This window comes from Ammospiza caudacuta, chromosome 8 (assembly GCF_027887145.1).
Source record: "Ammospiza caudacuta isolate bAmmCau1 chromosome 8, bAmmCau1.pri, whole genome shotgun sequence".
Lineage (NCBI taxonomy): Eukaryota > Metazoa > Chordata > Aves > Passeriformes > Passerellidae > Ammospiza > Ammospiza caudacuta.
In genome coordinates, this window is record NC_080600.1 from 14,269,913 (window position 1) to 14,413,474 (window position 143,562).

General features: G+C 42.0%; 2 protein-coding genes across 6 annotated transcripts; one reads left to right on the plus strand and one right to left on the minus strand.

Moving 5' to 3' along the window:
• Positions 1–1,795: 1,795 nt before the first annotated feature.
• MYO1B (myosin IB) lies at positions 1,796–111,045 on the plus strand. 5 transcript variants are annotated; one of them, XM_058809108.1, is made up of 32 exons: positions 1,796–1,844; positions 3,342–3,424; positions 18,581–18,721; positions 31,999–32,114; positions 51,141–51,235; positions 54,213–54,317; positions 57,280–57,326; positions 59,966–60,029; positions 67,684–67,782; positions 68,169–68,272; positions 69,158–69,305; positions 69,972–70,090; positions 70,378–70,464; positions 70,789–70,854; positions 81,484–81,588; positions 83,047–83,109; positions 83,835–84,035; positions 86,254–86,480; positions 87,005–87,205; positions 88,236–88,329; positions 88,760–88,909; positions 90,970–91,038; positions 92,603–92,689; positions 92,998–93,084; positions 95,752–95,838; positions 98,902–98,976; positions 99,373–99,507; positions 100,342–100,448; positions 102,878–103,010; positions 104,521–104,673; positions 105,564–105,691; positions 108,234–111,045. In XM_058809108.1, exons 3-32 carry the CDS (start codon positions 18,587–18,589, stop codon positions 108,355–108,357), a joined length of 3,411 nt encoding a protein of 1,136 aa, XP_058665091.1. In that variant the 5' UTR covers positions 1,796–1,844; positions 3,342–3,424; positions 18,581–18,586; the 3' UTR covers positions 108,358–111,045. The 5 variants fall into 5 exon arrangements, with proteins under 5 accessions (XP_058665091.1, XP_058665090.1, XP_058665092.1 ...); XM_058809107.1 differs by lacking the exons at positions 1,796–1,844; positions 3,342–3,424 and adding an exon at positions 3,661–3,712; XM_058809106.1 differs by lacking the exons at positions 1,796–1,844; positions 3,342–3,424 and adding an exon at positions 18,120–18,151.
• A 14,771-nt stretch (positions 111,046–125,816) lies between these two features.
• On the minus strand, positions 125,817–126,755 carry TSSK6 (testis specific serine kinase 6). The gene has a single exon (XM_058809350.1). It carries the CDS (start codon positions 126,753–126,755, stop codon positions 125,817–125,819), a length of 939 nt encoding a protein of 312 aa, XP_058665333.1.
• Between the last annotated feature and the right edge of the window lie 16,807 nt (positions 126,756–143,562).

Below are 143,562 nucleotides of genomic sequence, written 5' to 3' on the forward strand. Positions count from 1 at the left end.
CTGGGTTTGTGGGGATTTTTGGTTGGGTTAATATTGCTGACTCAATTTCTTCATTTATGAATATGAAAAAATTTGATCTTGCCTAGTTAATCTCACCATATATGGAAATTGTATCTCAAAAAAATTAAATAATAAAAACATGGCAATCAGTAAATATCCTTCAGTATGAAAGATTAAGAAAAACAAGGTTGATATATTTTTCTTTTTAGCTATCACAAACTAGTTTTAAGTTACAAATAATAATACCTGTCTTACATACTGATTTGTTAATTCTGGTATTTTAATACATGGTTCAACCAACTCAATGCATTTGGGAAACCTCCCATCCAGTTTTAATTGATACCATCAGGTGTCTCTGTATTTCTGGTGAGCTATCCTCATCCTAGCACCATCAACTGTGACTAGATTCCTCTCCTGCCTTGTTGCAAATTCTGACAGGCTGTGCAAATTGCAGTTCACCAAAATTTTGCTCTCTGAAGTGGCTGGATCAGCTTTTCTTTGCCTCCCTTTCTTGCAAGGTTGGCTAGGAGGTGCTTCCAGCCCCTGACCAGTGCTCTTCTGATTGCCAGGGACTGTCAGAGGCCACTACAAGAGCTGTTGTGTATTTAGTTCATGGTTTGTCAGGCTAAACCATACCCTAAATCCCCACAGTCTGTCCCTTTTAGTCTCAGTTTCACAGTGGGTTTTGTACCCAGCTCCTTGCCTTGTGAAGCTGTAGACTGTAAGGCTGCAATCAAGAAACTGTAATACATTCAGCTGTAAAACATCCAGAAAAAGAAAAGAAAAAAAAAATTGAAAGAGCTGCTTATTTATTTGTAAATCAGCAGCTCTTAAACTGCTCTGATGTACATGGATGTCTGTCACAGCTTTTGGTAAATTGAGTTGCAGGACCTGCAAAAAGGGATGCAGACACATTCCCATTTTCTTCTCTGAAATGGCTGGAGGCTGTTGGTGAACAAAGCCCCTGTCTATTTCCCTTCAGAGTGACATCTGTGTGCTGAAGAGAGCATATTTAATGATTCAGTAGTTGGAAATTCCCTTAAATATCCTCCAGGTTATACCTCGTGTTTGAGAGAGACCTGAATGTGTGCTGAATACTGATTATCCCTGATCTCTTATATGGCCCAGGAGACATTATTTGCCTTTAAGAAATGAGCCATATTTTACAGAAAATAATTCTTGGTGTCTGACTGATCATCTGTGACCAGGCATGTCTTTTAGTCAGTTTTTGATCTTTTAAATAATTATTATTTACTGCAGATAGTTTCAGTGGTAATTATGTAGTCCAGTAGATGTAGTAAAATGAAAAATATTCTAGATTGAATTGGGTACTCTTTGCATTGCACTTGCTTTGGGGAAAGAAGACAGGTTTTGGGACTAATGTTTCTTCCTTTGCTTGCTCTACAAAGCAAAGACTGTAAAATACAGTGACAGGCTGCTAATTCACATTTTGTAGTGAAATTGGAAAATTGTCTCAGAATAAGGATGGAAAACAAGATATCTGTCACACAAACCTGAAACAAGGCAGGGAATGGATGCTGGAAGGCTGGGAAAAATTCTAGATAATTTTTGTTTGTTTCCTGGAGGACAAGGCAACTTCATGAAGATGTATTATTATAATATAACACAAATAACATTAAGATTATTATAAGACAACAGTGGTCATGAATGGAAATTCTGTTTACAGGAATCTAAACATCAAATGGGCATGAAGAGAGCACCTGAAAAGGAACCAGTGTTACCCCTTCTGAAGCACCGTGGTAGGACCATGCAAGGAAAGATGCACTGCTTTATTCCCCTGTGATCCTTCTCTTTGAATCAAATGGAGAATTTTAACCTCAGAGGTAAAAAACCAATTGTATTTCAATGCTATGACAATGGCTTATGATTATTTTAATGTGTTAAGTTGAAATATGTACTTTCTCAGTGAAATGTTTGCAGTCACTGTCTTGGGGTGTTTCTTTTTGTTCTGTGTGTGTTGTAGAAATTAGTGTTGACTGGACAGTAGTTGCTTTCCTTACTGAGACTTGTTTACATTTAGATTTGGAGTAAATGATTTTTAAAAAAAATATATTAATATTGTTTCCCTTTGTTATTTGGGAAAGAATGCAATAACTGTCTCCCAGAAAGTAAGTTGAGTCATGAGCAAAGCACTTACCTGAAACAAGAAAAAGGTGAAAAGACAGGGTCATGGTGCTGCTCAGGAATAGTTCTTGCCTGTGCTTTTTTCCTAAAGAAAAATTAAGCTAAAAGCTAAATTATCCTCCTGAGAATGCCTGCATCAGTCTGTCACTGTTTCTATACAACTGAGTTTTGACCAAGCCCTCAGTTCTGTAGCAGGAAAAACATTTTGTTGAAGTAGTTTTGACTACTTCTAATGAATGCAGTAATTAATTTCACAGATAAAAAATAAGGGCAAGACAAATCTTAGGAGCTAAGTATCTATGCTGAAAATAATAAAACAGTGATGAATCTGTGAATCAGCAGGGTTTCAAAGCTGAAGTTCCTGGGATTGACCCCGAGAACTCTCTCCAACACTTCTACAGTTACAGATTTGAAAATTGTGTGAGAACACCTTCTCTTTCTATAAACAGAAGGACTACCAAGGAGATGTGCATCTGAAAATATAGTATTGACTTTGAATTATCTCCAGTGTTCTAATGAGGAACGGTTTTAGAATGCATTTTGCATCTTCACTGTGCAGTTCTGATTGCATTGAATCTCGTGATGTAAGTTGGATTTCTTCCACATCCTAAAGAGTTCTGGTTGTGTATCTGCAGTTCAGGTCCTCTTCTCACTGCTATCTAGCAAATGTAGGTTTAGCTTGGGGTTGAATGGAAGTTTATCGCTGTTTAAAAACAACCCAGCTTGGGAAAAGCCTGCTTGCAAACACGAGACAGTAACAAAATGTGCTAATTGGTTTCTCAGGAAAAAAGCACCAGCAGTGAAACTTTTCACACGGGGTATTCGCCAGGAAGTGTGTCAGTGTGTCATACAGACCTACGTTCTCCATCTCCTCTGTGAATGGGGAGTTTTCACGGGGGTGGGGAGAAACCTCAGCGCCAGAAACACAATATGAGACCTTTAGGGCTTTTTATGTTTTGTCCCTCCTTTCGCACAATAGGTCAGTCGCTCTCTATTGTTGGCGGCTCCTGCGCTTATCAGGGGCAGGATTGGGCAGATAAACTGACTTGTTATTGACTATGTTATGTCAAAGCTCGCTGTAAACACTTTCGGGTGCTTACGCTTAGCTCCGAAACCACTGAAAACATTACTGCACAAACCGAACGGGAGATGTTTGGGTTTCACACCAAAACATGCCAATTTCTATTTTCGCTTAGTTTTTGACGGCTTACGGCGGGGGTGAAAGAAATGAACCGGGACAACTGCAGAGCGGGCGGGTCAGAGGCGCGGCAGAGACCAGGTGAGGAGGGCAGCGGGTCGCGGGGGTTCGGGTGCGGCCCCAGGAGCGGGTTCAGCCCCGGTGCTCGGCGCAGCCCGGACCCTGGCGGGGCGCGGTGCCCGCCGGGCGGCGCTGCGGGCCCGGGGCGGGCGGCGGCGCCTCCGCCCCTGTCGGGCGGGCGGGGAGGGGCCGGGGCTGAGCCCCGCTCGCTCGGCTCGGGCTGCTCGGCAGGGCAGCGTCCGCCGGCGGCTCGGGGCGGGAGGCGGCGGGCGGTGGCGGGACGGCGGGCAGCGCCCTTCGGCGGCAGAGGTACGGCTCCCCCGGGCTCCCTTTGTTCCGCGGCACCGGGACACGCTCGGGGATGGTGGGGCACGGGATGGGTTCGGCGCTGCAGCGGGGCCTGTGGCGGCTCGGCTCTGGCTCTCCCGTGAGGAGGGGGCGGCGGTGCTGGGTGAGGGTCCGGGCACGGCGGCCCCGGCGCCTCCTGGGCGCCCCTTCCCCGCGCAGAACTGCGGCTCCGGGACGCTCTGTGTGCGCTGTGGCCGGATTTGAGCTCTGGTGGACGGCAGCGGGATGGGACGGCTTCATTTAGGCATGAACGCGGTGCGCACACACGCGGGACGGTCCGGGGCTCGCTCCCTCAAATATGAGAGAGTGTGTGTGTGTGTGCGCGCTCCTTCTGGGAAGGGAGCGTGGCATCTGTTTCTTCTTGTCTAAAATAATTACCCTGTGTGCGCGGCTTCCCTGAATGCAAAAGAACGGGCTGGGCTGTGGGGCTCGGGGGAACCGTGGGAAGAGCGCTGCTAACTTGGAGCGGGATGATGGATTCTGCTGTCGGGTTACGCTTGGAGAGGAGACTTGAGGAAAGGCTTTCCAGGGCAGGGTCATTGTCCCAGGGAACTTCCCTGAGGGGACGGGCTGGTGCAGCCTCGCAAGGAATACCGCCCGTCTGCGCCCATGGATTCGGTGCGGGACATCTGCTGCCGCTGTTTTGGGAAGGGCATCCCTTTGTTCCTCGGAGTGGCCAGACTCCCCGCTGGAAAACAATGGCCTTCCTAGCAGGGCCACAGGGAGCGGGCCACTCACCGAGTGGTCCAGTGCTCGCTTTGCCTGCCCACGGTGGCTCTGTGCTCACACGTGCTGTTTGCTTTTTCCACTAATTTCAAGCTTTGAAATTTCAGACCATGTCATTAAATCTGTTGCTATGTATTTAGTCAGAACCACTATTCAAAGGACAAACGTAACAGTAACGAAATAAAAGCGAACTACTCTTAAAATGTATGTCAGAGAAGCTATTTAAAATATATCCAGATTGGAAATGGCCACTGGCATAAAGGTCAGGTAAAACTCCTGACTTCGCGATTTTTGTGTGGAATCATGAGCCTTCCATATCCGTCTGTCCTATTGTTAATTGTGAATTAAGGCTGGCAACAAGCTGCCCATCCTTCCCTGCATGAATCATCACTTTGTCAAGCCCTGTGTCAAAAACAAGGCTTTCCCCAAAAGTGTGCAGTGTTAGAGAACAGAAATACTGTGACCCATCTGTTAAAGTTCAGTCCTTGGCTGCTTTTAAACACATGAAAGGTAAAGACATTCTTCTCATGTGCTTTTATTTCCAGTTATCCCAGGCTTGAGTTTAAGAATGTCTTCAATTTAGTGCTTAAAGCAATGCGCTGCCTAGGGCTTAATTTTGTGTGAAGGTGTGAGGGTTGGAGCGTTCCCATTCTTCCCAAAGTAACAAAGTGGTCACTGCTTGTGTTGGCTTGTAGCACTTACTGGCATGTTGGGTTGCCACAAGTTCCTCCATATCCTTAGGATGTTGCTGAAACACCTTTGTGGTGTTGGATAGCTAAAAGGCTTCTGGCTCCTTATGAGCACCACGAACAGATTGAGTGCTCAGCAAAGTGATGGGGAAAGGACTCATGAAAACATCTTAAATACAGAAGCTTGCCTTTTTACTTTTTTTGGGTTGTTTTTTTTTGGTTTTGGTAGGAGACCTTGTTAAATCACACCTGTGGGGCGGACCTCTTTGTGGAAATGATGCCAGGGGCTGGCAGTTTACCTCTGTCGCGTTAGCCCTTTCAGGCATTGTGCAAGACTCGGGGTAATTGCCTTTAGAAGGGCAAATGTACATTGCAAGCCTGCTAGTGCTTCTGGGGGAAGGGAAAATAAAAGTCTGGCGAACGAGGAGAGGAAGTGGGAGAGAGCAATTGGAAACATAAGCAAAGTCATTAATTTTTCCCACTGTGCACTCTTAAGAAACTGCTGGCAACATACTGGAGGTACTCTGCCTCATGGAAGTGTCAGGGACTTGCTTCACATGATTCTGTGAGATCATCTGGTTTCCCTGAGCTCTGTGGGAACAGAAATTCCTCACGCTGGAGCCTGATCTCATCGTCCTTCAGCAGCAGTAGTAGCAGCGGCTTGGGAATTGGAGAGGAAGGTGAAGGAAGTGCCAGTGGGACAGTTTGGAGAAAAGCTCAGTGCTGGTGTAGGCCAGGCTGGACACTCTTCCCTCCTTTCATTTGCCTTGTGTGGTCAGAGCTGGGACAAATGCTGACATGCCCACCAAAGTTCAGTGCCCTTTCAGACTGCTGAGCTTGGTTAGCACAGAGTCCTTTGAATCCTACCTTGTATTTCATTCATCTTTTTTTACTGTACTAATGAGCAGCAAACTGAAATGGAAAGTGGTGACTGGAGTGACTGTATGCATCAAGCTTGGGGAATTTCCTGAGTTTGATGAAAGTCAAAAATAAAGAGGTTTTTCCCTGCCTTATAGCTGTGTAGTTAGTCTGTTAAATTCTCAGAGCCTTCTAAGTAGCCTCTTCTGTTTGTTGTGGGACTACTGGCAAAAAATTTAGGAAGATTGAAGTAGCAATGACCAGCCCTGGAGTCTGTAACTTGATCTACAGCTTTTTCTCTTCAACTGGGAAAGGAAGTAACAGCTCTTGTTACACCCTTATGTAACCTCTCCATTCATAGCCTCCAAAAAAGAAGGAAACCAGAGCTTGATTTCTGGTGTATAAGCTAACATCAAGGCATGCTTTGTCAGTAAGAAACAGTAAAGAATAACATTAATTTTCTCCCGTTTTGCAGTTCCCAGAATGGAAAAAAGCCCCCAAATCCACAACCCTACCAAAAGTTAAACATTTTCATTTTGTGCTGATGGGATAGTGGAAATCTCTGCAACTCTTTGTCATATGTGGTGAAGTAGCTGTTATTGAGGATATTGGAACTACAACGAGGGTGTTTTTGTGGGTCTTTTCTGCTGGGTTTGAGCATTAGTCACAAAACATTCATCCTTTGCACTTGTACCCCACTTTGCTTGTGGTTTGGGAGAGCTTTGGTCTTTTGGTGCATTATTCCAGATTTGGGTTCTAAACAGTGTGGAGACCAGGGTCTCTTTTTTTTTTGTTTATTTTGTTTGGTTTGGTTTTTTTTTTCCTGATAATGGCACAGAGCTTTTAGAGAAAACTACAGAAAATTAATCTTTTTGCCTCTCCCAACTCCATTCTACTGGGAAATTTCCCATTTGGTATCACCAAGGAAACTTGCATCCATTTCTTGATATATATTTTAAGTTTGATAGCGAAGTCACCGTGGTGATGAGAAAGTTTCAGTGAGAAAGACTAGTGCTTAAAAATACAGTTTCAGAGGCTGAAAAGAATTATCAAGTCCCCTTTCCAGATGCAAACTGGTTGGGGAATTCTTCTATGCAGACAGTAAAGCAGGAGTTATGGACCACAGAGGCCAGAACAACATCTTTTTTACAGTGCTCCAGCTTTTGGGAGGAAAGCAATTGAGAGGTGGTCTCCAGCCTGAGTGACCAGATTTAACACTTCAGCAAACAAGCTGAAGGCTCAAGAAGGAATCCAGAGTCCCAAGGAGTAAGGGCCAGAAATGTTTACCTTTGCTAAGATTTTCGTTCATTTTCAGGGGTGGGGAGTGGTAACTGCCTTGTCTCTGGCTTTGTGAATTGCTTCTTCAGTGTGGATGTACTGGTTAACTTCTCCTTGTTCTCCCTTGGAGAGGCAGAAGCACTTCCAAGGGTCTTGTATTGGCAGAAATCTTTATGTTGTTGGGCAGGAGAACCATGAGAGCAAAAAAAAGTAAGAGCCTATATCAAGGAGAAAAAGAGGAATAGGTGCTGAGTAACAGAAGGGTTGGTGGGTGTTGTACTATCAGAAGTGCTTCTTGTAGATTTCTTTATTTTTTAAATGGAGGCAGCAAGGAAAGACTCATTTTTCCCTACTGTAAGCAGAAACCAGTTTTTAAAAACGTGTGACCACAGCCTGGTCAGCAGTGGTACAAGTTTCCTGGGCCCACAAATGTGCTTTGTGTGTGAGCTCTCTTGCTGTTTGCTTGATGCTTCTTTTTCTGTAATATTCTATAATTTTCATCGTTTGTACACTCCAAAGTGCTTCTGGGGGTACTTTGAATTGCAATAAGAGTACAAATATACAACTACAAATAAGAATAATTAAACTGTAGGCTTTGCTACAATGGAAAAACCCCAGGTAGTGAAGTTTCTACTCTTTTATATGCATTTTTTTAATGGAGTCTGTTCTCCTTATGTCTACAAGACTATACTGGTGTTTGAAGATGTTTGAAGTCCTGGGCCTTAAGGTAACCACCAGTTTTTATGCACAATGGAGCATATGCAGTGTTCTGATAAAATCCTTGCCAGTAACCTTTGAGAACCTGCACCTCAGAAATGAGGAAACTGCTGGGAGATGAAGGGTTGAATTCTGTACCTTGGGAAAGCACAAGCAAAAGAAGTTACTCTTACTCTCTGTGTTTTAATGCCTTTGTGTTAAAACAATTTGAAGCACAATTAAGGCTATCACTTTAGAGAAGAGGTATCCTTAAATTTCTTATTGCATAAGGGCACTGTGGATGGCACTGTAGTGAGAAGTCAGCTCTGCTTTTAGGAGAGCTCTTAAAGGGAGTGAGTTGCTATTAATCCTCTCCACTGTTTCTCTGTGGAAGCAAATAAGCAACTTAACATAGAGACACTGGGGAAGAGATGAAGAGATGCCATTTTTTCTGTGGCTCTGGGAACCAGTTCACTTAATAGCTTGGCTAGAGCTTTGTTTGAGGGCTGAGAAGAAAGCTCCTCCTAGCAGAGCTCATGCTTACCTGATGTGAAAGAAGGGATACCTAGGATGTCCAGCTTCCAGCAAAAGTAACAGCTGCTCTACCTTTTCATCAAGAGAGGCTTGGAGACAGGGCAGCAGAAAGACGGCAGAGGTTGAAAGGCAGATTATTTTTGGGAGTAGTTAAGGCTACAAGATAAACACCTGGTTGCTGGAGTGGCTGGAGACCCTTCCTAACTTTTAAGTGTTTGAGTATGTCTGTGAGTGATGGAGCACTTGAGGTTTGTTGTGCAGAGCAAGCAAGGGAGGTGCTAATTCCCTGTGAACCTTTGAGAAGGAAAAGAGTTGTTGAAGGGGTGCAAATGGATCCCTCTCTCTGTGAAGGAATATTCCTGGTAGTGATGACGGAATATTGCTGCCATGATATACCAGGAATCCTCTGCACACCTTGCTCGGTCAAATAGGCTCAAATAGGAGATGGAGCAGAAAAGGGTGATTGGGATGGTCAAGGAAAAGCCACTGAGAGGGAAATAGGTAATATGGGCTATGCATTACATGGAATGAAGTCAATTGACGTAAACCTTTGTCAATACTTCCCTGTGAGGGAGAAAACGCATTTAAATTTAAAGCCAAAGCCAAACCCCAGCACTGTTAGCAAAAGCAAGAAGTGGCTATTAGCAGACCTGGAATAAATTTAGTCTGTGACTAAGGCACAGCATAAGGACTGTTTCTCATGGAGAAAGCTGAATAATGGCACTCTGGAGCAGTGCAGTGGGGTTGGCTGTAGGATGCTGTGGTCTGGAGCACACAGGGCAGATACAGCTTCAATTACCATTGTTCAGCTCACAGGCTGTCAGTCTGTCAGGCTGCCGGGGCTAAAAGGGCTGTGGAGATCACCTCCAGTGATCAAAGAGTGCAGGGCTCTGTGGAAACAAAGTTCACGCCAGGAGAAACCCTGGAAAATCTTTTGGCAAGCGAGGGCAGAGCTGGAGCTCCTTGTGCCTTGTAACGCTTCTGGAACACGGGGAGCTTGCCTGTATCTCGTGTGAATAGAACTTTTTGCTTCCTATGAGCTGCCAGATGAGAGTTCTCACTGAAACCAGCGAGGGGAAACTCAGTAGCTGTGAGTGTGTGCTGAGTTTGCCTGCCACAGGGAAAGCAGGTCCGGGTGCTTTCCCTCTGTGGAAGGGAGATACTTTCTATTGATGTTTTAAGAAGGTGTCCCTCTCTAAAGCTGTGAAGTGTTCTATTTTATTTGGAAAAATCTCTGTTTATCATGCTAGTTGTTAATAAAAACACCGTCTGCTGGCTTTTAACTTCAGGGACATCTGGACAAGAGTGATTACCGTGTGTTGAAAAGCAACTTCATGAACTGCTCCCATTGTCTGAAATATCTCTTGTACAATACACAGGAAGAGCAGGAGATGGCTGGATTTAGAAATTGATGACTTTTATCCTCTAATTCCAGGTGTCTATCTGAAAATTACTGTTGAGGATGAAAATGACAAAATAGTGAATATAAGTCAACTGCTTGAGACGAGCAAACCTGTCTTAGTACATGTAATTTATTTAAGCCTTGCCTTCCCTTAGATTTTTTTAAATCTTAGGTTTGGGCAAATCATGCTTCCTCTTCCCACAACACTTGCATCCAAATTATTTTATTCCCTCCCTTTACTGAAAGATAGCAGTGTCTTGCTGGACAGAAATGGATGCATAGAATAATCAGTGATGGCAAGTGGTGGGGTGAAGCCTTGCACTACTGTTTTACCTTGGCAGCTACCCCTGGGAGAAATGAGACTAGTCATGTCTGACTTCCTGCAGGTTTTTCTCTTGTGATGGATTGACTTGCAAAGAAGTAATAATTTCCACTTGAAGCTTTTTCTGCACCTAGGGAATTTTGCAGAGCAATTTTTCTGCTCTGTGGTACTTAATGAGGGGTTTGTTCTCCTCTCAGCCCGTGTCTCTGATGGAATGCTTGTGCTCAGATATCCTCTCCTGCCTGCTTTTGTGTGCAAAATCAGCTGTTCTGTTGTCCTTCACTCTGTCCTTTTGAATGAAATTCAACATTAGATGTGTCTGAGAGAGTAGATGTGTAGACTAAGAGATGTACAGCTGGCATGATTTGTCTTATTTTCATAAAATACTGGGTTGAAAACATTCCAAACCTTATTTACAAATATTTCAAGGACCCCATCAGTGAGGTTTTCTGGAGGGGAAGTTGCAATGGGCTAGACTAAGACCTTTGGGGTGGTGTTTGGGTGACTTCTTTTCCTGCTGTTTTAAATGGAAAAGGACAGGGAAATTTTTGCTTTACCCAGACTTTTACTGCTTGGAAGATGATATGGGTGCGTGGAAACTGTGAAACCTGTGAGTGCCAACTGCTCTAGGGGTTGGGATGTATGCTCAGTTACTGTGGCTGATTGATGCTGGGTAGACACAGGCACCGATGCCTCCTCTGGGATCTGGATTTCCTGAAGCTCCTGAATAGGTTTGTGCTCACCTGTGACCGGTTTTAAGCCTTAAGGTTTAAGGTTCACTGACTGCTGTGATGACTTTCTGAGGCTGCTTTTCCTTCTGCTCTTGGCAGCTGAGTGCAGCGTGGGTTACCTGGCCTGTTATTTTCCTTTTCTGCATATCTTCAGGGCTTATCACCCACTGCTTAACAGGCAACAAAGCATTTCAGCAGAAGATTAGCGTGTACTCTGGTATTTTAACCCTGTCCGATTAGGACATCTCTGAGTACCTGCCTCACCAATGATGTAAATGTGTGTTTGCTCCACCTTGAGCAGCTTTTGCCTCTGTCAGGGATGTGAGGTTCCCGTGCTGGCTGCAGGAAAGCAAGGCTTGCTTTCTGCCCACGTGCTTGTGTGGAATAGAAAATAAAAACACTATTTTGGTCGAAGATCTTGATTAGAGCTGATTGCTGGATTGCTCCCGAGGGACTGAAACCTCAGGTGAAAGAAATTATCTGACCCTGTGGGGGCTGATTGATTGTACAAGTGTTCTGTGGGGATCTGGTGCTGAGAGCTCTTTTGAACCCAAGTTCTGGTGAGGTGGCAAGCTCTGGTGTGTGACATAGAGCAAACAAAGGAGATCCCCTAATGTAAATAAACACTGCCTTGGTTTTTGTGCCTCTGTTTTGCAAATGTAACCTTTGGATTGGGCAGCATCCCCCAAAATTGGCAGAAAGCTTTAAGCGGCAGCATGAAAGATGAAGATAATCAGTTTAAAAGGGCACCCACTGCTTAGTGGAGTTTGGCTGTCCAGCAGTAAAAGATTTTTTGGTTTCTTCTCTGAAACAGTGAGAGTGTTTTCTATCTGTCCATATCCCTTACTGACAACTTTTTCAAAGTTGTGTTGTCTAACCACTGTCAGTCTGAAATGTAGTCTTTGGTTTAGGGGGAGAAGGCAGGACCTTTGACAACTTTTGGTTGTCAACTTTGCAGTCACATTTTTGTTCCTTATTTTGAAAAAGACTGAAGGAAACCTTAGCAAGGTGTATGTGCAAAAAACTGGCTTCCTTTGTTACTGAATGCTTTATCCCTTTCTGTAGATGTGGACCAGGAATGATTATAAAACTCTGTGGCTGGGCAATGACTAAGAAAAGCCTAAATATAAGAAACCACCATGGATCCTGTTTCTGCTGAACTCAGTGGGATTTTAACCAGAATTTTGGACTGTAAATAGCCTTGGTAGTGAAGATCTATTTCTAGATGCATTGAAAACACCCGAGGTGTTATCCCCATTAAACTAATTTAAGAAAAAAAAAAGAAAAAATGGACTCCAGAATAACCATTCGCATGAAATCCCACTTCACACCTATAATCTTTGAAGCCTGTCAATATAATCCAAAATGTAAAGGAACATTTTAAGGGTAAAAATGGAGCAGCAGACATATTTTGACAGTATTTTCACAGCTGCCAAAGAAAGAGTGCCTTAGCAACATTGAAAGACCCAAATGATTTTCCCAAAACCTGGTGTGACTGGATGACTGACCCAGATGAGTTAAAGTAAGGCAGAGAGTTGACTTAGGAAATAGATCAGCCCCAGAGTGCGATTACTGGTGGCAGTTATTGTGTTGTGGTTGCAAAATAATTATCAGAAGTAATTTGAAGACATGTACTGCTGGGACAGTAAAGTAGGAATAATAGAATAGATATACCCCATGGTCTCATAGAGCAGGTAATATCCATGCTAATGTTATTCAAACCACTGGGAAAAAAATAACAGAAAGTAGCCTTAGAGAAATGCAAACAGCCCCCTCAGGCTGCTGAATTAGTTGGTTTTGGTTTTTTTAAGGAAGAGAAAGAGGGCAAAGCTCTATCTTCTGTGTACGTGGCTCATGTGATTTTGGTTTTGTGGTAAGATACTGTGCACCTTTCTGGTGATACCAGAGTTGTTCATAGTTTCATCATAATATGAACAGAGGCATGAGAGAAACATCTCTCTCACTTTAGGGGAGATTACTGCTTAGTGTGCGTTGTAACCAAGCTGTAAATAAATGTAAAAATAAAAGAGAAAACACCCCCCTCCCACACCAAAACAAAAACCCTAAAACCCCCCCAACAAGCCCCAAAGAACTTCAGCAACAGCCAAACCTCTCACTTGTGCATTTTTGAAGAACCTGAGTCCTGGTAATGAAGGAAGTTTCATCCACTGTTTACATCCGGAGGAGATGATGTCCCAGCAAACATTTTGTACATGTCCTAATGCAGGCTAATCATCCCACTATCAGTTTTTCTAAACTGCACTTAAGCCTCCATTGTTAAACTATTAAAAGATGATATTGCCTCAGTGGTTGCAGCTGTTTGTTCAACAGTACCTTAAGTGGCCTGATTCTTTCTTGAAAATTACCCAATCTTTAGATAAATGTGTGGTGTTTGGTAGCAGAGGCCAGTGGAGTATTCGTTTCTCCTGTGGAGTTCTCTGGTCAGATCTTCTGTCATCTAAATTGCAGTCACTGGTGCGAAACTGCCCTAATCTGATGTTGCTGAAGGGCTGTTCCCATTTAGCTGATGCTGAATGCAAACATTCCTGCGGTCCCGGTACAAAAACACCCCGTAATGCCGCATTTTACTTTTGTAATTCACCAGGGCTGGTTGTTGTTAAGTGCTCAAGGAACCCGGTACACGTGTGTCATGTTGGGTGCCCACGGAAATTTACGAGAGGTTGCACAAGGCTTCAAATAACAGCTCTTGCTTGGTAGGTAAGATGTGAGAAGCATTAGCTAATTCAAAAGCTCCAAATTATAAACTTTTCCAGTTTGGAAAGCACTGATTTGTGCAGTAGTACTCAGAGAAAGGAAGGAATTCAGAAGCTATCCGGACACTGGCAAAACCAAAAGGAAAGATGGAGAGTCAGAGGAAGCCTTTTAGTTCTTTGAGTGCTTTTACTGATGTTGTGATAGCCATTAACATTCCTTACTGAAATTCGTCTGTCGCGTTCCTCAAGTCCATTTTCTTGCAGGAAAAACAGCGGGCTGCAACGTGGAGCTGTTTTCTGCTCTTTTCCACAGGACATGGATGTGTCAGAGCGACAATTGAGAGCGGTCCCAGCTGGGAAGGAGGGTGCAGGTGTTCCTGGCAGAGCAGATGGGAGGGATCTGGAGGGAAAGCAGGGGTTTCCTCTGGATGATATCAACGCTTTTTCGCACATGCTGATGTAGGGAAATGCAGCTCTGAGTGAAAAGGGCATTGTAGCAGTTCAGCTGCAGAGTCTGCCTCAGTTTGCCTGGTGAACCAGCACAGGGTGTTTCCAATGAACTTCCACCTTTGGGGCATCAGAACAGGATAAATTTAAATCCTGCCTCTTGCTAAATTGGTACTTAAGCTTGTCATGAGCAGCAGCACCAGATGATGGTTGCAGCCCCTTTTGGTTTTGTTTTGTTCAAATAATGACATTGTGTCCCTGGCTGCTTTTTGCAGCAGTGGCCTGTCAGTGTCCCCACCTTGTGTGGGTTGATTGCTCCCTGACAGAGAAAACAGGGAAGGGGTGGGCAAGCATAATTACATCCTGGCAGGGGCTCAGGATCAGGCCTGGAACATGAAATCAGCTTGAACTCCACTATTGAATTACTGATGTTGCACATTGTTCCTGTTAAGAGTTAGAGAAAAGGGGAGCAAGCTGGTTGTAGTGAAACCAAAAGCCTGTGGTGTTTTAATGTTTGGTTTTGTTTTTAAATAATCAGAGCTTGAAGCATATGTGAGTACATCTGTGTTGGTTTTGATGGTAGGGAAATTGTCCTCTTGCTACAATGCCTGGAAAAAAAAAAAGGAGCCAAGCCACCTCTGCAGGCAGTGATAGTTCCAGTGCACCAAACTCCTGAGTGTGAGCTAAGGGCTGCACAGCTGTAGGAAGCTGCTGACAATTGTTGCTGTTCTGCTGTTGGAGGGTGATGTGGAAAACCTGGGACAATTCCATAAGGTGCTGTATGCCAATAACAGGGCATTACTTCATTTCCCCCCTGGAGAATGTGTGCATTTAATTCTGCAAGGCTTTGGGGGTTTTGCCTGTTCTCTGCATTCTCTTCTATTTATAGCTGTCATTAGCTCTTTTTCCGGAAAATGGCCAATGATAGGGTTGCTGTGACTGTGGGATGCTGTGATTTTTAATTTGCCATCCTTGTGGCCAAGAGGGGCAAGATGGTTTTAGATTCAGCTGAAAATGTAAATTTTATCCCAATCCCAGGCACTGCAAGCAGTGGATACAACAGTCTGTGCTTTAAAAGGCTCTGTGTGGCGTGGGAGTGTGTGGATAAAAGCAGTTTAAAGACACAGCCTGCCCAGCACTTCTCCTCCCAAGCATATTGTCCAACATAAAACAGATCAAACTGTGAAGGATTACTGAATTGACTTTTAAAATATTTTTCTGAGAATGGAAACATGTTGCAAATGTTCTCACTCCATTGAATTTAGGGCTTAGATATGAGACCGAGGGGAGGAAGAACAGATTTGTCAACTGCCTACAGAAAAAGGAGATATTTAGGAATGCTGCTGAGCTTTCCTTTAGGGACAAGAAGGGTCAATTTGGGAGAAGCCTCAGGTGGTAAATGGATATGGGTGAGACCAGCAAATGTTGAAGGAAGAATCTGATCCTCCTGATGTCTCGGGCACTGGGAGCAGGTTCTGGTCCCATCCCTCTCTTAGATCTGGTTCTTGTAAATGGTTCTTGAGTAGCATTCATCTTTTTAAAGGTGTGTGAATACATCTAAGAGTAGAAGCCACTTGCTTTTATGTTTGCCACTGCTTCCCAAACTGTGGTGAGCACACTGTCAGCAGCACTGATGGGAAATATTAACAGCTGCAAGGCTTCTTTGAGTGTATGGCAAATACTTGGACATGGATTTGGATTGCATTTCTGAGCTTTTTCTGAAGTTTAGCCATGTAATGTTGCAAGGGCTTGATTATTTTTCTGTGAAGTGTACTGATTTTTGACATTTTTTTATAAAGCTAGTTCTAAAATTAGCATTTGGTATTTTGAAAGTGCTATATATTGATCTTCTACTACATTCTTCTAGTAGAATAATTTCAGTTATTAAGTCCTATTTAATTGATTAATATGTGTTTAAACACTGTTGGTTTCTCTTAGCAGTGCTTTTTCCCCTCCCACTTTTTACCTCAGATAGACAACCAAATTATCCCACAGGCTGGATTTTCCTTTGTTAGCTAAACCAGAGCAGGGATTAAGATTGGATTCCACCAAAGCAAAGGCCAACAATGCTGCCATGGCAGAACACTCTTGAATCATACATAAGTGTAGGAGGTAATCTTTAATGAATTTTTGCAAAGGCTAGGCTATTGAAAATGGCTTTGAGCAATCAGTATTCAATAAGTTGTTTCAGCCTGTTAATTTTCTCATCATTTGGGTTTCTAGTATTTTCTGGCTTGCAAGTTGATGAAAAATATTTTAATCATAGAATGCTGTAAATTATTGTGGAAAAAACCAAGCTGAAAATTAACCTTTGACCATAAAATGGAACTTTTCCAATATATTGATAAGTCAATATCTGTATACAACTTTTTGATCCAACTTATGAAAATAGATATAGTGTCTTCCTACACCTCTTCTGCAAAACATGGTGCTGAATTTGGGAATAAATGGATGTTTTTGATGGGTTTGGCTGCTCTTGCTCTTGAAATTCCCAAGCAGTGATGCATGAAGTGTGGTAGGTGGTATGTAATTTCACAATGGTAAATGAGGTATTGTACTTAGAACTTAAATTTTAGGTTTAAATTGCCCTTATTAGGATTTTGTGTTGGTTTTTTTTATATATTTGGCCACAAACCCATTATTTAATAAGTTCCATACTTGAGAAGAGCTTTATTTTTTCAGCCTTCAAAAGTTATTTGAGCATTAGTCGATGTATGGGAAGTAATTAGGTCGCTGAAACAAGATTGGTAGTTTAAAGAATTTTTCTTAATAGGATGCAGAAGTTGAAGTGATACCTCTGAAAAGATTCTACGAATGTTTAAAATTTTTTTTGGTGATTCAGAGAGGTGAACTTTTAAGAATAAAAGTATCTTTCTCTACAAAAATATTTGTCCAGTGTTTCTGTTTAAAATAAATGCTCTTTTGTTTGTTTAGCAGAGTTGACTCAGCTTTGGTTGGTTACCATAGTTCAGCACTGTTTTTGCATTTCCATGTGAATTTCTAGTAATTCCCAGGCTTGGTTCAGGTTTTGGGGATCTTTTTGTATCACTTTGCTAGCTGCCTGTGGAGCTGTGCTTCTCTTCGTTGAATTTGGAAAAACATCAAGCAAGACTTAAGTCTTGATCTAAAATCCCTCAAATGTCACTCACTGATGAAAAACATCAAATAACCTCTAGTGAAGTTGTGGCTGCAGGGAGAAGGGAGAGATAAAAGACTTTGCTTGTTTTAAATTAGTGATCTCATGGAGAGGTACTGTGGCAAGGTAGCACTGGTTATAGGAGGTAATAGCTGCTCAATGGCACTTTGGGAAACAAGAAAAAATATTTAGAATTAAAATGCAAGGCAATGGTAGGGGGACCAAGGAGAGCCTGATAGAATTGTGTAGCTGACAGCTGACTGGTGAAGCTGAGCTGCTGTTCTGTGTGGCTGTAGCTGTGCAGTGGCTGGGCCTTGGTTTGTGTGGTCAGCAAAGCTGTTCTCTCACCTCTGGCTCCCTGTTTGTGGCCGCCGCTGTGAATCCATCCATTTTCCAGTCTCCTCGTGGAAGCTGAAAGCAGCAACTATGTGCCCAGAGCTCCTGAGGAGCTCACTAATCTCCAGCGTTTGGATTGGAGGCATAAAAGGCTGGGAGGATCGAATAAGTGCCAAGTTTTGGCCTGACCTTGACTTCTTTGTCTAAATGACTTCCTTTATCAGGCTTGCTTACTTTGTTTTGTTTGATCCTGGTCCCCTGCTCAAGCCCAGCTTCTGGCCTTTGCCACTCCGAGTATATTCGTGCAGTGTCTCCACTTATCAGCTGGATTGTTGCTGCCCCGTGAAAATGTTCTCTCCAGCAACAAAATTACAAGTAAATGAAGTAATTTGGTAGCTTCATGTAGCCAATACCAGCATTACTTTAGAACCCACGGTTCATGAACTAAGATCAAATAGTGTGGTTTTTGTCTCTGAGCGGTTTCACTGAGTTGGTTTCCATTTCAATATTAATGGAGGAGGAAAAATGCAAGTAAGCGTGAAAAAGAAACTCAGAGTTATTGACAAACTTGAATTCTAATTTAATTTCTGGAGATTCTGATGAAGCTTTTGATAAAACACAGACTTGCATGCACTTGAATAAGGTGTTGAAGTCATCCAAATACTCTGGTTTTGATGCCCACTGGAATCTTCACTCCTGTTTCTAGTAGTTTCATGTTTAATGTCAAGTGGACCAGAAGGCCTTGTTGACTATTAGAAGTTACATTTTGGAATCATGTGGACTACCTGGGTAGATGCAATGACCTTGAGAATGTTCCTTGGAAACATAATTTTAATGTAGCGTTCTTTCAACTTTTATTCCTGAAGTTGTGTTACTAGATAATGCCTGTGAATAATTAGAGTAACCTTGAGCTAAACTTTGCTGTTTGTTTTATTTTTGGTCTTTTTTTGTTTTTCTCAGGACAAAATGGCCAAAATGGAGGTCAAGACATCGCTTTTAGATGACATGATTGGAGTGGGAGATATGGTTCTTTTAGAGCCACTTGATGAAGATTCCTTCATCAATAACCTGAAGAAGCGCTTTGATCACAATGAAGTTTATGTGAGTATATGTTAAAAAATAACATCCTATGGGGAGCTATACTGTCATTCTTAAGATATGTGTTTATTTATAAGAATACACACAGACTGAGTGCCTGAACATTATCTATTGTATTAGGGATGTTTTAAACCTTACTTGTGCTTTAGCCTTTCCTGTACTACATTCTTTGCATTTGATCTTCCCCATCTGGGATATTTTTCCTTTTTCTGTTTCTCCATTACACGACATGGGAGACCTGTGATTTTCATAAAGAACAGTTCCAGAACTGCTGCTGGCAGTAACTTTGATGCTCCTGTTGTCAGAGGGCACTGCAGTTATAAATAATTCATTTACAGGGAAGGCACTTCCAGGATGTTAGAGCGGGCTGAAGCAGAAACAATACATGCTCAGAATATGCTAAGGGTAACTTAAATATTGCCTGCTATCTTTGATTTGCAAAAAGGGTTGTGTTTATTACAATGGTTGGGTTTTAAACTAAATACAATGAGCTTGGATATATGTGGAAGTAATCAAAGTCTTCAGGCATATTAATCTCTGAGTGATGATCACAGGAGACATGTGAACTGGCAGTTGAAACACAAGGCAGGGAATGAAGAGACAAATGGTGATTCCAGTTAAGCCTTTCATTTCCTGCTTCATCTCTTTGTTCCACTTTTGCTAAAATGTGCACGGTATTGTATCTGTTTTTGTGCTTAGGGTGTGTGAACTTAATGGTTTGGAGAGACTTTCCAAGGCTGCTGGTGAGCCTAAATATTTAACCAAAGTATATCTGTGATCTGCAAGCAATTGTGTCTGCAGCTTACTCAAATCAAATAGGTGTTCTGAACTTAATTATAATTTACCCTTCCTCCCCTTTTTAAGTTTTGGGGTGATTATATTTTTCATTCTTGCTGAGCATTTGAACCATGATGGTTTCATTATACTGGAGATTGGAAAGAAGGTATGGGAGGATTTGTGCTGTTTTTGTTTGCTTCTTCTATCCCTTAGTGATAGTCTGTGCTTTTCTACCCCTGCTATTCATTGTCTGCCATATCCTTCTTGTCAATTTTCTTGTTCAACCAGGCCTGCTCCCTTTTCTGGACACATTAGGTTGGTAATATACGTATTACTATACTCCTAAATGCTATTGTATGATCTCCACTGATTGCTCCTTCAGGTTGTACTGACAATTTAAATTAAACAATAAAATTAGATTAAGAAAAGACTCTCAGTATCCATGAAAAACTTGTTGAAGAAGAAACCAAAATGATGTTTATTTGTGGAGAGATTTTTTCCTCAATGGTTAAAAAAATGAACCTTTTTGTTTTTACATTTCTGTTATACCTTTGAGAGTTACATTTGTGAAACTTTGTGTCTTGAATTTTCCTTGTTCCTTGAAAATGTGTTCTGTGCCCTATGGATAACCCTTGGATGTTCATACAAACAAGTAGATATCAGACTTTTCTTTTCTGCTCTTTCATCTTGTTTCTGGCAAATCTTTCATTTTTGATAACTGCAGTGGCTGTCTCTTCTGGGATTCAGTTATTTTTTTTTCCAGTCAGTGACTTGTATGCTTAATATGTTCCACATCAGTTTTAGGGTTAATACTCTGTTCCTAGTGCCTGCAGTAACAGTGGGTGATTCTGAATCATCCCATTCCATTCAACTCAAGAAAAAATGAAGGAAAAGAAAAGGAAAGAGCTGTTTGCCTGGAGATTAAAGGAGGCAGCAGCACCCAGCCCAATCTTTGGGTCATATTTGAGAGTTTTATTTAAAGCATTAAAGATGCAAACCTGTTTTGTGAGGGCACCCTGGACTGTGCAGTTTCTTATGAAGGATTGCTATAAAACTTATGCAAGTGGATTTCCCAAGGGGGGTTTTGGTTTCTTTTTTTTTTCCAGTCAACTGCTATGGATTTTCCTGTCAGCTGCTATGGATTGCATTTAATTACATGTTTCTGCTTATTTCAGACTAGATAGTTTTTTTTCTTGAAAGAAACTGAATGTTTTAATAGCAAATGGGTTTTCTATTTTGTTGTTATCTGCTGTTATGAGCTAGTTGACAATGTGTGTTCAAACACACATTTCTTTGAGATGGTGACATTGAATTATGTATTTCCCCCAGTTTCTGATTCTGCTGCACCTGGCACTGATGTGCAATTTAATTATCTGTATTATGTCCTTTGGTAGGTGATAGCAGGTGCCACTTTTCCCTAGCAATGTAGGATCCTTTGGCTTGCAGGTGGGAAAGTCTGTTTTTTCAAGGTCTTACAAGCTCTGTGTGTGAATCTAGAATATCAAGGCCAAATGATCTTTGCAAATATTAAAACATTCACTACATACAATGGTGGAAAAAAGACATGTTCATGCCTGTGCCACATGCTGCTACCAAGTATGCAAGTTACTTGGCTTGTGATGCTGGATGGTTTTATTTACCAAATCACTTGAGGAATATTGTCTCCTCTCCATATCTGCTGGGTTTTGCCTCCTTGCAAATTTTGTGCATATTTTAGAAAATTTGTAAAACAGTAACAGTTGGAATGGTGCTCACTGTAACAACCACATTAGTTTTCAAGTACAAACTCTTCTCTATCTTCTTGCTGCTGCCACTCATGGCAACTACACTTTGCATTTCTGGTTTTAGACTCTGATGGGCACAATGGAGCCTCTGTTACACCTGCAAGTAGGGCTTGTTTTACCATGTAAAATCTGTAATTTGCATCCAGGGGAAACCAAATTGCTCTACTGAAGGTCTGCTGCTGGTGCTTAACCAAGACTGCAGATTTCTGCTGCTCCAACAAGCTGCACAGAGAAATTGACCCCTCAGGATCCTTTCAGAGGGCAGTAGGAATGGATTTGTCCTTTAATGGCTGAGCTGTGGGCTCAAGTTCAGCCCTCGTGTCAGTATTCCACTGCAGGCATTGCCAGAAGTTGTGCTCAAGTTTAAAGAACAAAGTCAAGCTGCAGCAAACCAGGCTTACCCAACATGGTTTTCTAAGCTGTTTCCTGCAGACTGAAGGCTCTGTCTGTGCTACACATGTCAGTTTTTAAGGGGAGTTGCAGTTGTAACCTTCAGAAGGGTTTGTTGTGAGGAATGAGACCTGTAACATGGATAGCTTTGAAGATGCTGTGAGGCTGGCCAGGTGCTGCATGATGGTGTTAGCCAGTCTTGGTAGGTAAACTCACTAAGGAGACTTAGAGAAAGATGGGCACAAGATTTTTTAGTAAAGCCTGCTGTGACAGGATGAGGAATATTGGTTTTAAACTCAGAGGGTAGATTTAGACTAGATAATAAGCCAGACATTTTCTTTATGGTGTGGATAGTAAAGCACTGTAATGGGCTGTCCGGAGAGGTGGTAGTTGCCTCATCCCTGGAAACATTCAAGATCACCATGGAGATGGATTCTGAGCAACCTGATCTAGTTGGAGATGTCCCTGCTCATTGCAGAGGGGATTGACTGGACTACAGACCTTTAAATATTCCTTCCAGCCCAAACTCTTCTGTGATTCTATGAAACGTGAGACTCAGATCGAGCCATCAGTGAACAATGCCAAACCTCTCCCCTCCCCATAGCCAAGGATGACAAGATAGTTGGGCTCATTCCACTAGAAAATTTTTTGCCTTTTCTAGTCTCTTTAACAGTTTTTATGTTCAATGCTGAATGTTTGATGTTGGAGATCCTAGTGCCAGCTCCATTTTCCCTTTTGAAACTCTAGATATCTCCACCAGAGCTGCCTTTGCAGAAGCGTTTAGCATTTAGCTCTGATGGCCCTTTTGTATCATCTCAGGCACTGTAAGCCCTTCAAGGACATTGGCAAAGTTTCATGCCATGGTGCAAACATGGCAATGAGCTCCCTCCTTAGAGTGAGGGAGCAGACTGTGGCCTGATTACCTGTTGTTCAATTTTATGTGTATTTGATGGAAAGTTTAATAGACTTGGGTGTTGTGTTACATACTAGAGCACAAAGCTGGAGGCTGTGCCTATAAAAATAAGTATGAAGGCTGGTGGAGCTGGAGTTAGGCCAAATATTCTACTAAAGACCATCAGATTCTGCAGTAATCTCATGCTGAGTGGCTTTGGGAGGGGGAGGGTTTGTTGGGTAACACGCATGTGTTAATTGGAAATGGGAATCTTAGAGTTTAGTCATGTCTGGAAATGTCTGAGGTATGTCTGACCAAGAAAAATCTCATTAGAAAGCTGTAATTGTTTATTATATTGTTTTTGCAACTCTTAAACTTTACATTGATAAAATTTGCATTGCTGTTCCACAAAAGCTCTTTTCTGTAACTGTTGGTAACAAAAGCCCGTGGGAGTCTTTCGTTAACTTTACGAAGTAAAATGTGGCTCATGGGCAATGCATTAGCAAGTAGGAAAGAATCCCACAATGTTGATTATTTGAAGGTTTCAGGGAGCAGTTTGTGTGGTTAAAATGTGTGACCTGCAGACCGCATGGAAAACTTTAAATACATTCATAAAATTCAGTTGGTGTGTGATTGAGGAATTTTTGACTTGTTCTGTTGAACTCCCTCTCTTAAGGTTTGTTTTTTTTTCTCTAAGTTGGCTGAAATATGCTCGCCCAATCCAATTCAGCAATTATTTTTCCTTTGCAGTTTGGGATGCTGACAAATGGGGAGGGGGCTATATCTGTCTATATATGCATTTACAGTGACTCATGAATGGTAGAGATTTTGGGTAAAATGTAGTATTTGTATTGGTCTGAAACTTATTTCTATGCTGGGTTTGTTGCTTTGTGAGACACGTGGAAGTGTCAAGGGAGGTGTGAGGAGTCTGGAGGGGAGTGGAGCTGCGTAGGCTCACAGGAGTCAGCCTTTAGAGGTCAGATATGGCTTTATTCTGCTGCCCTGCACATTTTTCCCCACAGTTATGTTGTTTCTTGAAGTCTTCCCAAATTTGCAGAGGTCAACATTTTGTTCCTTACAAGAAAATGTTTGTTTGCTTTTTGTTCTTACAACAAAACAGAATCTTTCTCTGATGTCAGCGTTTAATTTGTATTTTCTGGTGCGTGGAGTTTGTGGGCTGCTTTGGGCAGCAGCAGTCTTATGTTACTGAACATTTGTTGTTTTATCACTGAAACATTAAATATTTGGCATTCCAGGGTAATAACTCTGTTTTATCTGTTTGAGGTACCATCCTTGCGGCTGCCTTCTGCTGGCATGGCTGTTGACATGTGCTTGTTCATAGACTGAGCTCCTTCCTGTTGATCTTAATTGCTTTAATATTTTAGGGTTAGCCTTTTTGGTTTTGACTTTCCAGTGTGTTTGTCTGTACTATTGATTCATCCCATTTTCAGCTACCTTAGATTATTTAGGACTTCACTGAATTGCTATCAAGCACAGTGGCTTTGTTCCTGCTGCACTCGTACCTGGTATTCCAGATGCTACATTTGCAAGAACAGGGTAGGGAACACATTTATGTGAATGAGACCAGTTGTCCTGGTCTGCATCAGCCTTGTGTAGCCATTCCATTGATCCCGTAAAGAAGAGTCTTGTGAGGCTGGGAAACACAAATGCAGCTTGCTGGGAAGGTCTCTGTGGTAGTAGTAACTCAGTGACTGTTGAAGTTCAATTTTATTCTCAGTTTCATTGTGCTGATGCCAGCATGATCATGTTCACCTTTAAAATGTTGTTCTTGGGGCCAGGTGGGGTTTTTTGTTGGGTTTGGATGAGGGTCGTTGTCCCCTGTGGATTTTGGGTACGTCATAGCTGCGTGTGTGCTGGCTGGTGGCAGGACTGTGCTTTGCTGCTCCTGCAGCAACACCCCTGAGAGTCTTTCCCCCTGCCAGATCTGACCCTGCTCTCTTGTCCTTTCATGTGTTTACTTGTGTTCATCCAGCAAGTCCATCCTGGGCTGCTGGTCTCCCTTTGGGAGTTGGAGCAGTGGCAGGTGTGGTGGCCATCCAGCTTCTTGAAGGCAGGGTGGTTTGAGAGCTGGATCAGAGCAGCCATCCATCTGCCTGTGATGGGAGCCCAGGGGACCTGAGCTTCCTCGCATCTCCTTCTCTTCCTCCCTTGGGGAATGCCTGTGTCAATTTGAGCAATTTTCCCATCAGTGCCTCAACAGTTTTGCCCTTTGAGGGAAGCTACTGAGTTGTAGTAATAATATTGTTGCAGCTGCCACAGGCTAGGACCTTGAAGCCTGCTGCTTCTTCAGATGTGAAGAAAGGCTTCTGTGCCCAAGGCACATCTTTTCTGTGATAGCTTGTGGCCGAAGAAGTATTCTGCCTCCCTGCAAATCTTGCCTTGCTTTGTTATCTAGATAAAAATCCTGCGGGTCCTCTGGCCCTTCACATCAGCCTGCTGCAGCAAAACAAACTTTATAACTTGCCCAGAGTCGGGAGTAAAGATTTTCACAGCAGGTTGGCTGCTTTTTACCTTGAAGGGCTTTGTGGGAGGAGAGTTATTTATCTCAAGGCAGTGCTTTGTTTCCCTTCTTTTTTGTACAGCTCCCACGATGCAGAGCCTTGTGTTTGAGGCACTGCTTGGAGGGCTCCATGCAGCATTTGCATGAGGGAGTAAGAAAACAGTCATAAGGATCAGAGAAAACTGAATGCATTTGGTGGGCTGTGTGTAGGGGTCTTCTCCTCCCCTACACATTCCTTCTTCTTTGCCTCTGATGTGATACTTTGAAAAAAAGAGAGGAGAAAGTGTAGGAAATGCCTCCAGTTACAGTGTTAGCTTTGCCTCAAAATATTGTGTGTTTCTTCCCTAAGGTGATGATGACATCTAGGGCATTTATTGATGGTTTCAGTGCATGTTATATGGAACCAAAACACTGAAAGATTAATGAAGGACTGACCAATGAAGAAATAAAAGCAAAAATGTCCAAGGGCTGTAAAAACATGGCTTTCACCCTGAAGAGCATAGGATAGCCTTGGCTGCAACAGGGCAGAAAGTTCCCCTTCTCTCCCCCCACCTTTCATTCATACAGAAATAATGGAACATTTTGGAATGAGTGCTCTCACTAATGTTTTCACCAGTGGTTTCTTGGCACAGACATATCCAATCTCCAGCTACTGTTTGCTTGTGAAAACAAGTCTTTCTCTTTTGAAAAGTGGGCAAGCACTGATGTTTGGGGGTGCTTAAACACTGTCTTGAAAATTCCTCATGTCACCTTTGAGTTGACTTCTTCATTGCTTATTTTCAGGTTTTGCCTGTGTTTGTATCCTGTGTATGGACTCTTCTTGTTTGTATAAATCATTCCCGTGTAGCCAGAGAGGAGACGAGCAAAGAGGATTAGCCTGCTTCATTAACATCAGCACTGGAGTCTGTCATGATGATATTGAGGTTAGCAGCAATGCTCACTGAGCAGGGCAGAGATTTCTGTGCCCTCAAGAAGCTCAGCAGTGAAACCCCATCATCTGCGCTCGCGCATCCACTCCGCGTACCCGCTCCGACTTGCAGTGTGGGTGTCTTCTGGCACATGAGCTGCTCTTACTCCAGGGCTTGGATCTCAAACAGCTTGCAGTGCACTTAAGGGCTTGGTCCTGGCCACTGCTGGCTGCCCACAGCTTGTCCAGGCTGCTGCTGCTTGCACAGTGGCTTGCAGGATCAAGCCCATATTGAAGAACATTTTAGTAGTGTGGTTATCCTCTTTGGCTTAGGTTACCTGTGTTGTCGTTATTTGCTCTGGGATGCAAATGTAGGCTTCTGCCTTTGTGTGACCTCTTTGAGCTTTCTTTCTTGAGTCATTATATCAGCCATTAATGTACTTTGTACAGGACTGTTATTTTGTCTCCTCACTTTCTTATTTTCCTTGATTGTTTTTCCCTTCTCTTCCCTTCAGGACCTCATCCACTGCTCCTCTGGGTATGTTTTTTAACAGCCTTTACTGTCCCATGCAGGTCTTACAAGGCTGCTTGTCCTGGTTAATAACTGCATTAAGCACATAGAATAGTTTACCAGGACTGGGGTTTTTTTCCTATTACAACATACAGACTTTGTCCACTGTATTTCTGGGACTAAAATGCTGTTTCTGGGAAGGTGGGCTTGAGCAAGAGGGTTTTCATCATGATGGAGAGTAGTCTGTGTTTGTTCAGCAGTCCAGTGATGTATCCAGTGATATATTTCTCTGCTCAAGCTCCCAGCTCACTGAAGCACAAGCAGTGTTGGCCCAGGATGGCCTCAACCTGAAGTGCAGCTGCTCAGCTTGGATCACAGGTGGGGTTTATTTTGTGTGTGCTGCTGTGGAACGGTGCCGGCAAACCCTGGAGTGTTACAGGATGAAATCCACGTCTGTTTGTTTGTTTGTCTTTTTCAAGTACCCTGCCCATCCCTCTCCACCAAGCAGTACAAACATTCCATTGCCATACACAGGAATGGAGTAAATCAAAGCCCCAGAAACAGCAATGGGCTCAGGTTCTTTTGCTTTTAGTCTTGATGTTGCTCTCTTCCTTACTCTTTTCAAACATCAACTCTTGCAACTTTGTGCTTCCAACCTGAAAAAACACAGTGGACCAGAGGCAAAGTGCATTTAGCTATTATTTTGTTATGGCCAAGCACAATGTAAAACAAATTTGAGCTCACAGCATGATTGTTCAAATAATAGGTGATATTTTAATACAGTACTGATCTATCTGGTAATGCTTGTTAAAATGGGAAACTTCGTTATAGAGTAAAGTTGTAGTTTTAAATTTGCCTGGCTCTGTTTGAGATTGAGGCAGCTGAAAACACTTAGAACATGTAAGTACAGGCTTCCTCTGCCATCTCCTTGGCCTCAGCTGTTCTGAACATGCAGTGGCACACATGCTTATGAGTTGGCAAGATCCACAACTGCAGTAGGTCAGGCAAATACAAAGGAATATGGGTATTACGTTAGAAAGATATTTTTCATGTGTCACATAAAAAAAAAAAAACACCTGAAAACCAAAACACAGCTCTCCTCCACCCCAGTGAAAACAGTGCTGGGCAAGCCTTGGTTTTGGATTAATTCTAATAAAACCTAGTCACACTTTTCTTTGATCTACTTTGTCTCCCATTTCAATGAATCGTTTTGGAGGCATGATCTGAAACTCTTCAAAGATCTAGGAACCAAATGATTATTTAAGCACAGCCATTACTAAAGGAATGTGTATTATGTATATCTGGAGTTTTAAAATTGGCCTGCATAAATGGAAGAATCCAAGCTAGCAATCTTATTTTACTAAAATTTCTTTGCTTTCTATTTCTGTGCTCCAAAGTTTAACAAATTAAATAAATAGAGAGAAACCTTGGTGCCCCCTGGAAATTAGTGCAATTGCCAGGTACATTTGCACTTGGGGCATTTTACAGCAGGACTGACTTGTGTGCAGCAGCAATTTCTCTGGGCTGCTACAGGCTACAAGAGGTAAGAAGCAGTGGGTTTGATTTTAGCAGAGCTGACAAAAGGGATGTAGGCTACAATTCCAAAAGGCTTGCCGCAAATCCGAGTAGATGTTGAATGATTTTAACCTCTGCAGAAGGTTGCTTTGCAGAGATTGCCACAGATCCAGAAAAGCTTTTAAGGATACAGAGAGGGCTTTTACAGCAGCCCCAGTTGGATAACTTCTGTGCTGCTGCCTGAACTGGTGTCAGCAGTGTTCCCTGGCTTCTGCAGATGCAATCTCCTCTCTTCTGGCCCTTGGGGCTCTGCAAGTCTAACTTTGACAGGAGGAAAAACAGCTTTATTAATATACTGTGTCCCAGGGTGTGAAATATTCTGTTAGTTGTACTAGCGCTCTTCCAAAGGATGCCCTTCTTGGGCTGGCCTGCACTGTCTCTGTCCTGTGTATCAGATTTCACTGTGACCCTGGCAGCAGAGGTGTTTGGGGACCTTTCACTGGGCTCACTGAAAGGTTTCTGCAGCTTCTCAGCTGGAAATGTCCAGTTTATAGCAATAACTTTCCCTAACCTTTGACTGGGAAGAGGCTGCTGCCTGTGCATTTCTCACAAGCAGCAAGAGCCTTGTTATCATTTTGCTGTTTGAGGCTTTTTCTTAAGCCACTCTGCTTGGGTGAGGAAGGCTCAGAAGGCCTTGCATGGTCCCTGTAAACTTGGAGTAGCACTGATATCTTCCCCCAAGTGGTTACATTGGCTTCCAGACCTAGGGGGAGAAAGTGGGACATCAAAGAGTCGTGGTCATTGCATCTGGACCAGTATTTAGAAGTGATGTGTAACAAACATTAGCAGCTTTTCCAGTTGAATTGGAGTTTGGAATTTTCTTCCTGCTTGAGGTGTTAACCCCTTATCTGAAGAGGAATGAGTTGTATGTGTTGTTTTGGTGGAGAATGCAGAGTGTGTTGTCCTTTAAGCTGACAGAAATTTGAATTGACAGAATTTGAACGCTCTGTTCTGAAGCAGTGTTGCTGTGCCACATGAGAGATGCACTGAGAAATGATTGAGTGAGGGTCCTTTTGCTTTGTGTTCTGAGCAAAAACTCACAGAATCCATCTCTGTGAGTTTCAATAATGTAGAAATTGTGAGGAAGGAGTATTATCAGGAATCTAGTTAGCAAAACTCCAGGAGGCAGCAGATCTCATCCAAACCTCCATAAGGAGACCATGTCAAACCAAGAAAGAAATCAAATCTCCTGGCTGTATTCTGTGCATCCATCATCATGAGGCCACTCTTTTTTCAATTTTGACCTTAAGCAGGGAAATTCAAGAATCTCTTTTGTCCCTGGGGTGCTGTGGTATGGTCTCCCACTACTCTTGGGCGTTCTGCTTTCAGCACTGGAATGTTCCTGTGCTTGTCGCTCGCTGGAGGATTTAAGCCATTTATTTTGTTTGTTTATAATAGAGCTCTGGTGGGAAGACAGATGTTATGTGGGAAAGCTATTTTCCGGATCTGCTTATCCCTGTTATGTGCAATCTCACAGACCACCAGGAGCAAGTAGCTATTAGGCATCAGCTTTGAGAGATTGGCATTTTCAGAAGAGGAAATGTATTAGTTCTTGTAAGCAGCTTTGCAACAAACCCAATGACTTCTTGGCACGCTTTGGCTTGGTGTTTAAAATGGATTGGAGTATGTCTTTGTTTCAATATAGCCATTTGACCTTTTGAAATATTAGTATTTTAGGAAATGGCCCGTATTTGTTCATATCTGGCAGCAAAGAGCAGACTTGAATTCCCAAAATACATTGTCTAAGCAGCACTTAGCTACGAAGACATGGTTCTAAATAAATCTCATTTAAATGCCTGTGTTCAAAATTAAAAATCAAGGTTTTCACTTTCAGTAATCTTTCTTTATCTTAAAGTCCCAGGGTGCTTCAAGGAACTTAGCAATCAAATTGTATGCTATTATGATAGCAGAATAGGGACAAGCCTTTGTGTTCCAAAGAATTCATGTTTCAAAATATAATGTTTGAGATTTGGCCTTCATCTCTTTTCTGATACTTTACAGCACTGGTTTAACAACAGGCTGAGCTCACAAATTCCTAAGATTTAAGAGGAAACAATTTATTATTGTTTTATCAGAAAAGAGTCCTAATTGGGCTATCTGTGCATTTGGGAAGACTAGAAAGCTTCTTAGTCTTGGGCATCTGTTAGTCTTGCCAGGAATCTGTAGACTTCGAAATTGCCAAGGCCACTTGTATTGAGAGAGAGCAAAGTAAACACTGTAGAAAGGCAATTTTAGCATTTCCATCTTGTTCAGCCAAAGAGATTAGACACAGTTGGAAAATAATTTCCTCCATAGGGGGAGGATGACCACAAAACTAGAACAATTTTTTCTTTATTTGAAGAACATTTACATAAGCACACACTGTGGTGTGTGCTTGAAAAGAGCAAAACTCTTAATTTTTTGGCTGCTTCTGATCCATCCCAGGAATAGGAAACAGTAAAGGATGAGATTTGAGAGTCTCTGGAGGCCTCATGCCGCTTGTTTTATCACTGCAGTCTGGTTTATGCCACTCAGTTTGGGACAGGAGATGCCATGTGAGTTCACAGCTTGCCTGTGCGTGTCTGTGCAATGGAAAATGGGAAATATTCCTCTCCTCGCTTTCTGCTTAGGACCAGATTTAGTAGCATTTAGCAGGAAATTGCTTTAGGCGTGGAAGTTAGATCTGGAAGGGTTGCAACAATTAATATTTTTCATTTCTTATTTCAGCCCTGGCCATAATTGGGTGCTCTACTGAACTTGCTTGCTCAGTAGCTTGGGCTCTTCATGCCTCTCCTTCCATTTCAAAGTACAAATTACAGTATTTTCTCTAAAAAGTGTTGTGGGGGAAAATCCAAATACTGATTTTCAGGTGCTGAGATATCAGCACAGAAGCCCTTTAGAATCATAGCACATTAAAAAAAAAAACTCTTTTTGTTTTTCCCCTTCTGTAGTTCTGCAAATGTAATCCAAGTAATGGGAACCTGTGGCTTTGTGTAGAGCATATACACCTCCCAGGGAGCACTGGTTACTGGAAAAACCATGTTTCATCAGGTGTTGTTTATTTGTTTCACAGCTGTGGAAAGAGATACCAAACACTTGGGGTTTTTATTAATCTTTGGTCAGTACCTGCAGGCAGGGTGGAATGGAGTTTTGGCATTTTTTGCCACTCAGTGTATTTGAGTGCAGCCCTTGGAGCTGGAGGGTGGCACAGAAAGCTGTGGGATATCTGACAGTAGGCTTAAGGATTCAGGTTAATGGTGTCATGAGCAGACATGGGAGTCATGGTGTGCAGAATTGGTCTTCCTTGAGCCCACCAGTGCATGGGATCTACAGAGTGAAACAACACATTTCTCCCTTTGCTTCCCAAGGGTGATAGGAAGTACATTTAGAATCTGGAAATAAAAATTGCACTTCACATCTGCTGAGGGTCCATGGCAATAACCTGTCCAAGGCAATAACCTGTTCCCCTTCTGGCTTCTTCTGTGCCTGAGGCTTTGACAAGGTGACATAAGGCTCCTCCTTGGGAAGAGGGGCACAGTCCAGTGCCAGCCTTGCCCTTTGGGGTTTGGCGTGAGTGGCCAAGGGCTGCAGCAAAGCTCGTGTGACATTTGCCATGCGGATGGAGTCAGTTCTTCGTGAACATCTGTGTCCTTCAGCCCTTCCCTCCCTCAGCTGAATTAGTCACAGAAATATAGTATGATTGGGCTTTCTTTTAGAAAATGTTCATAAGAGGCTTTCAGTTATGAAGAAATAGCTACTTGGGACCCAACAGAGAGAGTATCTAAAAGGTGTTTTGGAAAGTATGAACATATTTATTCATTGCTACAATTAGGTCTTTTTCTTTGCTTGTTTCCACAAAATTATGAAATGGGCAAATAATATGTAAGCAGCAAAAGTATGTCAAAAAGAAAACCCCACAATAATTTTCTCTTTTCCTTCAACAGACATACATTGGCAGCGTGGTAATATCAATAAACCCCTACAGATCTCTCCCCATTTATACTCCAGAGAAAGTGGAAGAATACAGAAACCGAAACTTTTATGAACTCAGTCCTCACATGTAAGTACAGCAAAGAAATTTTAGTTTTCATTCTCTCTGGGAACAGATGGTACCAGCTGTCTCTCTCCTCAAAAGATCTGTTGATTAAAGCAACCAAAATGAAAATCACACCACCACTCCCCCAAAACGAAATTTTATTAGCTCAGCCATATTTTAAAGTGAAGTTAAAATGAGTTTCCCTTTTTCTTTCATGCACTTAGGCCCTGGTATGTGCATTTCAGAGCATTCCTCCCTAACCGTTAGCAGTAGCCAGTATTACAGCACTGTGAAGTAAGCGGTCTGTTTTCAAGGAAATCTGTTTCTTTCAAAGTCCAGATGCCTACTTGGGAAGCCTCGAGGTGTTAAATATGTTTGAATCATATAGTGGTACTTTTGATATCTGAAACTCTTAATTTATCTTTGTGCAATGCAGAAAAAAAAAAACCAACTCTCTCATGATGAATGCAGAAACGTGTTGGATATGTCTGAATGGTAACTGTAGGAAAATTAAAGCTTGGTCTGTGCTGGCTGGACATGATCCCGTTCATAAAGGACAGCCAGAGCACCCTAAGTGCATAATGCAAACTTTAAGACTAAAATAGGATGAATAATAGGACAAGGTGCTGTTTGCAGGTGTGGGTGAGAGTAAGGTACGTGGTCTTCAAGCTCTGCATGTTGCAGGAATCATTTTACCTTGCCAGTTTTAGAGGTGAGGCTGGAGCCTGGTGTTCCTCCCCTCAGTGTGACACTGGGAAGTGTTTCCAGCTGTTTGTGAGGCTGCACATGACCCTTCAGCCACAGATTCAGGAGAGTGACTGGGTCAATCAGTGGTGATAAGTGTCTAAACAGGGCCATACATTTATACATCTTCCTTCAGTGGTAACTTTTTGGTTAAAAGAAAATTGTGTGCAAAGTGTTCTGCAAGTTATTTAGTTAACTGATTTTTTTTTTTGCCTTAACACTTCATCTGTCACTCTCCCAGAAGTGTAGTCTGAAATGCAAACAGCCCAATAATCAGATCAAATAAACTTCTAGTAGTTCTTGGACCTCTTGGTTCTGCACTCTGGCTAAATCCAGCCTTTCTTTCTTCACTGTTTTGTTTAGCAAGCCCAATTGCTTGCTAAATTGACACAGTTTCTTGCTAAAAGAAATTTCTGCTCTGCTAATTTTGCTCAGCTGCATGAAATTTGCTGTCAAATGATGGAGTATTTTAAAAATAAAACCTGTGAGTTAAAGTTTGTATGACATTCTGAAAGTCAGTGTATGTACTTGGTTACACCTTGAATCAAGTACATACTAATATATTGATCTCCACATTTTTCTGTCTCTCTTGAGAAATGGTTTTTCAGAACAGAAATGGTCAAGAGTCATTCTTGTGTGTATTATGAGAGGCTGAACTTGGTAGAAAAGTATTTCATAAACATCATTCACCACTAATGACAATAATTGTATGGTCAGGTTCCCACCTCACAACCAGGACTTCTGGAGCCCAAACACTAGAAGTCTCCTTTAAGAGCAAGAGACTGAAGTGAGAAAATATTGACTTTTAATTTTTGTCATGAGGTCTCAATTGCTTGATAGTAATAGGTTTTCCTTGCAAGTTTGGATAGATTCCCTAGTCAATAAAAGTGTAGGCCTAATTTGTTTTGGACAGATATGATCTCTTCACAAATTTTCTTTACTTTGTATTGCTTTTGTGTGAGACTTTTGTCTTCTGACACCTAAGTGTCAGAAGTGGACAAAATATCTTTAAAAATAAAGGATTAGGAAATAATCTTTGTTTCTATTACTGATACATAATTTTCAAACTGTAGAAATATAAAATTATATTTCTTCATGGTGACCTTGCTTCCCTTCCCACCTGTCTCTAGATGCTTATGGGAGTTGCAGAATCAAGAGAGTCTCTTTTGGCCATGCTAAAATTGGTAAAATTCTCACCATCTTCAAGAGATATTTGGGCAGCACTGTAGGTGTATAAAATAAGTGCTATGTAGGCTGCCTTATGGCATCTCTGGCAAGCCTAAACCACTTTTCATCCCCCTCATGCTGTACCTAAGGATTTGTGCCAGTCCAGTTGTCCACTCTGCAAACATGGAGCTGGTCCTTGGTTGACAGATCCTGAGTGGAGCTGTCAGGGTGGCTTGGAGCAGGCCTGGGCTATTCACTATGCTTGTCACCTGTTGGACAGGACAGACTTGGGGACGGAGCTGGCATCATCCCACCCTTGGAGCTTGCAGCTAATTCTAGGGTTGGCTGCTCTAGCAGCAGTGGGTCACTGCTAAAAGCAGGGTTCAGGCGTGTCTAGGGAGGCTGCACTTCCTCAGAGGCCTTGCAATCTTCAAGGTGGTTCTTTTTTAGCTGCTCAGGAACTTTAATGAGGAGATGCTGCGAGACAAATTGCAATTTGTGGTGTTTGTTCTGCCATGGGGGTGAAAAACCCCCACTGATTTGTGGAAATGTGCATACTTAGTTTTCTTTGATGTGTAAATCTCTGTTGAGCCATGGACTCTTCTGAAGAATTGATTGTGGGTAAGACCGCTGGGAAATACTTTTGGCCTCTATTGTGATCCTGAGCAAAGCTAAATTCTTGATTGTTTAAAAGGAAACTAATGCATCCAACTAATGCAAACAATTAATTAAAACAAGATTTCTAGCAGTGGTTTGGTTGGAGATTGCTATAGAAACCAGGTCAATATGGCACCAGAACTCTTCCATCTCCTGTTGGTGTAACAACTCAAATTCTCCAATGTCTGCTGTTTTGGAGAGAACATTCAGGTTTGGGAGGCCCAGGATTTAAGTGTCAGCATCTCTAGAGCAATCTCCCGTGGATATTCCACAGGGACAGCTCTGTGTGGAAGCTCCTGGAGAACCAAAATAATGTTTTATTGGTTTTCCAGGAGTTTTGTGTGAGCTTCTGTCTGGGCTGGAAGTACCTGTGTGTGCCTCAGTGTGATGGGTAAGGAGGGTGTGCTTGAGAATGTCAGCTGTCCCAGGTAAAGAGCAGGCTTGGCCAGCACAGGGAAACAGAAGGACAAAGAGAAGTATATAATGACAGGAAGCAAATCCATACCTGTGGATTTCCTGCTGTGTGTGATCAGGAAAGTGTGGAGGAAATACACTTTAGGGGGTGAAAAATCTGTTCAGGTGTTTTGTTAGCCCTAATCTGAGAGAGGAGGGAGGGAACACCTCCTCCTCTGTTCTGTGTTTCCTCAAGAGTGTCTGTGACTGATGCTTTCAGTGACGCCAGTTAACACTTAATTGCAGGGCTTGGACAGGTTTGTTTTTCTGTAGATTTTTTTTTTTTTTAAATGATCTCTGGAAACTAGAGCAGGGTCACAGTCACACTTTGAATGGGCAGCCAAACTGAATTGCTCAGAGAAAGTTTCTGGTCAGGTGATTTTGGATAGCGTTATAGCTGATAAAATTTGATCCAAGAGGGTTTTATTTTAATAGTTCATTCCTCCCTGAGTGCACTACTGTTGTTGTGGCACCGTGTAATGGAAGTGTTATTTTTCTAGGTCTCCTGGAATGCTATGTTTTCACAGTCTGTGGCTATTTGCATAGGTGTATAATAGGAAGTTTACCAAGCTTTTTAATTGCTGGCTTGTTGTTTTTGTTTTAATGTTGTTAATCTTGCTGGTTTTGTCTCTATCTGCAAGGCAGGATCAAACTTGTCTCTGACTTGGCAGGGCAGAGTATGACATTTCAGTGTTCAAACAGTTTGCTGCTTGATTTGTGCAGTTCTTACACTTCTGTTCTGCTCTCTCAGTTGATGTAATTACTCTTTCAGTTGATGTAATTGCTGCTTTGCTTACCTTGTGGCTGAGCTAGTCATGAGAGCAAACCAAGCTGTCTATCCTGGTATTTTACATCGATTTTCCCTGGTGACAAAGGCAGCTGCTGGCATCTTTGAAGTGAATGCAATGGGAAATCAAATAGATTATCATCCCACATATTTGTAACCACCATGCTGTATCACTTCTGTAACAATAACAGATTGGCAGTAAGGGGTTGGAGGGTGGGTGCTTTCTTGAATTTTCTGTTTTAACCTTGTCTCCTGGCTACTGGCAGCTCTCTGTCCCTGGCAGGGAAGGTGGCACGTGGCTTTTGGCTCCCCTTTATGGTCTGAGGAGCCCTACCTGCATGCTCTGAAAAAAATACAGATTATTTTAAGTTGAGGGACGAAGTAAAAGTGGCAGCTGTATTGCTAATGGCCAGCTGCATTCAAATAAGAGTTCAGTCACTCTGCATTTTTTTAGGCTGTGCACTGAAGTGTTTAGAGTGACATTAGAAATCTGGAGGTGGCTTTTATCAGACCCTTACTGAATTCAATGTAGGCAATTTGCAGTATATTTTATTTACTTATTATTGATTCCTTTAAATCAACATTTCTGAAGTTTTCTGAATTGTTTTGCATGTAAAGCTTTCAAATTAAGACTTAAATTTATGCAGGCAACTCTAGAAAACCTGCTTGCTTTTATATGGGATACAAGCCCAAATACACCAATGTGATACCTGATAAAATGCAATAATGAGGAATGTTTTTATGTTTCTCATTTACATTATTGTCATGTAGATAATTATTGGGATTAATCATTATCCTGTGGATATCTGCAGTTACTCTGACAATGGATACAATTTGCTGTTCGCTTTTCAGCTTTTGAGCTGATGTAAATGCTGAATATAGAAGTTAGATTTTTGCTTCTAGGGCTTGGGTTTTTTTGGTTTTTTGGTTGTTTTTTTTTTTTGCTGGTGTTAAAGGATCGGATGTCTTCAGGAACACCAAGACTTCAGAAAAAGACTCTTTTTCTTCTATGATGTAAAGCAAATATTTTTGTCTAGAGGGTGTGATAAAGCTTCAGCCGTGAAGGATAGTTTTTACCTGTATGTAAAAGTAGGTTTTTACCCATAGGTAGCAGAGTGGTAAGATGCATAGTAGCTGTCTTGAAGAAGTTGGTGGTGGGATGGGAGGCTGTGACATAGTTAAGTGTCCTTCATTGCCCCAGTGTTTATTTTAACATTTCCGTTTCAGTTTGTACTTTCCTAATCTTAATTTTCTTTCTTTTTCTTTTTTTTCCTTCTTTTCTAACCACCCCACTGTGGTTTTCCTCACCTTACAGTATCCGATTTTACAGACATTTTGTTCTTATTCCTAATAATTCCTGACTTCTCCAGAGACTCGGTCTTTGGACTTGTTCATCAGCACAGTTCTGCTCTCAGAAGAGATGTATGGCTGAGGGAAGCTGCTCACTTCAGAGGTTAGCTGCCATAATTGACCACTGGGCAGGGAGGGAACATCTGTGACTGGTGGAAATCATAAATAGCACTTAGAGAGGACTGTGAGTACCTAATTGTTAAACCCATGCTTGGAGGGAATTGAAAGAAGAAGAGGGGGTGGAGTGTACAGAGAACCTTGAAGTCTTTTTTTGGTAGGGGTGAGACTTATTATTCTCTTAACCTCTGTAGGGAGGCAGAGCTGGATGTGGTGAGCCCATGAATGTAAGTCCCTCAAGCATAGAGGTGAAAGGGGGATGATGAAACATCAGATGTGCTTCAAGAGCCAGAAGGACTTCATGCCTGAGAAGAGCCTCTTCTATTGCAATGTTCTCTCACACCAGTCATGGCATGCAGTTTCCTACATTTTACACTTGGCTGGAGACCTCAGAAGTCCTTCTGAGGAAACAAGGGTTTTGAGGAAGGCAGTTTTGATGTGGCCATACTGAAGTGAATGAGCTCTGAGGAGGCATTTTGCCAGTTTGGAGGCTCAGGGTATAAAGCAGGGTTTCTTCCACATGCAACAACTAATTTAGCTTTTCCTGAAATTTGAGCAGGGCTGTTTTAGTGGGTTTGGATGGCACATATTGCAGCCATCTCACCCCATGCTCCAGACTTGCATACAGTCTTATTGACAAGAACAGTATTTGCTTGTTTGCTGCTGGTTTTAGATTGCATGAAATTTTCTAAAATAATGGAGAATAATACAGGAACTGATTTATGGCAGGATGTGCGGTTGTAAGGCAGCTCCAGAAATGCACCCAACACCCAAGGAGTATAAACAGCCTAAAAAAGCAGTGTATATATGAATATTGTGCTCTATTTCAATTTTCAGAATATTCTGGAGTGACATTTAGACTGGATTCCAAAGTTTGGTGGAACGAGCCTTTCTGTTGGCCCTCCAAGTAGCTCAGTCTAAATTAAGAAATGAAAAGGCCCTTTAAATTCTTTTTTGCATGGCCCTGGTGCTGTCATTGTGCTGTTGGTGTCCAGGCCATGGGATGTCCAGGATGGGAACAGACAATGCCATGGAGCAGCAGAGCTCTGTGCAGGTGGGCTGGGGCTGACAGGGCTCCTTGCACACAGCCTGCGTGGAGCCAGGCTGGATTTCTGTGCTCTTGTGGCATTTAAACACTTCCCAGCCTAGGAAGGAGTATATATAGAGGCCTCAGGGGCTATAAAAAGCATCAAGGCAAAACTGCCTCCCAAAATACCCCAGAAGATGGAGAGTGCTGGCTGCCTGTGGTCCCACCCTCCCTCATCTCCCAGAAGCTGCAGCAGTGTATTCTGCCGTGACAAAAGCATTCAGAAGCACCAGTTCTGCTGGCACACAAACCCTCTGAGTGTCCCCAGCCACAGCAGCTGGCAGTGCTGTCACTCACAGCTCCTGAGTGCCACTGCCAGAGGCCCCTCTCTGGGCAGGACCCACCTGGCTCCAGGAGGGCCTGCTCGTCCATCAGTGTCTCCTTTGGAGAGCTGTGTGTGCTCCCAGCCAGCCCTCACGTGGGCTCCTTGAGGAAGAGGAATGCCACAATTTGGGTACCTTTAGAACACTGTGAGTGTTCAAGGAAAACACTTAACTTGAGATCTGTTCCAGATGCTTCTGTAGCTCTATAGTTGTTGTCATGGTGTACAAAGGAAAATAATCTCGGAGCATCCCTCATGAATTAACTGCTGGCTTAGAGCCCCAACAAAATAACTTTGTTTTCAGAACTGTTTTCAAATATTTACTCGTACCCCTGTATACACAACATACTTCACATTTGACTTCAGTCATGTTGGGGATGGAGAGTCAAATGTTTTTGGTTATCTGTGGCAATCTCTCCCTCTTCATTTTTTTTTTTCCCTTGCATGTGAGTGTATCTGTAATAGTCTATGTTTATTTGTAAGCACAGAAGAGTTTGGAACTCGGCTAGATTATTAGACCAAAGATAATTAAGAAAAAAGGCAAAAAAAAAAAAAGTGCCTGAATATTAGCTGGGGATGTGTGTAAATGCTTCAGCAGACTAAACTAATGGTAACTTTTTTGCCAGATCCCATTTCTCTCATTTTCCTGGAACTGGATTTTTCTGTCTAGAATTTATATTATGCCATTGATATTTTTGGGACATAAAATACCAAGATTTTTTTGAAACGAATTCACATTGTCACATGAAGTAGAATGTTCAATAGCTTCATTTTTCCTTTCATTAGAATGTTGGGACTTTTTGCACAGTGAAAATAATGAGTTATACTTAAAAAAGGAGAAAACTACTGCGTTTCCTTTCTTAAATGCAGTCTGAAAAGTGAGGACAGGTAGAAGCCCTGTCAAAAAGGAGACAAATCCCATTTTATGCACTGTGTATACATGGACCAGAATTTTCATTATGCCTTTCCTGCACTGGCAGCCTGCTACTCTCTTTAAGATCTGGGATTTCAGAGTGCAAGTAAGAACAGCTGTTGTTCTTTCATTGGAAGTGTCTCATTGTGTTTAATGGTTGTCTTTTTTTCTTCTTTTTTTTCTTTCCTTTAAGCAATTTAGAGCCCACTAGAAAATGCCCATCTGCTCTGCTAGGAGCCTTTGTTGTGATTTTCGATACAACATCAACAAGGTTGATGTTTAAAGCCTTAAAGAAACACTAGTAAAATTTCAGATATTGTACCACTGTTAACAGCAGATCGTTGCCCATTCAATCTCTTTTCACCAGCAGCATTATGCAAAAGACTTTTATTCAGCTCTGGATAAAATGTAGTTTGGGTTATTAAGGATAAACTTTTTCATGTTAGGAATCAGGAAATACAGTCTTAATATTTACAGTCTAGCACACTGAATAATCTTGTACTTATGTTTTGAATAGATAAGAGAGCTGGGACTCGGGTTTACAAACAAAGGTCTGAACTACAAAGACAGTGTAATTGTGGTCATTTCAGTGAATTAGTTTAAATCTGCATTTTTCTTCCATACAGTTTCCATTTTACATACTGCAGAAATGATTTTTAGTTGCTAAACCTTGTGGAGTTCAAGCTGCAACTGGTCTTAATTACTCCAAGATGATTTTTAGTGAGGATGTAGTGAGGATGAGAACAAAAATGTGCAGTTGACATCCTCCTTGAGCATCAGCATTCCAACCAAGGATGTAGATGCAGTAAATTGTTACTGGAAATAGTCCACATGGGCTGAATTGGAGCCTCATGTTTGAGCAGTCTGAAGGAGGCTTTTCACTTCTTGCTCTGACCATTCATAGAAATACAATTTTGGACATATGTCCACAAATCTCATTCACAAACTTGAGCAAATGGCATTTAACAGACTAGATAGACATGTTAGCTCATTCTTGTACCTGAGCTAACAAGCTCTCAGGAGCTCAGATAAGCTCCAGTGCCTACTTTGCCCAGGGGTTCATGGTAGGGATTTTATTTGGAAAAGAGAGCTGGGAGGCAGAAATTAAGTTGTGTAAGCCTTCTTAACTTCTTAACAAACTACTTGGATTGTTAAGAGAACTTGAGTTATTTGCAAAATCCAAAAGGATTCAGTAACACCTCTGAGCAGAGTAGCAGCATAACTATGTAATTACATAGTGTTGACATTGCCTTTCAGATGTTTTCCAGATAAGTGAATTACTTTTATTTGCAGTTCTGTCACTGTTGTCTCTGATAAACCTGTGGGCAGCTGCACTCTAGCCTTTGTTACAGAGCCTGGATTTCAAATCTGGTGATTGGCAGCTCAGTTTAGGTTACAAACAGCTCTGAGGATGTGGGAATACTCCTACTGCCCCTCTGCATCCAGCTCTGGGCTCCCAGCACAGCAAGGACAGGGACCTGATGGGAAGACTCCAGGTGATCAGAGGGATGGAGCACCTCTGCTGGGAGGAAAGGCTGAGAGATTTGGGATTGTTCAGCCTGAGGAAGAGAAGGCTTTGGGGTGACAGAATTACAGCCTTTCTGAAGGGAGCCCACCACAAAGGGGGACAGAGGGACTTTGAGCAAGAGCATGAGGTGACTGGCTTCAGGCTGAGGGTAGGTTTGGGTTGGATATCAGGGAGAAATCCTTTACTGAGAGGGTGGTGAGAGACTGGAACTGTTGCCCAGAGAAGCTGTGGCTGCCCCATCCCTGGAAATGTTCAGGACCATGCTGGATGGGGTTTGGAGCAACCTGGTCTAGCAAAGGTATCCCTGCCCATGGCAGGCAGGTTGGAACAAGATGATCTTTAAGGTCCTTTCCAGTCCAGTCCTATGATTCTCTGATTGCATTTCTCCAGTACCATGAGATTAATTTGGTGGAATGCTTGGCATTTTTTCTGCTGGCAAACGGTTGCAGTCCAGTGGAGTGTGTTGCACTAATGCATGGCTGACATCTGTTTACCTGTCTCACCAGTCAGAGCTATGAAGTCACTCAAAATGTGTCTTTTGAGATGTTGTAGCTCTCAGGTATGTGCTGCACACTGGAGTTTAATTGTGCTGGATTATTTCTTTGTGAGGTGAGACCTTTTAAAGCATGTCCCTTTCTTTCATGCAGTGAGTATGTGAAGCTGTGCACCTCACTTTGCTGTTTTTCTCTCCTCGAGTCCTGGAACATATTTCTTTTCTTTAGAATAAAGGAATGAATTTATTTTTCTCTCTCAAGTTAGCAAAGTAGAATAAATTTGTTTGGAAAGCACTGATAGTTACTGCAGTAAAATTATTTGCAGTGAGAAGACCCTGCATGAACACATGGTATCAAACCCTGCATGGTTCCAAAACTTGACTTGCTGTATCTCTGCTGTCACTGCATCAGGAGGAAATTACTTATTTCTGCCTTCTGACTTCAGGATGCTTCCTAGGGCTGCAGGAAAAAAAGCAGGATTTTCTATTTGCTAAGCAGGAGAGTGTTTTTTGAGGCAGAGACATGGAACACTATTTGCTGAACATTTTTTCATGTAAAATCATAAGAGCAGCAGTCTGCCCTTCTGTGCCCCAGGAAAACCCCACAACCAGCACAGCCCTGTTGTGGTTTCATTTGTGAGACGAAGAAGTCACTGGAGTTTTGAACAGAGCAAATCAGTGCTCTGCCACTGTGTGGGAACAGCACATTCTGTAAATCCCAAAGATACATCCTATTTATAAATTAAAAAGAAAGGAGAAAAGCAACTCATTGTATATTCCTGTCTGTATAGGACTAAAGTTGTGATGATCATTGTTCCTCTAATAAGATTATAGAGTTTTGTTTTCTAAGTATCCAACTTTACCTGTGGTCTCGGCTTGTTATTTCTGAAATAGCTGTGAATAATTTTAAGGACCCCTTTTGAACCACTATCTGTGTTTTAAAAATGAGGAATAATTGATTTGTATTGTTTCATTTTGATGGAAAATGTATTTTTTGCAGCCAGCTAAGACAAGATGAACTACAGTTTTTTGGGGCATGTTATTCTCATGGTGTAGCAGCATAACCAAGGGATTTCTTGCTCTGCAGAAAAAGATTTCATTTATGTAAAATTTGATCAAAGCTGAACTGAACATGTGTGTCTGGCAAGTGAACTTGCCTGAGTTTCACGCACATTCTGTATTAGGTACAGAAACAAATTCATTTTTCTGTGAAAATATTGAGTGTCTCTATATTTCAGTGCAGAAAAGGATTGACTATTTTCTCCTGCTCCCTTTTTCCTCCCTGTCCCAGCAGCCCTTCATTTCCGCACATATGCAAAAGCTCAGAGGTGCAATTCAAATCTGCTTCTGCATAGATAAAACAGTGAACTGGGATTTTAAATAATTTTGTGCCCTCTAGTTAAACTCTGACAGAAGCCAGGCATGGCAAATCAGTTTGCTCCTGTCTTCCCTTTTTGTTCAGCTGTCTGACCCCTTGCTGCTCCATTTGAACCAGAAAAGTGGAATAAATCCCAAATTTTACAAGCCTAGCCTCAGGGACTGGGAAGCTTCAGAAGGTGTGTGGAGAAAAATGAGGAGTTTGCCATCAGCATTTCTGCTGTGCTGTGAAGCTGCTTTTCCCCTGGGGTCTGCAGGCTCTTCCAGTGCATTTGGGATGGCAGTTCAGGGAAAAACCTGCAGCTTCTGATGCAGAATTTGGCTACCAGGAAACTTCAGCCTATAGTTTTGCAGTAAGAACACAGAATGTAAGGACTTGGCTGGTTTAGCTAGTCATTAAATCAAGCATGCAATTGCTGATTCATCCTAGCAAATAAACATCTAATTAAATCTGATTTTTGATGAAACAATAGAAAATACTTCCTGTACTTCCCTTCAAGGATATCATAGCCCAATAGAATTGTTTATTTTGTGAACAGAAATGCCTTTTCCCTGAAGACACCTGAAATCTTTGCAGTGCAGGTGGCAGCAGACTGACTTGGGGTAGGTGTGTGGGAGGCCTGTCCGTGTCCATGTCCTCCTGTGTGACTGTGTAGGAGCTGTGTCTGCCTGGGGTAACCCAGCCTGGTGTTTGGGGTCAGAGAGTGCTGGGGTGACAGACTCATCTGGTTGGTGCTGTGGGACTGGGACCCACTGGTTCCTGCTGGTCTGAACCCACAGAGTGTCAGTATGAGGGAGGAGGTGGTGATGGTTGTGTGCCATCCAGCTGGCTGATGTAACGTCAAGCAAATGGGACTAGTCAAAAGGGAGTGCAAGCCAAGCTGGAAAGCAAGGAGGTACTTGCTTCCCTGCCCCACCTTGATTTATGTGCATCTTCACTTCAATGGCATGAACCTGCTCCGAAGAGGAGTTTGCTGTTTTGTTCCCTTCTTTAGATGATGCCAGGAGCGCTGTTGGTGTGCAGCCGCAGGTGGTTATGGTGGGTACAGTGGCACTGGCACACGCCAGCTCAGCTTGGTGTGCCCTGAGCACCCAGCCCAACCTGGTGCCCCATGGAAAATGGGACAGGGGGACAGGGGATGGGCCTGTGGGCTTGGTTACCTGCAGCACCAGGGCTCTGCCTGCTGCTCCCTGCATTCCTTGGAGGACCCAGCCTTGAGGCCATGCCCAGACCACTCTCCTCAGTCTCTGCTGGGTGTATTGCACTGCCAGCTGGCAGCACTGAGCTCTGGGATGGGATGTGGCCATGCTTGTCGGGCTTGCTAAAATTCACAGGGAGACTTGATTTTGTAGTCTGGATTGTGGCATGGCCATCCTCAGCTGCAGAGATCCTGCTTTGCACTGGTTGAAGGAAAATAAGGCAACAGCTGGGTCGCAGGCTCCTGGTAAAAGGCACTTCTTGTTTTCCATCACGTTAATGTGAGCTCTAACAAGATGTCTTAGATGTTGTTGAAATAGGCAGAAAATCAATGGCTGCAGTTTTTGCTTTTCTGTACAGTGCTGGGGAAAGATCAGTGTTGGTTTAAATTTTTTTTTTTTTTTTATTTTTACTTAGAGTAAAAGGAAGTGCCCAAAACTGATGAAACCTCCTTTAGAGTGGAAATATGTACCATCCTGTGAGAGGGAAAAGGACCAGATTTTGGTGAGCTGGGAGGCTGTGCAGGCACAGTGTTTTGGAAGAAGCATTGTCTGAACCTCTCTGTAGGGAGGTTTTGGAGTTGAAGTTCTTTGAACACACCTTTAGATCTGCCTCAGTCTGAGACAAGATTTTCAGCAAGAACTTTTTTCTTTTTGTCCAGACCTCAGCTTATTGATCTGAGACAAATCTTCTGCTAAACCTGCAGTGTGTACATGAGCATCAGAGGTTATATTATATTCCCAGTCTATCAGAAAATAAATCTCTCTGACTTAATATTAGCCTGTGTACTGAAGTGTCCTACTCATGAAAATTAAGAGGCTTTGTCCTTTTCCTCCCCCCCACCTTTTTCTCTGTCCTTTTCCTTCTGTAAAGGATGACTGCTTCTTACAAATCCAATGGGCTGATTTGCACAGCTTTGGGCTTTATTCTGCATCTAATAATGTCCCAGTGGCTCATGTGAATGACAAAGTGGGGAGGCCTGTGCAGGAGGTACCCTTCTGCTGAGTGTGTTACCACACAGTGTTGCTGATAAAACAGGGTCCTGTGCTCACCAGGAAAATAAAAATGGGGGATATGAATAGGAGCAAAGGCTTTCCATCTGTCTTAGCACACTTCTTTATCCTGGTGTTTAAATTTGTTTTATTTTTTCCCCCTGATTGGCATGTTTGAAAGAGCAGCTGCTTGCCTGCGAAGGTCCATCCTAGCTGATGCTCCATCAATTCAGCTGTTACTTTATTCACTCCAGTGGCAGGCTAATCAACCTTTTCTTTTCAAGTGTGTCAAAGCGCTGAACATGAGACAGTTTGTAATTATGGAAAATGGGAGTACACTTTTTATCCTTAGGGCAATTAAGTGATTCTGCACTATGAGCTAATGCTATAAATAATCTCTTAGAGTTGTTTTTCCTGAATGGTGAATTTTCCACTGAGCTTCAATGGGTGGGGGAATATATATAGCAAATAGTGATGATTTACAACATAAAGCCTCAAAGCACTTTATAAAATCTGCTTTGACTCTTCCTAGCTCAGGTTGTTAGTGTTTTCATACTGAAACAAAATGTAATTCTGATGCTTTCCCACTGCGTGTCATGAAAGAATGAAATAATTTCTTTGCTGTTACCCTGCTATTGAGCACTTCTATGCATTCAGAAAGAGAAGGAAGGAAATTAAATTATGCTTTTAAGTAAACTTGAAGTAATTAAATTATATTTTATGTAAAACTTATATTAAAAGTGCATGCACAATTTATGTATTACTGCTATTCTGTCTAGTCTAGCATGGTATAGAGGTTTTGATAAGCATTGGCCTTTAGCATCCTGCCAGTGTGTTTAGACATGCTTGTGCAGAAATGAGCCCTGGTACCAGGACTCTGCTTCATGAGGGATTGGAACAGTCAAGAAAATAGGTTTTCCTCATTTCCATAGCCAAGATTAAGCCATAGATGTTCTGAAATGGGGAGCCATGATCTCTGAATCAAAGCAACAGCTGGTGAATAAGTGAATTGACTCTATTAGGGCAGGAGAAGAGCAATTTGAGAGAATTTAAAAATAGTGTTAACTAGTTACTTTTAATTGAGAATGCTAAGGAAAATGAAAGGAAGGATGAAAATGATACCACAAATAAGTACCAGTATACTGGCAAATACTGATCCTGGTGAGTTTGGCTTGAAGGAAAAAGGTGGTAGAAAAGCTGTGAAGTGAATTTCTGACTTATAAGAATGAGATTTTTATGGCTATTATAATTGTGGGTGCAATCTGGAGAGTTCAAATGCTGCACTGGCTGCTTGTTTCAGGGTGAGCAGGGCTCTTTCTGACCCCAGAGACACAGAGATGTTTAACACAGAGATGCTGTTGGGATGCTGAAAAGTGCCAGAGCCCTTTGGAAGTCTCCCTTGGAGGGCTGTGCTGTTTCCCTTTGTTCAGTTTTTGGGTTAGGACTTTGTGACAGATCTGGCCATCTGGATCTTGTGGCTAGAAAGAAGCAGAGCCTTTTTACTGAGCCAGGTGTGGGCGGCCTTTCGATTTCAAATTGCTTCTATACTTAAGTCTCAGCTAAAAGAGAGCTCCAGTAAAGATTTCTGTGTTTGTTGTGGTAAGAGAATGTCATCTTCCTCCAGGAAAACCTAAAAATCAAAGGAGAGCTTATTATAAGGTATGGTAACTGACAGTGCTGACGCACTCATCAGCTAATTGGAAACACATGGTTCATAACTGCTTTTTAAACTATTCTGAAATTTTACTTGGGCTCTGTAATTGGGAGGTGGCTCAAAGAGAGGTATGTGGTTTAAATCCATGGTTGCCAGTGTGGCTTCACAGAGCCATGTCTCTTCATGTTCCTAAAAGGAAAAGGCTAGGATTCTTTATGGTCTCTAAACCATTAATATGTGTTAAACTTAAATGACCTTAAATGAAATTATTTTTTAAACAAATAGGCAATAGCATGGAATTCTATCTTATTTATCAGATAGAGTTTGAACTACAAGACTCAAAGTTTGTTTTTGTTTGGGTTTTCTGTTTCTGAAAAGATTATTAAGGATGTTGATAATAGGAAGGACTGTGAGGTGTAATGTGTCATGAAAGTCAACATGACATCTGAATACATGCATCTTTTTCTTTGAGATAAAGATCTTTGTTCAGACTGACAGAAATGTGCTATTGCTCTTTTGCAGTGCCAGAAAGACAAGTCTTAGCTGTTTAAAAAGACTCTTGGTTAATCCTCCTCCAACTGGATTGTTGGAGCAGTGGTTGAAACATCAGTGATAGATTTTACAACACTTCTACTGGGTCACTTTTGATAAGTATTTATGCAAAACTTCTTTTGAAATGAGTTGACTTATTTTTTCTTTTGTCTATAGTAGATAATATTTGATGCCGTAGTAGGGTATTATTAGGCTTTGTGGGTTGTGCAGATTCAAGAAAATAGCAGGAAAATTCTGACTAGATTGGATTAAACCAGAACTGGATGAAATCCCCCTCTCTTCTCCAACTTCAGAAACCTCATTGCAATATTAGGCTCTCAGTTTTTCTGTGGAGGAAGGAGAAAAAGCATGATTTGGTGTCTTTAACTATGCAGTGCAGGCAGAGTTAATAAATACATCAAGCAGTAAAATACATTTTGACAGGGGCTGTTGAGAAACTTAAATTCAGTATATTAGAAAAGATGAATGGGTACTAAGCTGATTAACTCATAACTCAGTCTATCAACAGAGAATACTTCCTCTGTGCTTCATGCTGATTTCATTTTCCAGTGTGAAACTACTGCCAAGAAAATAGTTTCAAAAGTGAAAAACTAGTTGATGGCCAAGATTGTTTGAAGGACAAGAGGCACAGAATGAGCCATGCAGTCTGTAAATTTGAAAAGCGTCTCAGAGTCTTATCTTCTTGCTGAAAGACAGTTTCCCTCAGGTCAAACCTGTGGCAATCACAGCAGTATTGTTAATGTTTGTCTCATGTGGCCCATGAATGCTCAGGGAAGTTTATTTCTTTCATCTGCATCCTGTTGCTTTTAATTTTTTTTTTTTGCAAAAAGGAAGGCAATCTGTGCTGGAATAAGCTTTTCTGAGTGCTGTTGTACTTTTCAAATTGCAAGTATATCTGCAGCAACATTCAACAAATATTATTAATTTCCTAAATATGTCCTGTAACAGAGTCTGGTAAAGTGTTACTGCTACTGTAGTTTGGATTCCAAACAGTGAAATGGGTGCCAGAAATTGTGTCATGGTCTCTCAGCAGCAGCAGCAGAATATTTTATATTTTTCTTGCTAGCTCTCCAGCATGTTGGCCACATCACAATGTGACTTTGTTGTAATGCTAAAACCATTACAGCCTGCTACTCTCTTGTAAACACATTTTCACCTCCAGCTGAACTACTGAGTTCAAATGCTTCAGTCAGCACAGCAGCATTAAGGTTTGGGCACAGATTTCAGCCCTGCTCGGGTTGGATGGGATGTGCATCAAAAGGAGTCAATGACCTTTGATCGCGGGTGTTAAGGGGATGGTCCAGCCCTCTGTGCAGAGAGGAGAATTGTCGTTTAGTGCCTTGGACAAAACGGGCTGGGGAAAAGCAGGGAGAGAGGTGGAGCCCTGGGTGGGTTACTGAGCTGGGCAGGCAGATTGCTGCAGGAGAGAAGATGAGAGTGACACAAAAAGTGGGAAACCATGGCCTGAGCATCCTTGTCAGGCCCTGGAGAGGGAGGGGAGGGTGTCAGTGCTCAGGAGCAAAGGAGCTGGGAGCTGTTTCAGTTCCCCATTTTCCAAATCTTCCAGAATGCCCTCACTTGGTTGCCTGGGTCTCTTGCAGCGGGTGGCTGGGCTGATAACATGATGTGACCATAAAGCCAAACAAAACCCAAATAAGCAAATGTGAGGTGAGTCTAATACAGGTGAGGGATGAGGAAGTAGAAAAAATGGTGTTGCACATGCACCTGATGGTAAATTGGAGATAACTTGTCATGGTCTTCATAAACTTTTTGGGAAGGGAAGCCTGAAGCTAAGGGACAGTGGTGGCAATAAGTATTTTATATTTACATTTATATTTATATATAATTTTATATAATATTTATATAATTACTTATATAAATATGAATTATAAATTATATATTCATCTGTCATAGTTATATAATTACTATAATATATAATTATTATAATGAAAATTTTATTTCATATAATTTATATATAATTATATTTTATATATTTGTCTTTTTTATATCTATAGATAATTTATATATATTTATATATAAAATATATACAATTAATATATATTTTTATTATTAATATATATTTTTGTTATTAATATATAATTTTATTATCAATATATATATTTATACTTATAAATATATAAATATAAATATACTTATAAATATATAAATGAATATATTTATACTTATAAATAAGATTTTTTAATGACTGATTTTAGTAGATGTAGGTTTAATATTTGAAGCTTTCAAACTGCAGCAGTAGGAGCCTCTAGACAAGGCCCTGAGTGGCTCTCACTGCCTGCATTGTGTTGTTCCTGCTTCCCATCACTGGTGTCATGACAAAGAGCTTGCTCTTCTATAAAGGAGCCTGTGAAAAAAAGCGCCCTATAGCTGTGCTGTCCAAAACAAACACTTGATCTGTTTGCTGTTATCAGCTGAATGTGAAACTCCTAAACTGTTGTAGAATAAAGAATCAGGTTTATAAAAAGTGCACTCAACCTGCAATGATTCTGCATCTTATGTTGACCTGAGAGTTCATTTCTGTTTTTCATACATGGTTTGTTTGCTGTAAACAATATCTACTTTTGGAGATATATAAACACTAAATATTTTTCTAGATGCAGTAATCTAACAAAGGTCTTGGTCTGTTGAACAGCTGTTTATTTCATGTAAAAATATGCTGTGTTTGGATATAATTTTTTTTTAATTGGATTATGCATTTGTGCCTTTTTATTTGGATTTTGCTTTTATGTCCTTTCTCAGATACTATTTAAGTTTTTCTGAGGGGAAAATGCTTAGTTTCCAGAGTACTTCATTCCATTAATTGAAAAATGCAGTTGAAAGAAAAATCTTTGTTCTGCCTCAAAATTACTACTAAAGAGAACTAAATATAAGTAAGCCATCTGCACTTCTCCAAAGTATATGTTGCTGCATGGCAGCAGAGCACATCTGGATTCAAATTGCAGCCCAGGAGTTTCAGGGTCATGATATTCTGAGCCTCCAGGAAAAGGCATTTTTGGTACAGGAAATCTGTTGGTTCTTGTTATATTCTTTAGGCTCCCTACATGGCATCACACTTACTGGGATAAGAACAGAGTTAGTGGGAAATAATTCTGCATATTCATGCACAAGTCCAGCTCTACTCAAAGGCTTAAAATGCTCAGTGTTTTATAAAGTGAGATTTCTTCTTACTGAGTAGAAATTGTGGCTTATGGTGTAATTATTACTCAGGGTTCTCCTCTTTCCTTAATCTTAGAGTCATCTTCAAACAAACCATGCCCTGATGTTGTATTGACATTTTGTCAGTGGAGAATATGACATTTTGTTCAATGAAGAAAGATAGCTGCACTTCCCTAAAACTCTGTTATTTTGTTTTGACTTTGCTCTCTTTAGGAGAACTTCAAGATTATCTTTGCCTATTCCTGAAGGTGGTCTAAGCAATTCTCTGAGAAAAAGATTTTACTTCTGTGGGTCTTTAAATTCTGAAAAGTGAATGTTTCACTACTTGTGGAACATTAGCTCTTGGAGAGTTTTGGGTTTTTGTTTGTTTTTTTTTTTTTTTCTTCCTGGGTGTGTGAAGGACAGCTCGTAATTATTATCAGTATTTGGTAGTTTGGTGGGTTTTTTTCCTAGTTCTCACTTGGCTCTTTCTTTCTTTGCAGCTTTGCTCTGTCTGATGAAGCCTACAGGTCTTTAAGGGACCAGGACAAAGACCAATGCATCCTTATCACAGGAGAGAGTGGAGCTGGGAAAACAGGTAAGGGCCAGTCAGGATCTGATTAAAAACCATTCAGGGCTGCTAGAGCCTTGCAGAGGGAAGCTGGAGTCAGTGACTGAGTTGAGAGATGTCAGTAATTCTCTGTGTCTGGCCACTGCAGGAAGTGAGTGCTGCCGCACTTGTGGCTGCAGCTGTGAATTCACATAAAATAATGTTTTTTCACACTGTCACCACATTGAAATCCCATGTCATGTTAGTACAGTGTCCTCATCAGTATCCAGAGTTGTACCCAAGTCATGCTGACTTGTCACAGAGTATTGCAAGGGCCAGAAAATGTTTAGGCTGTCCTGGTGGGAAACCTGAAGACATGGAAAACTGAATTCTCTGAGTTTTCTAGACTTAATACTTCCACTTGTCTCTCAATAAACACATGCCTTTAAAAACTGGATTATACTATTTATCTAAGGAAAAGAAATAACTGTAGCTGATTACTTTGGAAATTTTATCAGCCCTTTGCACACTGTGCTCAGCTGCAGTGCTAAGATTGGCTTGTGTGCCAGAACACTGAGTTTCTTAGGCAAAGCTGAAATTTCCTTGAAAATGACTGCTGGTTATAAACTGGAAGATTAGAAACCAAGAGAGGATTGCATAACTGCAGTACATTTTAGGTAGACCTTAAAAAATAAAGAAGCCAGTTATTTTCAAAGATAGCAATTTAAAACAGAGGTGACTTGCAAAAGAGACAGTGGGTAGGAAGGCATGCATCTGTTTCCAAGTAATTTGAGAGATTTTTCCTTTGCATCTGAGAATATGTGGGGCTTTGAGTGCCTATTCTGAGCAAGACTCAAAGCAGGTAACAAGAAGTTGCTTTCCAAGACTTTGGAAGCATATAAAAGTATATCAAGTGTAGGCATCATCTTTAGTGCTCTTAGATTAGTGGCCCCCAATTAACAAGTCTTGAAGTCTTGTAATATAATCCTTATTTACAGTTCAATGACAGGAAAACCTGTTCAGTAGAAGTGTAGTTTAAAAACCCCAATTTCTTATTAATAGGACTCTGAAGTTCTGTCTAGAAGCTCAGACTTTAGCAAAGAATCCTGGATTTGTGGTGTTACATGTCTTGGTTTCCTCAAAAATTGTGAATTATAAAGCACCTCATACAACTGAGGCACACATATTATTGATTTATTCATTTGAAAGGTGAATCAGAGGTTGAGTAGTTGAACTTCTGTATATGTAAATAGTAGATTTAGATTTGTATAAAAATTTGGAGGGTTCTGTAAATTTTATAGCCATATGGGAAGCAATATTAATTATTCCTTTTTTATAAAGTTAAGTACAAAATAGGGAGTGGAGAGGGTAGGAAGTTCCTGGAGTTAAGGAAACAAACTTCTTACTACAGATACACTACATGACTGTGTTTTAAATTTTTGGTAGCCAGAATATTTGACATTTTTGCCCTGGAAGAACTGAAACTGAGCTGTCGTCAGTTGAATCTTTTTATTTGCTTCCAATTTTGTCCTTGTTTCTCTGCATGTTTTTAATGTTAACTGAGAGTTACATTGGGCAGGAAAACATGGTGCATCACCAGAATAAGGGGTGTATTTAAATGTTTTGAAATGTTAGGGTGATAACTCCCTTCCTGATGTCTTTCTTGGGGCAAACAGAGTTGCTAATAAGAGAAAAGGCTTTTATTTTCTTTTGCTGATACCCAAAGGCTATATTGAAGTCATTGTGTGTAAACTATTATAATAGCTTTTTTGCTGCTTCAGTGCATGTTTCTCTCAGTGATTGAGTGCCTGTGCTTAAAGATGTTGACTGTTTTAGGAAATATTTCAAATTAAATAATTGGGTAATTCCAAGCTCTGAAGGGAACAGAGTAAAAAAAATGAGAGCTGGGATTGGGGCACAAATAAAGGAGATGGGAGCCTCCTGAGCTTACCTAAAGTTTGTGCTCCCTAATTGCTTCCTGTGTGGCAGGTTTGCTCATTTTCCTCTACACATGGCATAGTAATATAATGCTAACAAACAAATTTGGTTAAACAGGAAAGATCAAAATCCATGGGATAACGTCTCATCTGTCAGTTTTTTCCTGAAATGAGACACTTAAATTTGTAACAGATCTCTGAAGATCTGTTACAAATATAATGATTTTTTTTTTTATGACCACAGTCTGGAATTGCTAGGGTTTCCAGCTGTTAGTAATTACATTATATATCAGCCTATATTGCTTGAAATTTCACTATCTTGCATTGTAGTAACCATCACGGACTCTCTGTATAAACCAAATCATTTTCCAGCTGCTTTTCCTGACCAGCAACAACAGAAGGGTTGGATGGATTATCTAATCTTTGTTTCTGTCAGGGGTGATTGACACCCATATGAACCCAGCTTTGAAAATCCAAAAATTGTTCCAAACTTTCTTAAAAGCAACTGCAAACTAGTTTTATTGTTTAAATGAATGCTTCACTTTTTCTGTTGGTTTTACTTTCAGACTGCAGCACATTAGGTGATGTTGCAGTTACTCAGCTGCTTGTAGAGCAGAGCTGTAATTACATGTGTGTAAGTGTTGTATTTTGCACTTGTTGTGTATTACTGATATAAACTGATTGAATTTTGTGTCTTTAAACTGCCTGGGCCTGTTCATTTTCAGGCTAGATTAAGACATGTCCAATGTGTCAGCAGGGGATAATGTTCTTCCCTTGAAGAATGCCTCTTACTGAGGCTAAAAAGGAGCAGGTAATGTGCTGTATCCAGTGGTGACTTTTTTTAAGCTTGGGTAGAGGCTCTAGGTGTTTAAATCAAGAGAATTGCTGATGTAATGGCATGGGTCTCAGAGCAGGGTGTGCTCCTTCTGCATTTCCAGATGGTACAACAGTGCAGGAGAAAACTGAAGTGAATGTGCTCACAGTTCCTGTCTGGCATTGAGAAAATGTGATGGGGATTTAGTCTGTAAAGTCACATCACAGCCTTTTTGCCAATGCTTATTGCTGTTTTATTTGGCTCTCCCCCACAGAGGCAAGCAAACTTGTCATGTCATATGTAGCTGCTGTGTGTGGAAAAGGGGCAGAGGTTAATCAAGTAAAAGAGCAACTTTTGCAGTCAAATCCAGTCCTCGAAGGTAAGAATCTCACTGACTATGTGCCAGCATATTACTTGTGTGTGCATTGGTGTTCCAGCTGAGCTGGTTTGGAAAACTGTGTCTGGTGATGTTTCATTGTTGTTTGGTGTCCAAAACCATAGGAGATGCTTTATGTGAATACATCTGTAGGACTTTATTCAGAAGAAAATGGTTTCCCTCACTTAGGAAGAGCTCAGGAAGTTAGGTCATGCTTCCCAACCTCCTCCTGCTGCTCTCAGAGGGGCTTACCCTTTCTCAACCCTGCCTTGATGATGCTTGTCTGTATCAAAAGACTTGACTTCACTTCAGTCCCTCTGATTCATTTCCTTCCAAATCATATTTTTATAGTCTCTAGTAAACAAACAAGCTCTGTAAGGCATTAGTTCTCTTTTAGTAAAAAAAAAAAAGGGTGAAGGAGTGGATGTTAGGAAAAAACTAAGGCAATCCATATGCATGCCTGTTGTTCCCTGAGACTTATTGTTTCTTGGGTCTGGTGATTGTTGGCCTGCTCTTCCTGACAACTGCCATTCCTGCTCTCCCATGAAGGCTTTTCTTTTTTTAATTAGTGATTTTAATTTAAAGATGTTGGCTGCCAGAAACAGAATTAATTTTTTTTTTTTAAATCCTGGAGATAGGATATATGATCCTCAAAGCTTGCAGTTCTCTCTCATTGTCTAATAATTGCCTTCAGAAGTTCCTCAGTTGGCACTGACTTATTTAGATCTATTGTGTCCATTGTGTCCATTCCTGGCTCAGTCTTACCCAGAATTTTCAAAGCTGTTGTGGTGCTGAGACAAAGTCACTTGTCAGAAGATAATTTTGCTTTATGGCCAGATCATATGTGGTGTTTGTAAAGACTGTTGAGTGTCAACATTATGTTTATTGCCTTGCTTATAGGTGATGAATTGGAACCTATAGGGGGCAAGGACTCTGCAAGTGAAAACAGAGGGAAAAGTATAAAAAAAAAAAAAAAAAAGGAAAGGGAATGCATGAAATTGGGCAGAGAGCAGTGGGGAAGTGGATGGTTAAAGCATGGTCTTTGTACACAAACCAGAAATTGTAAGCAAAGACTTATAAAGAAGGGATGAAATGTTGACATTTAAGAATAATAGAAGTGCTGGATAAGCCTTTCTTTGATGATCAGCTGTGTTCCCCTTCAAGCTGAATGGGGGGATTGCAGCCCTGCATTGTTTTGGGTTCACAGAGAAGAGCTGTGTTGTTTTATCACTGTTCTGGAAGCAGATTTCAGATCCAGACAGAAATGGCATGGTGGGTACTGAGGCTTTTCTTGCCAAAGCTAGATTGTTCCCCAGGGACTGCCAAATGAGTTTGATTTCTTGTTGGTTTGTGAAGCTTTGTTTTAATGCAAGAGGAATCAGCTGAGCTTACTGAAGATTGCCTTATCATTTTATGTTGATAAATGATGATTGCCTTATCATTTCAAGGTACTATTTGTTCTACTTGATGGGCTGGTAATGCCTGTTGAGCTTTTTTGGAAGGTCGGACAGAGGGTTATTCTGTAAGGAATAAAAACTGAGCAAGCCTGGCTGCTTATGTATGTTTTAGAAAGAAATTAAGCATTTGTGGTGAGATTTATTTTTCTTTGGTTATGTAGTTCTGTTTCAGTCAAACTGCAGTGCAAGAAAATGACATAAATGTTACATATGCATAATTTATCTTATGGGATTATTTTTATTAAACTACAGTTGCTACTGTAAATTAACTTTTAGAAACAATGAACTTTAGGGAAAACCAAGGAATGTGCCTCATGCTTTATAATGGAACATTTGTGCTTGGCTCCATGCAGTTATAAATGACTTTACTGTTCAGCACAGTGTTTAAGAAAATGCAGCTCAGAGATTTGGTTGTTGAAAAGATGATTTATTGCAGGGCATAAAGATTTAAAAACAATTCTTTCACTTATCCTGGCCTTTAGGATCAACAAACTTTTCATTTTGGCTCTAGTTCTTTGGTCAAGAATAAGTCTACTCATGCAAGTGTGTGGAAGCCTTAAGGCATGTCTTTATTTCTGTCCAAAAAACGTTGACTTGACTTGATCTTCGAGTATATATATGCTATGTAAATAAATACTGGGATAAATAAAGTCTCTTGTTGGAAGCAGGAGTGCTGTACCTAATGATGGAGGGGACACTCCTGCTTGGCTCCATGTGCTTGGACAATGTGGGAGTTTGAGAGCTTGAATTGTCCTCCTGCCTGAGTTCTTGTCCTGCCCATGCTCTGAGATGGTGGCTGTCCATCTGAATGTCACCCTGGGCAGTCCTTTCTCAAAGAATTTCCATTGTCATTAAACTTGAGCTAAAGAAATTTGAACTAAACTAATCAGAAAGCTAGTTTAGGTCAGGCTGAAGACAAATTTCCATTGTGAACTGATTTCAGCTGAATAGTATTCAGCTTGAGGTAGGATTAATGAGTTGATATGGTGTAAATAAATCCATTTCAAAGCATTGATTAAACTGTCCTATGCAAACAATTTTTAAGTGTCATTCTGTAATTTCCTGACTTCTGGCCTCCAGCTTTTAATGTATTCTGGGACCTAGGATTCATTTTTCTCTGAAATGAAGAAGAAGTAGTATTTTGTCTATTTAAAGTTATTTGGATAATAAAGTTATAAATTTGTTGATTCAAACCCCAAAGATATATGCTTAATATGGGTACAGTTTTGTTTTGGAACCATTTCCTCTTGTATATTTTTCTTTAGCTTTTTTAAACAAGGAAGGTGTTGAGACAAAACCTCTTTGGACTTCTGTAGATTTTTGGTATTTGTGATCATGTCTGGCACACTCTGTCCCCAGGGACTGATGCCCATACAATGAGCAGGGCATTGTTTCTCAGAAGTCTGTAATTCCTTTAAATATACAAGCAGGCCTAGATATTTTAGCATTTAAATATTTCTTTTTACTGATAGATTTGCTTGTTGTATTTGTTTTCTCTCTTTCTCCAGCTTTTGGAAATGCCAAAACTATGCGGAATGACAACTCCTCTAGATTTGTAAGTATTTCCTTCAGTCCTTTTGAAGGAGTGTGCTTTGCTTTTGGGTATTTCTGTTTTACCATGTATCAACCATCAAGGCATCCATAAAGAGGGAAGGAATAATTTTGGGAGCTTTCTTGTAGCTGTCTGGAGACTGTTTGAAGAAGGTGAACACCTACAGCAGCAGTCAGTATTAAATTTGTACACAGGAGCATGTTCTCCTTCCCCAGTGTGTTAGTAGGGCACTGTTAGTGATGCCTCTTCAAAGATGTTTCACCTCCTTGCCAGAAATCTTGTTGGTTTCTGATATGGGCATAGAGCTCAATTGAATATCAAAGCAGAGGCTAAAAAAGAAAAACAAAATTAGGATGTGGCAGCCTGTGACCGGATGAAAACATAATTACAGAGCAGCTGGGTTCTTTAATTTTCTGGCACTGGTGGCTTTAGTGTCAGAGACCATGTGTCCTGCAACTGGTCTGCTTAGCAAGTAGATATTTCCATGTGATCTTGTTTTCCATTCATATGTATATTTTTTGGGGTTAAAATGACTAGTTTAGGTTCCCATTTGTTTTCTATAACATTTCAAAATGTGTTTGCAACTTTAGTTTTTAATATGAACATTTGTAATGTTGTTTTTTTGCTTAAATTCTTTGTAACCAACTGGTTGAATTCAACCTTTTTTGGGCATGCAATGGAATGAGAAATTACCAAAACTGACAGTTGAAAAACCAGAAAAGTTGATGCTAGAGGTTGAGAGGTTCAGAAGTGTGAGTACTTATCAGTGTTTCTCCTGCTAAAATCAGAAAGCTGAATAAAACTCTGTCACTTGCTCGCTTGTGTCCAGAAAAGCAATATTGTGAGATGTGTGAAGCTGACAAGAGAAGGAAAATCGATACACTGGGAGAATGCTGTGTTGTGAATTAAAGAAAATGGATGGAAGTTCTGGACATTGTGAGATTGGAGAGTGGCTTTTTCTTTCCACTTGGGAGATTTTCTCCCCTTCCCTTCTAATTCTTAAGAGCTGATATGTTCCACATGGCTGTGAAGGCTCCTTCTGCAGCTCATTGCCTCTGATTGTGAACAGAGCAAGGAGTCTTCATCACAAGGGCAGTGCCAAAATTTGGAGAACCTGTAGGGATTTTTAATTTTTTTTTTAAATAGAAAGGCTAGGAAGACTGCAATTATCAGACATGGCACCGCAGAAATAATGAGCAGACAGCCCATAAGTCTTTCCAGGACAAAGTGGAACTAACAACTATTTTGCCTTTCAAGTCCTCGCTTATAAACACTGAGCTAAAAATACTTTTGGAAACACCCAGCTGTCCCAGTCCTTGGGAAATGAAAATTTAATTATCTGATTTACTTTCTTTCTCTCTGAAATTCGAATCAGCTCAGAATTAACCTTGAACAACACAGTGTAGGAAATAAAATAGAATTTAAGTAGAGTCAAGTCAATCTTGATGAAATACCCAGTAAATTAGTAAGATTCTTGGAGTGGGTCAGTGTAAAGTGCTTGGCTTTTTATGTTCTGTAATAAAAACTAAAATGAAAAAAACAAGCCCCAATGAATGCAATGAAAAGGAAATATAAATGCAAGGCTTTTCAATGGATTGTTTTTGTCCCAGAATGTTAAGTTTGGGTTGGAAGGGACCTTAAAGACCATCTCATTCCAACCCCCTGCCATGGGCAGGGACACTTTCCACTGGACCAGGCTGCTCAGAGCCCTGTCCAACCTGGCCTGCTTCTCTGGGCAGCCCATTTCAGTGCCTCACCCTCCTCACAGTGAGCAGTGTCCTCTGCTGAGTGTGTGCCAGAGGGTGGAATTTGGCTGAATCACTACCAGCAGCTTTTATCTTTATAAACTCCCTTGCCAAGGCGAGCAGCACTGCTGTTGCCTTTTCTGCACAGTCTGTCCGTTTTGTCACTGTTAAATGTGGCTGTTACTACATTAAGCACTTGTCAAATAAATTAAAACGATCCAAAGACCGCAGCGATCTTCTGTGATGTGGAAAAGTCAGGCAGGAGTCAAGGAAACGCGGCGGGATTGAAACCGCTCGTGCGGTGACAGGCCGTTAATTGTTGCCTCTGGTCTCCTGAGTGGCAGGGCAAGGAGTTCAGTGGGAAAGATCCATCACTTGTACAAGGCAGGCACACGCTCGGGGACAGACGCCCCGCGATCGCTGCCAGCCCCTGCCAGGGGCCAGGCTCGCGGCTCTCCTTCAGCTGCCGTGCTTCGCGCTCACACAGCTCCCAGGGAGAAAAGAAGATCATTTCTTCCTGCAAGATTATTTCTTCCTGCATCGTAATTTCTTCTTGCATCCCTTCAGTAAATAAGCGTGGCCCTACCTAAATGGCTGTAGGGATTGTTCGGTGTTCTTGGCACTCCGGTGGAAGTTGGTACAATGTGCGTTTTCTTCACAGAACCTTAGGAACCAAACAAGTCACTGGGTTGCTTTACAGACCTGACTAAAGCTGTTTCCAAAGAAGTCCCTGGCTGTGATAACGTCTTAGAAGACTTTGATAATTTTCTCTTTTGCAAAAATCTGGCAGGAGATTGTCAGATCGCTCTTCTAACCTTTGAGCTGACTAACTTAATGTCTTGAACTTCTGTTTTTCTTAAACAGAAATTATAATCTTAAAATCTCTTCCTTTCACAGGGAAAATACATGGATATTGAGTTTGATTTCAAGGGTGACCCACTTGGGGGAGTTATAAGCAACTGTGAGTATTACTTTTGGTATTACTTTATTCACAGATTAAATTGTTTTGCATGGAAAGGAAGATGGTTAAATTATTGAAAAGATCACCAGTGTTAGTCTAATAGAATCTCTCTCCCTCTCCATCATGTGATGAATTCTGCTTTTTAATTTTATTGCTGTTGTAAGGTACTGAATAATGTACCTTAGAGGAAGTGAAAACAGACTTGAAGAGGTAAGCATGAATATTGAATTTACTGCATTGTTTCAAAGGTACTGAGTGATGTGTGAGTCTGTATATTGTCTTTGAAGCTAGTGGCAGATGCATATGGATATCTGAGGGTCTTTTTTATTTTTGAATCCCTGGAATCAGATGTGTTACTAGGTTTGGTGCGTCATGTATTTATGGCAGATCCTGTAATTTGCAAGGGTGATAGAGAGTGTGCTGGAGATCACCATGAGACAAGTGTGTTTACTTGGAACCAAAGCTGTCTGTACAAATTTATACACCTCAAAAGTGTAGGAAAAGGTTTGTCATGAGAGAGGATGTACAGCTGTTGAGTTTGGGGAGGCAAAGGTGACCTTGGAGCTTGTTTTATGAGACCTGTAGCAATTCAGAAATTCTGACCAGCTCTCTGTTGGGAAGAAAAAGACTGAGAACTGAATGGCAGCCCAGAATGCTTTGACTTGCTTTTCTTTTGAGGGTTTAAGTGCAGCTTTTAAAATAAATTCCTCCCCAGTGCTATATAAAGCCATATTTGTTTGGTTTTCTTATTTTTAAAAGGGGAGGAAGAGGGCAGTGAGTGACTATACTAGGTGTCACTGACCCAGCCTTGACCTCTCATTCCACGCAGCCAAATTCATTGCTGCTTCTAAAGATGTGACTTTTGACACCACTGGCATTTTGCTGGTTGTGAAATAATGAGACTCACCCAAGGTGAACTGTACTCTGCATATATAACATAAACATTTTAAAAACACCGTGAGGAATTTTGCACATAAATGTAGGTTTTGGCTTTTTTCAGAGGGCAGACATTTTTCTCAACCAGATCACCTTTTGGAACTGTGCCTGAAGAGCCTAATTTTTGTGATAGGGTAGATCTTGAAACTCAAATTAGTCACTATATAAGTGTTTATGGCTATCTATTAGCTTTGACATTTGGCAGTTAACAAAATTAGAGGCCAAACATGATATAGTCATAATAATTAAATGGGAGCAAGAAGGTTCTAAAAGGCTGTTATTTGTTTCTTTTTATTTCACATTCAAAATATATACATAAAAATGAGCCCTCCTTTGTAAGAGTGGACATTTAACAGCATGTCTTTGAAAGTACTGCACTGAGTAATGTAATTAAAATGTTGTGTCATATCAAAAGGCAATCCAAATAGTTGCTCAGTAGTTTATCTGCCCCATAAATCTCTGCATGGTGTAATTATAATATTACATGTAATTGTAGTGATGTGATGACATATGTATCAAAGGGCAGACATAGTTTTGGATCCATCTAAAATATGCCTGTTTTAGGCATTCTTTCTGTCTTGTCACATGTAATAATTATCTAATAGCAAGGAGATTAATTTCAATGTAAGAATAAAGACCTGATGTGTAAGCAAGCTCTGCTGAGGAAAAGATGTTACTTGTTGAACTATTAAATGCCTCATCCTTGGCAGGGTATGTCACAGGCAAATACTGAGTTCCTGTAGCAGCATGTTAATACAGCTCATCTTTGACTAAGTGTTTGCAAAATTTGCTAGTCCATCCATCTCTCTTTTAAAGATGTTTAAAATTCTCTGCATTTTCAAAGCAAGTTGGTTGTGCTGCCTTAAATCTTTTCCACACATCTGCAGCATCGCATTGCAACACAAACATTTCTTTTTCTGTGAGGCATCATCATTCTGAAGATATTGGGGACCTATATTCTTTTACACCCCTCAGAATTTACTCTGGTTTAAGTCAAAATCAGGATTTGTCTTCATAATTCATTAGGCTTGAAGTCAAGTAGTGCTGAAGTTTCCTATCCTTAAAAGGGAAAGTATGATTATGAAAATATTCATAAATATTCTTTGATTTCTGACCGTCTGTTGGTTTGGTATTAATATGATGTGAAGATGACATTATAATGCTTTATTTAAACTTTAAGAGTTGTTTCTGGCCAGCCTAATTTCCAAACATCGCTTAAGGTAGTGGGCTTTTTGTGGCACAGCCTGAAGATGTATTTCATGGTGCGAGTGGCTCGGAGCAGACACAGCAAACACCTAGGTTGTTTTGGTGGCAAGGATGGTAACCAAGATAAGCTACTGATTTTATCAGACTGGTGTGGAAAAGCAGAGACCCATTGGGCTGAAAGGTCTCTCTTGAAATGGCCTGCTCTGGAATGCTGTGGAGCTCTGTGGGAGGTTGGTCACTGTTTGTGTGACCCTTCAAGGAGTGGCTGATGCTGCTGTGACCTGGGGCCATTCTCCTTCAATGAGCTCCTGCTCCTTAATGAGAGGGGTTAACCTGGGAGGAACCTTTCTCAGGATGGAGTTAGAGGGTGGAATTATCATGCCAGAGCACACTGCTGGTCTGCCCTGTCCAGTTTGCAGCCAGGGGGAACGTCCAGCTGACAGATCCAAAACATTTAATGTGCCATGAGCAGAAGGGTGAATCTTCTGAGTGAAATCAGAATGGAAATAATGAAATGGAAGGGATTTGTGGCATCTCTAAATTCAGGGCTGGTATGTACCCGAAGTGAAGATAATGCTGTGTTTGAACAGTGTGAAATCTGTGCAGTCTCATTTCATGTATGGCAGCTCAGATCTTCCAACCGTGCTGGTTTCCAAGGAAATTGATTTACTGTTACATCATTGTGAACAGTCATGAAAAGAAATTGGGAATGGAAAACTTGAAATTAATGTGGTTTATGCCAACTTTAGGTATTTTACTTCAGTCAGGAATTGTTTCCCCCTTGGACTACAAGGCAGTAAGTGTTGCATTTGTTTGATCCACCACCAGTGGGTGAGTGGGAGGGTGAAGAAGGCTGACTGAGGTGTGCTGTAAGCCTGAATTGTTAGTCCTGGCTTTTTGTTAGCTCCTTCTGTGAAGATCCCAGCTCGTTTTCCTGATGGGTGGGAGATGCTGGAGCCCGTGGAAGGTGCCCAGTCCTGGTGCCAGCTGCCAGCCAGCCCATCCATCCACAGGTGACCTGTTTCATGTGCATGGGGTTAGGAATTCCAGACTGCTCCTTGGGCATTGCTAAACACAAAACCCTTGCTGTGGTGCCACCTGGGACATCACTGTTCAGCAGCAAACATCAGTCCCTGCTTAAAGGTGTGTTGCTGCTTTAAATGTTTTTTTACATTTACATTTTCTCTCTCTGAGGTGTATCTGCTCTTTCTGCCTTCCTGCTTATTCCTGTTTATAATCACTGCTGTTGCAGTGGACAGTCTTGCCAGCACTCATGCACTCAGAGGGCATTTTTTCCAGAGCACTTATTAGTAAAGGCAGTGTTGGAGTGTTGCTTTCAGCTAGGTGTAACATTGTGGAAATAAATTACAGAAAAGGTCAATATTATTCTTAGTTTTTCATTTATTATAACTACTTTGTTAGTGAAGATGAGAGAGAGGAGAATGGTAGTTTCTCTTCCACCTCTAATTACACAATAAGACATATATAAAAATAGGTATGTTTGGTTTTGAAATAATAGGTGCTAATTGCAATAGTTTTTTCAGCTCTGAAGTATGACTGTCCACAGATGCTGCATCTGTTTTGTACTGAAGGAAGTGTTTACGTGCACACTTGGTTCATTAGTTTTGTGACTGGTTTTGTGTACACTAAATTTGATGGCTGAAGGGGTTTTGCACAGTACAGCTCAAAATGTTTCACTTTCACAATAGTTTAGGCCTTTTGAAAAGCATGGATCTTACAATATCTTTCCCGGAGTTTTTGCAAGTCTTAAATTTTCGTGTTTCATGTGGAATTTCCTGCTGAAAAATACCTGGCTTTTAGCATTCAGTGATCTTTCCTAATATGCCTAAGCCCTTCAGTGATATAATGATTAACTAGGAGACAACATTGGTGCAGATTGTGACGTAAAGGATTTGCACTGCCTGGTCTGGAAATGCCATTTTTAACCAGCAAAATGTCTTTAGAGTCCGGATAACAAGAGATTAAGAAAGGGCCCTGTTTTGTCATCTTTTCCAAGAACAGCATGGAGGAAATCTATGATGTTTGTTTAAGGCAACAACTTTTTTAAAGTTAGCAAAGTGATAACTTTGCAACTTATTATTTTTTACTTGTTTGTTCATTTTAAAAGTCAGAAGTAATTACCCACTTACTAAGCAATCTAGAACCTAGCTGTTATGTGATTCCTGGTGGAAAGCTCCTTTACTCAGGGAAATATTGCAGAAACTGGACGATTAGACATTTTGGGAAGATATATCCATTCTTGTTGATTTTCTTTTTGTTTTAAATCTTCACTTGTTGCAACATCTCCCTTGGTCTTCCTCTCAGCACATTTGCCACCGTTTAGGCAATGGCTTTGCCTAAACTAGGAAGAGTTTGAGAAAACAAGCTGCAAACGATGTTAAACATTTTGATTAGCTCATTTTTAACAGCATTCATCACTTGAGCAAAGAGGATTTAACACTTAAAATGATGCAGTCATTGCCAGTGCACATGCTGCCCATTTAGTAGTTTCTGACTGACACAATTATGGATCAGTTTATCCAAGAGAACATTACTATGAACTTGGCGGGAATAATAGGGAAAAGTTCATGAGGAACTTTTTAATCAGTGACATTTTTGATGAATGCTAGATAATCAAGGTAGGAAAAGAAAAAATAATGAGGCTGTAGAAATAAGCTGCTGTGACTAGAAAAAGTTCTGTAACTTCAGCTGAGCAGCTAAAAGGCTCCTTGTCATGGCCAGCTGAAGAGACAATGACTAAAATAAGTGTCACCTGGATGATTTAGGATGTACCAAGGTAGTGTCATTTTTTGGTTTTACTGTTTACTTGCTCCTTTTTTGAATGTTGATTTGATTTCTAGTATATTTAGAGAAATACAAATACCCTAAATTTTTCTGCATCACTTGAGTTCATGGGTCAAGTAACCAAAAAGAAGTGTATGAAGTTGTGCATTAGAGTTTGCAGAAGTATTCAGAATATTTTTTCTTTCTTTTATGTTAAGTAAAAATGTTTAGCAGGGTGCTTACACAGATCTCTTGCATTTAAACAGTGATATCTAGGAATAACAAAAAAATCTTCAGAACCTGAGGCCTGTAGCTGGATTTTGAGTCATCTGAATTGATGGGTATTCATACAAATATGTTTCCAAAGTTAAACTTTTCCAAGGCAAATTAATTTTTAAATTTTAATTTTTTTTTTTTTGCTTTGGTGCATGCAACAAGTTAAACATTCCTGTTGAAGCAGAAGCACTGTTAGATAATGCAGAAATAACCCATAAACACACCATATGTGTGAGTTCTGTATGTGCTCTCCTGATAATTCTGCATCGTCCCTACACATAATTCACATAGACCATGTAACAAAATGCAATGTAGAGAGAGTTTTGGGGGTTTTTGCTTCTGTGGATTTTCACATAGATGAGCACCATCTGTCCACACATTCCACTGTCAACACCATCACCCAGGGGCCATGTGCAACAGTCTGAGGTGCAGCTTTGTCTTCTCTCTTTGGAGTGTTTGATCCACAGAGCTGGCAATGGGGTGGGAGTTAACACAAAAGTTACTGGCAGTGCAGGGGTTGCATCAAGGAAAATATATATGTGGTTGATTTATTAAAATGCTAATTAGGGCAAACAGAGGGAAGAAGTTTTCTGAAGAAGTTGGCAGATGGTCTGGATCTGTCCTACAAGTCTGATTTCAGTCTGCATGTGAACAGAAAGAAAAGGAAAAAAAAAAACCAATGAAAAAAAGATTTGAAAAAGAATTGGCAGCAGCTGCTTTGTTAAGGAAAATACTTGATTTTATGACAGTGACTGCTTTTTTCCTCAATTATGAGGGCTGACAGAATATGAAATGTTAGGCCTTTTGAAAACTGATTGTGAATTGGTTAACTTTGGTGCTTCTAAAAATACATGAATAAGATAAGCTGGTGAAAAAACCAGTTATCCTCCTAAACAAAACTAATTTTACATACATTCAGGAACCTGTTTTTTAAATCTGCTGAAGGCATGTATGTAATTAGGAGGCTTACATACAATATTTTGCCAGGATGTGTTGCTGGGCTTTTATGACAGCATTTGAGAAAATTTATGGGTAGAATATTTTTAAACCCAAATAAGCCAAACCACATTGCTGCAATATCCTTTGAGAATACAGCCATTTCCTGAAGTGTGTGCAGCCACTGTGGGAGCTGAAGTTGTTTATTTTTTTGAGATTAAATTTGGCTGCGATCTGTTCCAACACTTTCCTGGAGAACCTTCACAGCCAGCACAGCTCTGAGCTGCCTGCTGCTCACCTTGCCTTTCCCAGCCCAGTATTAACACTTGGATGGGGGAACAGCCTGTAAATACTTGAAATTTGTCCTAGTATTAGCCAGTCAGACAATTAATAATACTGTCTGAATTTTGTCGTTGTTGCCACTGGCCAATTATGGGGTGCAGAACAGTGACACTTCCCTTTGGGGGTTTTCTGCTTGCCCAGGCTTAGAGAGAACTTAGCCCCCAGTCCCAGGAGGTGTGGGGGTGTGTCATTATAGGTGCAGGGGAAACTCCTTTGATGTGTGCTTGGAATGAGGCACTGAATGTCTCTGTCTCCATGTCACCGAATATATCTAACTTAACAGAAACACATGGGAATTGTATGTTTGCTATCTGGAAAAATGTAGTTGAGCTAGTGAGAAAAGAAGGAAAACCCATATGTTTTGTACAGAACCAGCAGGACACGCTGGTACCTGTCCAGATGTTCTCTTGCTGCATTTCTCTTCCTTCTCCTGTGCTGTGAACCACAGCCCTCCAGTGCAGTGTGAACACCCTTTGAGTTGTCACCTCTGTGGCACATAGGATGTTGAGCTGCAGTGGTTGCAAGGTGTTACAAGTCAGTCTGCTCATGCTGCCTGCCAGGATTCCTGCCCTGGTGTGAAATGTGTCTGTCACTGAGAGCAGCCTTCCTGTCCAGCTGCTCCATCAGTGCAGTGATGCTTCCCAAAGTACTGCTTTTCCATTTCACTTTGAGTATATCAGGATGGAGCTTCTGTCAGCCCCACTGGGAATTATTTCATAGTCTGATACACCAGAGGATCACAAAGTGCTGCATGATTATTCAGTTTAACTGCTTTCTTTATTTGGTCTCTCCTTTTCATTTACCCATCTTTCATGCACTGGTAACATTTTGCCACTTCAAACTTTCACCCACAGAGTCATCCTCACCAAATCCTAATTTTGTGGTGGTACTGTAAATCAGTTAACATCTTTTGCCCATTGCCTCCCTGACCTGAATTCTCTCTGCAGCTCACAGACTGAGCCTTTACCAGAGCACTGGGCTTGCCCCTAACTCAAAGAAATATTTGATATCCATGATATGCTATGATAAGGTTCATACTGACATTCTTCTGGTTTGCTGATGGTTGATATAAAGCAATGAAGTAGAAAATGATGGAGGATTATATTCATTTCAAAGGGTTTTGCTCCAGCATCTGTCCCTGACCTGTGAGATTTTTGTTGGTTTGTTTGTTTAGATCTGCTAGAGAAGTCTCGTGTTGTGAAGCAGCCAAGGGGTGAAAGAAACTTCCACATTTTCTACCAGATCCTGTCTGGTGCATCAGAAGAGTTTCTCTGTAAGTGTTGCCCTTGTGCCTTGTTCGCATGTGAGTTTTCTTTATATTTAACGTGCTATTCCATGCACATCATCTTTTGTGGGAAATGTGATATTGATTCGTTTTCAAATAATGGGTGGTAGTATCATTGGTAATATGTGAAGTCCACATATGCTTTGATATTATCCAGATACCTGAGTCAGAATTACTGAATTAGTCAGAATTGCTGGCTTAGCAATGTATTATAAACAAATTTGAAAACATGTTCTTATTCAGAAGGCTAATAATTAAAAGATCCTTGAAGAAAATCCAATAATAACAACCTATTCCTGACAGTGCTGATTCTGTGATTAAATTGCTACTAACAAGAATGCTATTACTAATGATGCTTTTATTTGATTTATTAGGCAAGCTCAAGCTGGAGAGGGACTTCAGCAGATACAACTACCTGGGCCTTGATTCGGCCAGAGTGAATGGGGTGGATGATGCTGCAAACTTCAGAACAGTCAGGGTGAGAAGGAGCAGGGGCTGGCTGTGCAGGGCTCTTAGAGCCCTTGATCTGTCTGTCCCTGCAGGCCTGGGCTGGGAGGGACACCTTCTCTGAGTGCTGGCACTCTTCATGCTGGGATAGAGCGTGTTTGCACAGGGAAACATGGATACAGCTGGGAAACGGGATCAAGCTTCTGGAGAATTCTTACGGGAATACAAAAAGGAAAAAAAAAAAAAACAAACAAAAAAAGAATTAAAGAAAGGAAAAAAAAATCAAACAAAACTCCCCCCAAACTAAAAAGAAACAAACAAAAAGAAAACAAAAGAAAGGGGCGGGGGGGAAAACTCAGATGCCTTGGTCAGATCCTGGGAAAAGTTATATTTTGTAGAGGCTTAGGACAGCAGTGCCTGAGCCTCAGGGACTGGGTGATGCTGACCAGGTTGAAAGAAAAGAGGACCGGGATGATTCTCCAGATGATTTGCTGTCCTGTTTTTGCTTGGTTGTACTCAGGGACAAGATGAATACAGGACCTTGTTACCCAGTGTGTGCAGATATGGATTCTAAAAGTGACAGGTCTGAGAAGACAGGTGGACCTGTTCATCTGACTGGGAAAAATTGGGTTGGGTCACAAACTAAATTAAGTGGCTAAAAAAAGTACAGTGTTTCAGAAACCCAAATTTTGAATGAGTCCTAGAAGTGGACTGGACTGAATGCCAGCTCCATTTTCATGCTTCTTGTGTATTAAAAAACTTACTCATCTTAGCATAGGAATTATACCAGGCACTTTTAGTAGCAGAAGTGTTCATAAACCATTTGTAATTTTGCAGATAAATGGTGAATTTTTCAAGTATGATCTGTTTAAATGTAAATGCTTTTATCTCATAATTTTATTTATCCCCTTTCCAGAATGCAATGCAGATTGTTGGGTTTATGGATCATGAAACACAGTCGGTTTTTGAAGTGGTGGCAGCCGTTCTGAAATTGGGAAATATCGAATTTAAGCCTGAATCTCGTGCAAATGGGCTAGATGAAAGTAAAATCAAAGATAAAAATGGTAAGATGAGATTAGTGATGGGAAGAAAGCCACTAATTTGTCTGAAGTCATTATTAATTTTGTTGTTTCTGCAGACATACAATATCCTTACATGTGAATTAGATTGTTTCCAGAGCTCACCCTCAGGCAGCTATGGGCTGCATTCTGTGCAATTTCAATCATTCTGTTTGAAATGCCAAAAATGATTTTCTCCTTTTTCCCCACTTTATTAGCACTTTATTCTGAAATGTTAAATGGTTCTGTGCCTTTATGTAGCTGCTTGTTTTTTCTGCAGTGGAGGATTTTTGTTCTTTTGCAGTATCTCTGCCTTTGGTGTCAGATTCATTTGGTGATATTTTTGCAGCTGATGTATTTTGAAAGTTCATTTTCATCTGAAAGTTTTGCATTATGAAAAGTAGTCTGCTATAAATGGAGAGAAAGTTTTTTTTCTCAAAAATAAATGGATAAGAAAGTGCTTTTAAAACCAGTTGCTCTGTTTCCTTGCACTGTGAATATTTTTAAAATCTTTGCTTGGCAGGACGATGGGGAGGGAGTGTGAATGAGGAACACTTCTGTTGAAGAGCATTTTGGGAAAATACCACACTTCTTAAAAGCTGGTCGTTTTGGGGAAGGAAAAGCAGTAATAGGAAGGATTGATTGTATTTACACTTTGATTTTTCTTGCTAGAACTGAAGGAAATCTGTGAGCTGACAGGTATAGACCAGTCTGTATTGGAGAGAGCTTTCAGCTTCCGGACTGTTGAGGCCAAACAGGAGAAAGTTTCAACAACACTAAACGTGGCTCAGGTAAAAAGAGCTCCTGATTTAAAAAGATCAAAAGATCTTTTAAAATGGCAATTTTATTCTGCATGATTAAATCATAGCTACCCCAATAAAAACTACAGCTGAAAGGCTGCACTGAATAAATCACAGGCATAATTATGTGTGTTTTTTGCTCAGTGGTTTCTAAATGTTAAGAGATGCTCCCTGTGCTGGCTTTACTCATTAATAGCACCTTTAGGGACCCCTCAGCAGCAGGAGGATGTTTGGTTAAGCCCAGCGCTTATAACATTTTTCTTATTTCTTCTCTTTAGGCTTATTATGCCCGGGATGCTCTGGCTAAGAATTTGTACAGTCGCCTGTTCTCCTGGCTTGTTACCAGGATCAATGAGAGCATTAAGGTATTGTTGCTTTGTGCTTGTAAAAAGAAAAAGAAATCAATAGGAATCCTTCAAATTAAAGTGGACAGTAAAACTGTATTTGCCAATTTCATTTCTCCTGGCTGTACACTGTTACACACAAATAACCTTATCACAGCTTGACAAATTGCTCTCTGCTCTGTTCTTAAGCTTGTAAAAATATTCACATTAAGTGTATTTTGGGAAACCATATGTAACATTTTAGTTTTACAGTATTTGACAGCCTGCTTATGAGATGCATTCATTTTCTTGAATCCCAAGTATGCAACGTACAGATGACTGACTCAGTGTTTGTTTTTCTTTAAGGCACAAACAAAAGTGAGAAAGAAGGTAATGGGGGTGCTGGACATTTATGGCTTCGAAATTTTTGAGGTAAGACCTTTATAATGGTAACCATTTAGTGAAAAAGCTGTTATTAAAGCTTAACAGAGTTGTTCATGAATTCAAATATGAATATATGTAATTTGACTCAATTGTTTCATGCCTGACCAAAAAAACCCACTAGAAACATACACCAAAGAGAGATGTCTTAGCGTGTCTGGCAATTGAAACAAAAAATTATGAAAGTTATACTTGTGTTTTTACACCATAGATAAATAAATATTTATGATGGATAAACTAAATATATTTTGTTGCGACATACATTCTGAGCATAGGAGAAACTCTGGCACTGTCATTTCTGCCCTGAGGCATTTTGTGGATGTCTTTGAACAAGCTGTGTATCCTGAGAGGGATAAAAAAAACCCAAAAACCAGCCACCCAACAAAAACTATACATTTTTTTCCTGTCAAAATTAAACAAGGATTTATATTGCATTTCATCTCAATTCACTTAGGTAAATACTCTGTACCTAATCCAAGCTAAAGATCTGTGGCTCACTGCTGTTTGTTTACAATAGTATTTTTAGACTGGTGGTATTTTGAAACAAAACAATCAATGAGGAGTTTTTAATTGGGTTAGAGAGCACGAGGGACAGGGCATTTTCCATAAATCTTGTTCTGACAGTTTTTGTTAGGAGATTTATAGATCTTGCTTGAAATCTATGTGTGTTTAAGCTAGAAACTCGTCTGAGGAGAAAAAAAATCAGTAGAAAAATCCCGACCCACTTCCCTACATCCCTCTTAGAAATCTGGGGAGGGTGTTGAAGCTGTGTGGAAAATGGGAATAATTCTTCATGTGAGGGTGGTGTGAGTTTCATTTCAGAAGCAAAAAGTCCAACTATGTGCAAATCAGAGTTCCTCTGAAGAGGAAGAGGAAAGCTGAGAGCTGCCCCAAGGGCTTGCTGAGCGGGGCTGTGTTGTTTGCATTGGACACAAGAACACACCTATGAAAGTGCAGTGCCCGAGGTCAGGTGGCTGAACGGGGATCCTGGTGCCAGATCTCTCGGGAGCTGCTCCTAGAGGAGCTTTTGGGAGGCTGGCACTGGGGTGGTGCTGCTGGCATCCTCAGGCAGGGCTGTTTCCTCTGGCTCCCCTGTGTGTGGTCAGGCTGGACAGGCACAGGGAGGTGGGACACAGGAGGGTGCACCGGCACACGGGCCAGCTGGGGGATTGTGTTTGTGGCATGGTGCTCCAGAGATGAGGCTGTTTCTCACCTGGAATTTTCATCTTTTCTACATTCAGCATCTTAGAAGGTCATAAGTAAGTGGCTGAGTGCAGGAGAAAAATTTAAAAAAAAAACAAAACCGAGTCTTTGCACTTACCTGTCATGCTGAATTACAGTGTGGCTTTCTAAAAAGCTGCAAATTCAAAAGCTGTAAAATAATGTGGGTAGTTATTGTTCACTCCTTTAAATGCCAAGGATTGGTTTTCCTGGAAAAGCTGGGGAAGGTTTTGCCTTGTGACTTAAGGACCAAATTCATGAGTACATTCACACAAGGTGGGACTCTCTCATGAGTTTAGACCTATGGTGAGAAGAGCAGCCAAGCAACTTGGTTCAGCATCACAGAAATACCTGAATTATTGTTTAAATTTAATTATATTAAAGCAACTAATCAAGAAATAAAATTTTTGACACTCTGCAGCCACATAAGCCAAGGAAAATTTATTAAGGTATTAAGATTTATAGCATTGGAATTAGGAGCATTTTGCTGTGTGGTATATTGGTAAACCCTACAGCCAAACATTCAAAATATGAGCTGAGGTGTTGTTAATGGCAGTAACATATCCATCTAATTATAAATCAGTTAAAACCTATGACTAAAAATGTGCAGTCACCTCTTGAACCTAACTCTTAAGTCATATTTTGATTTTCACATCTATTCCTGAAACTTAGAGCTAATGTCAGCTCTACAAAGAATGTTTGTTGGCAAAAGTGCACTTGAAAGGCTTCACCTCTAAATTTGTGCCTTTTAAATGTGGAAGCAGTTTGATGTGCTGAGGGTAGGAAGGCCTTCATTAATCATGTTTCTACTCAGGAATCAGCTAAGTTTATCATTAGTGCATGGTCTTTGACCTGAAGTGGCCTTTACCCTGGAGACAGAGTGCATCAAAACCCACAGGAGGTGTAGCAGGAGTGTTTTATATACATGCAAAATATTTACACAGGAAGCTCAGTACCACTGGAATAAGCAGCAAGGAATGTGTTTAGTGAAGGGTGGCTTTTACATTTAATTTTTTTCTTTGGTTTTTGATGGTTTTGTTTTGTTTCCTAATGGGCAGGGCACAATATTTCTTGGGCCTTTTTTCTGTTCAGGATGATTCTTTGGATCATCTTAGAGTTCCTTGTGTAAGAATAGTGAATAAAGAAATTCTGATTTACCATTCTGAAAGATCCTACACTTCACCTTCTTGATAACAATAGCAGTCTTGTTCTATTATATGCAAACTGAAGCTTTTAATGAGATTTTTTCATCTATTTTTGAAATATTGATTTTTTTACTGTTCATTGGAGTTTCTGCAATTTTCTGTAATTTAAGCTGAAGTTAATTTACAAGAGTAACTTGTGGTTTCTTGGAAATTAACAGGGAAAAGATATTTGGAGTATCGATACTGCTGGCATATTCTCTTTGGGATTTGGGTTTTGCTAGTATATTTATCAAACACAAACCCCACTTTTCAGACAAACACAAAAGCTGTCCAAGAAAGTAGATATAAGGACTTGGCTGTCTAAAAATTCAGCTTAGGGAATTTAAATCTATCAATAATCCCCAGCCTCTGTGGGCTTGGCAGATGTCAGCAGCAAGCTTGGCTAGGCAACCCACAAAATAGGTGCTGTAAAGCTGTGTTTATTTTTGAACCCTGCCCTGCCTTTTGTGGGAAGCCAAATGCTGGGTCTGAATGTTAGCAGAGCGAAACGCTGAAATTTTGGGTGGCTCTGTGTGAATTGTCTGTGGGCAAGGATTTAGGGACTAGGATTAGCCTGGAAATGCAGGCTTGGAGGGCTGGGCAGGTTGTGTAACTGGGCAGTGCCTGAAGCCTGACACCAATTGCTCCAAGGGTGTTTATGCACATTTCTGAGCAGCTGCCTGCGTAGCCAGTGCGCAGTCTAGACTGAGATTTGAGATGGGCTCAGGATGGTGGCTGGTTGGCACTGGGAGCTCTAGAATCAGCCTCATTCCAGGCCTCCTGGGGTAGTTTGGGGCTGTTCCCATTTTATCTCATCTTTGATTGGGTGCTTTTAGGCAGAAAGTGGTTTCTGCATCTCTGCAGAAGGGGTGGGTGTGGTGGTGTTCACAGGGGTCATAGGATGAGGGAAGAAATGAGAATGTTGACTCCGTGTTTCAGGAGGCTTGATTTATTATTTTATGATATATATTATATTAAAACTACACTGAAAGAATAGAAGAAAGGATTTCATCAGAAGGCTAGCTCAGAATAGAAAAGGAATGAAATGATAACAAAAGCTTGTGGCGTGGACAGAGTCCGAGCCAGCTGACTGTGATTGGCCATTAATTAGAAACAACCACATCAGACCAATCACAGATGCACCTGTTGCATTCCACAGCAGCAGATAACCATTGCTTACATTTTGTTCCCGAGGTGTCTCGGCTTCTCAGGAGAAGAAAATCCAAAGGAAAGGAATTTTCAGAAAAATATCATGGCTACAGGGTGGGGTGGTGGAAGGGTGGGGTTTGTGATGGAGAAGTGAAGGCTGCAGGAGGCAGATGGTGGGGCCTGGCAGGGCTCAGCAGAGATGAGCAGAAGGCTCTCTCTCCATGTGCTTTGGGTGTTGAGTTTCCTCTTGTGTACATTGCCTGTGGAGACAAGGAGTAGTAAAAATGAATGTCATGAAGTGAGTGTGAGTATTTCATCCTGCCCAGCCCTTTAGAGACACAAATGTCTGTCTGTGCTGCTTGCCTTGAAGGCTTTATTCTGAGTATTCAGGCACCAGTCTGCAGCTGGTCCATATGATGAAGTTAATGATTTGGAGTGCAATTTTATTGAAGGTAATGCTGCCAAACAAGACTTATTGTTGAAATTTGCCAGGCCTTGAGAAGACAGTTTGAGAGTGTGAATTCCATCTGCTCAGTCCCTTGGTGGAGCAGTTTGTTCCAGGTATTTTAGCCTGACAAGAAACTGGGATGCACTGGTGATAGAATTGCAGAGAGGGCCTGGTTCCATTTGGTTCACCAGAGGTGATGTGGCTGCCTTGTCTTTGGGGACAGCATCTGAACAACTCCTTTTGCTCCAGGTGGGCAAGAACATGCAAAGACATGGCAAAAAACCCGCCAGTAAATAAAAGTATCACAAGTAAACCAGCCAAACAAGCCACCCAGCAGTAAAGCCATGTCTATTTCTCACAGTCTGTGATGCATTTTGATGTCACTTGTTTTTATTTAAGGCAATTTGCTTGTTTCTTGTGCATGGAAGTCCCTTGAGATAACAGAAAGAAGCTTGGTCCTGCTGCATGTACTGTGTAAGCTGTCATCTAGACAATGATAAAATGATAGTATCTCTGTTGAGGGAATGTGTTAGAAATGTGAAGAATGCATTTTCTTCCTTTTAACAAGCTCATAGCTGTGTTAATTGTCTGTTTTTAGAGGGAGGTAACCAAATAAGGAGCAATAATCATTGCAAATGTTTTTCTGTGGTGTTTAAGAAAAAATAGGGGAGCTATTTCCACCTTCACCATAAACCTGTACAACAACTTGGTCCAGTTGCTGCCTGGTTGCTTTGCCTTTTTCTGTCCTGTTGATTGCAAGAAGGATGTTACAGTTTCAGAGCATCCTGAGCTCCAAGAGATTGCTCCTGGATCAGGGTCTTCCCCCCACACCCCAAAGGATTATTTTACAGAAGGCTCTAATTATTTGCTAAGCAGGATGACATATTTAAAAAAAATCTAAGGTGAAAATTGACTTACCAGGATCTTATTTTATCTTTTCTTTTTTTTTTTGTTTTTTAAGAATCTGGAAACCCTTTCTTCATGTCTTCACTTTGGCTTTAACTCATCCATAGATATCTGTTTTGTTAATTGACCTAATCTCCAGACCATAATTTCCAGCTGCTTATTCTAGGCTGTCTAGCTTGCCACAGATTTCCTTGTTGAAATTGTTCAACCCTTTGCTGATGCCCAGAAGTTTATCACACACTGGCAAGCAGCAGTGCCAAAATGTGTGTGCCCAGCCCCGCTGCTTCTTCTGGCAAACCCCAGTCTAGTGGGAAAGAGGAGAACTGAATTTTTAATCTATAATTGATTAACTTCCTCTGCTGGTGTTATATGAGAGAGGAGCTTTACAAAGAGGGGCTCTTGATTGGACTCTGAGGTGCCAGGGAGTTTTTAAAATACTGTTAAAGCAATAATTTTCCTTGAGGGATGGGATGCTGAAAGCAGAGGTGCATCCCAGGAAGTTAACCACCATTTAATTAATTGTATTACAATGTAAGTATTAGAGAGGCTTATTTTGCAACGTGCAGTTTTATGAAGTAAATCCCACTGGCTGGCTGCTTGCAGCAGAGGAAATACTTGAAATGCTGGAGCAAAAATACACAAATGTTGTGCTTCAGGTTGTGAGAATAATGTTTTGCCCTACAGCAGCTATTTCTGTCTGAGCAGGGGAGTGGTTCTGATCATACAGGAGGTTCTTGCCTGGCTGTAACTCCTGTTGTTCCAGGACTGTAATTACCAGGCTGAGTTTGTTGGAGTGATGGTACCTGGGTTTTCCCATGGATCACACCTGCACTGGGTTCACTGCAGTTTCTCATTTTCTTAAGTCCAAATTTGGTTCAGATCTGTGTGCCTGGACAGCACAGCTGGGAGCAAGATGGGTTTCAGAGTGCCTGGTTCTCTGCCTGGTGCACAAAAAGGGCTGAAGTTGGTTCAGCTACACAAATATGGGAAATTGATAATCCCCAAAGTTTTGGCACGGATCTTTCCTGCTTCCATGAGGTACACTAAGACATGGCTTGATTGCATTTAGTGGAATATTTATAATTAAAAGATGTGTCTCTCTGGTTCTTTGCATATATGGATATTTACACAAAAGCCCAGTGCAGTCTGGTTTACAAGAAATAACTTTGATTGCTCACATGTTTGTACATGTAAACAGAAAAGAAAGGGATAAATATTGATAACTTGCCTTTACTAAATTTGCAAAAAATTTTGAAAAATTGTTAAAACTGAGTCACGTTATAACTGGTCATTGCTTTCTGAGATTAAAATAGTATCTTTTTTCATTTTCTTTAAATGCAATTTTCCCATTTTGCTGATTTTAACTTCCTAGCATTTATATTCCTTAGTTTCATCTCATAAACTCATATGCTTGTGTGGTCATACATAAAACCCCCTATCCCCAGACACCACAGTAGCATATAAATTGAATTTGCTGGTTGGTTTCACTCTTCGTTCCACCATTCATCTCAGGGAAGTGAGTATGTTGGTCTTTTATCATCATTACTTTTGCCATCTGGCTTTTTCTCTGGGGGCCTGATGGAACTACGTGGGGTCACCTGCTTATGTTAGGAGGCAGACAGAGACTTCTGATGCCTGGAGCTGTGTTGATATTTAAAAAAAAAACTTACTTTCTGGGGCTATTTGTGATAGAGCAGAAGTATCAATCTCTGTATGTCTTTTTCACTTCTCACATTGATGTGAAAGTTAATTTTAATGACATCAGTCCTGTGGATTTCAACAGTCTCATGACTTGAAAAGTTTCGGGTTTTCCTTTAAAAGATGCTTTTCCTTTAAATACATCTCATTTTTTTGAGATTATTTGAGCTGTATGTGCTCACATAATGTATTTCAAAAAATGTTGCTGGGCACCTTTTTGTCAGTGTGGTTGGAGACTGAGCAATGTGTAGATTTTTGAGTTGCCTCTGAACAAGAATGGTGTGATGAAGGATTAAGGGGGAAGAGGAGATCTTGAGAAACACGTACAAAGGTGTGACACTGAGCTGTGAGGTACCTGAGTCTGTAGGTTTGCATCCACATCATCTGCTTAATTTGGGGGAGACAAAAACCACAACACTTAGTTAGACTTTATTGGTCAGGTGGAAGTTAAGAATTGATTCCTGCCTAATGGAAAGGTACCCAGTTTTCAGTTTTAAGCAGGTATCAGTTGCCTTATCATCTTTGGAAATTGTTGGAAACTGGGTGCTCAAAAGTGAATTTGAATTCTGTGTGGGGAGAGAAGGTTAGAAAGTATCTAATGTTGGTAGGAAAATGCCCTGTTTTAGATATTTTCTGTTCATAAATCTAGTAGAGGTCTCTCTGCTTAATGCCAGTAAGAGTTATGCCTTTTTTTTTTGTCAGAAATATTTTTTGTCTGTTTCACGTTGGCATTTTACTGGTATAAAAATGTATAAAGTCAGCAACAAACCATATATGTTTTTTTCAGATGATTCCACAATACACATGTGGAATCTTTCAAAGAAGAGGTTAGGTAAAATATTAAGGACAAAAGAATATTTTCTGTAGGGCTTTCAAGCACCTGTATGTAATAGCTGTGGCTCACAGATAGAACTTGAGAGCTAGTTTATACAATCACTTTATTTTTTGCATGGTGAAGAATTTTTTTTAGACTTCAAAACTTGCTATTCATGAAGTACCAACCATGAAGGTTGATAAAGAATGAAGCTGTATGACACCATTATTTATGAAGTGAGAACCATGGTGAAGCAGGCTTTGATTTTTGTCAGTGAATTTTTCTAGTCCCCTAAATTTAGTGTTGCATCTGATAAAAGATTCAAAGGATAAGCTGAGGGTGGTTGGTTGAGCTGTATCTATAAATTCAACATGACTTTAAGCCTATCTCAGGTGACATCCTGTTTTCCCAGCACCTTTATTTAATTTGAGAGACTGTGTGGTTTTACATTCCCTGAAGGTTTTACTTTGTATTCCACAGTGCTTTCAAAGGCATAGTTAGAAAGCTGCTATTAAAATGCAGGGGTTGAAGAGATGCCCTTGATATTAAAAACATCAGAATTACTGCCTGGAAGAGAAGCTGACACCTTGAGAAGATATGGTCTTAAATTTTGGGGTGTTTTTTTTTTCCCCCTTTAAAATTTCCTAAGAATATTTGATAGCTCTTCCTCAAATTTTGGGTCTGACTGCTCTGCTTCTGTGTTGGTCAAACCCCTTTGTGTCACTTAATACAAGGGCCCAGCATAAGGAGCAAGTGGTCTCTGATGGCTGTGTCCCTCCATCCCCTGTCTCCTGAGTGGGTTTAGTGATGTGCTATCACTGATGTGGGTTATTCTTTGCTGCTTTCTAAAAAAAATTGCCAGAAGTCCTTTAAATCCCTTCTAATTCTGTTGTATTCATTTCTGTAACACCTTCATTAAAATACTCACTAATTTGTGAATGTTTTTGTATATGCTTTGTGGAGCCCTCACATAAATTAAATCAGATGTTCATTAAGGGAGAATAAATGCACAGCCTCTGTTGCCTTCCTTAGAATTGCTTAGAGATAAGCACTAACTGGGTTTTTTTGGGCATGGTTTTTTAAAACCTTTTCTGAAGTGTATTTCATTTACCAAATGTCTTCTGGTCTGCTCAGAGTTAAGTGTTTTGAGAGTTTCAGTAATTTCAAATGTTTTCCCCCATTTTCTTTGCCATAATTAACTGTTTTAGCCTTTTGCTCTGCATTATTCATAAAGAACAACATTGCTGCTGCTCTTCAATAACTTTTTTCCTGGAATAGCAATTTTCAGTGGCTTGGCAATGTCAAATAGAATTTCAAAGCTCAAAGTGAGCGATTTGTGGAGAACTCTGTGGATTTTGGTTTGCCTTTTTTTTTTTGGCAAGCCATAAATATCACAGATACACAGCAAATCAGGAAAACATCTAGCAATTACTTTAATGTATTGTTAATGACCTTTCAGTTAGATGGTTTAGCTGGATTTTCTGTTCAGTTTCCATCCTCTGCTGATGACCAAGCCTGTATAATTTGTGAGTGAATAGTCCTGCAGCCCTTTTAATCAGAACGACCTGGTCTTTTGGAGCAGCAGTCTCTCTGAGTTGGGTGGCATGTGCCTGGCAGGAGGATGCAGAGTGTGTTTTACCCTTTCTCTTTGCCTGGATGATGTGGCAGTTGGGCTCCTTTTACATCACACTCAATATATCTGAAGTGATGGCATTATCTGAATGTGTCAAGTAAACTAATACTCATTCTTCCTCTCTATTTCCTTCCACATTCTCCTCTTCTGTTGCACAGGTTTGTCTGCCCAAGGTTATAAATATGGCTTTTAGAGGCAAACGTTACCTGGGGATTTGGAGAAAGGGCAATGCAAGAATGCTGTTCTGTGTTAGGCTGTCTCAACCTCTTGGTTTATTTGGAAATATTTAGACAGTGCCTAAAGATAGACTCACCTACAAAGATGTAATGCATAACAGTTATGTAGTACTTTGCATTTTCACTGATACAAAGATTGTTCTACTTATTATGCTAAATAAATGCTAATAGCTATATTCTGTGTTGTTATGGAAGTAGAAGAAGTACTGACTGCAGTTTATGTAATTTCTTTTTCAACAGAATGCAGTAAGTATGGTTTGTTTGCAGTGCTGATTTTGCTGCATGCCAACTTTTAACTCTCTCATCTAGAGCTATGCAAGTTTTGCAATCTCTGAGTGATAATTGCAGTTGGTGAGAGGGGCAGCATTTGTGGCTGAGGAATTTTTGGTGATCAGCTATGATTTTGCTTCATTTAAAACTAAAATGATACAAGTAATCTGTGCTACCTCCATATTTTCTAATCTGCTTGTGTGTTCTTAATCTCATTTAGCAACCAGATCCTTAATTCAAACATTCAATACGATTGCACTTGCCTTCAGTGATAAAAATTCTATCAGCATAATTTAAGCTTCCCAGGTGTTGTGCAGCAGGTTATTTGGGTGTTTCAAAAGGCAGAGAGGCACGTCCCAGCCTGTGACACTGCCTCCTTCCCGTGCCCACCCCTCCTGCTGGGCTCTGCCCCACTCCCTGGTCCCTCCTGCAAAGGGTCACACATCTGCTTGCTCCCTAACCCGGTTTTAGATGAATTGGCCTGCTAGAGGAGTTTTAGTCAGTGAAGCTCTTTTGTTTCCCACCATTTCAAGGGGCAGTTTGTTGGCAGGGGGGGAGGTGGGTTGACCTCTGGAGCCAATAATCTCTCCACCCAGGCTCAGCTGCAGCTGGAGCCTTGTTCTGTAGGGAAATGGGATGCTTTATTGGCTGCTGAGTGGAAAAGAGCTAATGCTACTGTCATGATTTTATTTGTCAGACCCTGCAGGAGCCTACATTTTACATATGGGGACAGATGAGTGCAGGCAAAACTTTGCTTGTTTATTTCCTGACACCACAAGTGTCCTTATGACTCGTTCAAAGGAATCAGTGTGGAGGCATCAGGAATAAAACCTACAGAGGTTTTTGTCCCTCCCAACAGACAAAGCCTCAGGGAAGGATTTGGTCTAAAATTTCTGAACTAATCATGATCTCAATCAAATATTACTCCAGCCATCACCTCACAAAACTGGAGGGAGTAGTTAATAGAGTGGCTTGTTGACCTGCAGCCGCTGCAGTAACTCGCTCCAGCTGGGTTCCAGGCTGTTTACACAAAGCAAACTCAAACATGTTTCATCTGACAGGACAACAGCTTTGAGCAATTCATTATCAACTACTGTAATGAGAAGTTGCAGCAGATCTTCATTGAACTTACCCTCAAAGAAGAGCAGGAGGAATACATCCGAGAGGTAATACTGGAATGGATCTTCCCTTCCCCTCCTCCCCTTGTCCCTGTAAAGACACACAGGCAGGAAGGCTGGAACCATTTTTCAGGCAGCAGAGGCATTTTTTGACCACAGGGCTGACATGGAGCATGTTTGTGTGGGGCTGTGTGGTAGTCACATTAAGCCAAAAATGCTGGTTTGGCATTTGTTTCACATTATGAGTTCTCCAGGTAAAAACCAGACCCAGCTCTGATTCATTCGTTGGCAACCATGACTGGCAGTTGTGAGCAAGGGCTAATTGATTTATTTAGAACACTAATATCACTTTCTGGTATTAGTGTCATTGCCCTGCAGCCTGTGTTTTGGATTATACAGCAATGTCTGGGATGCACCCAAAAACAGCCACAGCTAAAATAATAGCATACAACATGAAAGAAACTGCACATAGAGTTTGGTTCTAGTGTTCTTTCAGGTTTGTATTGAAGGGAGCTGTGTGAGCTTTATGGATAAATTTGAGATGTTCTGTGGAGCCCAGCCTCTGGTGTTTGATGTTATTCTGTGAGTGAACATCAAGCTGAAGTTCAAATAGGTTTTAGCAGTGCTCCACATGATGCACAGAGCTCAGACAAAATACCAGCTCCCAGCTGTAAAAACTGGCACACACCGCCTGTACTCCAACTGGATGATGCCATTTTGCTGTATAAGCATTTCTAAAAATTACATAAAGTTCCTACCTTACAACCCTGAGGATAACATGAAATTTTGGCATCTCTTTTTAATTTTGCATTCAGTGGTGAACCATTATTACTGCAATTTGGTTCTTGAATGATATTTCAAATGTTCTGAGAAAAGTAAACTGTAAGACGTAGCACAGAGTGCAAATTAAGAATGAAATTAATATTTTCCTTCTTTCAGTCCTTTGCCCTACCAGTGCTACCTCGTGATGCATTGGCATCTCATCCTGAAATTTTTTTCACTGATGTTCAAAAAGAATTGAGATACTAAGAACATCTGAACAATCATACTCTGGATTTTTTCAAATGGTCTTATCTAAATTTAGCCCTCTTTCTTCCTCCCATTAAAAAAAAAAAAAAAAATTAAAAAATCTCAACAAGGAAGAAGTTAGAAATGTTGATCTCAGGAGCTGCAGGGCCATGGGCTGATCTCCTTCTGGCCAGTGGGAGCGTGGGCAGCACGGGAGGAGCCTGGCCTGGAGCCAGGGAGTGCATGGGAAGCTGACATGGGTGGGGGAAAGGAATGGAGAGTGACTTTGGCAGCCACTCAAGGACACTCATTTTGTGCAGATAATGTTAGTAGTAGATGATTGCATTTTTTTTCCCCTAATAAATGAATTGTTGTTAAGCATGAGGAATTAAATTTGAATGCAGTACCATGGTTAACCGGAATATCATTTTAATTGCTTAGAGGAAAAGCTCCCTCCATTGTTTTCCTGTTCATCCATTTATTTATATTTTCTTGTAGGGGATTGAATGGACCCATATTGAATATTTCAACAATGCTATCATTTGTGACCTAATAGAAAATGTAAGTTGTATTCAGGGACTTCTCTGGATTATTTTTAATGCATGGATTTAATTTAGCTGTAATGTCTGTATGTGTCCTCATGCACTAAACTTTGTGAACATGCCATTTGTTGTAATATTCATCTTACTTTGTGTAGCAGAAGTTTATTTTACTAAAAAGGGGTTTTCTTTTGTAGAAATATTTAGCAGTACCTACACTAAAACCAAAACAAATCAAACTTCTCTTAAATGTTTACATTTAGGGCTGTTTTCAATAGCAGATATCACATGCTGCATTGTAATTAACATTTCATATGGAAACTAGAAAACTCAATTACATGTTACTGAATGTCTGAGGTATTCAAAGTACTTGTACATACTGAGAAGACTTCCAATGCGAGAAAGATAAAATTCCTTAACAATCAGGAAAGAGCAGTTTTTAGCCAATAACATAAAATACATGGTGATTTTACATAAATTGGATACTTTCAGTTGAGTTGGAGTTGCTACAGTCTGAGTAAATGACATGAAGTTTCAATGTGAATTTCGGAATTCGGATCTCACTGAAAGTCTTTCAAAAATGCAAGTGCTAAAAATCAGTTGGAAATGGTCATGAGGTAAAAAGAGCCAAACTTTGTGATGGCTCAAAGAATGTTTTCCTGGGTAGCAGAAATAAAAAAAAGCGAATTATCTCCTTTTTGTGCTGTGGTGGAAACAAGTACTAAAGCTCTTGCTTTGAAACTTCAGAACCAAACTGGAATCCTGGCCATGCTGGATGAAGAGTGCCTGAGACCAGGAACAGTTACTGATGACACCTTTTTGGAAAAGCTGAACCAGGTCTGTGCCACTCACCAGCACTTCGAGAGCAGGATGAGCAAGTGCTCCCGGTTCCTCAACGACACCTCCCTGCCCCACAGCTGCTTCAGGATCCAGCACTATGCTGGCAAGGTACCTGCTGGAGGGAGCACGTTGGGGGGTTGGTGTAGCTGACTGAAAAATCCACACCTGTCTTCATCTGTTCTGTCTTAAACCTAGAATCTGTCATTTGGGTTGGGAGGCTTTAAGAGATCTTGGAATGGTTTTGGTTGAAATGACCTTAAATATCACCTAGTTCCAAACCCTGCTATGGGCAGGGACACTTTTCACTAGAGCCCCATCCAGCCTGGTCTTGGGCACTTCCAGGGATGGGGCAGTCTGTGCCAGAACCTCAGCCCCTCACAGGAAAGGATTTCTTCCTGCTGTTGAACCTGAACCTGCCCTCTGTCAGTCTGAAGCCCCCAGCCCTTGTCCTGCCACTGCATGCCCTTGCTGCTCTGGCTGAAATCAAAGCAGCTCTCCTTTCACCAAAGGAGAAAGGTGCTCCATTAGCTCCCTGGAAATAAATCATTGCTCACGGTGACAAAAATTCAAACACATTTGTTGGTAACATATTTTGGAAAACATGCTCTTTGTCACTGAGCTAGCTGCAGTTCTTAGTCACATTGTTGAGAAAATGCAGTTTTTGTACATTTGAAGGAACTGAGTTTGGTACTCTGTGTTTAAACAGATGGAAGAGAAAGTTATACAGAGGGCTTGCAAACATTTGCATTTTACAAATGTTTGTATTTGCATTTTTCAACATAAGCAGTTTGAATGAATTCAAGTCTGACAGCTTTCAGTGCGTAATCCACTATGACATTTTATTAATGAAAATCAAAATAATTACATTTGTAGACTGAAGACAATCTATTTTTTAAAAATTGAAAGTAAATGTAGGATCCTCTTGTCTGAATCTGCTGAAGTGATAATGTCACAGAGTAAAGAATATTTGGAAAGTGTTTCATTTCCCTAGGACTGCTTGATGCTTTTGGAAATTTTCTCAGTCTTACAATTTTGAATGGCTCAATAGTTTTTTCATTCAAAATAGTCCTGGAGATATCAGCCTTTTAGCCTTTCAGGTTTTCATTCACATTCGTTGCCAAGAAGAGTTTGTTACTGCATATAATCTAACAGGGGTTAATACCTAGGTATTTCTTTGGTTGTCAAAAATCTAAGTGAATTGAAAATACCCCAGTGCTGTGAGAAGGACTGTGCACAGATTGTGTCCTAGCAGGCAGTGAGGGTCTTTGATTGTTGCAGGCATTCACTTACCCAGCAGCGTGAATTCCTCCTATTTTGGGAGGAATGTTGTTTTTCCATCCTCAGCTGAGAACATTTTGATCTTGTCACTGGTCAACAAAAGTTTGATCCCACTTTTAAGAAATATAAGTAATTTCATGTGAACAGTTGTTTTGGGTTTTTTGGGTTTTTTTTTCAGTAGTGGCATTTACTGCACCTGTCAGAACCAGAAACATGTTCACCAAGGTAAAATGCTGCCTTACTGAGTTCCCAGTAACTTGCTGCTGTGTAAAATACGTGTCAGTACTATTTTCATTCAGTATTCTGTGTACTTAGCACAAATCCATGCAGAACTGAGAAATCATGGATCTGAAGAAGGATCTGTATTACCAGCCAGATGACTTGTCACAATTAATCAAATACCTTTCCTACCCTCAAAAATTAAAGGAGCCAGTAGCAATCTGAAGTCTGCATGAAGTTCCTCTGGCTGCCTCCTGGGTACCCAGCTGCAGGTCAGAGCTTTGTACTCGTGCTTGTTGTTATTGGACTGCTTTCCTGGTAAAAGTCCTTTAAAATAACGCTCCCCTGGGGGCTGCACAGCTTGCTGCTTGCACTCTGATAGCAAGAGGTGATGTTCCATATCTTGCTTTAGTTAGGCAAATAATTTAAGTATTAGTATTTTGAAAGGAAAGGTATTTTTGTTGTTTTGGCTCAAAAGAGGAGAAAAACCTTGTCAGACAGAAAAAAAGATTGTTTTGGAGTCTTGGCAGGTGGTGGTGTGTCAGAGTTATCACTGTAAAAGGGTTTCTTCCGCTTGAGAAACCAGAATTGATTGACACAGGGAACTGTTGGCAGCATGAGAAAATGCATCTTTCCCAGGTAGCACATTCACAGACATTTTATCCAACAAAAAGCCATCCAAATGTCAGATTTAAAATGAAAGCTGAAATATCCTTCGGTTCTTTTGGACAGTGTGTAAGAAGGAGAAATCAATTTCTTGGGTCAGTTTTGAACTGGTCTGTGTTGTAGTTCAAAACCTGTGCTGATGAGACTCTTGTCTGTTGTTCAGGTGATGTACCAGGTAGAAGGATTTGTTGACAAAAATAATGATCTCCTGTACCGTGACCTCTCCCAGGCCATGTGGAAGGCCAACCACTCCCTTATCAAAGCATTGTTCCCAGAAGGAAACCCTGCTAAGATCAACCTGAAGAGACCACCAACAGCAGGTTCACAGTTCAAGGCTTCAGTTGCTACCCTGATGAAAAATCTCCAGACAAAAAATCCAAACTACATCAGGTAAATTCCCCAGTGCCAAAGATTTGGTCTATTTGTTTAATGAGGTTTGTGGTATTTGAGGGGTCCCCAGGATGAAGGAGGAATTGAGAATTTGGCTCCATGTTCTTGGAAGGCTAATTTACTATTTTATGTACTTATATTATATTAAAGGATGCTGTACTAAAACTATAGTAAAGAATAGAGAAAGGATACTTACAGAAGGCTACAAAGACTGATAATGAATCTCGTGACTCTCTCTCCAGAGTCTGACACAGCCTGACTGTGATTGGTCATTAAGTTAAAACAATTCACATGAAACCAATCAAACAACCACCTGTTGGATAAACAGTCTCCAAACCACGTTCCAAAGCAGCAAAACGCAGGAGAAGCAAATGACATAATACTGTTTTCCTTTTTCTCTGAGGCCTCCCAGCTTCCCAGGAGAAGAATCGTGGGCAAATAAACAATTGAAATGTATGGTTTAAACTCACCATCATAGCTGTTGGCATGTGCAAAGAGACGTCCCTTTTGGTTTTCCTGCGCAGGTGCATCAAGCCCAATGACAAGAAGGCTGCCCACATTTTCAACGAAGCGCTGGTGTGCCACCAGATCCGCTACCTGGGGCTGCTGGAGAACGTGCGGGTGCGCAGGGCGGGCTACGCCTTCCGGCAGCCCTACGAGCCCTGCCTGGAGAGGTACAAGATGCTCTGCAAGCAGACCTGGCCCCACTGGAGAGGGCCGGCCAGGTAGGCAAACAGCAATATTCCCACCTGTCCCAGCTGAAATCCCCATCTTCCACACGTCCTGAGCTTTTAGTTGTTGTGCGTACATTGCAAAAGGAATGTAGTGCAGGCCTTACTGATTTGGGTCTGAGAGAATGGGTGTAAGAGAGAGATACTGCAGTGAATTCAAAATAACTGGGAGGGCTGCAGTGGTCAGGAGGGCACTTATCTTTAATGACCAACTTTCAAAATGTAAGGACACTCATTTTGTTGAAGGCAGCCATACAATCTTCCTCTGCCCTTTCAGGAATAACTTTACATAATGATTGGGGAACAATTATGAGATAATGCCTCTTGCAAATCAGTTATATTAAATAGATACTTTTAAATTGCATAGTATTCACATTTTATCCACATTTTATTTTATGCAAATAATACCTGGGATGGGCAAATAAGCTTCTATTATTTCTTTTTACATATGGCCACCAAAAGCAAGATTTAAATATCTTTCATAATTGATTAACATAGCTACAATATAAGTCTTTAGGTTATCAAGAGAATGGTGGCAGTGCAGTATTGGTAACAATAGCATTGCAGTAATCATCACAAAGGTCTGCACAGTTCCACTTCCCTTTTTTCTGTTGGTGTTCATAAAATGCATTTGATGAGAATGGAACACTGCCATTTGTCAAACTTGTCAGTCTTTGTTTCACATTCTGACATTAGTGTGAAGCCTTCCTTTTTCCTTTCTTCTGTTTTTAAGCAAAATAATTATAGATGTAAGAGGAAAAAATAGGCTGTTGCTGATGCTGTAAAATAAAATTTGCTCTTTTTTTCATCAAATTATTCTGAGTCTTTACAGTGATTATTCTTGCCTTTAGTGGAATAAACTACTGAGTAAATGAGTTGGGCTTTCAATCTTCTTATGTCAAGCACTATTTAAAAGTTTAAAATATGCTTTCATATACCTTCCATAAATTAAGCTGTGAATATGTAAACTAAGGTGTTTTAGAGCTGGGGTTCATGTATGTTAAGCTCATTTGCTCCTTCTTAGGGCTGGAGTGGAGGTGCTGTTTAATGAATTGAGAATCCCTGAAGAGGAATTTTCATTCGGTAGATCAAAGATATTCATCCGCAACCCAAGAACAGTAAGTGAAAAATGCCTTCTGCAAAATCAAGCCCTCTCTCATGAGGACAGCATCATTCACTACCTGCTTTCCACAGATTTTTCTCCATGCAGTGCTTTGATGTATTGCTATGACCATAGCATAAAAAAAAGGGATTTTTAATGTTAGGCCCATTAAAATCAATGTGAATCAAGATTCTACAATAGCTGTCAGCCTTAATTTGATAGAATTTTTGAGCAGTGACTTGTGACGTTGTATTTGCTACAAATCTTGTTGGTGTACCTGCCTGTAGCTCTGGAGATGAATAAAACAACGTGTGACTGAGGGGGGACTTGAGTAAAGAGGAGATTTCTCTTACAAGAGCTGTGCTTATGGGGTTTTTTCCTTGTCTCTTCTCTCCTGCTGTTTTTCTTCCAATGTCAAACAAAACCCTGCAAACCCCCACACCCAGCTCTTCAAGCTCGAAGACCTGAGAAAGCAGCGTCTGGAGGACTTGGCCACTCTGATTGGGAAGATTTACAGAGGCTGGAAGTGCCGGACTCACTTCTTGCTAATGAAAAAATGCCAGGTTGTGATCGCGTCCTGGTACAGGAGATACTCAGTAAGATACCATCCTTACTACAGGGGGGGTTCTCTTCATTGTTTAATGCATATAACCTTCATGGGATATTTTTCCTCATTATGCTCAGGGAGCTGTTGAAAGAATTCAATTTTAATAGTTATGTACCAATAGCGGGAAAAAAGAAAATTTAGTTTAACTGCTTGCACTGTGCTTGTTTTTAAAAAAATTTAAAAGCTCACCAGAATCCTTTCACTCTGGGAGAGCAGGATTCTCTGGCTCAACTGGGAAGTGTCTTTTTCATTCAGCTAAAATGCTGTGCTTCCCAGCACTTACAGCACTCTCAAAACATATGGTTAATGTGTAAAAAATGTTCAGTAATATACATGTGCAGTTCTGTGGAATTCAGTCATTCCTAAGCCTTTTTGTGGTTTTGCCTTATTTGGAACACTTGCCTTAGACTCAAAAATGCTGCCTGTAGGGGTTTATTTTAATTGTAACTCCTAAAACTCATAATTTGCTATCATTATTGATACAGTTCATCCCAAAGCAATTTCAGTTCTGTGTGTGGACTGGGTGTTCTGTGCCACAAACCGAGCAGCGACTCGATACACGACTCTTTCATGTTTTCTTGGCAGTTAGTAAATAATACTGACTTACTGACTGATAAAAAAGATTTATTTGTTTTTAAAGCTACTCTTGAACTTCTCAGCTGCATTTTGTTGTTGCTAGAGAACAGCACAAGCATATCAGAAACCTTGATGAAACACAGAAAGTCTTAAACTGCAAGTGGCAAAGTTGACAAATCCCAGTTTTTCAGTTGACAAGCACTTCTGTTTGTCCTTTTGAAAGCCATCAGTGTTTGGTTCACTTCTCTTGGATACTTACAGGGAAGTATAGATCATTTGGAAAAGGTGTGACTGAAGCATACTTCTTGATTTTAAAAACCCTCTGACTTTGTGTGACTGAAAGCCCCATTCCTACAAAACAGCATCATTACAGAATTGCATTGTGCCCATATGGCTTCATTATGATCTCACACAATCTTAATGAATTTTAAATGGACTTACTGCAGCTGGACTGGCACAGCTTTAAATATAAAGAAATGAAAACAAATAAATGACCAGGAACTGCTGATTTCTTAACTGTAATTGGGCCACTGGTGAAACATGGCAGCAGTTGTTTTTCTGGTGATGATAGAGATCCTCAGCCTCTTCACATGGATGGAAGGCACCATTCTCCTAACCCAACATGACTGGTAGGCACTGTGCTTTGGAAGGTTTCATGGGAAATCCCTGGAATGAATAAAGCTTTTTTGAGTAACTCCTTGTGCTGGAGGCTTGACTGGAGGTTTGCAGGCACTTGTCTGTCTGTTGCCTTGCAGGGCATGACAGAGAGCAGCTGTGGCGTGAGGGTGGCCCAGAGGGGACTACCTCAGCTTGCTCACAGAGATTTTCACTGTCACCGAGCGGGCTGAATGTCAAGTCTAAAAGCCGTGCTGCAAAGTCTGTCAATTTAGTATTATACTAAACACTGGGCTACTGGAGAACTGAGCTTTTTAGAAGGAAAATGCTCAGCTATCCAGGAAATTTATTGCTCAACCTGGCATACCTAAATAGTACTCCAGCATCTTGGCTAGGAATCCATGGTTTTCGGTTTTTTCCTCTTCCTAAGTTATCATCAGCCATAGTAAAGGCACTGTGGGTAATAGGAAGAGCACATGTCTTATGAAAAGGTGGTAAAAAGCTTAGCCTACAAACCTGAGTATGTGTAACAGTTTGTGTGCTACTCTGGTGGTGGGAAAGACAAATAAAGCTCTTACTGTTAGCATTTAATGTGCAATTGTGCTGCTGACCATGAACTTAGTGTTTCTGTAAACAGAGTGACATTGTCCATGCAGCATTGTTGATGTGCTTTGTTTCCCCTCGAGTTGAACACAGAATCTACACTCTGATCTGCTCACTCAGAAATTGTTCACTTTTTACATTTAGTGCTTGTCTCCTCAAGCATATTGTCAAATGTTAGTGATGAAAGGTTTATTATGCAGTGTTTAACAGACATAATATTCTGTTCTAAACATCACATACTTATTTCCAACACAGCAACAAAAGAAATACCAGAAGATAAAGAGTTCAACTATCACAGTACAGTCATACATCAGAGGGTGGAAGGTGAGTTTCCTGTTACTGCAGCTGTCTCAGTTTGGAGAGGTAAGGAGCAGGTCAGAAAACACTTTCCAAGTGCACTGAGCCTCCTGCCTGTCACACCTTCTCTCCTTGGAGCTGTGGCTGTGCCATTGTTAAACACTCATGTTTGCTGCAGAAGAGGTGAGTTCAGGATACCTGGATGTGCTGCCTGGGCTATAAATCCCTGCAAACAGTGCAAGGGGGGACCACATTAAACCACTGGGTTATCCTTGAGGCATTTTCTGCCAAGGAATTGAGAAGGCCAGCAGCTCCAGAGAAGGATGCTCTGGGGCTCTGCCACTGGCCTTAGGAGAACTGTAGTGCTGGACTGACTTGGAAGAAACAAGTTGTGGTTGGCAGTTATTTTATGCTTAATAGGATTCTCAAAGAATGAATCATATTGAAAGCAGGATTTAAATAAAGAGTTTGGGTTGCCTGGGCAATTTGTTACTTGGGTTAAATCTTCAATTCTCCTCTGTCTGCTTAGTGGAGGAGCGAAAGTGTACTTGTGTTGAGAAAGTAGTTTATTGCTGTGGGCTTGTACTCTGCCTCAGTTTGCCACAACTTCTTCCCTGAGAGGTTTGTGTTTTGTGAAGGGATAATCATGCATCCTAGTAGATATTTAAGGAATGATGCTTTAATAGGAGGTAAAAAAATTACATTAACAGCTCACATGAAAGCAGCCATGATGCTCAAAGCAACTACTGCTGTCCATCTTCAGAAAAAAGCAATCCTGGGCTTCTCTATTTTCTTAGTAGCCTTTCTTCACCCTGCTAAAGGTGGCTTTCCCCTCTAGTTAGAGAAGAGAGAACTGCCTTTAGTTCTGGAGTCAGTTGCCTTTCTGTCAGACAGGGAAGGAAGGGGCTGCAGTTAGTAGCTATTGGTGTAAATAGTGTCTCCTGTCCAGAAGGCTTTAAAGTTTGCCAGCAATAAGGTAACGTGATTTGATTTTGCTGTTTTTTGGATTTTTACTTTGTCCTTATGATTATGTTTCAATGAGTTAAAAATATCCTTTCAATGTAACTATTGATGTGCTGTCTTTTCCCATGAGCATTATTTGAAGAAAACTGGATTAAAAGCATCATCTCGAGTTATGGCTTTCTGTTTGCCATTGGAGAGCAAGCTCTTTTGCAGGAGCATTGTGCATGAAAGCCTGGTATGACAGCAGCCTTTAGTGTGACCTAAAGCCAGGCAATTTACTTAGGATTTATTCTTTATTGCACTCTAAATGGATCAGACATTTACTGTATGGAGAAAAAAATATTGTTGCCATTGTGCAAACAGACATAGAGATATCCCAGGTAATGCAGCAAATTGGGAGAAAACTGAGCAGGGAACCAAGATCCCCCATCCTGCCACTCCCAGCCTTGCAGCACAGAATCTTCCTTGGAGCAGCAAATTTTAGGCTGGGGAGCATTTATGAATGTATTTGTTTGGGGATTTGGAGGCAATGTTTGTTTGGTTTTGCCTAGATTTACAAGTTGCAGTGCCCTACTTCAAAAATATTAAAAGCTAGTTAGTCAAAAAGAACATTTTAAATTGTTTGCAGGCTCGGAAACAACTTCGGGAGCTGAAGCATCTGAAGCGTTGTAATGAGGCTGCCACAGTAATTGCTGCTTACTGGCATGGTACCCAGGTAAGAAAATGGCAAGAAACTCTGCAGCTGTGTGTCCCCACGTGGAATGAAGAAGGATATCCCTCAGGATAGTTATCTGGGAATACTGTCGGTGCCTTAAACTGCTTTGACTGCTTAAACTGGTTTTTTTTTTGTTTCTCTTTGCTGCTAACATGTCATAGCTGGTGCAGTCTGGGAAGCTGGGACACGCTTTAATTTTTGCTGTTTGTAGTGACCGGTTACTTGCTTTCTTTCTTGCACCAATGGGAACTTGCAGTAACCTTTTCTTTCCTAAGCTTTTCTATATCCCCTTTCCAAATGCATCACAGGCACGAAGGGAACTGAGACGACTGAAAGACGAGGCTAGAAATAAACATGCTATTGCTGTTATTTGGGCTTTCTGGCTTGGATATAAGGTACTTCATGCACATATCACATGTCCCCCCTTCATTGCTCAACAACATCAGCATTTCATCACTATTTCATGGTGAGAATTAATGACTAATACAATTCACTCTTAAATAATAGAGCATGATCATCGATTCCTTCCATCTCCATTCATGCCACACCTAATCAATCTGATAGCATTGTGTATGCCAGTTTTTTGTAGAGTAGGAAATACTTTGCATGGCAACCAAGTACAGGTTTGCACTAACAAGCCATTAGACTAGATTAAAAATGACTGGACTGCAGTAATCTGAAATTAGGAAATGCATTTAACTACATGTCAATATGCAAAGTGTGGTTTGTGGGGGAGAGAAGGTTGGGGTTTTTTGCTGTGTTCCTCCCCATGCCCCCAACAAGTGCTTTCAGTGACACTGTGTTAGTGATCCAGTTGAGATTTTCACCACTTATTATAATCTGTACCCTGGGCAGTCTTCATCTACAAGTTCAAACCAACATTATTAAGTTTCATTAAATTCTAGTTATGATTGGTTTAATTGATTCTCCGGCTGTGATTTGCACCAGTAAAAAAAAAAATTCAATGACCACAAGTAAAGCAAAATTTTATGAGCTGATCTTTTAGCAGAAAATTATGTTAGTTTGCAATTCTCAACTTACAGCTCTAGAAAAATGCCAGGAATTTCAGCATCAGCTGTTTGTTTTCAGAAGCAAAGTCCCACTGAAAGATTCTTTCTAATCCCCAGCCTGTAGCTGCGGGTTATGTGAACATTTGAAATGCTGTTCACTAGAGGTCAAAAATATATTTGTTTCAATTAATAAATTCCTAATTTAGTTGAAAACCATAAATGCATTAGATTTCAAACATTTTTCAGTTGTTATTTATGGTTGTGGGTGTGTTGTTAGAACACCTTGCCAACTGGATGGAGAAATGTGCTCAAATTACATCTGGAGTATAATGCTGTGTTTGACCTTCGCTATTTTGGTATAAATCTATTAGATTTCCAGCAAAATGGCAGCCCTGGGAATCCAAACAAACATGTAGAGAACTTTCTTAATACTAGGGAGTCTTTGGAACTTTTCAGCTCTAGCTTGATATTTAGGAAATGGTATAATTTCACAGAAACACAGTTTCCTCTACATTTGATTAAACAGAATACATAGAGAATTTATTTTGTTTTTAACCAGAGTTCCTTTCACCAAAATATTGCTCAGTACTGCAGAAGAGATATTTGTTTCCATAGTTTTAAGATAGTCCTTTGAATTAAAAGATACATCCAGTGGATGCAATACTGTTAACCACGTTAAAATTCCTTATGTAAATGTTTAGTAGATTTGGATAATTTTTAACATACTTTAATAGTTATTTTTATCAACTGGCTCACAGGAATTTAGTGAATAATTGTCTCCTTTTTCCTTAACTATAAATAATCTAAATATAATAATATATATGAATATAAAGATAATAATCTAAATTGAATTAAGATTAGAAGAATAATTACAGTCTCTGATAAGAAAGACAACTTGTTATTGATGTGATCTTTTATCTTTAAATTGGGGAATATTTAGAACAAAAATTTTTAAAGTTATCATCAGAAGTTTCTTGCTTTACCCAAAAAACCCCCACAAACAAACAAAAATGAAACAAGAGTGAGCCTCGAGTACTCAGTTTCCTTCCTTTTCACAAGGTGGACAAATACTTAGCTTTGCACAGCTCTTGCTTTTACACTGCTGTGCAGTAGGAGCTTTTCTGCCAAGCAGATGAGTGAAAACATAATCTCTGAGTCTACATCTACTGCACATTAACCTTTCCAGCTGCACCAGAAGAGCATTACTGGCACAGGCTGGAACTGCTGCTGCACAGGTCTGATAGCTTACAGCTTGACAAGTGCAGATACAGGGCTAGAGCTGCTCTGACTGAGCCTGTAATACTGGAACTCTTCCTTGAGTGTTTTCATCAGATAACTGAACAAAAAATGTGCCGGTATCTCCTAAAATGCGACATTCTGTTAAGTTGCCCACACATGCCTCAAATTGCTTTCCTAAAATGGAATGATTGATGAAAGGTAGGAAGGTGCCTATCTCTTTGTACATGAGGAATGCACTAGGTTTGATGGCTTTACCCCTAATTCCACAGACAGACATTTTAACATGGAGATTTTAACATGGCTGGAGATGATTTATTTTTTTTTTAATACATAAAGATCAAAATAAAAAATAACCTGCAGGATAAAAGCCCTTATTACAGTGCTGGAAAGTCACCATGACACATAGTTTCAGAGCTGATTCTGTCCTGCCCAGGCACTTGCCAGTGGAAGAAGGGACTAGATAGTGATATTTTAGTAAATCTTGATTTTCACGTGCATCACTTTGATCGTGAAACTGCAGGCCAAGCCCTCCCATCAGAATCAACTCATGGGAGGTGTGCACAGAAGAGCAGAGGCTGGAAGGGCTGACAGTGAATAACAGGGCTGAATAACAAATTCCCACCTGTGCATGCCGCGTCAGCAGCAGCGGAGGCTTTTGGAGCCTCTCCGTGTCTCCGCACGGCTCCCGTGGCGCGTTGGGCGCCCGAGGCCGAGCGCTGCTCCTCCATCCATCCCTTCCCTGCCGGGTGTGGGAGCGGCGTTGGCGCTGTCTGCTCCGGGCTGTGTCTCTTGTTCACTCTCTGAACCTTTTAGGCTCGGAGGGAGCTGAAGCGCTTGAAGGAGGAGGCTAGGCGTAAGCATGCTGTGGCAGTCATTTGGGCTTACTGGCTTGGACTGAAGGTACTTTCTCCATCACTCCCCTCTGTCAACGTCAACTCAATGGAGCGTGGCACACCTTACTAACAATTAATAAACGAGCAGTTGTGTGGGCTCACTAGGAGGGATGGTTTCTTTTACACATTGTTTAACTTTGCCATGGACTTGGCTGAAAATGTCGTAAATGAAATTGCCTCACAGCAACATTGAGGCATTGGGGGATTTTTGTCAGCAGTCACAGGAAGACAAAAGTCAGATAAAAGGGACTCTATTACAGTTGTTGACTTTAAAAACTGACCTACCTTGGCAAAGGTCCTATCTGGAAAGATTACAAGGATGTATTTTCTTGTTGTGACCTCTGCTTGTTAGAATGGGAAGTGGGGTGGAAGTGTCTGACTCTCACTGCTGCTCACAGTAGACCCCTGATCCCAGTGTTGAGGAGGGCAGGGTGTAAAGCCAGTGGTCATGTCCTGTTGCCTCCAGCAGCCTTTTTGGGGCCTGGCATTGCATTACCTGTGGCTTGTGACAGCCATAGATTCCTAGAAAAATTGAGATGCACAAAAGTGTTTTGTTTTCCGTCCCTTGCTTTCAAGGACTGGTTGGCAAAAGAAAACACATCTGTAATCTGGAAAAATGTAGTTCTGCTCTGTAAATAGACTATGAAAATGGCATCTTCAGATGTTTCAGGTCTGCGCCCAAATGATTTACGTAACACAGTTTTACAGATGCAGTCCTGAAGAACTGCAGAAATCTGAATCTGTTTGGTTTGGCTGGGAATGACTTCTGCTAACAGGGATATTGTAGACTGGAGGGGTATGAAAGGAACAATTCACTCAACAATGCAGAGTTCAGGTCTCATATTCTTGTGATGAAATGGGAAAAATAGTTAGAAAACATATAATTATATATAATACATGTTCATTTATAAATGAAAAAAAAATCCATTGCAATGCATACATGGAAACCAGAGCTGGAAAATACAAAGGAGCCATTTTAAGAAGTCATTCTGCAGATCAGAATCACAATTTAGGTACTACTGCCAAAGTAGGTCTGTTTTTATGATTTTAAAACAAGGATATGTCCCTCCTGAGAACTCAGAGGCCGTTTTATATCAAACAGCAGCATTTAAATGCAAGCTGATTACTCCAAAACCTTTAAGGCACATTACAGCAGGAATACATTTCTGCAGTCTCTGGTTTTCAGTGAGTTTGTTAAATAGTGTAAGCTACATTTCCAATTTCCATCTCACCTGAAATACACGGATTTTTCTGAATAAGACTGTAGTCTGTCATTCCAATATATCACTGTTACCACAAGTAGTTTGAAGGCAAAGTGTTTTCACCCATGACATGTGAGGCTGAAGAATTAAAGTTGATAAAACCAAACTTGTGAGGGTTTTTGGTTTTTTTTAATTGTATGCCAAGTAGATTTTAATAGCATTTGTGGTACTTTCCAGATTTAGGCTTTTCTGGAGCAGCTTGCATTTCTCAGTGCTTGCTTTGCAGCCTCCCTGCAGCACCAATAGTATGCGTGGGTGTCTATTAGTCCCTTTCTTCCAAATTAATTTGCACACCTTGCAGCTCGCAAAGAATAATATAAAGCAAGATCATTAAGGAGAATCTATGGTGAGATTTGGGATGATTGTGGTTGGAGTGGCTTTGAGTGTGTTAATTACCATCCCTGAATAATTAATAAAGGATGTATTCTAATTATAGAGCACTAAGCCTTGCAGAAAAAGAGTGAATAAGAACTCTGATATTTTTTTTTTCTCATAAAGTGTTGAGGAAAAAAATATGCACTGAATGGAATTTGCATGGAATGATGATAGCTGAATGCTGCCGGTTTTGTTGGTGCATCTTAATGTGTAATTAAGCAAAATCTGTTTACCTGTGGGTGTATTTGTCCACCAATGGTGACAGATTTTTGCTTTCCAAGTGCTGGTTTATCTTAAAATGCATGAATTACTGTGAGGCAGAAAGGGGTAAATTTTTTTTTCTGTAAATTGAAGGGGATTTTATGCTATAGGTTTTCCTTTATATTCTGGTTACAGAGAAGCCAGCAACACTTAGTGAGTTAGCTAAAACCACTAAATTTTGCTCTGGGGTAAATTATGCAAAGCCACGATGTTTTCCCTGGGTTTTGCCCAAAACCCATAACAGGTGTGTTGCAGACTGTGCCAGAGTTTGCAAAGAAATTTGAGGGATGTTTCAGCTGACTTGAGGTGAGCCTGGGTGTCACATAAAACTGCAAACCAGTTGGGCTCTCCCTGACTGCCTTTTCTGAGTTTTGGTCTATGCTAATTAGCACTGATAAAATACAAAAGGCAAAACAAGTACTCTAAAATTTGCACTTCCAAGTATGTATTAAAAATTAATGTCACCTGCAAAAATTGTTATGATGATTACTTTTTTGATTTTTTTTTTAAATTTTATTGGTTTTCAAATAAATTTTGGCAGCAAATATCAAGCTTGCTGACATTAAGCAACTTTTGTGTTGATTCTCTGCTCTTACCAAGCACCAAAATCTTATTTTTCTTTTGGAATGAAGAATACTTGTGTGAAAAGAATTTTCTCATGCACAAGTCTGCTCTGCAAAAACAAACCCCTTTTTACTATAGCAAGCTCTGTATATTAAGAATTTTAAAGGAGAAAAATCTGAAAAATTCACCAGTTAACTCTGTAATTAACATCAAATAAGTGTCACTTCAGGCACAAGAAAATGGTATCATCACTGGTGATGCCTCACTTTTTCCAGTCCAGCTTTATGCAAAAGCCTTTTGAAAATAGATTCATCCTGTGAATTTGACAATATTTAAATAATTTGCCTTTTTGGAGGGAAGCATTTCAAATTCCTTGATAAGTTTGCAAATAATTGCACTCAGGTCAGCCGAGGTATCTTTCAGACATCGTGGCCCATGGTCTGCTTCACATAATTTAAGTGTAAGCAGGTGATGTTCCCATTTCAGGGAACCCTTTGCATGTATGTGTGCTTGTTTTAATGTTTTCTACCATAGAGCTTGTTAAAAAAGTACCTGTGCAAACAAATGCATTCTTTATATTCATTTTGAGGGTTTGTTTAACTTTCCAGGTCCGTAGAGAATACAGGAAATTCTTCAGAGCCAATGCTGGAAGAAAAATTTATGAATTTACCCTTCAGAGAATTGTATGTATATATCTGTAAAAAGTACATGTACATTTCCTGTATTTTAAGTTTTTATTTTCTATCAAATGTAGCTGTTGTGTTATGATAGTCTTTGTAAAAAAATGTCCAAGCACATGGAAAAGTGACAAATTAATATTCTGGTATTGTAGAGAAAGGATAGTGATAATGTTTGGAGATATAAGAATGGTACTAAGTATTTGCCACTCTTCTGTGATACCTAAATGTGCATTTCTCAATATACCTGCCTTTAAAAATCCATATTGTGGTTTATGAGAGCTGAGAGTTGCAGTTTGGTAACTGTGCTTTTTAATCACAGAGCATCTGCTTTTCCTTGCAAACTTCAATAACTCTGATATTCTAACGTTAATAAAACATCTTGCTTCAATTTTATTACAGATGCAAAAATACTTCTTGGAAATGAAGAATAAGATGCCTTCTTTATCACCAATAGATAAAAACTGGCCAGCGAGGCCTTACCTTTTCTTGGAGTCAACTCACAAGGAGCTAAAGAGGATTTTCCATTTGTGGAGGGTAGGACACATTCTGGTCCAGTCTGTGCAGAACTTCTTCTCGTGATTTTCAACAGTATTGTTCACAAAGGGTCTATTTTTAGGATGTGTTTCCTTCGATTCCAGCCAGGATAATTTTATTTCTTTGGAAGGAGTAGGTTTTTTGATCATTGCCTTGGCCTGTAAGGGATATAACTATCCTGGCTGCTCCTTTCTGGGGCTAGGCAGAGAAGTTTGCTTCCTGCCACCAGCCTGTTAATTAATAGCTTGTAATACTTGTGTCCAGGGCCAGGACTTAGACCAACGTTGGAAGTGCTGGGTGGAATTTTTTACTTATGAGCTGTGGTTAGCTGAAATTTGTTTTGGATCCTTGGACGGAGAGAACTGCGAGAATCTGTACGAGTGCTGATGGGATGTTTTACTGATCTTGTGGGCTGTGTTTTCTGTGAATTGTCAAGGAACAGTTTTTCTTTCTGAGCCTGCAAAACTCACCCTGTCAGCTGTGTCTTTTTCTTCCTCTGCCTACATAAACTTCCAAAATTGTGGAACTGTATGCATATTTTTGTGAACATTTTTAGCACACTCTTCCAATGAATGAGTCTCATAGATTAGGCTCATGTTCATACTTACAGGAGATGTTTTATATATTGTTTCTGATGTAATTCAAAAGTATCTAGAATGGGTGAGGAGATAAACACCTCCCCTGCTCGTTATCAGTGGCACGTAGGATGGAGCTGAATCACTTCAGAAGCATACAAAGAATGTGCATCTTGAGCAATGAGCAAACATTAGTCTGTGGTGCTGTGAGATTGGGAAAGATAATTTTATGGTTTGTTTAATATATCCTGTTTTGTAGTGTAAAAAGTACAGAGATCAGTTCACAGATCAGCAAAAGCTTATATATGAAGAAAAACTGGAAGCAAGTGAACTTTTCAAGGACAAGAAGGCTTTATATCCAGCCAGGTAATGACTGATTCTGCTGCTTTTAGTGTACAAGAAATTCAATATCCTTACACAGATTTGGGAAACTAAGCAAGATTTCATCTTGAGCAGGAAAGGGCATTTTTCTTGCTTGACAACTTCCCTCCATCATTTGCCTTTACCATCCTGAAAACTGATCTCAGTTAGAAGCAAACTTAGATGTTGTTACAGCCACTAGTCCTGTGATAGCAAGAACTTCTGCCCAAAATCCATGGTGGTTTGTTGTTCTAACCCTCCTTGACCCACTTATGCCTTACAAGTTTGGGGAACTTACAGGTAGGAACAACTTTCACCCTTTCCCCTCATTGCCTTCAGGCTGTTTTCTGCAATAATAAAGGTAGAGTGAGCTAGAAGGCTCTAGGTGACAATGTCACTCACTCCCAGGTGAGCTGTGCTGGGGAGCTCTCCTGTGTTCAAACTTAAAGTAATTTAATAGTTAGATACACTGGTGCATATCTTTTTGCAAAGATACTTAAAAGAAATTTCTGTTTCCATTTTTAAATTTTTTTTCTTTTTTTTTTTCCTTTTAATTATGTGAAATCTCTGCAAATAAGTATTTTGGATTCTCAGATTATTGAGTTCTTTAAAACTGACAGATTCTTGTCATTCCTATCTACAGAGCCAGCATTATTCAAAAAAGTGCAGTAGTATCTAATTTTATTTAAGGAATACACTTCTTTTGGTATGCAGTAAAACTGGCAAAGAGAGATATGATGTCCTTTATATAAGTTGGCTTATACTTTTTGAGTGAATACAAGTTTATAAATTGTGTTTTTTCTTGAAAACAACCGTCTTGTCCATCTCGAGGGAGTTTTCTCTTAGAAGCTGTAGTTTGAGCTGAGCAGGAACAAATAGAATGAGAAGCAAGGTTCAGCAGAGGGAGGAACAGGAATCTGCAAGAGTTTATGGGAACAGTTCCATGCATGGACAAGCTCTGCTTGTTGTTTGTGTGTTTCCTTGGTTTTGTGTCATTTTTTTGTTGAGACATTTCCTGTTTTCCTGTAATGGGCTCAGTGTACATTTCTCTTTTTTTCCTCTTCAGTAGATCACTTATTTATTGGCTATATATGCTAGCTTGTGGTTTATTCCTTATTTGCTTTGGGATGTCTTTTTATGCTGCAGGGTTTTGGGGCCTTTGGACTTTCCTATGAGCAAGCAGGTTTTCTTAGGTTTTAGTCAGTATGCATCTGCTCAGCATAGAGCTCCTTGGAAAGGAAGGAATTCTATTTAAGCCCATGGTTTGGTACTTTTTACACCAAGGCTGAACAATGAAATAACCTACAGCAAAATACATACACAGATATTTTTTAAAAATTTATATCCATATATATATTTATATATGTATATATATGAGAGTCATTTTTATCCAAGACATTTTTAAGTGGTATATGTGATAAGGGAACTGTTGATTCATTTTAGTTTTAGCTATGACTTGTCATCATTTTGTCAGGGATGAAGTCCACATGGAATCTACTCTTTTGCTGACTATGGTTTCATACTGCTAATTAATAAAAACCAAAAAACCCCAAAGCTCCAACGTGGTGGAAAGCTGGAATGCTTTCCCTGCCCTGCATTCATTTAGAAACATTTCCATCTCTTTTTGTCTGGTATTCAGAGCTGATTAGCTCCTACTGTTGTTTTGTTGGTTTTTTTTAATAGGCCTAAGGGTAGAGAAAATTACTGTATAAAGTTTCTGATTAATTAGTATGATAATGGTTCATAGGATGTGGCTAATTTTCTGTCTGCAGTATAATTATTTAAGGAGAAAGAGGGACTTGTGGGTACTAAAATTCCATATCCTTCCTCCTCTTTCCCATCTCTCTGTGTGCCAGAGATGCAATGGCAAAGGCAGCGGTGTTCCACATAATGCACTGGTTTCTCCTGGGCTCCAGTCTTGGCAAAGCTTTGCATTAATGCTTTGACTGAAGTTAAATCACCACTTTTAAAGTGATTTGCAAACGAAGCAAGCAGTGACAATTCATCAGTTCTTAGTCTGTAGTGAAGCCCTTATTTTAACACCCTGAGGTGTGTAAAGATGGGGGAGTTTGCAAGAGCAGCAGATCAGCAAGGAGCTGCTGCATGTTTCACAAACGCAGCAGATCTTGAAGGCAAGTTCATGTCTGTCACTGAAGTCCTGCCTGTCAGCATCAATAGTGTCTCACTCCTACTGGGGTTTTATTTTCTGCTTTCACAGAGGCTCTCACTGGGCGATTTCAAATTACAGTTGACTGCCCATGCAAGGATGTTCACGTGTCTGATATCCAAAGCAATTGGGGCCTATTTTGGTGATAACTTTCCCTTCATTCACCATCACTGAAAATGATATTTGGTGCATCTCCTCACGAGGCCTGTGCTGGTGTCAGGTTTGCTTCTTGCCTGGGGTTTGAGTTTAACTCGTGTTCCCTTTGCAGTGTGGGGCAGCCGTTCCAAGGGGCTTACCTGGAGATCAGCGAGAACCCCAAGTACAAAAAGCTCAAAGATGCCGTGGATGAAAAGATCATTATTGCAGAAGTTGTCAATAAGATCAATAGAGCCAATGGGAAGGTAATCCCATGCATTTGATTTATCCAGAAGGGTAGATAATTTTTTGGCACAAATACATTGAAAGCGAGACTCGTGATAGTCTGAGGATTTTTTAAATAATGCATATTTTTAAGGGCAAGACTGGAAATGTTGGTTTTATGTAACTTGGTGATTTTAAACACCTCTTTTCAATTTACATAATGATTACTAAAATCTTGTTTTGTGGTTTCCAGTGACTTTTCCAAACAAAAAAGGTATCTCATCAGCTGGTAACAGACTGTATTGTGTCACAACTAAATGTAATCTCTGTACTCGGCTAAGATCTGCTATTTGCCAATTAAAGAAAATAAACATTTGGAGAGTATCTTACTCAAGTGTTTAGAAAACTGAATTTTTCAAAGTCCACACTGTCAGTCAAGCTCTGATTATCAAATTTTATTATCTTTTAAAATTATGAGTGGCATACTCTGGTAGCTTTACCTGTCTTCCAAAGCTCTTTGGAAGGAAGAGGCAAGTTTCTTGTATCATTTGAATAAAGCTGTTAAATATGGGGGGGTACCTTTTTATTCTGCCAACATAGAACACATTTTGCATTTAAATTATACTTATTAAAACAGGAAGTATTATTCTGCTTTAGTAAACGTAATTGCTTTCACTGTATCTGTCTGAATATTAGAAGCAGTAGATGTCAACTTCTCAGATGTAGATGTCATTTGTGCATTTCCAGGAGTGAAATTAGGTTGCCCATTGTTGATGCCAAGTTAATTTTCTGGTTTAGAAGAAACTAATTAAATGAAGACAATATCTTTCCTGTATTTTCATAGGCTACAGCTCTCAAGATTAAAAAAAAAAAAAAAAATGAGCTATGGTTCTATGTGCTTAAGGCAGCTCCTTCTTAATTTTAATAAAGATTTTATTCTTTAAAAGTTTACAGGAGAAAAATGTGTATGTGGATTAAGTTCTCATTTCTCTTTCTTACTATTTTCTAAGACAAATTTAAGAACACACATTTCATGCTTTAAAAATATTTGTCTTTTTAAAATAGGAATGCTTATCCTCCTAAAGGGTAATTCCAAGAGATAAAGGGAGGAGAACATAACTCTGAAAAGTACTTATGCGATTTGTGTTGCTCTGCATCGTCGTTTGGTGAATAATGCTCAATGTAGAGACTTAGTGTGTGATGATTTTCCTGGAGATTTAAAGAGCATGAGAAATGAGGTTATCCTGATTTGCATAGTTTCAGAGTTTGACTTTCAGAATTTTACAGCTGTAAGCCAGTAATTAAAGGAACTGTTTATACCTAAGCATATGTGCCAAAATGAGCTAAGCTTCTCAGTCTATAATTAGACACATAAATAAATCTGACCTGATTTTAACTGATCTGCAGCTTTTACTGAACATCAAATGTTCACATTTGCTAATGTGGGCCAAACTTTTTAACTCTGTGAACTCCTTGGAGTCTTAGTAGGTGCTCAATGAAAACCATCTCTTCCTCATGTGGACGATGATCTGCATTTTTGCATTTTCACAGGCTGCATCCAGGATTTTCTTATTAACCAAAAACAACGTTCTGCTCGCGGATCAAAAATCTGGGACTATCAAGTCAGAGGTTCCACTGGGAGATGTTACCAAAGTGTCCATGAGCTCCCAAAATGATGGATTCTTTGCAGTGCACCTCAAGGAGGTTGGTTACCACTCCATCACAAAATAATATGTTTGGTGTGCAGCAATGTGAAACCTGTTTGTTAATTATCTTGTAGCATTAAACCAGAGGGGTTTAGCTTGTAGGCTTAGAAATTTATTGAACTTTGCCATAGCTGAAAAAACCTTTGATTTAAAGCTACTGAACCCAAATGAGAACAGTTTATTACATTATGAACGATCATTTAACTGTGAAAATCAGACTTGTTTCACTGCAGTCTCTTCAGGATCAGAGTTTTCCGCTTGTAATATGGTTCAGGTGCCTTGTGCCAGTGCTTTCCTTACATATACTGGTAGAATATTTCTCTCTTCTTTATGGGATGCCAAGAAGTCTACATTGAGACACAGTTAATTTGTTACCCAGTTCTAAAAAGCTTAGCTCAGTGCTATATTTGCCTCACTGCACTGTAACCATTGCTCTGCTAAAATCATTAAGCTGGCATCTGTATTCTAGCCTAAATGAATCTGAAGACTGTTATATACAGTGTCTTTTCATACTCACTGCCATCATCCTAATCCTGGCGTTGGCAATTTGCTTTTGTTCCTTTCCACAAGTATTGGAAGCTTGCTGTGATGTATCCAGACAAGGGATACAGAAACACTACACTTTTGTAGGAAAATGAAGATGACCCTCCTATAGGACCAGAAGGGATTTTTTTTTTTTTTTTCACTTTTCTCACCTGATTTGTAGATTATTTGGGTGCAAATGGTATTTTGATCCTATACACTGCAATCCCTATTTAATTTACAAGACAAAAGATTGTCATTTCCTTAAACTGGGAAGAGAAGACTCCTTGTAAACCCTCCTGCTTGGCTGCCATTTAACCACACTCAAGGTTTTGGTAGTCCTAACTGTTTTCCTTCCTGTTTCAGGGTTCAGAAGCTGCCAGCAAAGGAGATTTCCTGCTCAGCAGCGATCACCTTATTGAAATGGCCACTAAACTTTACCGCACTACCCTCAGCCAAACCAAACAGAAGCTCAACATTGAGATATCTGATGAGTATGTTTCTTGTTTGCTTAAGAGTACATTTGCTTCAGTGCAGCATGCTAAAAAGTCAAGTATCTGGTGTCAGAATAACAAAACACTGTTGTGTAGCTAATACTTCTTTTCTCCTGACAGAATACTTGTAAAGAAGGATCCAGTTTTCAGTGTGTGCTCTTTTATAGTATTCATTTTGGCTTTTACGTCCCTGAAAGTCATTACAGAAAATGGGCTTTTGTTAAAGTAGTTTCAAACAGGGCTGTGAAGCACAATTGCTGCTGTAGAAATATCAAGAGTTACTACATTTGAGAGAGCAATTTTGCATGTGACTGAAAAGTTCACAGATTACTGTGAGATATTTATAGATTAGAGTGGACACTAGGTGCCAAGTTCTTCTGAAAACAACCCAGAAAGAATACAAAGCCTGTCCCCAATCCAGTGTAGGTTTATGAAGCTCTCTCTTGTGAATTTTTAACAACCTATTGTTGGAGGGTTTTGGTTGTAAAAAAACTTTGTTTAATGAAAAGTCTGCATCTCAAAATAATATTTATTTCTGATTGAGACAGTTTCAGATTTTGGTCCTAAGTAAGGACTGCCCTTGCGGTGTTTTTTAGCTATGGAATAATGGCATTTTTTGTGAGCTCCTAAAGTTTGCTGAGTAAGAGTCTCCCACTTAGTCCACCATTGCCATGTGCCACTTTTGTTCTGTGAAGTGGCCCCTCTTTTCAGTAATGTTGATTAGGTGGATTTATTCACTTTGAATAAAGAAGAAAAATTGGAGCCCTTTAACAATGGTGAAGTAAATTTCCTGTAGGCAAAAACTGAACCATTTTATCTGGCTACACCATACTCTGTGTGTTTTAGAGTAATGATAGTAGGTACAGTTTGTATCTGTTCAGATTTGAGGATTTATTAAAAGGCTAATTTTGCTCTTTCCTTGAAAATAAAATCTGCCATTTTCCTTTGTTCTGTTACCAGATGTCATTTAATTTCCTCACGAGTATGTGTTTTTTAGTCTCTAAAAGAGTGTGGCTATCCCCAGTAAGTTTCTAATTTAAGGGGGGCTACAAAGGCATAAACTACTAAAGCTAAGTTTAAGCATGCATTGCACTAGTCTGGACAGCCTTCTTGCCTTAGGTCTGGAAAACAGCCTGCTTTCAGGGAGTCTTGCTTCTTGGGATGTGGTTTTTGTTTCTTCTCTTGCAGATTAAAAACACTCATGTGTGTACTGCTATTGAGTTTATCCAGACTAAATAATTTTCAGCTGTTCGCAGTCCCATCTGTGCTGATGATGAAGTAGGAATCTTCTCCCTGCTAGAGTTTAGACACAAGCACAACTAGGAATTGAGGAGAAAATGTGGCCTTATTTTGACTACTCTGCTTTTTGGGAAGAGAGCTGATATAAGAGTGCTGTTGATGCAGGGCTCTTTTGAGGAGGAGACACACCATTCACAGGCATAATGTCGGAACAGTGGCTGTAGGAAAATGCAGCATTGCTGACAAGACAATAGCTGTAGGAGCTGCACACATTTTTGGGGTGCAGCTCTTAGTGCTGCACCCCAGAAATGCAGTGCTGAGCAAGCTCTGAGTGCCTGGGCTGTGCAGCAGGAAAGCAGGACCCAAGGGCAGCTCGGCTCAGCAGAGGCCACTTCCTCCCCTGAGCTCTGCCATCAGCTTGATTTGTGGTTTCCGGCTGCAGAGCAAATTCTTTGAAGTTTTTGGCCTCTGCTGGAGGACTTTTTAAGGATGCTAAAAGGGAAAATCGGCTGTATTACAAAGGACTTTTTAGGTCAGCAAGCACTGCATGTGAGCCAAGAGGCAGCACTGCCTTGCTTATTGCTTTTAATCTCACTATCCAGATCTGTGAGAGGTTTGAGGCTCCGCAGGAGCACGTTGGGTTTTTGTGGTGGTGTTTTTTTTTTTAAAACAATTCTCCACATTCAGTGAAATTTCCCTTCCAGTAAAAAGTGAAGAGTCAAATCCAGATTAATTTGCCCTGAACTGTAGAAAATGTCTAAATTTGGAGATTGCTGGGCAGGAAGTGACTTTTCCCAGTTGCCGAGCAGGGGGCTATAAAGGCTGACTAAGGATTAGACATATGAGAGCTGCTGAAATACCAGATGTAATAAATTAAGCATAAATCAAGAAGTAGAGAACTCCCAATGTTGCTGCAGAAGTGTTGAGCTTCCATGAAAACAGAGAAGTCCCTTTGGCCAACAGTGAAGTAGTTGGAAATTGTCTTTGCTGCATTTCTGGTACAAGAGAAATTCTGTTTCAAATTGCTTTTTTTCTAAAGGAATAGCAAACTAACTTGTAAAATGTCCACAGTTATAGGCCAATAGCAATCATTAAGAGATACAACCTGAAGGAAATTCTAGCCATACCATAACCTATGGCTTTTTTATCTATCCCCCAACTCTTTATTATTAATACAGAGTTGAAAATTATATCTTTTGGAGTGATGCTTAGAACCAACAGGAAAAGGCTTCTGCTCCTCATATGTCTTTTTTTTTTTTTTCTCTCCACACTTAACTAAAGTTTTTACCATTCCCTCTCTTAGGTTCCTGGTCCAGTTCAAACAAGACAAAGTGTGTGTGAAGTTCATACAAGGCAGCCAGAAGAATGGCAACATCCCAACATGCAAGCGAAAAAACAATCGGCTTCTCGAAGTGGCTGTCCCTTAACTGCAGCTGGTGACTCTCCCTTTCATGGACTTGTTTCTTTGTAATAGTGCAATTTTAGTGGTTTGGTTTTGCTATTTTTATCCTTTTCTGGAGCTGTTGATGGCTAATAGCTTTAGAAACCCTTGGCAAAACATTGGATTGATTGACTTGGAAATCTTTTTGTTCATGCCAGAGTTTTAACCCTCAAAACGCAGATTTTTATCCGGTGAGGCATTTTTACCAGCTGGCACATATCTGTCATACAACCAATCATTCTCTTTGTTTAGCAGCCATATTTTAGTGCAGCATATCATAAACCCACATATTAATGGTAACTTACTCGTATTCCTTAGTCTAGAGATCTGTTTAACAGGAATTATACATGGCCTTGATGCTGGGTGGCCATTTGTGCCCAGTGTCCTTTTATCCCAAGCTGTCCAGGTGTCTGTCAGGCTCCTCATGTCCTGCCCCTGTGCAGACCAGCAGAGCAGAGGCTGATAAAACAACTCCTGCAGCTCACACCAGGACCTGTGTAACTCAACCTTCCGGTCAGTGCAGCACAGAGACATCTAATTCTGCAAAATAGAAGGAATAGATGATTGCACAAGCAGCTACATGCATAATTTTATAGTTAAACATGCAGAGATTTTGAAACAGCATTTTTAATTAGGTCAGATGTTTTTAATGACTTTATAAAGTAGAGATCAGCAGAATTAAAGAAGCTTTTTCTTTTTTTCACAAAAGCTATAAAGTTCAAGGCATATTTTCTGTTCTGCTATTCTTCTTTTAAATTATGAGTTAGGATTAGAGCCTGAAGAATGCAATAGTATTCATAACACAAGTAAATGATAGTTATTTAAACAGTTAGTTATCAAGTGAAAGGTTTGAGCCTTTCTTTTAAATATTGGCATGTACAATGTGCAATAAAACATACGTGACATTTTGTGAGATTATTTATAATACACTTTTGTGTGGAAGAGAGCAGATTGGTGCAGACTGCATAGACAATGTAGGGGTTAAAATAGATCTGTGTTGTTAATTTGCAGTTTATAGAGTGTACACTACAGTTGTCAATTTGGGAAGAATACTTAGAATTAAAAAAAAGGAAAAAAAATCCTTAATTTGGGGGTCTGTATATAAATTGGTATTATGGTAATAAAACTGTTCTAATTCTGTGCTGTTTGGTACTCCTATGTTATAACCATATTTTTGTACTCCAAACTATTTTATATAACTCGTGTGCCTGATGTAAATGCGTGCACAGAAAATACAATCAAGGGCCGCATTATAAACCTTCAGTGTAACTGAATGCACTTAATCTTTTATAAGCCAGAAGCATTAGCTGAAATCCTTGAGAGGAGAGATGCTTTTCCAGAGGGAAGGAACTGCTCACGTGAAGGGTTTGTGGGATGTGACTCTGTGATTTGTGGAGAAAGCGCCTTGTATTTTTGCAGTCTGATATAGGACAGATTAAGACCCTGGCTATCTGATGTGCAGTGCTGGAAGTCCAAGCATAAATAAAAGAAAGAGAAAGAAAAGTTCAGAGTCTCCTTCCTCTCCCGGTGGGGATGTGATGTAGCACTCGTGGTGGTGATGTGACGAAGGCTCCTCTGGATAGTTCAAGGTTAAAACAGTGTTTACTGCAATAGGTGTTCAAGTGCTAATGGTTATTAGTCTGAAAAATACAACTGTTTGGGTTACACCACCCTCTGCTTTGGGATTAAATGGTTTTCCTATGATTTGGGTACAAAGCAGTTGTTTTAACAGGATGCTTCAATGTTGCTGTTAAAAGTCCATACGTGTGACTTTGAAAGGTGGGAATAATCAAAATATGTATTTCCCAAACTGACAAAAAGCTGCCTCTTCCTCATAGTTGTAGTTCAAACCCTTCTTCTAGTAAATGAGTCAGGTTAATAGTTTAATAAAATTTAAATAATTTTACATGTATTGCAATTACAGATGCTTGCGAAGGAGATTTTCGAATTGATTTGTGATGCAAAATTATGGTCCTTGAAAGGAATTATTCCATTGCCTTAAGAAGGCAGCACATAATGATTACAATGTGGCATTTAAAACTCCTAAATCCTGTATTAGAATTTCTGCTTGGGGAAGATTGGAGATTTGGTTAAACTGTTCACTCTCTTGGAAACCTTACAGTAAGAACCGCATGAAGAAAATTATAAAAAATAATTTAAAAAAATTAAGGAAAACAAACATTTGAAATCGGATGTAATTCTGTAGTTTCTTGCAGGTAAGAAATGGGAGAGTGTGGATTAAGATCATCTGGATGTGTGGCCCATGAAACTAGGGTATTACAGGATAGTATTATGATTTTTGTCCCATCCCAGTATGCATCCCTTCTATTTTATTGACCTTTGCAGCAAGTCATAATAGCCATACCTGCAAAAGACTGGAAGAGGGACAAACTCCTCACCTTGGTTTCTCTTGTTTCCTTTCTTTTTCTGGACTCCAACAATTTCTACCTTGCACATTAGCTGGTACTTTGTGACAATTATCTTTTGACTCTTGAATACTTCTCAATGTACAGAGCAAGTTTTGCTGAACATGAGTTACTAGATAATGCTCAGAGAGCCATGGTATCTTGCTGTTTAGATTTGGATGTTGAAAATAAAAATGCAAGGTCACTTAACTACCTAGCTTTTTTTTTTTTTTGTCCCTTCTGTTTTCTTTTATCACTGTCTGTCAAATGGAGTTGTAAAGAGAAGAGTATTCCTCCTATGGTGCTAACCTTACTTTTGCATCCTTTTACTTTGTAACTGCTATTATTTCATCTCAAATCTGGGCAAGGATCATTAAGAAAAAAAATTGATGCATGATGCTTTCTAGAATCAAATAAAATTCTGTTCTTAGACCTATATTTTCTCTATATCCGTATCTTTCTTACTGTGAAAAGAGCAGGTGACTGGGTTTTAGATTAATTGTACACAACACTGGTGTGTGACATGAAGAAAGAAGAAATTTTTATTTTGTATGTGATTCCTTAAGAGGCAGCCTCAGTGATTCACAGTAACGTTTTTCAGTCCTTTCCTCATCATAATTTTTGCTGAAAATTCTACAAAATCAACTTTTCTAACATTAGGTTTTAGACCAATTTGCCTGAGAACAATATTATAGCCAGTTAAACCTGGTTTTTAAAAATGGCTTTGTGCCCCAAACCTGTCATATTCCATGTGTTATGTCTTGTGATCTGTTTCCTCTCCTTTTGTGCTTAACAATTCTATCCTGATTGTTTTTTAATATTTTTGTTCACCATACAAATTATGGAAGAAACTAAAATGTAAAATCAAGAAAAGCATATTCAGTTTTAATTTGTGTTCCTTTCCTTTGGCAAAATGAAAGCCTTTTCTGCGTTTCTGGGGGGGGAAAGGAAGACTGAATTCAAAATTTTTATGTGAAAGGAGAAAATTTTCCCTCAGTCTGTGTAAATGTCACTGTTAATTCTTAAGTTTTTAGATCCTAGATCTTGAAGAACACATCATATTTTCCATATTCTGTAGGAAATGATCATGATTATTTTTAAAGGATTGCCCTGTAGTGTGATGGTGACGGGAGATGGGCACACCTGTGCTGCTTTGGGCATTAGAACTTCCCAACAAATGTTTCAAAGACAGAACTGGACAGGAGTCTGGGGATGCCGAGAACTTACACCAATGTGGAGCAATGTGAATTTGAGGGAATCTCTAGTATGACCAACAAATGAGTTCTGACCCTCCTCCTGGCTAACTTCCCTCCTTAGTGTAGTGTTTTTTTGCTTACGCAAACAATTACTATGAGTGTGAGGGGAAAATTGTTTGCCAATTGTTGTAAAACTCCTCAAAGTGATCAAAATTTTCTGGATACTGCTTTGGTATGTCACTGTCCCACAGCATTCCAGATGACATGCAGCTGAAGGTTGGTGTCATGCAGTGTGATCTTGCAGCCATTCCAGCCCAGGATTTGGGGGTTTGCACTGCAGACCTGTCTGTCTGCAGTTGTGTGATCTGCTCAGGAGTTTCAGGAGACTTAATTGTGGCAGTGACATCCTCCTCATGTGTCAGTCCCACTTACAGTGACACTTTCCATGTTCTGACTCACTGGAGTGTTTCCTCCTTGACTTGAAGGTAAAGGGAGGTTTAGTCCATGGGAAAAAAAAAAAAAAATTAATTGGCAGAGGAGAACTTGCTTCTGCTGAAATATTGAGCAGTAGGTGTGAGCAGTGGCTGCTTTAAGCACAGACTGTTCAGACATGGCCAGAACTGCCACGTTCTGTCTCACAGGGTGACTCTTCCCACAGCACTCCCTCAGCAGCACCAGATCTCTCTCCCTTTCCCTGGGCTTCTGAAGCAGAGTGGAGAGAGGATTGTGGAGAATTTACAGTTGCTGTCAGTAATTGTGGAAATGTGTTTTTATGTAGGTTTGGGCAGATTTGCTTTGGGCAGTCTCAAAAAAATAGCTGGAATGCAGAGGAAAAAAGTAATCCTATGAATTTGTTGGTTTTAAGTAAACACATTGCTATTTTATGTTTGGCTGTGTTTGTCTACAGTAAACTAGTGCTATTTAAAGAATTGGGATTCTGATATCTACTTAATCTCATTATCAGCTACAACCAGTTCTGCTCCTGTTCCCTTCCACCCATGGATGGATTGAGTACTCAGACTTTAACTCAAAATGAGAATGAGGACAGTCTGAGACCATGGAGTTAACTTTGCTTAGAAGCAATTGATGAAACTGAGTCCTGAAACTGTTAAGAAAACAGATTGGCTCTTTCCTTCATTCTAAACCTTTAAACCATTGATATCTGGCTGTGGAGTAATCAGGCAAAATGATGAAGCATGAGGCAAAAAAGGCTTTATATGCGAATGAAAAGAAACCTCAAAGAATCTGGATCTTGTTTCTTAATAATTCAGCTGGTTTCCAAGGTTGCTCCCTACACTCAGCCCAAGGTAATGATATCTTTGCTGTGTCACATTTTGCTGTTTATGGTATCCAATTATTTTAAAGAACACCAAAACCTAAAAAACCCAAAAATAAAAAGAACACCCAAACAGCTAAATATTTTTGTGGCCATGGAATGTTCTTCTCTGGAAACATGGCAAAGTGCTGGGGATCTGCAGGGAGTCATGGAGGAGCCTGGGACTTCACTGGCCACTTTCACCTTCACCCTCTGAAACACTGAATGCCTTTAAGCTCTTCTCTGAAAGTGGCACCTGGTGGGTTTTTCCACAGTGAATGGGGAATTTTACTGCCTGGCAATGTCCTCTCTGCATATTATGAATTCTTTCCCCACCAGTATCTTGATACTGCGTGGTCTTTGAGATGCTGGATGATGTTTCCTGCTCTGGCTCACATCTGATTTCCTCCCACCCTGTTCCCTCCTGCCTTTGACGTTCCCTGCAGTGATAAAGGGAGGCAAGTATCTCCAGGATACAGCAACAATGTATTCTTTTAGATTATTCCATTATCTACCACTGCATCTTGGCACCTTGGTTGCAGCTGAACATACAGGAAATGTTTTATTTCCCTTCCAAGAGCTGTTTCCAACGAGAGATGCTCGAGTTACCTTGTTAGCTGTGTGGTATCACCAGTATTTCCCAAAACTCTGACAAAAAGCAAACCTGAAGCCTGAAACATGAAAAGCTGCTGTTGCTGTGTGCTCTGTCTCTTCCTGTTAGAGGAGAGATCTCCTCCCAGTGATGCTGTGATGAGTCTCTGCTGGTTTAATTCACTGCACGAAGCCTTCGAGGTTGCTGTGCGTGCTTCTCCTGGCTGGAAAAAATGGATCCATCAGAATATCAAACAGGCAGTTTCAAACTGTGATGCCAAAAGGAGGGAACTCATTTTTAACTGATGCAAAGGAGCGTTAAATAGCTGTGAATACACTCAGGTATCTCTTTACTTGCTAGCATGCTGTATAGCTATGGGAAGGAATCTTGGCATAAGTTTAAACACGGAGACTCAAATTGGAGATGTTCAAAGCAATTCTGTCTGATTGATTTCCCCAAAAGCTATTGATTGTTATTAAAAATTAAAAATAAAGCCCAAAATTTGTGGCTGAGCTTGCAGTGGAAGATCCTAAATTTTCATTACATCAGAAACTCCTTAATATCATATGGGGATTGTGGCCTTGTGATGGCAGGTTCCTGAGTTTTCATTAATTGTTCTGGGGATGATTTAAAAAAAGAATAATTATTTCTGATAAAGAAAAAGGGCATTTGTTCTAAAGATTTGTGACACTCGGTGCCATGGTTTAGTTGAGGTGTTAAGGAATGGGTTGGACTTGATGATCTTGAAGGTCTCTTCCAACCTTGTGATTCTGTGAACAAAAAGCAAACCTACAGCAACATAAGTGTAGGAATGTTTCCAGCTCATAGTCATCCCATTAGGAGCACGGAGTTGTTCTCCTTGACCCTTTATTTGAGCACTATTTAGAAATGTTAATATGACCTGCTGTCCTGCATGTGACTGACTCCAGGGATGTAGAGTTGATCCTACCTGTGTGGTTTTCTTCTGCTGGTGAGGAGGCAGAGTTTCTCAGGGTAAAACAAACAAAACAGCAAGAGAACAAACTGGAAAAGGAAAACGGGGACTGTGAACCATTCCATGCTTCAAGTTTCAGTCCTGCAGAATCATGGAACAGTCTGAGTTGGAAGGATTAAAGATCTCTAGTCCAATCCCTGCTTTGATGAGCAGGACTTGAACTACATGAGATTGCTCAGAGCCCTGTCCAATGTGACCATCTTCAGGTTTTCCTGTACAAAGAGGGTGAGGAAAACCTTTTCAAAGAGAGGAGAGCATCTTTTCCAGCTGTCAGACCCTGAGATGCTGCATCCAGCCAGGGTGGAGCAAAACTAGATTTGATCTCTTTTTGGTTACTGTGCTAGTCCTGATCCATGGTGTTATTTGGAGGCTTCCCTTGTCTTTGTGGCTTTCTCCTAATGTTTTGCACTCCCAGATATTCCCTTCCCTCACATTGCCCCAGTGTGCCCTGCTCAAGAGGTCTGTCTGTTTCTCCAAGGTCTTGGTCGTACTTGTACAGAATTTTCTAGAATCTGATGTAAGGAGGGGCATGAAATTCTCTCAGAAAGAAAAGCAAATCCAAAGCAGGGCATGGGTAAGAGGCACTTGGAAAAGGTGCACGAGTTGCCAGGCATCAGGAGCTTTCTGTGACTGCTGAATTGCAGCACCAGGGTTTAGCTGCTTTGGCTCTTCGGTCTTGAGGACCTGGGCTCCAAAACCCACATATCAGGACTGGTGCCTCACAGGGAGCTTGTGAGGTCTGGCAGGATCTTTTGGAGTGTGTCACTGCTTAGTTCAATGCCAACAGCAACCTGAATGAGCAGGAAATGTGTTTAGTGGCAGCGCAGCACTGAGGAAATGCTGTCCCTGCAAAAGCAGTTCCAGGGCAACTGCTTTTGGTGTCCTCAGCTGGAGTGTGTGAACATACATGCTTCAAAGAAATTAAAATGGGGGGGAATGTGGACATCTTCCACCTGGCACATGCACTGGATGTCACTTCTCACCATCTAAGGGATGTTGTCATGTTGTTCCTTGAAGATTGTGTTCTTGTGGAAACCATACTTCAAGTTTCTTTGTTCTTCATTTCTTGGATTGTTGCATTTGCAATATGGCATAGAGGTCACTTGGTTTTAAGGATTCATCTTTTTTCTCATGAAGAAAAGGTAAGTTTACACATTTTTGTTTCTTTTTTGAGTAAACTGGCTACTAATGGAGTTGAAAACCATTCTTAGTCTTTGGGGAAAAAAAAAAATGGATCCTAGCAACTAGAAGTAAGACTTGTATCTATAGCTATTTCTTGCCTAGAAATGGCTGGAAATGTAAGATGGAGGCTATGGTTTCACATTTCAGCATGAGCTGAACCAGCACGTTCCCTGCCACTGCAGCACCATGGTCTGGCCCTTCCTGGACCCTTCAGTGAGCCAAGACTGTGGGCTGCAAGGACTGAGAAGTGACCCTGTGACAGGAGCTCCCTGGGGGATGCAGGTCCCTGTGCCAGGTGGGACAGGGGAGAGGACATGGGATCTGTGACTCTGGCTGGGCGTGATGCACAGCCAAGCACTGGGATAGCAGTTGTGCTTCCTGCAGCCATGGCAGGTGTCAGGGACTTCATCAACTCTCTTCGAAGACACTGTGTGTCAAAATCTCAGGTTTTCTGACTTAAGATAGGCACACATCCCAGAATTCTTCCAGCCATTCTTTGAAAACACAGAAAGGAGAGGAAGCAGTGGGTACAGATCCCACTGCAATGTCACCATCTCAAAGCATGGTTCAAAGTCTCTCTGTGCCCTGGTGCTGACTTTGTTACAAACCAGTCCTGGGGTTGCACAGCACTGGCTGGGCAGTGCTGGGAGCAGCAGGGCACACGTGCTAGTGAGCCCAGCACTTGGCAGCCATGCAGGGAGGCCAGACGTGTGAGGCAGCAGGCGGGGAGTGCAGCCCACTGTGCCATTGCACCACATCCGCCTGGGTCACTCAGGGAAATTAGGGATGAACATTAAATTAATGGCTGCATGAAACCTTCCCCCTCCCAGACGATGACAAAATTCTCATTGGCTTTGTGGAGGCCAGAACCTCTCCCTGTTCTCATGTAGGTTTGCTGTGCGGACACCGAGCAGCTCATTGCAGAGCTTCCAGCTGGGATCATAATGTCATTTCCTCTGCTATTTCCCTGGATTCCTTTTTCATATGTTCCCATTCCCTCCTCAGGCATGCTGAAGGACTGCTTTGCTAATTTGCAATTTACTTGCCAGACAGCTCTGGTGGAAAGGTTGCTCTGGGTTTCCGAGGAAATCATTGTGCTAATCAGAGAGCTGGTGTGTACGGCTGGCACGGAGCAAAGCACGCGCCTCCTTTTCGGCTCTGTGCATGCAAAATCCAGTGTGCAAGCTTTGGCATGAGCCCTCGGGCTGGCCTGCCTCCAGGCCAAGGATCACATCTCCTGTCCCTAGGGAATGTGGAGTTTAAATCAAAGCAGCTCAGCGATGCGGGGAATGTGCCACCAGCAGTCCCTGACTGTGCCCTTCTTCAAAGCAGGCGGTGCCCGCTCTCCCCACGTGCTCGTGGCAAACACGGGCAGTGCTGCACTGTCAGGCTCCTCATTTGGCCTCTCCAGCCAGCTTTCTATGCACAGTCTGACAATGGTGTGGAGATGGAAGGAAGGAAGGAGAAGAAATGTGGAGCGGCAGCGCAGCCCTGGCACGCTTTGAAAGATGTCTCCTTAGTTCCAGATGTTCTAAATCACATGTGGAGAAGTGTTTGTGGTCAGATGCTGCTTGAAACTGATTGTTGATAGTCTCCTGAGACAGCCTGTGACAAATTGAATAATAAAAATGCTGAAAATAGCATAGTTATTCCCTGGAAAAGCAAAGTTCCCACAATCCAATAAGCTGGGAAAGTTGTTGAACTTTCTTTGGACACAATGTGCTCTTTTTCTGTGTGTGTACGTTCTTCAACTTTCCACGGGTCTTTGGGCTTTTTCCTTATGACCCTTCCTCTTCTTTTGAGCTGCAGGCAGCCACGCTTCCAGCCTCCCCAGCAGCAGCTGAACTGATCAGCAGCCTCTACCCTGAAGAGCAGCTTCCTTCACTCATGAACCTCATCATTTGCTCCCTGGTGTTGTGGGTTGTGGCAGGTTTGTCTTTGTAGGACATTTTTCTTTAACTGCTGGGAAATCTGGCTCACAGGACACCTATTGCTGAAATCCTCACCACAACAGCCCATCCTGGCCAGCAGCAGCGCTCTCCTGGCCTATGCCATTGTTGATTCCTTTCCCATTAGTCCACTTGTGGCACCACAAGGCACAATCCTGACCTTCCATCCTCAGTGCATGGGCAACCAGGGACAGCCACCATGCCAGGGTTTGGTGTTCTGTGTATTCTCCCTGAAGCAGGAGGCTTGAGGTCAGTGAGTGCCCCAGGAGAGCTTGGAGAGGGCAGGTCCCTCTTGAGAATTTGGTAGTTTAACGAGTGGAAGTGGGATTTTTGGTGGTGAGAGGAGATTTGCTACAGGCTGCTTGTGCTGCAGTAGTGAATTCCATTTCTGGTGGCAGAGGTGATAAAAGCCATGGGTAGTGACAAGATGTGGAAATGTTTGGAGTGTCCAGAGTGAGACTGTGTGTGCTCTGCCAGCCAACAACAGTCTACTTATCATTTGATGGATGCTAAATACATACAAGTGACTTGAGTCTGTCTACTACTGGAAAAATGTCACCAAAACTACCCTTCTGTGTGCTGATTTATCTATTTCTCTGGTACTGGAATTAGCTATAGATCCTGTCCTGTTCTAGCATGAATTGCAGATCTGCAGGGACATATAGTTAAATTTTTTCATGCCAATAGATTTAGGGGAAGGTCTTGCAAATATGGGCTCACCTGAGTGATGCATTGTGATGATCTTTTTGTGGGTGATAATTTTGACCATAGCTCAACATAGTCATTTGTTTTATCTGACCATTCATTCTGGAGACTGGTAATGTTTGGACTTCCAGCAGAGCTCATAACTGAGGTCATCAGCATTTTAACATGTGCTCGGTAAAGTCCTGACCCTACATACCAAAGTCTTCTCTGATGCTTTTTGTTCAATGGAATGTTCCACTCACCCACCAACCTGCTCACCCAGACCTCTGCTGCTCCCCTGCTGCCAGGCAGGTCACCAGCTGATGCCCATTTTTGTGTCCTCCCTGACTGCTGTGGGGCTGTGGAGCTTTGTAAGTGAAGCATCTGCAGTGCAACTATTCCTCCCCCACATAAAAATCTGAGGCGGGCAGAAAATTCAGGGGTAGAGTAAAACCAAAGAAATGGAGCAGGGTGCAATGAAAAACACAAATGTTTTAGGAGTGCTATAGCCAAAACATGAGAGGCTCCAGTTTCGCAATGAAATTAAGTTTGTGCTGAGCTGTTGGTCTGAAGTTTAGTTCCTGCATGATGTGTTGAGAATAGCATTTGCAAAAGATTTAATCTGCTGACAGATTGGTGCTCTGTCCCAAAACCAACAGCACAGTTCTCTCCATGACTGTCTCCTACCAGGCACTGCCTGAAATAGCCTAACAAAGGACAGAAAACTGGCTGTGCTTTTTCTGCCATGAAGATGAAATGCAGAAGATGATGGCCGTAGGAAAGGCTACAGTCTCCACTGTAGTTTTCTCCTGGATAGTTTCTCCTGCCATGAGTAATGTCTTGCAACTCACATCTTCATAGTTAACCATGCTGCTGAGTCAGAAATTATTGTGTGATCAGCTCAAGAAGTACCAAAGTGCCTGTGCTGCTCACCCAGGCTGGCTGAGCCCTGTGCCACCACTGCTGTCCCACAGGCTGTCCATCATCCCCCATCCTCCCTTCTTGGGCTTAGGAGCTCTGTCCTTGCCTGTGTCTAGGCCACCCTGGATGCTTCCTTCACCAGCAGTAGCTTTCTTCCACATGGACACGGTGGTTTGTGGATCTGCTCTTTGTTGGGACTCACTTTTGACATTTCTCCCCCTATTTGTCTGAACTTGTGTGTTTATTTGAAGACTGGTGTGTTTTTATGTGAAGCTTGCTAGTAGGTGCAACCCTCCCATGGGTCCTTCTTCCAGCAATTCCCTGGCTCCATCAACAGTAAGTAAATAGAGCTCTCGATATTGGAAAAGATAATTGGCTGTGTAATGCACAGAAAGCAAAACAAAATTGCTTTCCTCAAGATGTATTCATCAATTACAGCTTGCCCCAGATGGTGCAGCTTGAACCATTTTCTGGACAGGGAGAAATATTCGAATAGAAGGGGAGCTGTTTTTGTAATAAATGACTGAGTGCATATGTGCATGACTACATGGTTTAGCTCTTCCATAATAGGTATCCTATTAACATGCTAATGAACATGCAAACAAGAAGCCAAGGATTATCATTATTTTTGAGACAATAATGAATATTTTCGGGTTTTTTTCCTTGTAATTAATGAGAATGTTGTCTGGTCTGCTGGTGTCCCCTGGGCTGGTTGTTGCTCAGCCAGGAGGAGGTGGCAGCCCATGTGCTGCACAGATCCTGCCTCTCCTCTTGGCAAACTCCAGTTTGCCTCCACTCACCAAATCCTGCCATGTACTTGAGCAGGAGCTCCAACACCTTACCAACCTTCAGGCTGGCATGCCGAGCATCACCAAAGCCAAGCCAGCTGCAGTGAAGGCTCCATATGTATTTTTAATGAAGTTTTTAATGGAAATGCCATGTTTCTCCAGAGAATGTAATGACAGGACAGTGCTGTGCAGAGTATTCTGATGAAACGATGCTGCCAGTTACAATTCCAGTGGATTGCTGCAGTTCATGAACAATAAGCAAAGTGACCACGTGGAGGAGGAATGGTCAGGGATTTCTGAAGGGTTTGTCAGGAGGGGCTCAGTTCCCTCAGCTACTATTTATTTTAAAATAGTTTAGTGGGACTTGAGAACTCTCTTGGTGAGATCCAGCTTCTCTGTAAATATATTCCTGTGAGGGAACAAGGTGTTCTGTGACCCTGCACTGGCCAGGTGACTGCTGACACTGTGGCCATTGACCTTGTCACGTTGTTGGTGTTAAATGGGTCTGCTAAGAGGCATTTAATTAGTTTCCATTTGTTTTTTTTCCATTTTCCCCTCAAGAATCACTTGTATTGTAAAGCACACTGAGCTGTGCTGCTCAGAAATGCTTCTGTGATTCTCGCTAATGCATGAGACAAACATTCCTGTGGTGTCTCACTCTCTGCTTCCTGTGAGGACACCTAGAGATTGCACACTCCAAGAGAAGGTTCCCTCCTGTGACCAAGGCGCCTGTCATTTATGAAGTGACACCTTCTGAGGAACACATGATCAATAGAAATATGACAACTGTACTCAGGATCTGTCCCAATGGGGCCCCTGTGACATTTATAATATAATGAATATCTGCCAGCTGAGAGGAAGAAATAACACCACAAATGTCTTTCAGGGAATCTGCTGGTTGCTGCTGTGGCTGATAATAACGTGAAAAGGAATGAAGGAGCACAGACACCCCACCCACCTTTGTGTGGCTCTTTAACTTCACAGAGAACCCCTTAACAGCCATGCTCAGGTCCCTATGTCATGTTGCCTCCTGTAAGAGCAGAAATATCCAAAATGTAATGAGCAGATGGAGGCACTGCTTGCTGTCCCACTTTTTAATAGATCTAGAAAATACAGTTATTTATCACCCTTGCAGTCAAACTCATGGAGAAGTGTTTCTCCCTGAAACAAAGAATATTTGTCACTTTGTAGCACAAAAAATTGTGTGTTTGTGGGATCACAGGGTAGTTCCTGCAGGAGGGCAGGCTGGAGATCTCCAGCCCAACGTGCTGCTCAAGGCAGGGCCAACTCTGAGACCAGACCAGGGACTTTGCCCCGTTCCAGGCCCTTGGAAACCTCCAAGGACTGAGATGCCCCAGCTGAGGGCCACCTGTGCCTGTGTTACATCCTGCAAGTGCCTCCTTGGCTCTCCAAAAGGGCTGTTAAATGCAGTTAGGAAATTTGGATCCCTTATTCAGAATGTGGGGAAGAAGCTCCACCCATCTGTGTTTGTAGTCTATTTCATTCATTTACAATATAAAATGAAGTTGATCTGGAAGCAGTTTTGGAGAGGAAAATCATATGTCTTTCCAGACCATCAAGTATTGTTGAATTTATTATTGCTTGAAGACAGAGTCAAGATCTGGCCAGAGGGAGGTTTTGAAATGTAATGCAAAATGAAATCCCTTTGGCCTGAGGTAAGCCCCTTAGCCTGTGCACTGTAACACAAGGAAAATATTTACCACTTGGTGTAAGAGCAAGAATTAATGTGTGCTAGGTGCTGTGAAAATGAAATTATTATTAATAGAAAGTTTCTTGTTTGTAAGGAAAGCTATGTGTGCAAAGACCTGTTCTTTGGTGAGAACCTCTTGTTAGCTTTTTAAAATTATGTTTGATATAACCAAAAGGCTCAAGACAGGAAATTCTCCCTCCATATCTCCTCTGGCAGACAACTAAGTGTAGAGACCTGCAGAGATGATGAAAAGAGATGAGGAGATTTTCAGCTGAAGAAGAGTTGACACAAAGTCATGGAGACCCAAACTTGGTGCAGGGGGCTCTAGAACAGAGCCAGGAGGATTCCAGGTCACTGGAGAAAAGGCTGCAGGCACTGAAGGCTGCAATTCTGGAAAGGTTAATATATTCAGGCAGGGCTGAGCTGGCTCAGTTGCCTGTTGGAAGCTTTTCCTCTGCAGGGAGGCTGGATCATGCAGGTACATTGCCTGGATAATTGGAGCAGGTCACTGGGAGCCTGGCTTGGCTGCAGGCACTCATGGAGAGCCCTGGGAGAGGCAGCCCTGAGCTGGGGCAGGAGGACGTGAGGTGTTTGATTACCCGGCAGTGTTTTCCCACAATTCATGAATGCGCTTATCTCCAGAGCTGGGTAATGTGTAGACTTTCAAGTAGCTGAGTCCTGAAGCTTATCAGACACATCAGCCATGGCCTAAAATCTTGAAAGCAAATTTTGCTTAGCTGAAAAGGGAGCTTTAATGTCAGTGTGCAGAGAATTACCTCCCTCCCTTTCATTTGCCTGAAATAAAGGCTGTATTTCAGGCAAAGTGATGCAGAATATGGACAATAGGGCAGTGGGAGGAGAGTTATACTAAAGGTCTGGAACATGTCTTTGAAATTTATAATGGTCTTTTAAGATTAAGTGGGTTAAAATTGCTTCAAGATGATCTCAAAACAGTAAACCCTCTGCTGAATATCCTTTTAAGAGTCCCTCTAATTGATTTCAAGACACATGTCTAAAAATCTGAAAGATCTTCCAGTGAGCCTGTCAGTGACACAGAGCACCATGACAGCCAGCAGGAGGGCTGTGGATGGGGTAATGCTCACACCATGCAAGGAGCCAGGTGCTGGCACAGGACAGAGCTGCCTCATACAGGCCCTGAACATTTCCCTCCTTAACCTTGGAGAAGGATTAAATAGCACATAGTTATTTGTGTGAATTGCTTGGTGGTCAGGTCCCCTATGGAAAGTTATTTATTTGGTGCTGGTATGACACAGGACCTTTCATTTCCAGGTTGCACTGCCCAGTATATTCCACACAGCCTGGGCAGGACAGAGTCACACTGCAGATGAGTCTGGTGGGGCTGATCAGGATATTTGGTAAGCCAGTGTGCTTAGAACATGCTTGTTCTGACTCCAAGGGCTGTCCCATAAACACAGGGTCTGTGCTTCGTGGCCAGGATAGTGGGGCTCAACTGCCAGCAGTCAGGGAAGGGGCACTTCCATCAACTGTGCACCTCCCAGGAAGGTTAAAAAGTTAAAGGTTAAAAATTTCTACCCTCCTGAGGAGGAAATCAGCTTAGGGAAGCATCAAGCTTAGCACATGCAGAGGCCTCTGGAGGGGAGGGATGCTGGCAGAGCCATGAGCTTCTGCCTCATCCTGCTCAAAGCCTCTGCTCCTGCCCTCCTTCAAAACTGATGCCCCACTGGTGCAAATTAGATAAGAATTGGCCCAGGGTCTTTAATTGTGATTTTTATTTTTAATTTGCATAATTAGACGTGTAATGGACTATTTCTGCAGCCTGGGGGCCACTCTGAGGTCGTTAGTGCTGGCCCTGGGAGATCACCATCTGTCTGCAGAGGGCGAGGGCCGCGGGCAGCCCGGAGCCTCCTGTGGCTCACTCAAACCTCTCCCCACTCGAACCCCAGCTGCTTTCCCAAGCCACCCAAGGGGGTGCAGCCTCACAAAACATCAGTCATCTGTCCCAGCTGGTGTCCTCAACAGATGCAACCATTTAGGAGAACGTGGTGCTGAGGGGAGATCAATAGGGTCTGGATTTTAGAACAATTCCCACTGTGGTAGCTTTGCCTTTAAGGAAAGAAGATTGAGATGGAGCAAAAGGAGAAGCAGTGCAGCAGAGCCAGGTTTGTGCTTCCCAGGTGGTGGGGAGGTACCTGCAGGCAAGCAAGGCTGAAGGGAGGCAGTAGATGGAGGTGGACAGTTATATGGAGGTCCTGGGGCATGGATTGGGATGAGACTGACAGGGTAGCTGGAAGGAGAGTAGAAAAAGAAGAATTGAACCTTGCTGAAAATTTCACTTCCCTGACGTCCACCTCCTTGCTTCCCACGTCCTTTGGACACCTCCCCTTCTTTTCTATCCCCTTCCTGATCCTTCCCAAGCCTGTTTCCACAGCCCTGGACACCCTTTGTATCCCATTATTCTTGGCTGCTGCAAGTTCTATTTTGCAGCTGTGAGAAGAACAAAATAAATCTTCATTCTGGGGGTGGCAAAATTCCCTGTAGCCTGCATGCTGAAAAGCCTTGGGCTGGGTCTGCTGCCACATCTTGTTCTACTTAAACTGCTCCTTTTAGTAGACCCAAAATGTTTGTTTTGGGAAAGGTGTTTCCACCTCCCCCAGCAGAGCCACATGCACTGGTTTGTCCAGGTCAGACATGGCCTGGCCCCAGGCTGTGCTGCCAGGCCTGTGCTGGGTCAGCTCACGAGGCACCATCACCATCAAACCACCCAACTGGACATTTCCTCTTAGACTTCAGTCCAGTGGAAGCTGGAGGTTGTTTAGAGTGGGTTGAAATGTCTCATAAAAGCACATTTCAGATGCCAGCTCCTATCTTTAATTAACCCTTTAAAATGGGCCTTGCCCATAAGGATCCATAGAAGATTTAGGGCGTTGCATATAAGAGTAATTGGTAATTTTTCACATTGAAGCTGGACAGCAGGAGTTAACAAAGTGGTTCTCCTTTATGCTTTTATTTGTTTTCCCTTTCAAGTTTTCAATGGCCAGGGGCATTTCTCATCAAGTATCTTTTGGCATACATTTCAAATATTGCTAGGAATAAATATCTGAAAGATGTTCCATATACGGTGTGGATCTCAAAGCCACACCAAAACTTTTGGTTGGGTAATGCTGTCCAGCTGCCTGCAAAAATCCTAGTGTGATTTTGGGCTGTGAGTGTAACTATGAGCTTGAAATAGTGGCACACAAAAAATGTGACATTTTCTCTGCAGCAGTGATTTGTAGGACCACTGATTCTCCCCTCCTACCTGCTCAAATACAGTTTGGTGGTGAACAAGGCTGAGAAGAAGCCAAGACCCCTGTGAGAGCAGCTGTCCTCCCATAGTCCCTGTTCATTCAGCAGCAGAGGATGGGGAGTAGCAGATTGGGGTGGCTGTGCCAGAGTTTTGATGTTCTAGGGAGCAGGCACCATGATGGGCTGTGCTGCAGCACCTCACCACCCTGCCCTGGCAGCTCTGCATGGCTGCTGTGTCTCCAAACCCAGACTGCAGCAGGCTGCCACTGCTGCTTTGGGATGTGACCACCTCCTGAGAGCACACAGCCTTGCTTTTCAGAGTTCCATCAGCTCCACACACAGGCACCCTTGGGCTTCAAAACAGTCGACAAACCATAGAAATGCTCTTTCATTTATTGCACCAAAGTGCTCTTCCAGAATCTTCAGGAAGGGCTGTGTCCTTCAGATGTCCCCGTTGAGCCAGCGGTTCTTGGCTATCTGCCCCGCGCCGGGCCGGGACGATGGGCTGTACTGCAGCAGCTGGGTGATGAGGGCTTGGCAGGGCTCCGGCAGCGGGGGCAGCCCCTCCGGGTACATCACCCCTTTCTTCTGCAGCTGGGGCATGCTCTGCACATTGCTATCATCAAAGGGAACGTTGCCCACCACCATCATGTAGAGCATCACCCCCAGGCTCCATATGTCGTATTTCTTGGCGTCGTAGGGGATGCCCATGAGCACCTCTGGGGAGGCAAAGGCCGCCGTCCCGCAGAAGGTGGTGCTCAGGTCCGGGTACCCTTTGAGCTCCTTGCTGAAGCCGAAGTCGCTGATCTTGGCACGGCGGCCGTCGGCAGAGAGCAGCACGTTCTCGCACTTGAGGTCCCGGTGCACCAGGTTGCGGTCGTGCAGGTAGCGCACGGCCCTCACCACCTGCACAAAGATGTCCCGGGCGTTGGGGGCGCAGGGCAGCTTTCCCAGATTCTCCAACATCTGCAGCAGGGTAGTGTCCATGGCCTCCATCACGATGTAGAGCTTCCTGTTACAGACCTCGATGAGCTCGTAGACACGCACGATGTTGGGGTGCTGGATCCTGCGCACGATGGAGAGCTCCCGGGGCAGGAACTTGAACACGACAGCTCGGGACGCTCGCTGCCGGTCTACCACCTTGACGGCCAGGGGCCCCTTGTGTTTGCTGGAGGTGGCTGCCTTCACCTTGGAGAAGCTGCCCTCCCCTATGGTCTGACCCAGCCTGTAGCCCAGCTCGTTGAGTATCCTCTCACCTCCATCAGGCTTTGCATTGGTCTCTGGTGCCGGTGGGCTTTCCTGGGGCTCTTGTTCTTGGGGCTGGGGCTGGGGCTCGGGCTGGGGCTCCCCAGCATTGGGAGGCTGTATTGTCTGCTGCATGGTAGCTGCTCACCTTTGCACCTTTGCACCAGCGGGTATGACAACCCTTGCTTCCATGCCCCACCCGGGTATTGTGACGAGTGGAATGTTGTGTGTCACAGGAGCTTTGGGAGGTGATGCGAGCGTCTGGTGGGTCCCCGTTGCTCAGGGGTGCCCCCGGCATGCCTGCACAGGGGACAATACAGCTGGGGCAGGATACTTTGGAGCTTTTACCCTTTCAGCCTCTTCATTTGAGTTCTCAGCACAGGGCGGTGTGGATGAAAGTTTGAATGTCAGCTTTCTGGGGTCAGGGACCCATTTGGGGACCTGCACCAGTTTTGTGCAGGGTATTAGTTGCATTAAAATCCAAATTACGCAGAGTGGTACAAAGGAGTGACGTCTACTGGCACTAACTGTGAACCACCTTGTCTAGCTATAAATATTGACTTCTTTGGTGATGGTGTACAGAGCCGTTACATTACTGGGGGGCTTTCTGATCTTTTTGGGGTGGATGGGGAACTTAAGATGCATCTTTCAGAAAAAAACAGCTTTTCTGTTTCTTGAACTTGGAATTGCTCTTTATCTGTTTTTATCAAAATGATATTTTGGAGACTTACAGAGAAGTGAGACGTGAGATCCTTCTCAGACGTTCTGTAACTTGGATTTTAAAAGGTTATAGTCAGTTTTAGTTGCCATGATGTGGCAGTCAAATTGAGCAGAGGGCAGCTGGGCTGGGCCAGAACACCCACTCCAGAGCAAGGCATCCCTCCCATCACACTCTGTCTATCAGGGCAGTGCCAGCTCCTTCTTCCAGGTGCTGCATCCTTGGCTGTTTTTTTCTGATTTGTGCTGGGTTTTTTAAGCTGCTCAAGTATCCTGCTCTCTCTGTGGAGCCCACATTTCCTTTCCAGCTGTACAAAGAAGCCTAGGACCACAAAACTCCATCCTCCAAAACACCAACCCAAACACTATTTTTAGGTTTTGAATATATGTTTCATTCTGCAAGTCAGTTATAAAGAGGAATGGTGATCAGCTGAAGATGAAAGAAAATCTTTCTTGTGAGTCCATCTTGCCAGTATTCTGAAGTCACTTTGATGAAATTAAAATGGGTCAAAGCTGCAAACATGGGTCTGGATGTGCTGCAGGGGAGCTTTACTCTGAACTAAGAGCAAGTAAAGCAGTCACCATGTCGAGTTTTACCTGCTTAGAGGTTGTGGGTCCAAACCAAACTGCTTTCCCACTTCAGGTGTTATTTTTACAGGCCAGTTGGAAGTATGGGAATTTAACATGCCATGGAAATGTGGTTGCCAGCCATGTACCACCAGGAATACCATCAGGCTGTACCACAGCAGGCATGTTTGGGCCTTCAAATAAATCCCTCCAGATTTCTTATGTCTGAAATGGATCAGCAAGAAGCCATTTCCAGAAGTCCCTGTTCAGAAACTGATGTTACTAAACACACAAAAATCCCACCTAGCAATCAGCAGGCAGATGCAGAAACCCATTTTGCTGGTTACGCATGATTTCCTGACAAGTTTAGCCCTTGAGTCATAACCACAGTGACTTCAGCAGAGGTCTGAGCTGGACTTTTCAGAGGAGCTGGGAACTTTGAGATGGCTAAAAAGAACTGAACCAATGTGGGCATTTTTATGAGGGGGAAGTGCTTAGACCAGGCTTTCCTTCCCCACTTAGTTCCAAAACACCTCTGGAAAACACTACTGCTGCTCCTGGGAATAGAAGGACATGGGCAGACATCTACAGGGGCTTGGCTGATGCTAGGAACGTATTTTAAAATAGGAATGGGCAGTCACATGACAGGCATGCTCCTAAATCCCACAGGTAAATCCTCACTTATGGAAAGCCCCTTTGAAGCCCCTACAGTAGCATGCCCCTACAGTAGCATACATAGAAGAGGGAGTGTCCACACCGCTGTGGAAAAACCAAAGTGGCAGCTACAAATCAGGTTGCAATGGTAAGGAGCAATGTAGAGGAGTCCTGTGCTGCTGGTAATTCTTCATCTGCTCGAGGGAGCAGGTCACTTTGGGAAAGTTTTCTGCAAACTTGGCTGAAGTGGGCAGTTTCAGTCTCAGTCAGCCCTCCTGGGAGCCCAGAAAAAGCCTTGTGCAGCCAGATGCTGCTGGAGCATCCTGGGGGTGGGAAGACTTGAAGAAGATAGAGAAGCCAGCCCTGGTTTCCCAGGGAGGAAGCAGCTATCGAAGCAAACACTCCCCCTCCTGTATGCTCCAGGCTGCAGCCCTGAGAGCTGCCGAGGCTGCAGGCATCGCTGCTGTGCATCCCCGAGCTCCTGCCCCACGGCCAGCAGCGGGGCTGGCACTGCTGCAAACAGCTCCCAAGGCAGGCACCACGAGGCTGGGATGAGAGGGGCTGGATTGGCAGGGCACTGCCAGGCAGAGGAGGAGGAATGACAGCTGAGCTCAGCTTTCTGTGCTGTCCTTAGATCGCAGAGAAACGGAATTTTTGTTTGGTTGGCTGCTGCCTCAACATTTATTGGTGTCAAAATGCACCCAAAAATCTCTTTTGCTTTCAATTCTTGCGCCTCAAGTACTGCTACCTGGAAAAAATACTTAGGTCACATTGATATACTTTGGTAGTGTACTCACTACCAAGATATATAAAAAAATGCTGAGCTTCTGTGCTTTCTAGATAATTTTTTGCATCAAAGCTGTGCTTGTAGAACTCACTTGTTCCATTGCTCTTGTTAATGAGAACAATCAGATATCAGGCAGCAATTACTGTGTTGTTAAGCGTGGCATGTGAGCAGGAGGAGCTGGTCTGCAGAGGTACAAATTATTGGAGCTCACGGCCAGGGATTTTGTTATGGGATGGTGGTACCGTTGTGCATCAGCCTGGCATGCAGTTAGTCCCTCTGGCACGGGGCTGGTGAGCTCCTGAAGGACCACCAGGTAAGCCAGCCTTGCTGGGAAGCTAATGCAGCTGGAGGTCTCTGGCCTTATGCATCGTGTACAGCCACCTTTGATCGGCTGGACAAGAACACACAAGCCATGACTTTAAGAGGGGAGGGAGTTTTTTCTTTCTGCATCACCCATATAGATATTTTTTCACCGATAACGTGCCTGAGTGGTGCCTTTTGGGGCGCTGCTCTCTTGCTGACTGTCACTGAGGGGGCACTGCCTCAGAGCGATGGCTGAGATCCCAGCTGAGATGCATGTGGGAAACCAGGCAGATAAGTAGGGCCATTAGATCGTGCATGCTTTGGGAACTTCCCCCCTCCCTGTGAGCCCATTGCCCCTGAGCCCTGGGGGCAGCCTTGTCAGAGCCTCAGATGCCTGCCATTGATCTGAGGACAGACTGACACCTCCAGGGCAGGGATTCCACTTGAGAGAGGACACTGCTGAGTGTAACATGGGTCCTGCTGGCACAAGTGCAGCAAAATAAACTCCTGTGAATGGAGATGTCCAAAAAGCCATGACATACCACATTTTTATACCTTGTGCCATGGGGCTGTAAGTTACAACGTGTAGCATGACCTCTGCACTTGCACAGAGCCCTTGAGATTTCTTTAAATACCTCTATTTCCATACAATACATACATATTTTGCCCAAGGGCTGCAATGTTCAAGACCTGTCAGGGAATTCCTAGGTGTCCAATTTGTGGCAAGTCCGTGACCAGACATTATTTCTTGACACCCTTTGAATATGGGAATGGGCAAACTTCTGCACAAGAAGTAAAAACAATATTAATGTTTTTGCTTTACTAAGTCATTATAGATAGCACAAAGGGTAACCACTGCTCTTCCCAGCAGATGCTGAAGTTACCAAGATCTTCTTGCTAGCAATGGGCAAACAAAAGTTTTCTGGTTTATCCTGTATTTGATTTTATTACTTTTAAAGGTATGTTTGTTGTACTTTCATAGAGCCCACTGGCCTAAAAAGAAGCACACTGCTCACAGCACTGTTTTCCATCTATCTGGGTGCTGCAGGTGCAGAAGGCTGGTGAAAATTCTGCACATAATTCCTCTGTAGTCCTACAGAGCTGTGCTACAGCCTCCAGGTATGAATACCAAGGGAAACAAGCAAAGCTGAGGTCAACTTATAAGAGGCACAGCCAGTGAAGAAAATGACACTTGGCAAATATTCTCATTTCAATAGTGATGTTATTTTTGCCTTCATTGCCAAGAACCCCTCAGTGTGGCAAATGATCACTGGTGTGTGATATCTGAGCAGCTGAAAAGTGGGGCAGATCCCATGGAAAGCATACTGAACCCAAGCTGCCTGGGGAGCTGAATTGCTGTCATTGCCCTAAATCTTTTCCTGCAAAATCAAGGTGTCAGGGTGGTTATTTTAGGCACTGGTGTTGAACAGACCTGGGAAGTCAAAGGTACAGCCTTGTCTCTGAACATTTGATGTTGTGTGTTTGCACAATGGCACCCTAAATTTGGCCACGGCGCTGTGGCTCCTCCCAGCAGCAGTGCAGACAGGGGAGAAAACCGAAGTCACAGGTAGTCAGAAAGCTGTGCTGAGCAATGTGCTGGTTTTGCTGCTTCTGTCTTCCCCTCACATTTCAAGGATTGGTGTCTGTTTCAAATATTCAGGCTATGTTGGGATTTTTATCCCTTTGGCAGTTAAGGAATTTTGGGACCTCACATTCCTGGTGTTCAGAAGTGCTGTGACCCTCGCAACTGCTGGCCATCACATCTTGCCCTTACCCTCTTTTCAAACAGAATAAACTAGTGAAGCTGGGTGTGGGACTAGTACAAAATCTCCCAGAAATTCAGCAGGATTTCACCTGCAGAATAACACCAAACAGCAAACTCAGTGCATATCCACTTGATTAACCAAGGTTGTTCAGACACTGAAGAGAAACCTGAGGCCAGCACTCATGTGCCAGAAATATCTCTTCATGAAAATTAGAATTTAAACAGTGTGAGGGACATTAAATGGGTTTGTAAGCCATCAGAGGGAACAGATTCATGGCAACAGGCCTTACTACCACCTCTTGGAGCAGCTTGTGAGTGCCTCAGTAGGTGCCAAAGGAGAAGAATGATAGAAGGGCTAATGAGCTGCTCTGCAAAGAGGATTTTGCAGCTGGCATTGTCAGGCCACACCTGCCAGGAGTCTCAAGCCTCAAGGCAAAGAACTCAAGTGGAGAGGGAGACAAAAGGGGCTAAGCAGGCAGTGACAAGTGAGTTGCTGGAGGAGCGGGAGGACTCTCCTGGCAGGGCTGTCTCTGAGAGGCTTTGTACCAAAATTCTTATGGAAAGAGGAAGCAAAGTGAGATCATATGTCTCCATCCTTGCAGTAAGTGGAAAGTCATGCCTGGCTTGTCAGAGCAAAGGAAAACCAGCTACATGGGGAAGCAAGCTTTCCTCTCCAGCGCTGGAATGCCTGCTGGGAGGGGTAGGCATGGCTGCAGAGAGAGGGGAGCACATGTGCTCCTCAGCCTCAGAGCTCACCACACCCTTTCCTGGCTGGAGGTGTTGATTTCCCTGTGTCTCTGTTGAGAGAGCTCCTTCCTTCCCACCACCTCCCTTCCCAAAGCTGGGCCACTGCTCCTCTCCTGGCCTGTGCTGCCGACGCTTGGCTCGGCCTTCAAGTGGCCGATTCCTGAGGGAGAGCCTCCAAAGGGAAGGGCTGTGCAGTGCCCACAGCCTGCTGGGCCAATTGAAGCACTAAGCCTGCTCTTCCTGTCCCTCCTCAAGGCTCCTTAAGGCTGCAGATAGCCCAGCCCGCTTGCTGAGCTCCCCTTTGCTGTCCTGCTGAGGTCCCCTCTGCTGTCCTGCTGAGGTCCCCTGTCCTGCTAGGGTGACAAGGCCAGGGGTAGGAACTGGGGCTCCACGCTGCACATACCTGAAAGTGAGGAACATGTCCCTGCTCTTTTTGTTGCCTCAGGATCCACAAAAAACCTCTTTTGTAGCTGAAAGATGAAATGCCTCCCAGAGCTGGTGACTTGCTCACCTGTGTTTGTGTGCCTGCTGTCTGTCCCCAGGCAGGGTTAGCCAGTGCTCCCTCATGGCTGGCAGTCCAACAGGAGGGAAGGGGCTTCAGGTGAGGATTTAAACAAGGCCAGGCTTTCAAAAGTCACAGCAAGGGTCTCTTGGGTTAGCGGAAATGGAGTTGGAAGTAGGTGGTGTTGTAAACGGGACCAGATTCCCGGTACTAAAGTGATTTCAGCATTTATTAGAATAAAAAGAAAAGGCCTAAAGCATGGGGACTTGTGGGCCGAGCAGGAGCGCTCCCGTCGAGGATGCTGAGGCACTGGGTCTTCTTCAGCAGCAATGTCCCTTATGTTGTCCAGGAGGAGCAGCACGGCTTCCCTGGGTCAGAAGCCCCTTTTTATCCTGCTTTTTGTCCCTTTGGATTGGTTTCTTTTTGGATCCTTCATTTGCATGAAGTTTTAAGGCACTTGATTGGCCCACAGTTCTGTCCAGGTTGGCTCGTTTGGCTTGGGGAGTGATGCACTTGTGTGAAATATGGTACCTATTTCCTATAACTACCCATTTAATCCATTTTACAGTATAACAACTAAACTAACAGTACATGCTTAGCAATTATCAACTGTTTTACAACAGTTTCTAACCTATTTTTAACAATTGGCAATGAGGGTCAAGAGGAAAGCTTCTGAACTCCCAACTTTTTTCACCACATCAAGTTGTGTCTGTTAAATCCAAATATTATCTAGAAAAACAGGCAAGCATTTTGTGTTTAACTATCCCAAGTGAACACCACTTTCCTCTTTACACTGATTTACTTACCTGCCTGTGGAGAGCATGATGTGTTAGAAAGAGATTCAGTTGTCTGGCATCTATTGTAAGTAATTTGTGGCCAGTTAGGGACTGCAGAATTTGGTCTGATTAGGTTACAACAGCCTATGGTACACAGGGTTGGAAAGTCGATGGCAAAGTTTTGGAGCTCCAAAGCAGAAGTTTAAATGCTTTTAAGTGGTATGGATGTTATCAGTGGCTGATTTCATGAGGTGCTGTGGAGTCATGTGGTAAAACCTTTCCAGAAGGTGCTCCACAAAGCCCTGAAGTGGCTTCTCCCACAGGTCTGGTTAGCCCTGGATGAGCCGGTCAGGGAGGACTGAAGGATGGGACAGGCTAGACATGCAAACCTTCACAAAGAGAGCTGCAAAGCTGTCAAGAGTGATGAGAGAGCTCAGATTGAGATTTGAAGATAGCAAAGCCAGATTCTAAAGGCGCATTCTAAGTGGCAGAAGGAGGTGATCTTGGACCAGACAGTTGGTGTGCGCACATCAAAGAGAAAGGGAGACAGGCAGGCACTTTGGGAGCAAGGCTGCAGGCAGCTGAAAGGGTCTGTAGGTCTGTTTGCTGAGCAGGCACCATCTGTTTACTCCATCCAGCACCTCACTGCACAGGCCTTTGTGGTATTTGAAGCTGAAACTGCCTGAGAAATCAAGCAAGAAACTATCCGTGACCCTGGGAGGAAAACTGACAAGGAAACTGAGGCTTACCACACCCAGCTGCCAAGGGATGGTGCCTTGGGTGGGGAGTGAGAACATCCAAGCTCACACCACCAGCAGCAGCAGATCCTGCATTACCTTGGCTGATTTGCTTTCATTTCTTTGGTTGCTTTGCTTTCCAGCAAACTGGGCTTTTGCTGCTTTCCTGCTTGTGGATTTCCCTAAAAGGGAAGTGAATCCATTGAAGGAAGAAACCAGGTGCTCCCCTTGCCTGCTGGCAGTGGCTGTGGGGCTGGGCTGGAGAGATGGCATTGTGTGGGCCATGGGTGCTCCCATGACATATTATTTATATGTATTAATTATATGTTATATTATATATTTATAATCTCCCAGTGCCCGAGCCAGGAGGAATACACAATATCACAGTGCCCTCTTGGGGGCAGGTGTTCCTTGGAAATAGACCTTTGCGATTCGTGTGTTGAGGAACTCCTTGCTTGCCACCGTTGTTTATTCTAGCAGCTCCTGCTGCTTGGCTAAATCATGGAATTTCCCACTTAACAAAACCCCTTCCGGAGAAGAGCTCAGAGTTTGGCCTTGGGTTTTTATTTTATTGCTATTTCTCCACTGCTGATCTGCACTTTGAATCTAAAGTGACTGGGGTGAGGAGTTCCTGAGTGAAGATGGCAGTCTGCCCTCAGAAATGAAACCTGTCTTGTTTCAACGCTGTCAGATCACTTGGTCCCAGCACGAAACAAATTGTTTTAACAATAGATTTAATTAGCTGGTGTTTGTATTCCTTCACAGAGTGCTCCAGTCCTGCTGCTAGACCTGTCTGCAAGCTGTGGCATCTCGGATACAGGAGTGTGAAGAACAACTGGAGCGTTAAATAAGGACGTGGATAAGTGTGGCAATTCCCTGCTGACTGCCAGAACAGCCTGCAGAGCAGAGACTGAGGCCAGCCTCTCTTCCCCTCCAAGTTTTGCAGTGCCATCTTTTGTCAAAGATGAAAAAGAAACAAAATGTGAATAAAAACACAACTTCCAGCAAATATTTGGGATGATATGGCTCTCAATGCCCTGCTGTTGCCCTTAATGCTCGAATGTAGGAGTCTCAAGTCCAAATCCTTTGCCTGTGTAGTGGCCACTCTTGACTCACACAAATCGGGCTCTTCTCCCAGGAGCTGGTGGCAGGACAAGGGGAAAGCTTGGCCTCAAGCTGCACCAGGGAGGCTCAGGCTGGAAATTAGCAAGAATTTCTTCACTGCAAGAGTGGTCAGGCATTGGAACAGGCTCCCCTGGGAAGTGGTGGAGTCACCATCCCTGGGAGTGTTCAAACACTGAGCAGATGTGGCACTTCACAGTGAGGTTTAGTGGCCATGGTGGTGTTTGGTCAAAGGTTGGACCTGATGCTCTTGGAGGTCTTTTCCAACTTTAATGATTCCATGGAACAAATGGATTTTTTAAAATTTTTTTTTTTTTTTTGTAATGCAGGCCTATAATTTCCCTGATTCCTTAAGTTTGTATGGTTATGAAAGAACCACTGTTTTAAGGAAGATATGAAATTACAAGCCTTTGCATTTGTGACAGTTTCTCCTGTGTGAGTGGTTTTGGGGGTTGGTTTTGTTTTCTTTTGTTTGATTTTTTTTGAACAAATTTGGCTAAAAGTCTTTCTGTGGAGAGGACTCAGTTGAAAAAGATGTGCCACCTGGCAGATGAGTCCATGACCCTAAAAGCTGATATTTCTGCAAAGCCAGACTCCAAGATTGGTGCTGAGAGCTTCCCTAGTGCTTTTTCCCCCCCCCATTTCTAGATCTAGGTTGCTTCACATCAGAAACAAAGTTTTCCTAAAAGCCAGACCTAAAATCTTGTTCTGGGCTCTGCCAGTCAGTCTTTCATGTTTCTGCTTCTCCCCATCCCTTTTCCCATGTCATTATGTCTCTGAAGAGAATGCTTCACAAGGCAGCCCATGGGCATCATCCAGCTACACCAGACAGCATGGTCATTTGGAAAAGATGGAGCATGGGGCAAAAAAATCATGGTGTGAACAATGTTTGTCCCACTGGGTGCAGCTGGGAAATGCTGGGACAGATGTCCGCCTGTTTTCCTGAGTCAGCAGCCTTTTTTAGCTGGGATGGGGGAGAAAACCTTGTGTTTCTGAGCACATCTTGCTGTGAGTGTTGAAGCCTTTTTTTAGCTTGCAAAAATAACTGGCCTCCCCAAATCCCTGCTTTCTTTCTAAGCTCTGGCAAGGTAGGAGACAGCGTCTCTCCTGTGCTGCCTTTGTTTCCTTGGCTCTTGCTTGGCCTCAGCCTGTATAAAAGCTTTGCCTGCTTTTGTTTTTCTGCTCAGCAGCTCTGTTTTAAGGGGACAAGTTGTTTGATTGCCACTTACTGGATCCTGCTCTCAGACTGTTGTAAATTCAGCAAGATTGAACTGGGTGGCCTGAGAGGGCTTGTGCCAGGCAGAACTACACCTGAGTATTTTAGAAAAGCATCTGTGTTTTATGAAAGAAGCAGTGCTTTTGTGGACAAGGGAAGAGAATAGAGGAACCTATTTTTTGAGAGGCTGTGATGGTTTTGCAAGACAAGGTCTTGGCACCTGGAGGAAGGACAGCTGCTGCCAGGGACATACTTAAATCTGCTTGGTTCTGGCCAGCCTGTGAGCCTTGAGAGTGTGTGGGGAGCAAAGATGAGCCATGCCCTGCAGGCAGTGGGACTGGGGTGAGCATGGCAGGGTGTCCTCCTGCAGCTGCCAGGGCACTTGGAGAGAAAAGCGGTGATGCCTCTGCCTCCAGCATGCAGGCTCTGCCTCAGGAGCAGGCTTTGAATTTTCAGCAGAGAAAAGCCTCCCTTGTGCAACTATCTTCCCACCTCCCAGTTTCTTGATACAGATTTCAGAGAAAACCACTGATTTTTTCCAATTTGTTTTTTGAGAAGGAAATGTATTCAGCACACCCCTCCTCCCCTGCCCCCCTTTTGCTGTCCTACCAAGCCCATATCAGCAGGTTGCAATGGTAGCAAGCTAAGCAGAAGTGCAAAGATGACACCTCTGGGCTCTTAGGCACTGCTGGAATTCTGGCAGTGGTGGGAATCAGGCACAGCCTGTTTGTCAAGACAGAAAATGTTTTATTTCTCCCAGATATCTGTCTGGCAGGTAGGTGTGATAGAGAGAGGCAGCTGTGTGATCATTAAGGTGGCATTGTCTCCTGTGTGCTCTTCCTTCTCCAAGTCACTCCAGTGTCCTGAATGCACAGCAGGAGTGATGAGGCAGGATTTCATCACTAACTGTCAGAGGCAGAAATAAATAAATAAATAGCTTCCAGTCATATAACCTCACTCAATTTCTCTCAGCTTGTGCTGGCCATACCTTGTATTTACATGGTACCACTAGAAACTATTTTTAAAAGTTAAAATTTAAATGAGCACATGGTCCTGCAGGCTAAATCTGTTACCAGTGATAACATTTCCACTGCAGTTTGTTTTGTAGTGCCTCAAGAAAAGCAACTGATTGGAGTGATTTATTTCTAATCCTAAGGAAAAAAAATTAGCCTTGGAGCCTTTGTCAGCACCAGAGGAAAAGCAACCACAGCGCTGGGCAGGCGGTGTCTGCAGTCACGGAAACAACTGATAACAACTTTCTCATCTTATCACTTCACAGGTTTGGGGGTTTTTTTTGCTATAGGATTTAGACATGAAAGAGTCTCTAGGGTCCTCCTGCCCTACATAGGAACTGCAGCAACTGTCCTGGCACAGCTTGAGAAACTGGTTGTCTTAGTCACCATGTAGGACGTGGCTGATGGATGAGGCTGTAGAGAGGAACAGGGGTGGAGGGAGAACTGCCTGGGGTCTGGCAGGGGTTCTGTGTGGGGTGACTTACACCCACAGCAGGAAGGGTCCCCAGGCACCTGTAGGCACACAGTCTGTGGTGGTTGGGAGTGGGGCTGGCCCAGCCTCATCCCCAATGGGCACAGCTGTGAGCAGCACTGACAGCAATGAGCCATGGAGTGCCCAGGGGCACTGACCAACACCACAGGGAACAGAGGGCACACAGGTGCAATGCATCAACATGAAGGTATAAAAGGTTGGGCTAAAGAACAGAAAGGGTGGACCCTTGAAGCTTTCTGAAGAGGTAAGATGTAACTCTGTGTGGGTTGAAGCCTTCTGAAATTGTCTGGTGATACTCTGTGCATTGTGGCCATCTCAACTGTGACAGGCAGCCCTGTGTTTCATTTCTCCCAGGTAACTCAGCAATTAGTTATTACCCTGTGCACATCTGGGCACAGCCTGTCACTTCTGGGACACTTCTGATTCTGAGTGTGCTCCCCCAGGCTGGCTGGTCCCAAAGGAGATATGGCAGTAATCATCCAGAGATGCTTCAGGTCTTTGGCATTTACCAGCTCCTTGAGTGGCTTCCCATGCATGTTGCACAGCAGCAATGACAAGATTGGACCACTGTCACAGACAGATTACTTTCCTGTGAAAAATTGGTGTGGCATCAGCTGAGAGAGCCCCTGAGGGCCAGTGAGCGAGGAAGCTCCACCACTGACTAAAACCTCACCAAATGATGTGGTCAGGCTGGGATTAAGTGCAACCATCAGAGAGACAACTGGTGGTGGCTCTCTTTTCTTTTAGCATCCATTTTAGTAGGTTTTTTGCATTCCTCAGTGAAATGCAGCATCCCTCTGCAGATTTCACAGCCTCAGTTTCTGAGAAGGAGAATTTGAAGGGGAGTTTCTGGGTCTGAATTGTTGAGAAAAAAAAAAGTCTGTTTAGGAGATGAGGACTTTTTGTATTTCTTTTCCTGACTTCTCCCACTAAGAAAATACTCTTTATACTTTTATAATGAGGGGAATTCCCCACCTAGCTGCCTTGTTTTCAGTTTGGATGTTCTTTTGTCTCCTTACTGGCAAACACAGCCTCTGGCAAGGGAGAAACTGCTGTTTCTCCAGCCCCTCTGAAATTCCTCTTCACCTCTCAGAATATCTAACATATCTGATAGCTCAGGCTTGATTGCAAGATGCTGATCAAGTAGTTTGTCCTCAGGCATGGGGAAAGGCCCTGGATTATGAAATCTTCAATTATTCTGCTGCCAGTTTATGGATTCTCCTGGGTGGGAGATGTCCTCCTGGCAGTGGTCAGGAGAGCACAGCAAGTCACTGCTGCTGCTTTCCAGGCAGGGCATTTGCTCTCTGTAGCCCCTTTCCCTCATTTAGGAGTATCTGATTTTAGGCACTCTTGGTGCATCTACCTAACTCCAAAAATAGGTGTCTCTGTTTAATTAATTATGCTTACTTCTTCTGGGTGCATAATTGCAGGAGCCAGGTGAGAGTGTAGTGTTTTGCTTCCTCATCACTTACCCGGGACTTCATTAACGACAGCTGATTGTCTGTCCCCTCGCATGCATGATTTACAGCCTCTTTCATCACAAATGAGCTTTTTCCTGCTTCTTTCAAGCCTTCTTGTGTTAACCACGGGCCGATGATGGTGGCTGGGCTGGGGTTCCTGAGGCAGAGAGGGAACGGGAGCAGCTCCCTCTCCTGTGCCTGCCTGAGGCACCCCCTCCCCTGCGTCTGCTAAACCAGGAGATCTGCAGGGCAGGGCCCTGGCTGGGCAGAATTACCCTTGTCCTGGTGCCTGCCTCTCCTGCACACCTCCCAGAGGCACTTCTCACCACAGGGCCATTTCACAAGCCTCCTTGTAGCTGTGAACCCCGGATTTTCTTCTTGGAGCAGCCACAAAGGGCATTTTACTTCCATGCTTCCTGGCACAGGGCTTGTGTGGGCACATTGGCATTTCCAGCCCTCTGCCATAAGTGTTGGAGGGAGGCTTCAGTTCCTCAAACTCTCAGAGAAAGTGTTTTGGGGAAACTTTGCTGTGTGCTTTCTCAGTCTGTGAGACACATGTGATTTTTGGGGTTGTGTGGAGATCCAGGAGTTGGACTTAATGAATCCTGTGGGTCCCTTTCAACTCAGGATATTCTGTGATTCCATGAGGCTATTGCAAGGGCCAGGGAAGGGCACTGGAAAAATCTCTTGCCAGCCTGTCTTGGATTCATGTTGTGCTGAAAAAAAATCAGCTGCTGGGTGTTGTCATGGTGTTGCCTCCTGCTTTGCATTTCACATTGCTCTGCATGGGCAGATGTCACCTGTTTCATTTCTAAGGTGACTGCTGCCAGTGCTGTGATCCCAGCTAACGCCCGAGACCCCAGTGGTGACACCTGATGTAAAAGCAACCCCCAGCAGTGCTGCCCCTGCCTGGGAAACCACACCTTAGGCAGCCTCTGCTGTGCTGCCTCTGCCCATCACAAACCCCAGTATTCAAGGTCAGAGCCTTTGATTGGAGCCTGCCAGGAATGTCTGCTGCCTGCCTGAGCCTTCCCTGAGACCTGCACCCAGCATGGATGGAGCTCTGCAGAGGTCAGTGCACCCACTGCCTCCTGGGCAGCATTTCTCCCTGCACAGGCTCTCCTGCTGGGCAATACTGCTGCAGATTTCCATTTGATTGCCGTCCAGGGGCTCAGGAGCAGCTTTTCTCTAGTTAACAATGAGCAGCTTCCATTGGAGGACATCCCAGCTGCTGCAGGATGGGCAGAGGGAGGTCTCATCCCCCTTGGCCACAGAGAGAAAAGCTGGCTGGGCTGCGGTGGCAGCCAGGGCAGGGAAGGGGCTGTGGAGAAAGGATGTTTATGGCCATGCTTCATGCTGGCAGGCTGCATGGAGGATTGTCACTTATCACCTGTCTTTCAGAGCCTGCTCTACACCCTTCCTTTGGGGAATCAGAGCCACTTTGTAATTCACAGGGTTTGGCATTTATAAACTTTATTTTTCTACCAAACTCTTGTAGGAAGGGGGAATCTGGGGAAGTAGGTAGGTTTAGGGAGCATCGACCTCTTGAACTGAAAACAAGTTCTCTTTATCTCCTGTTCTAAATCTCTGTAACTTCTGCAGTGACTTCTATGACATATCCCCAGGAAGCAAAATAAACACGGGGTTTGGACTGGTTAATTCTGCAGAACAACTACTTGCAAAATCAATGGTGGGTTGTTTTTCTTCTCCTTTGCTGGAGCCAGAAATAGGTCAAGCAGCAAACCAGCGTTTCTGAGGCAGCCAGGAGTGACTGGTGTACGTACGTAGGTGTTTCAGAGGTGGCCTCTCTCGGGGGTTACTGCTCTGCCTAAAATCCCCCATCTCCCCTGTGCTAGAAGGAGGAGGAAGTGCTTGCAGCAGAGAAATGAAACCACTTATGATTTCCTCGAACAAAGAGGGTGGGTTTTTCAATAGAAAATACATCTTGTTCGTCCTCCTCCAAGGCTGTGTGTCCCTGACGCCCAGCTCTGCCCGCTCTCTCCTGCAGCCGCCGCCCTCCGCTCTGCCCCGCTCTCATTAACACCGCACCTTGCCTGCGGTCAGGCTGTGTCAGGCAGGAAATCTTCTTAATGCAAGCGAATAAAAGCGTCTTGCATTGTATGAACCTATTCTGCATCACGTATGGGGTTGTCAGGTCTATTCAAAGTCACATTTAAGTTAATATGGTCACAGCAAGACGGCAATATTCGCAGTAATTTAGGGCTGCTCTTCAGCAAGGTTGTCCCACTTAATATCCCTTGGAAAATCCTAGTCCTGATGATTGGCTTTATTTTCTGCAGATCTTTTGGATGTTTGCTTGTCTCTTTTGGATGTCTGGCAGCATTGTCACTGACAGAGGCTGTAACAAGCTGCTGCATGGGCTTTCACAAGCAGTCAGTCACTGCCTTGGAAAAAAACCAGGGGTCTTTGTTTCCTCACGTGTCCCCCTGAGTGTGAAATCAACCCTTCAGAACACACAGTGGGGGCATGAGGGTGACAGCCCACAGATTGTTTAGCATTGCTCTTTATTGTTGGGGCAGCAGAGGAACAGTAATTAGACACATGCAATGTTCTATTTCCTACCTATACTGGTTTTTTTTTATATCAAACTGGCTTGCTTGAAAGGCAGAGTTCCTAGATCTGAAACCCAGGAGCCATGGGGCTCTGCCACTGATGTGCATGGGCTGAGAACTGCCAAAAGGTCCTCTTATGGGTGCTCATGTGAAATAGCAGAAGTAGTGCGAGGTCTCTCGCCAGCCAAGGTCATAGGAAAGAATTTCATAAAAGCAAACAAACCATCAGCCTATTTTGGAAAATGCAAATGAGAAACCTGCTTTATCACAGCATCTGAATGGGAGCTGCTTGCAGAGGAAAGCAAAGAAAGCCAGGGATGGGAAACGACCTTCCAGAGCTTTCACCCTGCTGCCACATGCCTCTATCACCAGGGACTATTTCCTAGCACAGCCACTGTGACAGCCCCTCAGAGTTCTTTCCTTGCCAGCTTCCTCACCAGTTCTTCAGAAGAGATCAGAGTAGCCCTGCTCAGATAACACCCAGCGTGCTTGTGCTTCCTTCCACAGGTCTCTTTTAACATCTTCTGTGTTGGCTGTTGCAGCCTCTTCCACTTGAGTATGCAAATAGCTCCCTCCAGTCTAGGAAATACACAGCAAAATTAGGTTTTCTCCGGTGTGACCTTGTAATTTCTCCCCTTTTTTGAATTTCTGCATGGCCCAGGTCATGATCAAATACAATGTAAGAGAGAAGCTAATTTCTTAGCTCCTTTTTTGGTAGGATCAGTGTAACATCACTTCCTTTTTATGGAATACATAGGCTGACTACATGCAAAGAAAAGGCTTTTACCCACTCTTGTTGTTAATGATGGTCATTATGAAAGGCAGAAGGAACAGGCAACAAGACTGAGATCCCATTGTGATGCACAGTGCATGAACACCAAGTGTTACACTGGCCCTGCTTTGTATTAGAGTCTAATTGCAGCCTGTCACAGTCAACAAACCATTTTTTCCATAATGGAAACCACAAGCACTCTGTATGACACAGTATGCTAAAAGATATTGTGAGAGCTGGAGAAAAGAGCCCCTCACTTTTCACTTATGATGATTTTTTTGTTAGTGTGTATAATTTATCTATTCAGTGAGGAGTAGTTATTCCCCTATTGACCTACAGGATTTTAATAAAGAGTAACTGTGTGGCCTGACAACCTTCTTTAAGCACCTACTTAAAAAGTAACAGATGTTAGGCTAGCATGAATAATATTCTGTGAACAGGTTTTTGTTTTCATTTTGTGTACCTCCTTAGCCCACCCCAGCAGTGGAGGAGAGCCTCCACTGACATAGTTATTAAAATTTGGATGATGGAAGTCCTTGCCCTGCCCAGCCTGTGTCTCAATGCTGTGTGACTGCTTTGCTATTCTCTGCCCTCGATGTACAGCTGAGAGCCAGAGTGCTCAGGGACTGGAAAAACAGGGACTGCTAACAAGCCTGTGGGTGGTGAGAAACACATGGTGGTGTTTCGAGCCTGGTCTTTCCCATGAAAACTTCTATATTAAGAGTTCTGCTCCTGTTT

Bases quoted from the DNA above. Each gene is read 5' to 3' on its own strand.
- MYO1B (XM_058809106.1), top strand. The intron at 60,030-67,683 runs GTGAGTATTACT...TTGTTTGTTTAG, and splicing joins TGGGGGAGTTATAAGCAACT to ATCTGCTAGAGAAGTCTCGT. The intron at 68,273-69,157 runs GTGAGAAGGAGC...TCCCCTTTCCAG, and splicing joins CAAACTTCAGAACAGTCAGG to AATGCAATGCAGATTGTTGG.
- TSSK6 (XM_058809350.1), bottom strand. From the start codon at position 126,755: ATGCAGCAGACAATACAGCCTCCCAATGCTGGGGAGCCCCAGCCCGAG.